The sequence below is a fragment of the Pinus tabuliformis genome, chromosome 8 (genome assembly GCF_031772625.1).
Source record: "Pinus tabuliformis cultivar Carrire ecotype Pingquan chromosome 8, CPIR1, whole genome shotgun sequence".
Lineage (NCBI taxonomy): Eukaryota > Viridiplantae > Streptophyta > Pinopsida > Pinales > Pinaceae > Pinus > Pinus tabuliformis.
The window spans coordinates 1,387,852,706-1,387,996,884 of record NC_142294.1 but is presented as its reverse complement, the minus strand read 5'-3'; the positions used below and the strand labels follow the sequence as shown (position 1 = coordinate 1,387,996,884).

General features: G+C 38.8%; 1 protein-coding gene across 6 annotated transcripts; it reads left to right on the top strand.

The window, feature by feature from the left end:
* Window positions 1-30,138: 30,138 nt before the first annotated feature.
* Window positions 30,139-124,083, top strand: LOC149240730 (uncharacterized). 6 transcript variants are annotated; one of them, XM_089373793.1, is made up of 9 exons: window positions 30,139-30,606; window positions 54,222-54,281; window positions 54,478-54,592; window positions 56,837-57,822; window positions 92,725-95,001; window positions 121,635-121,747; window positions 121,927-121,970; window positions 122,154-122,227; window positions 123,557-123,650. In XM_089373793.1, the coding sequence occupies exons 2-8, from the start codon at window positions 54,228-54,230 to the stop codon at window positions 122,180-122,182; spliced, it is 3,618 nt and encodes a 1,205-aa protein (XP_089229919.1). In that variant the 5' UTR covers window positions 30,139-30,606; window positions 54,222-54,227; the 3' UTR covers window positions 122,183-122,227; window positions 123,557-123,650. The 6 variants fall into 6 exon arrangements, with proteins under 6 accessions (XP_089229919.1, XP_089229918.1, XP_089229916.1 ...); XM_089373792.1 differs by having other exon boundaries at window positions 122,154-122,231; XM_089373790.1 differs by lacking the exons at window positions 121,927-121,970; window positions 122,154-122,227 and adding an exon at window positions 123,942-124,083 and having other exon boundaries at window positions 123,557-123,817.
* Window positions 124,084-144,179: the final 20,096 nt, after the last annotated feature.

The window sequence follows — 144,179 nt, the reverse complement described above, 5'->3', positions numbered from 1 at the left end:
ATGGAACAAGCTCACCGAAATTAACTGATTTGTATGCTGTGAAAACAATTTTTTTTCCTCTGAAATCGATTTTACAGCCGAATGCAGTAATTCACAAAAACGCAGAACAATAAAAACGTCAAACTTCAACTGCATGATCCGGCCAAACGAAGACGAATTAGGAAAAATAAAACATGTGTTTTTTTGGGGACAGGGTCAATTAGATAACCCAAAAATCGTTTTAAGAAATTCGCTGTGGTTTGGGAGAATTTCTCGGTTCTCTGAAGCCCATTTTTGCATGCTGCATGAAGAAAAACGGAATTTGAATTAATGAACAGGCTGATTGATTTAATTCGGCTGCTTGGAGAGGGGAATTCTAATTTGATTATGTGCTAGCATTTAACCTTACTCCACCACGTCTCCCGCCTTTAATGCCTCCCGTCTTTAATAAACTCATACTTCACTGATACACCTGTTTAAAGATTAACTCCATGACGTGACTCAGTTAGATACGACTCTTGAGTATGGTGCTGAGGCAGGAGGATTTCCACTTCATCTTTATCAAACTGCACTTACATCTAGGTTGGATTATATGCTTTGGTTTCACTTCACTGAGAGTGATCCAACCATTAATGCTCTTGGGTAGCGAGTATTTGACATCATAATAAATGGCGAATAGATATCTTTAAAGAAGAAGGGAGCTTCATTGCACTTCGGTGGCAGTATACTATAAGAAATTTAAGTAAATCAACAATTAGCATACAACTATTGTTATAACTCAACTGGATCTTGGCAGCCAAAGTTGAAGGGATATTTCATGGGAAGGAATAAAAGGGATTTTATTTTATTTTTCATTGGGGCCTTCAAGTTTGTAGAAAAATCCCATAATAGAAGGATTCAAAATTTTCTTCCCAAATGATGAATTGATTGACTTCCAGCTTAGAAGATTGAATATTACAATGTGTATAATATAAAAGGCTTGAGGTTATTGATGATTAAGAAGATGAATTCCCTTCTATTTGAAAAAAAATAATAAAAATAAATAAATAAATTTGAGTCAATGAAATGAGTAGGTTATTTGCTCACTTTTCTGAAGGTATCGATTAATTTTGGACTGATGATGAAACATGAATGGCTAACTTTATGTTCAAGATTTTTAGCTATAGAAACTGTTCTCCAATTCCGCAGTTGTCTAATTCCGCAGCTAAACATCAATTTGTAGCTGAAAAACCTCATTGTTCAAATCAGCCTAACTTTCTCATACGAAATCAAATTTCGATGATTCAAGTGTCGTTGGAAAGATCTTGACAAGATCCACACAATGAGAAATCCATCATCAGAGTTTGAAACAGTAAATAATGAAATAAATTGCTGAAAAGAAACAACAGTTAACTTGAGGCACTAATTCTGAAGCAGGTTCCAAGAGGAAGGACAAATGACTACAAGTGAATAATGTCTCTCTTAAGAGACCAATTTGTTTCATAAGAGGATGATCAGCAACAAAGAGGAAATATGCTAATGCAAAATCAGATCCAAACATTTGCAAAAATTTCAGATACTATTGTCTCCATCACATCCATACTCATAATAAACCATTCACATCATTTCCCTTCATATTTTCCATTTACATTCACATACACTTTCCATTGTTTTTTTACTTCTAACCCACAAATAAAAGCAAGAGGCTCATTTACATGCTTATTTCCCATTGCCATTACTATTTTCCATTGCCATCTTCCATTTCCATTTTCCCTTTCCTATCGTTTTCATTTTGCAAATAAACCCTGCTTCAATGCAAATTATTGAATCCATAGTCCTTTGAGTCTAAGTTCCTTGCAAAAACACCTTGAGGCTTGCATGTCTTAATGGCAAGTCCTCATGCCAACAAACAATGGGAATACATTAATGTCCCTTGTCCATCGGATCTTCTAGGTGACTCGACATTGGCAAAATTATTCGTGCCTAGCAAGATGTGTTTGGGCATCTTGACTCTCATTGTCATCAATGGTGAGAGTTCTCGTGTTGACTAGTGGCATCCATTAATGGCCACTAAGTCAACAATTTCCTGCTATGTTCGACATCAGAACATCTCTTCACATAGTAGGAATTGTGCCAATGAGTTTTGAAGACATGAAGACTATTATTTTCAGCATTTTGGAGCAGATATAAAACAAATCAGCACTATTCAACAGTAGATTCAACAAGTTTTAGTAGAAGCAATAAAAAGTCATCTTGACTCTTTTATCCATGACTCTTTTTGTCCAACCACTTGAAGAAGAATATGATTAGAATTTTGTAGCCACCACACATACAGATCATCCATTTCCAAAGGGTAAGTTAAGGTACGTCATTTTCTAACTTTTGATCATAGAATTCCATAAAAAGCTAGAATGATAATTGTTCGAAAAACATTTCTCTTCCTCATTTCATAAAATTGCCAATACCATCAGTTGGGGGAGGGGAATACATTCATATTCATATCTTTCCATGTTCATATCATATTCAGAAGTCCACATACTTCCAAAATATATTAACTATTACATTGTTATTATGAGCATACAATGGCTTTTCAAAAGTGCTTAAAGGATAATTGGATACAAACACAATCATGGTTGTCACACAAGCACTAACCATCATGCAATCCAATAAGGATATACTTTGCAACAATAATCAAAATATCATTATGCAAAGTTCAAAGATCAAAATAGAATGCGACAACCAAATATGGTTGTAACACAAGAACCAACCATGTTGCAATTCAAGTAAAACACTTTGCAGAAGTATGAAGTTATCAAATGATATCATGCAAAGTTAAGCCAAAGCTCAAAGATCAAAAGAATTGATGTAGTATATATTGCATGAGGACATGTAATAGCTTCAGTTGGGGGGTATGTTGGGTCTTGAAATTGTCATTCATTTCCATTACACTTTCACTATTATGTCCATTATATCACCTCCCTTTCACCTTCATTTCACTACCATGTCACTACATTCATTTCACTTTCATTATCATTGGGTCACATTTATGTTTTTCCAGACTTTGTTCATTCCTAGCCTTTTTAAGTGAATTTGTGGTTAAAAATTAGAAAATAATGTGCATATGCTTATACCTAACAAGTGGGTTGAGATTGTTGACATGTGTAGGTCAAAAGGAGGCTTCTAGAAGACCTTTATGTGGCACCCTAAGGCCAAATTCGAATTTGAAGTGGAGAGGATCATGGGATCATGAGGATATGTGTCACATTTCCTATTTGTATTGAAACTCTAAGAAGACATGTGTCTTATCATTTCCTATTTTGATTAGAACTTTACTGGTATAGGGAGAGAATCATGGACTCTCATTAATGAGATGACTTCTCATCTTTTTGTATAAATAGGAGATCTCTCTCCTTCATTTGGTAGTTTTTTTGGTAGCTTTGCAAAGCTTTTGAGAGCTTTGTTGTACTTTGTAATTTTGAAGAATTTGAATAAAGCTTTGATGTTCTCAACATGGAAGGACATGTGAAGTAGATGCCATAGAGCATATTAGAATGTAAGGTAGAGTAAATTTTGTTTTGTAGTTTTGTTTTGATTTAATTCAAGTATGTCATTTGATTGTTTTCAGGTTTAATAGTTTAGATTTTCCATTCATGCAAGTTTAATTCATGCAAGTGTGTTCAACTGGTTGATGTAGATTTATCTAGCTGTGTAATCTATGCTTAGCAAAATAGTCCAAGAAATTATTTTCCAATTGGTGCTTGGAGCATTAGAGCACACAGTAGATTATTTTTCCTTTACATGTTTTTTTGTATTTGTTTATTAGATTAGTCACCCATTACATAAATGGATATTTCCAGAGCCTTTCGTTAATGGTTTATCCTCAAACTAATTGGCGAAATGTTGAGTTTATGAATGAGATTTCTTGTTGTTCAATGCCTTTTCCTTCTTAGTGTAGTCACTCATGATATAAACAAATATTTCCAGAGCCTTTCGTTGATGGTTTATCCTCAAACTAATTGGCGAAATGTTGTGTTTATGATTGAGATTTCTTGTTGTTCATTAGTTTAAAGTTAGATAACTTAATGCCATTTTCTTATCAATTTAGTAACTCATGGTGTAAGTGAATATTTCCGAAAGCCCTTGGTTCACTAAGTGGTGAAGTATTTCATTTATGAATGAGTTTTTCTCTGCATTTTTATGTTTACTTTTTCTTAGAAAAATGAAGTATTGGATCCCTCCAAATGTTATCACAAGGAGGTAGTTCTCCCGAAATCGTGTAGCAAAGTGATAAAACACTTCATTTAGATGTTATCATTTTTGCTTTTATTTCATAGACATTTTGCCGGCTTAGATTAATCTAACTGTTCAAAGTTTTGATTTGTTTCCTTTTCTCCTTTTTTTTTAGAAATTAGATTCTAACATTAAAAGTCATTTGATTTAATTGTCCATTAACATTTAGATATTTCACCTAGAAGCATAGCTTTTCTTTCTTAGATTAATTTCCTTAAGCATAAGAAACAAAACCCCTAAAAACAACATAAACTATAAAACAACGAAGTAAGAGAAAGGTTAACTAAGCACATATGGTGCACCACACTTCATTAGTTTATGATACCTGGATTGATAATTTATGTAGAGCAATTTAGGATTCTAAATTGACTAGACAACACCCAACAATAATACTATTATCTAACCATCCAAACATCTAAAAACCAACCCTTTTCCCTTGATTACATTTCTTACATATCAATATAGTTAGAAATAAGTTGCAATCCTATCCACCTCAAATACATATTTCTATCTCAATGATAGACAAGCACATTGACTCTAAGAATAATTACAATCTCAAACTATAGGCTAAAGGGGGTGTGTGACACAAAAATCAAGGAGTGTATGCTAAAAAAGAGGCATGCATCAAAAAATTATAGGATGGCGCAATAATACTTCACTAATCTCTACATCATTACCTCCACATCATATAAGATGATGGTCTTTGCCTATTAATTGAAGAAAGGATAAGATCCCAAGACAAGGAAAACCCTAGCCATGTTGGTAGCTAACATGATCGTGTATAATGGTGACATGTGTACAACCCAATGAATATGAAAAATGCCACATTTCCCCCATACAAGCAAAAGTAACTCCAAGAAGAAGAGTTGTGATGCCAAAATTCATTATAGGAGGAAATTACATTAGAGGGTTTTGTTGGCAACATTTAAAGCATTTGAGAAGAGTATGACGGGGTAGATATAATAGCTTTATGCGAGTCTCTTGACCTTCCAAGGAGAAAGAAATCAGTAGGAAGAGGTAAAAAAGAAGCAGGCCGAAGATAAAAAAGAAAAGAAAAGGGGGAGTGTTTTTGGTTGTGAGTTTGCATTGAAAGTATAAATATTGGGGCATTATTTGTGTATCATAAGATATATGAAGACTGGGAACATGGAGCATGAGGATGAAGAGGAGTGTATTGGACTATCTGTGGCAAATAAAGATCATCTCATGTCCAAATTACAATCTGCAAACCATACCCAATGTGTAAGGATGCACAAAACTATTTATCTAAGAATATATAGCTTGTATCTGTAATCATCCTCGAGCGTAAATAAAATCCAAACAAAGTTCGATTCTTGTTGGTTTCCTAAAATAGGTGTCAAGGTAAAATATTTGTGTTGTTATTGCATTTATGACTTTATTTTTGAGAAATATTTTATGCATTTAATTACAATATGTAACTATTACATGATAACGATTAATGCATAATGAAATAGAAAATAGAGAGAAAGAGAGAGAGAGAGAGAGAGAGAAGGAAGCTTAGTTCCATAAGATTATTTAAAGTCCATTTTGGTGAATCAACTTGGCCACAAGGTTGGAAACACTTGGTGAACACTCATAGTGGATAGTAGAAGAGTGGTGAGTCATTGTTGCAAGCTCTTGGGAGAAGTTCATTGCAAAAAAATGTGGGAACTTCTAATGAGGAACAACCCAGGGAAGACCCCAAAGAAAAGTTTACTTAACTTGAGCAAAGCATTATTGTACTCACCAATATGGTGGCATGGTTATTGGTCATGAGGGATGAAGAGAGATACGAGGCAAGGACTCGGTGTAGAAAAATGAAATATGAGAACAACCTAATGATTCGTGTAATATTTTCTCTCTTCCTTCATGGTCACCAAAAGATCTAAAATTATGTTTGTTATTGATGTTGACCATGCTAATGAAGTAGAATGTGATGTAACACCTCTTGATATATGTAAAGTGATGCTTAGTGATCTCTACTCATAGGATAGGGATGCAACCTTACATAGGAATGAAAACAAATATGGTTGAAGGTAGTGACCCTTCCTAATTAAAGCATGCAAAGGCATAATCAAAATATTCTTTGTAGTTGCAAAAGAAAGGCATGCTAATTGAGACATGCTAGAAGCAAGAAACCTTCACAACTTATGTTGGATTTGGATAAACAAATGGAGGCCATGTACATCCATCGTTTCTATCAATAAGATTTTGGGGGTCCAAACCCTTCCATTGAAAAGGTGTGATAGAAAGTGGATCATTAACAAATAATTTACTCTTCTTCTTTTTTTACTTGGAATGAAAGCATGGGAAACTCTAGAGTACTTCCCCACTTTTCGTGGATGGTAAATCGGGTAAATGGCCAGCCCTGATTATGGGACCTCGCCCTAAGGGAATTTAAGAGAGTCGAACCCGTGATCAACAACAACTAGCAACAATATCAAAGAACTTCACATTTGGCTCTAGACCACTTGAGCTAACCCTTGGGGCTATATTTATACTTTACTTATAAATGCATGTAAGCATAATGATGTAAAATCCTCTACATATGATTTAAAACACATAAAACATGATGTATAACATAATTTGTGTTATGCAATAAACAACTTAATAATCATAAGTAAACTATTATGGATGAAGTTTATCACTAATAACATAAGGCATATCATGACAGTACAAACATAAGGTAACTACAACTATGTATCGCATAAACATGAAACTTAGATAACTACTTTCTTACATAAGCCACATTATTTCAAATGTATAAATGAGTCCAATCAACCCTGATTAAGGAAGTTGACTCAATTAAATCAATAACAATGGGATCTAAAATAGGAATACAAAGGGCTAAGAATGTGGGGCACTACATACACCCACCCTTTAAGAAACTTTGTCTTAAAGTTTTATTCAATACAAAAAAGGGAAACGCTCACATGTAGTCCTTGTGTCTACCCATGTAAACCATCTTGAATCCCCAAAGGAAACATATCCATAAGTCAACATCTCTAAATAATAGCATATTGGGATGTTACACAAGCATAATGATAATGAACCTAGGGTTAGGGTGGCTATAGATATTTGAAGTGGAATTCAATCGAAGCTGGGATGACATGGAAGGATAGGTGAAGATTAATTCCAACTAAGTTCATTTATTGTTCCTCCACCAAACTTGGGATTGTTGGATCTGGTGAACATGTCCATTTCCCTCTATGGATGTGGTGGACCCTAAATGACTATTGTTGGGCAGAAGGGTGTAATAACCCCCTCTCTCTTTGTATTCTATTTGGTAGTAGAGTTTCATGTGGGTTAGAAGTGTTTATACGGTTCATGAAGTTTAGGCATCTTGTTCTGAATTGTTTGAACGGTTTGGATTGTCCTTGTGAGTCTTGTCTTCTCCCAGAGGGCAAGATTGTTAAACTTGTGTGAGACAAGTGTGTATACCTTTATGGGTTGATCAATTATGCCATATTTTTGTAGGTTGTGTGTGCATGGTCATCCTGATATTATTCTTCATTTGATATGGTTGATTAGAGTGATGAGTGGTTGCATGCATATATGGTTAATGTGTTGTATATTTATTCGATGCATGGAAAAAGAGTTCGATTAAATGAATTATCGTTGTCATGTATATACATATAATATTTGATCACAATGTGTGTTTGGACATACATGTATACATGTATCAATTCTTTTTGTAGGTTATATATCCATGGGGAAACATCCTAGGCACTCCATGTCATTCTAAGGATGGTATCAAGGGTAAACCCTATATTCTCCAAGAAAAAGTTTGATCCAAACTTAAACAAGAACACAACAACTTATAGATATAATCATAAACACAGAGGTGCAATAGAAAAGCACTTACTTTCATTAATAGAAAAATACTGAACTATGCTTACAAACAGAATGGAAATAAGATAGCTCAAACGATAATAACTTATCTCTTATAAGAGATGTGGTGGCTACATGCCTCTGAACTGTGTTACAATGAGGCTCAAGGGCCTATTTATTATTGGAAAACATGAGAAAACCCTAAACAACCAAAACCCTAACCCCAGGAGATGTAACACCAAGAGTTTGTGGGCCTCGTTGGGGTTAGTTGGGCAACCAACTTCCCGAGGTCGTAACTTGGTCATATTATCTCCATTTGGTGCGTACGATACCTTGTTAGAAAGTTCTCTCTAAGTACTATAGGTTTCTTTGCAGGCCCCCACCTATGGCTATGGATTTATCATGGACCCCAAAGTGGGGTCAAAACTGCTCTGGAAGTTCAAGACCCGAAAAACTGCTAAAATTAGTAAATGTTGAAATGAACAAGGAAACAAATGAAACTGACCGGGAGGTCTAGGTGGAATAGGTGGGTGGTCACCAATATCCACCTAGATCATTCCTCCCCCCTTAGGAAGAAATGGTCCCCATTGTGTGCAGAGACTTTTGTTGAACCTAGTCCCTGGTGAACCACTTGCACTGGTGAAGGAGTTGGCCTTCTTTGACAACTCGATATAGTTGTATCCTTTGTTGGCAAGTGTTACTTGATCTGTGTGTCGATGATCTGATAAATTGTGGCTTGTTCCATTCAATCTATGTTGAGATATGTTGGTGTGAGTTGTTCTGCAATGTCATATGTGTCCAGCAATGGTGGAAAGTATGGCCTAAGGTGATCTACATTCAACACTGGGTGAAGACCAAGGAACCCTGGGATGTTGAGCTCGAAGGCATTGTCACCGACGACTTTGGTGATGGTGTATGGCCCATATCGGAGCGGGTGAAGCTTGCGGTGGGGTCCAGCAAGGCGCTCCTTCTACAAATGTAGCCAAACTTTATCGTCCACCTGGAACTTGTGCGACACTTGATGTTGATCATGGCGCTTCTTGTACTTAGCATTGGCTATGTCCAATATGTCATGGACCTATTGGCGGATGTGTTGAATGTGATCAATGAAGCTATTAGCCCTTTCATCTTCAGACTAAACGTGAGCCAAATTTACCTGAGTGGTGGCAAATGGTATGGCCACATCAATGGGGCATAATGGATGAAATCCCAGCCCTACCCGAAAGGGGTTGTGGCCTATTGAGCTGTGGAGAGCTTTGTTGTAGTTGTGTTGGACACAGGGGAGACTTTCATCCCACGTGAGTGGATGCTTCTAGTTGTACATGCGCAGAATGTGTACGATCATCCTGTTAACAACCTCTGTTTTGCCATCAGTTTTGGGATGGAAAGCTATGGACTTATTAAGTTTTGTATCCAACATCGATTAGAGACTTGACCAAAATGCACTCAGGAATCTGATGTCCGATCTAAGACAATGGACTGTGCGATCCCAAAGTGTACCCATAATCGCTCAAAGAAGAGCTTAGCAGTGGCCTCTGATGTGATACCATGATGGCCATTTTAGAGAATCTGTCGATGACCACAAAAATGCAATCGTTGTCATGCTTAGTAGAAGGAAGGCCCGACATGTAATCCATGGAGACAGATTCCGAAGGCCAACTAGGAGTAGGTAGACGAGTATACAAGCCTTGCTTCTTGATTGTTGGTTTAGCAATGGCGCAAACGGTGTAGGATCTAATGTACTTCCCAACATCCTGACGAAGTTTCGACCAATAAAAATACTTCTGTAATACCACCACTATTTTCTCTACTCTGAAATGTCCAGCGGCTCGACTGTAGTGTGCCTCCCAAATCATCTTGGCACACTCAATTGAAGGAACACAGATGTATCCCAAGTGGCATAACAGTGCATCCTGAAGGTGAAAATTTGGAACTTGCCTCCCTTCCAGGTATATGCTGTCAAATTATGGATCGCTCTTGTAAAGATGTGGCCACCCCGATGTCTCATTCCCACAGGAGTCGAGCATAGTGATTAGCACCATGATCGGTGGTCGACTGAGGCAATCAACAACATTATTGGTGCTACCCTTCTTATACTTAATGTTCAAATGGAACTGTTGCAAATAGGTGGACCATTTCTGATGGCAATCATTCTGCAACTTCCCTTCTGTCTGTATGAACTATAGAGGTCGGTGGTCTGTGTGGATGACCATTTCCTTCCCCATAATGTAATGTTTCCATTGACAGCAAGCCTGCATAACGAAATACATTTCTTTTTCATAAGTGGGGTACTTTCGAACTGTGTCTGAAAGTGTCTCATTGTGGTAAGCCACTAGATGCCCATGCTGAGTAAGAACCACACCAATAGCATAGTTGGAGGCATCTGTCTCAATCTCAAATGGTTGTTGTAGGTATGGTAATGTGACTGGTGCAGAACAAAGGTGATTCTTCAACTCGAAGAATTGTTGGGTTTCCGACCAAAAAAACTTTGCTTTCGCTCTAGCCTTGGGGACTTGACTTAAAGGCCAAGTGATATGAGAGAACCCCAACACGAACCTACGGTAGAAATTTGCAAGACCCAAAAAGTTATGGAGCTCTGTTAGAGTGGTTGGGGCTAGCCAATCGTGAATGACTTGTATCTTGGATGGGTCCACATGTACACCCTACTCATAAATGATGTACCCCAGATATTGAACCCGGGCCAGGCCAAAGGTTCATTTCTCCAAGTTAGCACACAACTTGTGTTGGCGCAGGGTTTGAAGGACCTTTCAAATATGGTGGAGGTGTTCTTCCTAACTCTGGCTGAAGATCAAGATGTCATCTAACTACACCACCATGAATGCATTGGTGAAGGGTTGCAAGATTTTCGTCCATCAATATCATGAAGGTTGCAGGGGCGTTCGTCAATCCGAACAACATGACCAACCATTCAAAAAGGATTTCCTTGGATTTGAAGGTAGTATTCCACACATCAGAGGGTTTGATAGGCACCTAGTGATAGCCTGATTTTAAGCCAATCTTACTGAAATATTTGCCCCCTTAAGCTAGTCTAGAAGGTCGTCGATCTGTGGGATTGGGTACCTATTCTGGAAATGATCATGTTCAATGCATGATAGTCAATACAGAGCCTCCACGTCCCATACTTCTTTTGTATCAATACAATCGAGCTCCCAGAAGGTGATGAGCTTGGCCCGATGTGGCCTTTTTGCAACAGTTCCTGAATCTTCCTCTTGATCTCATTGTTCTCCAGAACAGAGAGTCGATAGATCTGTCCATTGGGCAGCTGCATGCCCGGGGTTAGATCGATGGATTGCTTGACCTGACAGTGCAGAGGTACCCCTGTGGGTGAGGTGAAAATATCCCTGTACTCCTCCACGACCTTGTCCATCTATTGTTGTTGTGCAGAGGAGCCCTGCCTGGAAGCCGTGGCCACAACCTTCTTCTTTCCCTGGGGGCGAATCATAAGGAAAAAAAATTTCTTGGTATGGGAAATGATCTTACTGCATTTCTTTGTAGTGATTAAAGAGATGGCAGTAGGTGGGGCTACCTCCGATATCCTGTACAACTTATTAGCCAAAAAAATAATCACAGAGCGTGGTCTAGACTCATATACAACATGTCGCTTCCACAAGTATGGTTTTCTTAACAATAAATCACAAAACTCAAGAGGAGCAACGTCACACAGTACCTCATCCAAGAAGGGCTTGATGTTGCAGGAAAGGTGGCACTGCTGGCTGACACGAAGATCTCATCCTTAGTGGAGCCATCTGATAGTGTACGGTTGTGGATGTGCTATAGTCTTTAGACCTAACCACTTCATGACCTCTATTGAAATGAGGTTCTTTTGGATCCCGCTGTCGACAATGAACTACAACGGAGAACCCTTCACCCACATCTATGAGTGGAAGAGGCGTTCCCCCTCCTCTGGATCTTCAGGCTCAATCTTCTGGATCTTGATGATGGCCACGGTGGCATTAGGCTCCACATCAGTGATTTGTTTCCCTTTGTCAGTTCCCTTATTGAGTTGTAATTTAGAGTTAGAACCTGCGTCTAATTCGAAAGCCTTCAGCTTGGCCACCAGTGGCTGCTTGGCCCAACACTCACTTGTATTGTGAGTGGAGCTCTTATGGAACTCACACCGTTTTCCCGTGTCCTTCTTCGTCTTCGGGGTGTTTTTCTTTGCTTGCAACTTCTGCAGGCTATCCTAGGTAGCGCTGCATTGGATTGGTCCTTTGTTCTGTGGTTTTGGGGTGCCTTTTCCTTGCTTTGGATTCGCAGAGGCAAAGTCCCGCTTCTTCTATTTAAACTTTTGCTCAATCTTGACAATGTACCGATACGCCGTGTCGAGCGAGGAAATGTCTAGGAACTCCATCTCGTCCTGGTTGTACTTGTGTAGACAGTCGCAGTACTTGAGCACCAAATGTCGGTCAGTATCCTTGATACCCAACTTCATGTGAAGGGTATGCAAAGTATTTGTGAACTCTGGCACATCTTGGTTCCTTTCCTGCCATAGTGTGGGCCACTTTATGTATTTGTCTTCATAGCCCCCGACAAGGTAATATTGCTTCTTGATGGCATCTCGAAAAGAATTCCAAGTGGGTGCGGCTGAAAACAATGAGGGTTCATGATGCAACAGAAACAATGGTTTAATAAAAACCCACAATGGATCTTTACAACCCCTTTAAATATTAAAGTTGTGCTTTAATCCTTCTCGGGACCCACAACCTTTGGAAAAGGCTTAACAATGCTTTTCCACCTTTAAACACATATATGGGGTTTTGTTACCGTAGATCTAGATCTGGCCAATCCAACGGCTCAGATCGAATCGCGATCGCAAGTGTAAGGCTCCAACTATCGCGCTATTCCATAGTCCCAATGCGATATCACTATCGCTATTGGTGGTTTGCAATGCCCCTTTTTAATATATATATATATATATATATATATATATTTCGCTCTGATGGCCCGATGTGATGCCAATCGATGATCACAAGTCGCAATGGTTGGGTGTTGCTTCCCTTAAGTGATGCGATATCACGCCGGACCCGATAGCTCTTAACACTCCAATTTATAAATCTTCAAATCCATCTTCTTAAATCCGCTAAGTGTTTTAGTGCGATTTCCTTTGGAAATGACTCTTGGCAATTCGATAAGGAAAATGCAAAGTGCCAATGCGATTGGGTTCTACGGACCCGATGGCAATAAAACTCCACCCTATAACTGCCCGAGGTCCAGATTCACCGTTTAACTACGTTTTAGCTGATACTTAGTTTTTTTGGATATTTCTGCCTGCGGAACCAAATGATGCCAGATTTTCCTTAATCACGGGAATTCCTATTGTTAAGAATAAAAACACAGGGCCACAACCACTTCAATTGAATACATGGAAAAGAAAACACTCAAGCCTCCACAGGCTCGTCATACGATTATGCACACAAAATAGGGATTTTATCCACAATAATAACATAGGGTCTCGGCCTTGGCTAGATTACACAGGAAAATGACCTCTGTTTACACAAAATACAGTCCACACACACTCTCTGAGCTCTCGCTCCACTCAACAGTCCTCTCTCTTCCTCACTCATTACATTTTCCTATATTTTATCACTCAAATAATTCCTCTAACAATATCTAACAACAATCTTCTATTCTCAAGAGATCTAACAGCAAATCCTCTATTTCTTAGCTCTCCTTCACACCTATGCTAACAACTCTATCTCTAAATCTAAAATAAGATAGTCTCTAACTTATTACAATAATGAATTATAACAAATTGCTTGAGAGATCCAACCCTCTCAGTAAAAACCGGTTTTGACCCAACAGTCAATGAATTTCACCCTTGTTTAGCCACAACATGTGAATAAGTTTTCACATTGCTAGCTAATCCCGATGCTCCTGCATCAGACTCCCGGGGAAGAAAAGACTTGTTCTTCAAGCTGTCAGGACTTACTCCATATTTTTGTAGTTTAGCTGTTGTCAACCAACTGGAATCTTCCATTGGTTGCTCCTTCCACTTGACTAGATACTGGAAATATGTTTGCCCTCTGGTTTTCTTGGATATTCTTTGATCCAAGATAGCTTCAACTTCTTTCTTGACTGCTTTTGGTACCTGTTCCTCCCAGTTCACAGTTTGAACTTCATCACCTGTCTCTTCTTTCTGCAACTCTGTTTCTGCCTCTCTGAATGGATATAAGTCTGCAACATTAAAAATGGGGGATATGCCAATCCCTTCTGGTAACTCAATCTCATATGCATTGGCTGAAAATTTCCTTTTAATTTTACAAGGTCCTATCTTCTTCATTTTCAGCTTGTTATAAGTTTTAGTAGGAAATCTCTCTTTCCTCAAATATGCCATGACTAAATCTCCTACTTGGAACTCCTTTTCTCTTCTTTTCAGATCTGCTCTCTACTTGTATTTGTTGCTATTCTCCTGCAATTTGCCTTTGACTTCTTCCTGTAATCTCTGCATCTGTTCGGCAAAATCTTCAGCACTTGCACTCCTGGCTTCCTATTTTCCCAAATCTCTAAGCTCATACACTCCTCTCAGATGCATTCCAAAGACAATCTGAAATGGACTCATTCCAGTGCTTCGGTTTGGTGTATCATTATAAGTGATCTCAGCTTGAGCTAATGCCAAATCCCACTGTTTGGGATTCTAATATACTAAACTCCTTAGTATATTCCCCAAGCTCCTGTTCACTACTTCAGTTTGTCCATCTGTCTGAGGATGGTATGCTGAACTAAAACTGAGGTTAGTTCCCAGTTTCTTCCAAAGTGTCCTCCAGAAATGCCCCACAAATTTGGTATCTCAATCTGATACAATACTTACAGGTAAACCATGCAATCTTACAATCTCTGAAAATAATAAATTAGCTATGTGTGTTGCATCACTAGTTTTCCTACAAGCAATAAAATGTGCCATTTTAGAAAACCTATCTACTACAACATAAATAGAATCATTTCCTCTCTAAGTTTTTGGTAAACCCATAACAAATTCCATGCTAACTGCATCCCACGGTCAATCTGGTATGGGCAATGGCTGATATAGTCCTGTATTCTGACTCCTTCCTTTGGCATACTAACATACCCTGCATTTCTCAACAAACTTTTTAATATCAGTTTGCATTTTCGGCCAATAATAAAAAGCATTCACCTGAGTGAAGGTTTTATCTTGTCCAAAATGACCAGATAACCCTCCACTGTGCTTTTCCTTGATGATGTTCTCCCTCATGGAACATTTGGGAATACATAACTTGTTGCTTTTAAATAATAGGCCTCCTTGAATGAGGTAGTCCATCCACTGACTTCTGTTATGGCTCACTGGATTTTGAACTGTTGTGTAGATGTCTCTAAAATCCTCATCATCCTTGTACATTTCTATCATTTCCTCAAAACCTACAACACCCACTTTAAACTCTTGCAAAATAAAACTTACCCTGCTCAATGCATCTGCTACTTTATTAGACTTACCACTCTTATGCTTTATTACAAAAGTGAAACTTTGCAGAAATTCTACCCATTTGGCATGCTTCTGATTTAGCTTTGGCTGGTTATTAATAAATTGTAAAGTGTGATTGTCTGAATATAAGATGAATTCTTTAGGCAGCAAGTAATGCCTCCACTTTTTCAATGCCTGCACAATAGCATAAAACTCCTTGTCATAAGAAGAATATTTCTTCTTTGCATCATTCAGTTTCTCGCTGAAATATGCTATTGGCCTTTGCTCTTGACTCAGTACCGCACCAACTGCTACTCCACTTGCATCTGTTTCTACTTGAAAGACTTTCTCAAAATTAGGCAATGCTAGGATTGGCTCTTCTGTTATCTTCTTCTTCAGCAAATTAAAGTTTTTGTCCACTGCTTCTGTCCATCGAAATGGCTGATTGACCTCCTTGATTGTCTCAAGGATTGGTGCACAAACTTGACTAAACCCTCTTATAAACTTTCTGTAAAAACTAGCAAGTCCATGGAAGCTTCTTACCTCAAATATGCTTCTGGGAGTAGGCCAGTTCCAGATTGCTTGTACCTTCTCCGGATCCATCTTCAAGCCCTCTTTGGAAACTACAAATCCCAAGTACACTAGCTCCTCCTTCATGAAACTACACTTCTTCAAATTGATTAGTAGTTTCTCCTTCTGTAGAGTTCTCAAGACCAACTTAAGATGTTCTAAATGCTCCTCTTTACTTTTGCTAAAAACTAGAATATCATTAAGGTAAACAATGACAAATTTACCTGCATACTCCTTCAAGACTTCGTTCATTAGTCTCATGAACGTGCTAGGTGTATTAGTGAGCCCAAAAGGCATTACTAACCACTCATACAGTCCACTATTTGTTTTGAAGGCAGTTTTCCATTCATCGCCTTCCCGAATCCTTATCTGATGATACCTGCTCTTCAAATATATCTTAGTAAAGTATCTGGATCCACTTAAACAGTCCATTAAATCATCCATTCTGGGCAAAGGAAATCTGTACCTGATCGTTATCTTGTTGATAGCTCTGGAATCTGTGCACATGCGCCATTCTCCTCCCTTCTTCGGACTAAGTACTGTTGGCACAGCACACGGGCTCAGACTCTCTCTGATCAGCCCCTTGTCCATCAGTTCTTGTACTTGCCTTGCAACTTCAGCGTTTTCCTGAGGAGTTAGTCTATATGCAGCTTTATTGGGTAGACTTGCCCCTGGTATTAAGTCAATATGGTGGCTAACACTTCTAACTGGTGGTAATACATTCGGTAATTCATCCACAATGATATCCATAAAATTATCTAACACAGCTTTAATTTCTTCAGGAAAATCATTTAAATTCGTGGACGTTAAGATTACCTTGGGCCTCCCTACAATAGCGAAGTGCAACTCCTCGCTTTTGTCGACCTCCTGTAGCAATTCTTTACCACTTATCAACATGATATTGTTTTTAGGCAATCCTTTATCAACATCATTCTTCAATGGCAATAACGTGTGCTTGTTTCCATCCTTCTCTATGGTATATGTGTTCCTTCTCCCATCATGAATCGCTTTCCGGTCAAATTTCCATGGTCTTCCCAATAGTATATGACATACATCCATGGGCATTATGTCACATAGGATTACATCTTTGTATGTACCTATTTGCATCTCAACACTGCACTGTTCTGTCACAATGACTTGATGGCCCTTCTGCAACCAAGACACTCTGTAGGGTGCAGGATGTACTGTCTTCACTAACCCAAGCTTATCCACCATCTCTGTGGACACAAGGTTATCAGTGCTTCCACTGTCTATGATTACCTTACAGCACTTACCTTTTGATTTACAGGTGGTTCTGAACAAGTTCTTCCTTTGTGCAGGTTCTCCAGTTTCCTTCTCTGCTCTAAGCAAAGTTCTTCTAAATAGCAATGATTCACCTTCTTCAAGGGGTTCTTCTTTCTCCTCAAGTCGAGGTGGTTTTGGCTTTGCCTCAGCCACATTTGCACCCCTCTGGCTTGCTGATTTGTTATGAGGACAGTCCCACGACATGTGTCCCCATTCTCCACAGGTATAACACCTAACATCTCTTCCTTGCCCTCTTCCTCTGGGCACGAATCTTCCTCTACTAGATTCACCCCTCTGTGGTGATCTGCCACTTGAGCTTCCTACTTCATGCTGATGTTGTGTTCCTCTGGATCTGGTAGCTCCTCTTCCTCTCACTGAGCTCTTTCCTCTGTTCCTTTGACTCTGTTTCCTCAATATTTTCTCCTCTACCTTCAGACTTGCTTGATAGGCATCCTCAATAGTTTTCAGACTTAACAAGCTAATCTCATCTTGTATCTCATACCTTAACCCATTTATATATCTAGCTATCTTTTCCACATCATCTTCTACATGCCCTACTCTAATACTTAATCTATAGAATTCTTCTGTATACTCCTTAATAAACATTCCTTTCTGTTTCAAATTTTGCACTTGTTTAAAAAGATTCAAATGATAGTCTTTAGGCAAAAACTTGGCTTTCAGTTTACTTACCATTTTATCCCATTGCTTGATCTTAGATTTTCCTTTCCTCATTCTTGATGTTTGTACCTTGTCCCACTAGATGGCTGCATGACCCTTCAATCTGGTGATTGCAAACTTCACCATCTTATTCTCCTCAACCTCTTCATAGTCAAAGTACTGATCTATGGATCTGATCCAATCTATAAGCTCCTCCGCATTCAGACTCCCTTCATACATAGGAATCTCCATCTTGGGTTTGCTTCCTACTTTTGCCAGCATCTTGATGACCTTGGCAGTTTCATTGTCTTCTTCTACTTCTCCCACATCTGCAGCAGATTCTTCTGAAGAGCTCTCAGCTCCATCATCAGGTGCTCTTCTTTGGGCTGTCTCCATTGTCTCCATTCGTGCACGCAAACTCTGCACTTCTTCCAACAAAATTGCATTTGGTTATGGTCTTCCTCAACCAATTCCTCTCCTCGGTGGCATCTTCATTGCAAACACCTCTTGCTTCTGCTCTGATACCAAAAATTGATGCAGCGGAAACAATGGTTTAATAAAAACCCACAATGGATCTTTACAACCCCTTTAAATATTAAAGTTGCGCTTTAATCCTTCTTGGGACCCACAACCTTTGGAAAAGGCTTAACAATGCTTTTCCGCCTTTAAACACATATATGATGTTTTGTTACCGCAGATCTGAATCTAACCAATCCAATGGCTCAGATCGAATCGCTAAATCGCGATCGCAGGTGTAAGGCTCCAACTATCGCGCTATTCCACAGTCTCGATGCGATATCGCTATCGCTATCGGTGGTTTGCAATGCCCCTTTTTAATATATATATATATATATATATATTTCGCTCAAATGGCCCGATGCGATGCCAATCGGTGATTGCAAGTCACAATGGTTGGGTGCGGCTTCCCTTTAGTGATGCGATATCACGCCAAACCCGATAGCTTTCAACACTCCAATTTATAAATCTTCAAATCCATTTTCTTAAATCCCCTAAGTGTTTTAGTGCGATTTCCTTTGGAAATGACTCTCGGCAATTCGATAAGGAAAATGCAAAGGGCCGATGTGATTGGGTTCTACGGACCCAATGGCAATAAAACTCCACCCTATAACCGCTTGAGGTCCGGATTCATTGTTTAACTACGTTTTAGCCGATACTTAGTGTATTTTGGATATTTCTGCTTGCGGAACCAAACTACGCCATATTTGCCTTAATCACGGGAACTCCTACTGTTAAGAATAAAAACACAGGGCCACAACCACTTCGATCGAATACATGGAAAATCAAACACTCAAGCCTCCATGGGCTCGTCATACGAATATGCACACAAAATACGGATTTTATTCACAATAATAACACAGGGTCTCGGCCTTGGCCAGATTACACATGAAAATGACCTCTGTTTACACAAAATACAATCCACACACACTCTCTGAGCTCTCGCTCCACTCAATAGTCCTCTCTCTTCCTCACTCATTACATTTTCCTATCTTTTATCACTCAAATAATTCCTCTAACAATATCTAACAACAATCTTCTATTCTTAAGAGATCTAACAACAAATCCTCTATTTCTTAGCTCTCCTTCACACCTATGCTAACAACTCTATCTCTAAATCTAAAATAAGATAGTCTCTAACTTATTACAATAATGAATTATAACAAATTGCTTGAGAGATCCAACTCTCTCAGTAAAAACCGGTTTTGACCCAATAGTCAATGAATTTCACCCTGTTTAGCCACAACATGTGAACAAGTTTTCACATTGCTAGCTAATCCTGATGCTCCTGCATCAGTTCACTCTCGTCCTTTTGTTCATAGTAGGTTTCCCACCAATCCTTGATGTGTGGGGTGACTTTAAGAAGTGAAAAAGTAATATTTTCCCGATTGGAAAAGTCATGAACTGAAAAAATATCCTTCCAATAAATTGAACCATTTATCTATGGTTTCTGCATCTATCAGGCCTTCGAATATGGGAATATTGAAGTTAACTTGTACCTTAAAAGGAGTGGTGCCTCCAGAGTGGCTGCTGGATGAAGATGCATCGCCTGTGGGTAGCTATCGAAGGATCTGGGCAAAGTTATCCATCATCGCGTCCCTCTGTCGCTCGAGGGATTCCTCGAGCAACATTTTGAAAGGATCTCCTACCCCCTCATCTTTCTTTTCTTCCACCATGGGAGGTCGTCGGGTTTTGCAAGGTTGATCCTGCAATGGTTCAACCAGATCAAGCCCTAACTCCTTATACCCTGACCTCGTTGGGGACATGCAAAGAAAAACATAGAAGGAGCATACCACTATAATACCATTGATCCGAACTTAAACATGAACAAAACAACTTACATATATAATCATAAACACGGAGGCACAACACAAAAACACTTCCTTTCATTAATAGAAAAATACTAAACTATGCTTACAAGCAGAATGGAAATAAGATAGCTTGGGCGATGGTAGCTTATCTCTAAGAAGAGATGTGGTGGTTACATGCCTCTGAACTGTGTTACAATGAGGCTCAAGGGCCTATTTATTATTGGAAAACATGAGAAAGCCATAAACAACCAAAACCCTAACCCCAGGAGATGTAACACCAAGAGTTTGTGGGCCCCGTTGGGGTTAGTTGGGCAACAAACTTCCCGGGGTCGTAACTTAGTCATATTATCTCTGTTTGGCACATACGATACCTTGTTGGAAAGGTCTCCCTGAGTAATACAGGTTTCACCGCAGGCCCCTACCTACAAATATGAGCCTGTCGCAGAACCCAAAAAAAAGGTCGTTTAGGGGGTCAAAACTACTCCGGAAGTTTAGGACCCAAAAACTGCTAAAAATAGTAAATGTTGAATGAACAAGGAAACAGATGAAACTGACCGTGGTGTCTAGGTGGAATAGGCGAGTGGCCACCAATATCCACCTGGATCAAAGTCTAAGGCAATAACTAGTGAATATATCATATACAACTCATCAATAATCAACTCACTAAAAACAACATGCCACATGAAGGGACATGAACTTGAGCGTAGAGGGTAGTATTTTTCCTTGCAACACCTTAAGCTACACTTAACTGACATATATGCATATATCCACATGCACAAACACATATATTTCTCTCTATATATATGTATGTGTGTTTGCACACACACTCTTCCTGTTTAGAAAAATTGGATTATTTTAACCCATTGCTCACCTTCTTATGCTTTACTTTTAAAGTGCATGCATTGAAAGTTCTAGTATCATTGATTTTCATAGCAATGAACATGAACTTAATGAATCAGTTGACTATATAACGATGTAATAGTACATCTCATATTTAAGTTAAATCTTACAAACGAATGTCGTTGGCAATGAATATAGTCAGGGATAATGTGAATAAATGAATGGAAGAAGACAATTATAAAGATAAGTAGGTGTAACCCATGCCTTATTAACAACTCAACAATGTTGGTACCAACTATGAATGGCTTAGAAATGTTTCAAAGTATAAACAAAAATGAATTATAAGGGAGGTTGGATTGGAAAGAAAAATAAAATGAATTTGTGATGGGGAACATCAAAGAAATAAGATGATTATAAGTTCAAAAAGCATTACAAGTTTGATTGTGTATTGTTTGTTGGAGTTTGGGTTCAATGGGCATAAGTTACGATGGGTTCGACAATATTGATGAATAGAGTTGTGGTGGGTTCAACAAAGTTATTGTGCACTCAATATAGTTAGTGTTTGTCAAAGTTATGGTTCAACAATGCTTTGTTTCCTCTAAAACGACTTGCACCAATTTTTTTAGTGCGAAGATTTTATATAGGGATGCATGAGTTTTGTTTTAGAGTATTATCAATCCTACAATAAATAAGTGGTGAAGTACTTGGTGTTATGTCAAAGTAAAAGTTTATATTGCATATGTGGTAGCCTTGATTCATTTGGAGTTATCTGAGATGTGTTTTTGTAAGAGTTGAGGTGACTAAGATCCAGGATTTACAAAATGTTGAGAAAGCTAGCTTGCTTGAAGGATGCATATGCTTATGGTTTATGGAAAAGGAAAATAAGTTTTCCTTTTGACTAGTAGTGGAGAGACAAAGGTTTCCTTGCCTTATCACTAGGTTCTCGGAGGTGTGGCAAAGCCTAGAGACATAACATTAATTGGACATTTTAGTAGAGTGAAGCCATCATTGTCTAGTATGATTGAATTGGAAAGGAATGATTAGCATTAACATGAGGTACAATCAAAATTTCACCCTTATGCAATGGTTCTTTTGTTTTCTCTTGGAGGATCCAAAGGGTAAAGAGTTGGTCACCTCGAGGGGTTCATGGTTGTGTGGGGAAACTAACCAATTATGATTATTCTATTGGAATGAACAATTTAACTTTTATAGGATGAGGGGATATTCAATTATTGTCGCTTTGCTTCACAGGGCTACCCTTTAACCAATAGAAACAAAAGATATTTAAAACCATGGGATATTCTCTTGGTACATTCAACATGTGACCTTAGAAACTCTTTAGATGGGAGAGGTTTATCACTTCTTGATTCTAATGGACACTAATGCGGGGTTGTAAGACAAAAAATGACCCTAGAGAGTGGAAAATATATGAGGGTTCAAGGTATCAATTATGAAACATTATCATTTTAGTGTAAATATTACCAAAACATAGGGCATATTATGTGTGATTTCCCTATAAGAGATCTCTTTAATAAGCATCAAGAGGAAGTGGTCATTTCACCAAAGGCTTCAAAGTTGGCTTAGAAATATAGGGCAATGATTGACCTTCTTAGATCTCTCACCCTGACCTATGGGTTTCCAAGAGCTCATCCTTTGATATGGGGTGAAGGAAACATCTTTGATGATTTTGGGAGAGATATAAGAAAGCTTGATGTTTTTACCTTCTCATGGTAAGTATAATTGGGTGGATATTTTGATTTTGGGAAAATACTCTCTGTTGAAATATTTTCTTGGAGAGCTATAAGTGATTTTTAGATATTCTTTCCTCCCAAAGATTGTTATTTGAAGGCAGAGTGGAGCATATGGAGTTGAAGATGTAAGAAGGGAGGATATTCATATTCTTTGATGCCACTCGAGAAGTATGTTCTTTAATTTCATAATGAGGATCTTGCCATTGTGGACAACATCCTTGGTACTTTAGCATATCTAAATTTTTGGTTTGAGAAAATCCCCATATTGGAGGGGGATATAAACAAGGATGTTTGAAACGATGATAAGGAGACTTGGAAGAAAGCAATTAACATATAAGAGTTAGTAGTGGAGGGTGATCTTTAGTTAGGTTTATTCCTACCCCATGCAAGTTTATCATTGTCAAAATTCATGAAATCACGCCCAAATCTCTTGCCCCTCAAGTTAGCATAGTTATAATCTAAAGTAAGGGAAGGAGGAAAGATTCATTCCACGTGATCTTTCCATGTTGCATCATAGTGTTTGAACTCTGTGGTTGTAAAGAAAAAGATTTAAGTGGAGTTTTTTCTGGTCTGAAATACTCTGATAGACTCCTTTGATATTATGGGTTTTCTTTTTTAATCCTTGATCTAATTGGACCATTGGAATTCAAGGTTTTATTAACATGGCATTAATAGGAATGCATCCTTACTTGCAACTTGATGAATGAGAAAAACACCTAATTGTGAGTATTAGTGTCCATGTGAATGTTTTCTAATAGTTTTTTGGGAATTTGAACCCCAACTTTTGTATCTTTCCATCACACTAATAAAATTTAACATTTTTCATATATATATATATATATATATATAGAGAGAGAGAGAGAGAGAGAGAGAGAGAGATAGTTTACTTGTAATTTATATTATAGCATATTGTTTTAATTTGTAGAAAGCATGCACAAGCTTAATACTTATCTTACACCCAGAGAAGGATGAAGTGCATCTCCATTTTACATTTATCACAAGTTGCCCTTTATAAGCGTAAAATATTATATTTGGTTATAAAACAAGTGCTACATAGTAGCTAATCTGGCCGCTTAGTTTAATTTAGGTTTTATTGATTGGTAAATTGAGGTATTTTGTTAATTGTAATTATGCATTTTTTGCAGATATGAACAACTTTGTTACTAATTTCATTTGTTGAAATGTTTTCTTCAGATCATGTGAATAACCCAAAATTCAAAAGCATTTGACATGAGTAAAAATTCACCACCTTAGTAACTAAGAGAAATATATTTTAGGTGGTCAAGTTTTGTCAACTTAACATGATGTTGTAGTTGCATGTTAAAATCTTAGACATTAAGAGAAGATAGATGAATAACATTTAATATTATAAATTTATTTTTATTTAAAAAAATGAACAATTAAATAAATATTCAAATAAATAAATGATGAAGCATATAATTAAATTCAAGTTATTAATAATATGATTGAAATGGTCCCAAAGTTTTTATTAATTTGATTTTTTAAATTTAACTAGAATTTTAGATTTATGAAAATTTATATTTTTGTTTTGTATAGTTAATTTATGATAATAATAAAAAAATAGTTATTATAATATTGTATAATTGATTTATGAAAATAATAATAAAAATGTTAATAAAAAATAAACATTAATAAAAGATAAATATTAATACTATATATATATATATATAGATATAAAGTTGAACTTATAAATTAAAAAAAAAAAATCACATAAGGTCGCGATAGGATAATAACCAGTGTGGATCCATCTTAACACCGGATCTATCAAGCGACGAGAGAGATCAAATCTCTCCAGGTGCAAACCTGTTTTTTGAGTGCAAAACTTGAGGTAAGGTTTGCACCTTGAGAGATTTGATCAATCTCAGTGCTTGATAGATCAGGTGTTAAGATGGATCTAGGCTGGTTTCAGTTGTGTGCGATCATACAAAATTTGTTGAACATCTAATTATTTTGATCATTTTAAATATGCTAAATATGTCTAAGATTAATTTGGTCAATTTAATTTAAAATTTGCTTAGTTACCTCAGTTTGTTGAGATGAGGGAGACTGTTAGTAACTTGAATGATGAAAAATGATGAAATACAAATTTTGAGTGCAAAGTGTCAATGTAACAATTTTGATAGATAGAAAATGTGAATACTAAGAATATAGTCAATTACAAACAATCTTCATTGCAATCAATATGAAACTATTTTCTTCTAGTGTTCTTATTTTTCACACCTATTAGTTTTTCCATTTTCTCAATCATATGAAAAGAGTAGTTGGAATCCTAGACCATTCAAATATTTAATTCGAGCTATTGTAGTAAACAACATACCTCATCTCTATTGCTCTCCAATATTAATAGTAGTTTTCTCGAAATTCAATCATTGTGACTTATGGAGTGTTAAACCCCAAATAATTTTCAATGGTAGTTATTTTCTATTACCGTGTTTGAATGCAAAGTAATTAACAATGTTGAATGATGGAAAATGAGAATAAGAAGAATGTACCCAATTATAAATAGTTTATAGTCTCAAGAAGCAAACATTTTATTTAGGATGAGAATTCAAGTATTGTATTTATGGTTGAATAATTTTTATGTGCTTACACTGGGAGAGAGTGTGTATGTTTTAGGGGTGAGAAGGAGAGACAAGGGGAGATAGAGATATAGATGCGGGGGGGAGAGGGGAGAGGGAAGAAGAGAGAGGCAAAGACGAGGAGGGAGGAAGAGATATAGATATGGAGAGATAAATGTTAGAGAGAGAGAGAAAGGGAAGAAAGAGAGAGGGAGGGGAAAGGGAGGGAGGGATAGATAGATAGATAGATATGGAGAGAGAGTGTGTATGGGGGCTGAGATAGAGAGATAAAGAAGGAGAGACAATGAGAGATAGAGATATAGATGGAGGAGGTAGAGATGTGCTTACACTGAAATCAATGCACACTATTAATCTAATTACTTTGAAATTAATGCACATCATACATCTTGTTGCATCAAATCAGAAATCAACATCTACACTAAAATCAATGCATCCAGTACAAACAATCAAATAGGATTAGAAATCAACATCTATACTGAAATCAATGCATCTAGTGCAAGCGATCAAATAGGATTATAAATCAATATCTACACCGAAACCAATGCATCTAATGCAAGCAATCAAATACAAGTAGAAATCAACATCTACACTGAAATCAATGCACCTAGTGTGAGGTATTAAATATGATTAGAAATTGACATCTAAACTGAAATCAATGCATCTAGTGCAAACGATCAAATAGGCTTAGAAATCAATATCTACACTAAAACCAATGCATCATGTGCAAGCAATCAAATAGGAGTAGAAATAAACATCGACACTGAAATCAATTCATTTAGTGTAAGGTATTAAATAGAATTATAAATCGACATCTACAATGAAATCAATGCATATAGTGCATGTGATCAAATAGGATTAGAAATCAACAACCACATTAAAAATCTAAAATATTCATGACTTTCTAGATCTAACTTTTATGTCTGTATTTGTCTCTGTGAGACTCTTTCTTCTTCCCTCTCTCTCCACCTTCCATTCTGTGTTTATCTCCCTCCCCCTCTCCTTCTCTCTCTTCCCCTCCCTCTCTCCCCCATCTCACTCTATCTGCCTCTCCCTAACTTTCTCTATCTTTCTCTTCTTTCCTCTCTCCCCCTGCTATCTATATTTATACCTCCCTCCATCTCTCCTTATTTGTCTCTCTATCTCAACCCTATAAACATATGTCACGCTCTCTCCCCACCCCCCCCATATCTATCTATCTATATATATATATCTCCCTCTTCCTTTCCCTCTCTATCTCTTCCCTTCTCTCTCCCTCTCCCTCTACCCCTTCCATCTATATCTCTATCTCCCATCTATCCCTCTTCCTCCCTCCCTCTCTTTGCCTCTCTCTTCTACCCCCTGCCCCGCCCCATCTATATCTCTATCTCCCCTTGCCTCTCCTTCTCACCCCCAAAACATACACATTCTCTCTCCATATCTATTTATCTCTCTCTTTCTCCCTCTCACTCTCCCTCTCTCTCTTTGCCTTCTCTCTCTCCCCCTCTCTCTCTCCCTCTCCCTTGTCACTCCCTCTCCACCTTTCTCTCTCTATCTTTCTTCCCCTTCTAACTCCATCTCTCTCTCCCCCCATCTCTCTCCTCTCTCTCAAGTCCTGTCTCTTTTTCCTTCCACTCTCTCCCCTTCTCTCCCACCTCCCTTAGTCTCTCCCCCCATCATACACACACTCTCTCTCCACGCTCCAACTCTGTCACTATCTCCCTCCCTCTCTCCTTCTCTCTCTCCTCCTCTCTCCCCCCTCCATATCTATGTCTTCCTGTCTCTCTCTTCCCCTTCTTTCCTTATCTTTATCCTCTCCTTTTCTCTCTCTTCCCTCCCTCATTCCATCTTCATCTCTCCCTTGTCACTCCCCCTTTCCCCCTCCAAATCCATCTCTCTCCCTCCCTCTCCCCCCTCCTCTCTCTCTTCCTTTCTCTCTCCCACTGTGTCTCTCACCTCTATCATGCACTATCTTTCCTCTATCATTGTTAATCACTTTGCTTTCTCATCGCTTGGATCCACGGTTATAACATTTTTGCTCTTACATTTAATCAAAAAATGTCATAAAATTAAATTAAATTAAAATATTTTTATTTTGAAATAAGTTATTGTTTTTTGGCATGTGGTATTGATGAGCCATGGTATTGTAACAATTAAAATTCTAGATCCATAATGTAATAATCCAAAGTCTAGATGGCCCATGGTATTGATAAACCATGACAGTAGCCCATGGTATTATAATTTTCTTCCCTCCTCTCCCCCTCTATCTTTCGCTTGTGGGTATTGGCCCATGGTATTGTAACAATTAAAAGTCTAGATCCATAACGTAATAATCCAAAGTCTAGATGGTCCATGGTATTGATAAACCATGGTAGTAGCCCATGGTATTATAATTTTCTTCCCTCCTCTCCCTCTCTATCTTTCGCTTGTGGGTATTGGCCCATGGTATTGTAAAAAAACCTACTTAGAAGTTAATAATATCCATGGTAAATATTCATAATTAAAACTCTTGTCATATTGTGAATATTAAATTTTTATGCGCTTATTAATTAAATTTATAGATGTAACACATCTATATTAATTGCTACAAATATATTGATTATATAAAATATAATATTACAATATTATATGTTACCCAATATTTATAACCACCCCCACCTAATTAGTAGTGGCCACGGGTGGGGAGAAATACTAATTAAAATGTAATATTATTAAATTTTACCTAATATACACCCTATCCTAAATATTAAATTCTACTCAATATTTCCCCTCACTCCTACTGATTTTATTGAGCACCTACAATTGAAAACAACAACGAAATACAAATTTACATACAAATTTACCTGAGTATTATTATTATTACAAAAAACGCCACGAAATTTACTTGGTTATTATTACAGGATATGTCCAATTGAATCTTTCGCTTCTGAATTGGAAGGAGTCTACTTGGTTGCTTGGGTAAAAATTAGAATAGAACTACATAAGAGCACTATTTGGGGCAGACAAGCCTTTGGCATTTGACATTTTCAATGATTTGGCAACATGGAGTCATGATGAATTCATTAATAAATATAAACCTAATTGATTTATTCGATTCAATTTAAATTTTATAACTATGTAAATATTAATGATAAATAATAATACACAATACCTTGTGCATTATTATGAGTATAATAAACAATACCTTGTTTATTATACTCAGATTCGTATCACTAAAATGAAACTTTTGCTTGTGTTCATTTATACAAACTACTATATTTGTGTGTGTCTAATGCTCTTATTGGGAAGGGCAATACAGTATGCAAGTATTAGGCAATCATAATTAATGTAGAATGAAAAGGAAAACTACTATATTTGTGTGTGTTTAATGCTCTTATTGGGAAGGGCAATACAGTATGCAAGTATTAGGCAATCATAATTAATGTAGAATGAAAAGGAAAATCGAGATAAAATATGCAATTCCATAAAATTAATTTAAGTTTGTACTAATAGATGGACTTGGCCATAAGCTAAGTGATCATGGGTCATATTGTTATTAGAGCCCAAGTTCCAAAACGTTTGGTGAACAACCCATATGGTAAACACTCATTATGGATACCAGAGGAGTGGAATGCCATTTTACAAGGTCTCAGAGAAGAGCAGTGTTATACTCGTAACACGATTATTGCTTGCAAAGTAAGGATTGAGTAAAAAAGAATTATATAAAACAAACCAAAAAGTGAACCACCTAATTATTTATACAACATTGACTCTTTTTCTTCATCTTCAAATACTCCAGATTTTTTTTAACATAACAATAGTTACACTATTTATTTTAATAGCATAAATGGATTATTTGATTTTGTTACCAGAAAAAATAAACATGGATAAGTTGGCCTTAAACCCTTTTGCATTTCCAAATAAATGAATAAAAATATTAATATGCATAAACACAAATTGCTTCATTACCTAATTATAATTATTTATTTATCTATTAATAAAACATTCACAGGAGTGCACCTTTACTTGCATTTTGATGAGTAGGTGAAAGTACATAACCAATCGAGATAGAATAGTTCCTCATCACATGTTGGCCTTTGTGAGTATTTAAAACATATTATATTTTTTTTGCAGTATGAATGTTTTCTAATAGTTTTTAAGAACTTTAATATCTTGCAATCTGAGAAGTTGAAAGTACATAACCAATCTATATAAAATAGTTACTTATCACATGTTGGTTTTTGTGAGCATTTAAAATATATTATAGTTTTTCTAACTAGGCTCGGTCTACGCTGAGGCTAACCCCAATGTTGGATGGAAGAATGATCTGTTCACCAATGAAATGTTATCACCAGTATTGTGCAAAGATTAATCGAGCTTGGATGCAGATACTTTAATTCCCCAAAAAATGTGTCCCATTCTCAACTTATCCCTATGAGATTTGAACCAATAACCTAATAAGAACCAAACCCCACAGAGTAATGTTCAACGCCTAATAAGTATAAAACGTATTATATATTTGTTATAAAGAAAGCAGAAGTGGATGTAGACTTAGAAATGTTTTATTTTTCACATGTCTTTATGTAAAATTTTAAATTTGTTATAACACGAGCAAAAGTGAAGATAGAGGGGGTGTTTTTGTTTATAACACGAGCACGTCTTTCCTGCACATGTATGCTTTAGCCAATGTTTCTGACTGACAATTTGATTTGTGCCCTACAGGGAATGGATGGACCCCGTTACTTATTTCATTCAATCTAAGTCCTGTAGTGTTTTTCATCCCGGTCTTTCAGCATTTCCTTCACCCTGGCTCCAGTGTCCCACTATAACTCACAGCATATATGTTTCACAGGAGTACATTGTAATACGTTTAGACATTGTAACTGGGTTTTATTGGCATGCATTCAATCAACTCATGTCCCTCTATGAGAGGCCCTGCACAACTAAAAAGGTCGACCACATTATCTCACAAAGTATAGCAGTGTTCACAAAGTATAGCAGTGTTCAAACTGACAGAGGAGCCTTGTTTGACAATCTCACGAACGGAGCCGGAGCTGTGTTCAGTATAAATATAGCAAATACGGCGGAGCGCTAGAGCCCTTTAGGTAAATGTAATGCGAATCTCTGTTGCATACAGTTCTTTCAATGAATCTCATATTTTTTAGGTTCTGTTGAATGCACTCTCTATAGCCCATGAATAGCAATGAAAATGGTAGTTTGTCTGAAGTTTTGCATACCAGTGATTGTAATATTAATTTCTTCACCCTCCAATTTTCCCAGCCGCCGCACTGTTCACGACCTGATCCGAAGCACTTTGTCTTTCGGGGTTCTTGGTAGTGAACAGACTCTAGAAAGCCACTCTCCACTCTGGGCTGCGAACAATGCTCAGAATTAGGGCTTTTCCTTTTGGCGATTAGTATAACGGAAAAACTGAACGCCCCATTATGATCAGCCACTTTCAATAGTATATGCAGGGAGATTGTAGGCCGAGGACAAGGAGGAAAAGCTCGAAGCTCTAAAACCTGGAGGTTTTTAGTGAGAAATTTGAGAGGTTTAGAAAAAGACTCATTCGCCTCGGAATTGCGTTGTAGTGCCCGCTAAATCTTGATTATCTGGTGCAAATCGCTGGGAACAGCACGCCTTTCATTCCCAAGGTAAAATTCTTCCGAATTGTCAGCATTAGATCTCGAATTTCGAGCTGGGAATTGCGTTCCAGAGTTTGAATTTGGGGTTTTGTGGAGGGTTTTAGCGTTAATTTTCCAGAGTTTGAATTTGGGGTTTTGTGGAGGGTTTTAGCATTAATTTTCCAGAGTTTGAATTTGGGGTTTTGTGGAGGGTTTTAGCGTTAATTTACGCATTTTACCCATCCTTTGCCACAAATTCTCAGCGTTTGTCGGAAATTGGGGATGAAAAATCTCTTCTTCGGAGAAATTAAGGGTTTAAGGCCGAGAATTCAGAGAATTCGCTATTTAAATGTACCCCGTGACTCCATTGGATGTCTGTCCATTTGGCCGTTGTGAAATTATTGTGAATTTATTTTTGCTATGGTTCCAATTCTGCTTCCCTTAGTTTAGAATTCAAAGATTTTTGCCATCGGTTGTCTTGTCCATCTGAAAGCCCGAGAATCTAATATGCAAGGTCCTCATACTCTACAAGATCATTGATCTATTCTACAAGTTCTACAAAAGAATGCACATAAGCTCGCAGTGAACCAGATTGTTGAATGCATATGATGGGCAGCCTATAGGAAAACCCGATATTGTATAAGCTACGATAGCGTTACTCCAAATTAATCTAAAGCTAATCAAATATAACCCCGAAAACCTTCAAAGATGTTTAACTGACCGAATTCGTGGGGTTTATAAGCTGTAACCATCTACTCAAAATTATTTTTTATAGACTGCCCTCGCAGAGTGTGCAGAGTTGTTAAATTTGGACAACTAGGTCCAAACTCCATGTTCTGATGCTCAGATTAAGAGGCTAATATTTTTGTTGGATTCCTCTTTCTGAGAGGTGTAAAATCCATATAAAAATAGTCTTAATCCGATGAGCAGAACTTATATTTTGAATTTATTATTCTTAATAAATTATATGTGCAAAGGTCAGCCAGTTTTGTAATGTAGGCTCACATGCCCAACAGATGTGTCACACACCCTCATTGATGGATATATATATACAGGAAAAGTTGGAGAGAATTTGATCACAAAAACAACTCACATCTTCCTCTCTCATCCTAAAAAGTACGAGCTACCTGGAGGACGAATTTCAGCCACACGTGGGAAGGACGAAGAGGATTTTTCTGCTGCTAGGGTTTCGCAGAAGTTTGACCAGCGTTGACTTTGGTCAACGCTTGGTCCAAACAAGCTGAAAACTTGTGGGAGGTTCGATTTTTGAAGGCCATACTACTTGGCACAAAATTCGAGGTCAAAGGGTTGACCGTTTTGCTGCTTCGTTGACTTTTAGCTTGCTGCCACTGCGTTGACTTTTTAGGACAGCGTTGACTTTTGTAGAACTGACTTGGGTTGACTCATCTACTGGTTGGAGGGTTGTTGTGACACATGCTGGGCTGGCTGACCAAAGGAGACTTTGCTGGTTGAAGCATCCTGTTGACCGCCGAAACAAACACATACATTTTTCTTGTTTCTGATTTGTCTTCTGTAAGATCTGCTTATATGTTCTATCTGCATTTTGCTTATCTACTTGTATGATTGCTGTGAGAAAAGTGAAATTGCTCTTAGCATAGAACATCTACAAAACTTTACATGGTATCAGAGCTGAGGTGAAGACAAACTCTATCTATAGCAATCATCATCGAAGGAAATGGATTCCTCTAAGCTTGAATTCAGGGAGAATGACAAGCTGACTGGAAGTGATGACTTCCATGCCTGGAAGATGTTATTAGATCTCAAATTAGAAGATCATGATCTCCTAGATCATGTGACAGGGAAGATTCAAGAACCTCCATCAAATGCCTCTGCTGCTGTTAAACACAAGTATAAGAAGGGAGAAATCAGAGCAAAACTGCTGATCAGGGAATCCATAAATAAGAGTCTGGTTGCCTACATATCTGAACTAGGCACATCCAAGGAGATGTATGACAAACTAATACTTATGTTCCGAGTAAACAATGTGAACCAAGTGCTATTCCTCAAGAACAAGTTGAAGAATATGAAGAAGGGCCGAGACGAGTCTATTCAAACTTTCTTTATGAAGTTGACCGAAACCAGGAACAATTTGCTAGCTATTGGGGAGACAATAGCTGATCATGAGATGGTTCTCACCGCACTTGGAGGACTTCCATATGAATGGCAAGTATTCACAACTACCATTCTCAACAATAATACCATCCCTAACTTTGATGAGCTTCTGTCTAGATGTATGCAAGAAGAAACAAGGATGAAGGAATTTGATAATGAAAGAAATGCTGCCTATGTTGCTCATTCCCGAAAGAAGAACTCTGGTGGTTCCAAGGACAAAGGAAGGACTAAGACTCAAAAGAAGGGTAAATGTTTCACCTGCCATAGGACTGGACACTATGCTAGAGAATGCCCCTTCCAGAAGAATTCTCCCGATAGTGACGACAACAACAACAACCGAAGGAATGGGAATCAAAGAAATGACAAATCCAAAGGAAAGAGGAAGGCTCACTTTGAAGGAAACCATCCACCTTCTAAAAGGACCAGAAATACCAGGTATGAGGAGTCTAATGTTGTTGATAAAAGAAATGAGTATATTCTAATATCTGCTCTCTCAGCTGCATCTCCGCCCGACACTATGGATGTCTGGCTAATCGATAGTGGTGCCTCAAGACACATCACTGGATTCAAGGAAGCACTTTCTGACATGGTTGAAAGGGATACTAATCTAGAAATTACCCTTGGGGATAATGCCACTTATCCTGTGAAAGGGACCGGGACTGTGACCCTCCACTTGTCTCAAGGACAAGTCCTCCATCTACAAGATGTACTCTATGTACCCAAATTGAAGAAGAACCTTGTGTCTGTATCTGCCATGGAAGACAAAGGATTCAGTGTAACTTTCTCTGATGGAAAGGTACTCATGTGGAAGAAGAGCTTCAAGGAAGCTATCTCAATTGGTTTTAGAGTTGGTACACTCTACCAGGTTGGAGGGAGTCCGTTGGGAGCTATGACTTGTGATCTAAGTCACATGACACGAGGACACGAGACACGGAGGACATGTAAATACGAGTATTCAATACGAAACGCAGCGACCTGGAAACAGGACACGGGGGACACGTTTTATATATATTTAATAAAAATATATATATATATATATACCGAAATATAGTTTTTTATCCATATTAATTTTTGAAGTGAAATATTATTTGTTGTTTTTTGATGCAAATTAATATTTCATATCAACCCCAAGGATGAAAGTTCATAGGAATCAGATCTGGGAAACATCTAGTAAGAGATGAAATTTTGGTTTTGCATTAATTGCCATAGACTGAAATTTCAATGGGATAGAGGTGAATTAACTTTCCCAAGGCCATTTTGTTTCTTCCTGAGAACATTGTTGATGTAATGGGTAATAAGAAAAACCCAGGATAGAGCTAAATCAGCCCAATGCTTGGGTGTCATTTCTGTTACAAGTTAGAATGAAGGTTTTTTTGTTTGTTTGTAAATCAGGTTATAGCTATGCTGCACTTTTAAAATAAAAGCTCCCAACTATTGTTGTTGCATTTATTGTGTTGATTTGCATCATGGGTGTTCAATGAGATTCGTTGGATCTAGTTTAAATGGCCAATAAATCTACTTCCTGGAGTTTGCAGTTATGGGAAAAAGCTTATAAACAACGCTCCCTTAGTGGCAAATCCATTTTCCCTAAGTTGTTTATCATGCAGAATTAAATAATGGTGCTTGTGGTTTAAAATATCACTTCTATGGCTAAAATCTATTGAATCCCCATGTTGTTTTGGCCTGTTGGTCACTCCCAAGCCTTTTTTAGTTTTTTGAAGCTACCACGATGCATCTTCTTGAACCTGCCTTTGCATTCCAAGACGATATCCGATTCGTTGAGTGTGTAGCCCCCAAGACCTGAGAGCTGGCCTGAATGTCTAAAGCAGTGTCGGAGGATTTCCTAAATCCTGACATTTGTCCTTGTTAGAGTAGGTACATCTCAGGGGACAATAGTTGGCATGTGACTTGTTAGTACCCTGAGGCATTCACTGGTGGTGGTTGAGGTATTACGTTTTCTGTGGAAGTTGGGCCTTATTTACCTATGATTCGGGCAGCTAGGCTTTAAATTACATTTTTTTGCGGGGTACGTATTCAACCTGTCGAAAAACGTTAGGGCCACGTTTTCTACCAACGAAATACGTGTTTTCCAAATGCAGGACACGACGAAAACCGGCGAATACGTTTTCCATTTTCTAGGACACGATAAAAACCGTATTCGACACGTATTAGGGCCGTTTTCGTGTCCAGTACGTAAAATACGGGACACGGGACCCTGGAGGACGTGTCCTGTGACTTAGCTTGTGATACTATCCGTCAAACCGAACTATGGCACCGAAGATTTGGACACCTTCATTACAAGGCTCTTCCCGAAGCAAGGAAGGTGGTGACAGGGATGCCTGATTTTGGAAATAATCATAAAGGTGTATGTAAGGGCTGTGCTGAAGGAAAACATACAAGGGGACCTTTCCCCTCAAGTGTCACAAAGACATCTGAGATATTGCAACTGGTCCATTCTGATCTTTCCGGTATGTTGCCTGTAACATCCCTGGGGGGATGTTCTTACTATATGACATTTACTGATGACTTCTCTCGCAAAACCTGGATATACTTCTTGAAGAAGAAGGATGAGGCTTTCATGTGGTTCCGTACCTTCAAAGCCTTGGTGGAAAATATGACCGGAAAGAAGATCAAGATTTTGAGGACTGACAATGGCACTGAATATGAGTCAAATGAGTTCAAAGACTTTTGCAGAGAAGCTGGCATTAAGAGGGAGACTACCACTGCATATACTCCTGAGCAGAATGGTGTTGCTGAACGCAAGAATAGGACTATTGTGGAAGCTGCCCATGCCATGCTATGTGACCAGGGTCTTCCAAAGTTTCTGTGGGGAGAAGCTGCAAATACTGCTGTGTACATTCAAAACCGATGCCCTCATTCCGCTTTGGACTCCAAAACTCCCGAAGAGGTTTTCTCTGGTAAGAAACCTGATGTCTCACATTTTAGAATTTTTGGATGTCCTGTCTATTTTCATGTGCCGAAAGAAAAGAGAAGTAAGCTGGACGCTATTGGGAAGAAAGGAATGTTTGTGGGCTACAGTGAGACTTCTAAGGCATATAGAGTCTATGTACCTGGTCAAAGGGAAGTAGAGATAAGCCATGATGTCACTTTTGACGAAGATGCTTCCCTGAAGAAAGTAGTAGATCTTCCTAGATCTGAAGAAAACCATGAAGAAAGACCTGGAAATCTGGAAGAACCCCAGGATGAGACTATGCTTGATGTTGAAGAGCCAATGGACCCTATTGATCCTTCCCCTTCTCTAGGAAAGAGGCCATCATGGCTCAGGGACACCCTCGAAGATGCTGAGGGTCATGCTGCCCCAAGGGGAACATTCCGAGAAAGCAAGAAGCCGTGTAGATACCAAGGGTATCTAGCTGCCATGAGTACTATTATACAATCTGAACCTGGATCTTTTGAAGAAGCCATCAAGCATCAAGTCTGGAAGGATGCTATGCATGAAGAATATGAGGCTATTATGAAGAATGATGTCTGGGATGTGGTCCCGAGACCGAAGGACAAATCTGTTGTCACCGCTAAATGGCTCTACAAGATTAAACATGGATCTGATGGGAGTGCTGAAAAGTTTAAGGCAAGATTTGTTGCCCGTGGCTTCTCTCAAAAGGAAGGAATTGACTATGACGATATATTTGCACCTGTGGCTCGATATACCACCATCCGATCCATCATAGCCCTTGCTGCTACGCAAGGATGGAGTCTTCATCAGATGGATGTCAAGACTGCTTTTCTGCATGGTGCAATAAAGGAAGAGGTGTATGTAGAACAACCTCTGGGATTTGAAGTTCAAGATCGAGACACTTATGTTTGCAGGTTGAAGAAAGCCCTCTATGGGTTAAAGCAAGCACCCAGAGCTTGGTATGAGAGGATGGATAGTTACTTGATGAAGCTGGGCTTCACTCGAAGCAATGCTGATCCAAACCTTTACTTTAAGGTTGAGGAAGGAAAGCCTCTCATTCTAGTGCTGTATGTGGACGACCTCTTCCTGACAGGTGATGACCCTCTCATTCATCAATGTAAGAGGGAGCTTGTTGCTGAGTTCGAGATGAAAGACCTAGGACTGATGCACTATTTCCTAGGCCTGGAGGTCTGGCAGAGACTTGGAGAGATTTTCCTTTCTCAAGGAAAGTATATTGTGAAGCTTCTGGAAAGATTTGGGATGGTGGACTGTAAGTCCGTGTCGACACCAATGGAACTCAACTTTAAGAAGTTGAGTGGCAGCGCTGCAGGGCCTATCTTGGCCAATCCTACTGAGTATCGTCAACTCATAGGAGCTTTGATGTTCTTAGTGAACACCCGTCCGGACATATGTTTTGCAGTGAATACTTTGAGTCAACAAATGGTTGAGCCTCATCATTTTCACTGGGTTGGTGCCAAGAATCTTTTGAGATATCTTCGGGGCACGATAAACCATGGGCTGAGATACACTGCCGGGAGTGTGATACTCCGGGGATATACTGATGCCGATTGGGCTGGCAGTGTGGTGGATTGTAAGAGCACATCTGGATGCTGTTTCAATCTTGGTTCTGCTTCGATCTCATGGATGAGCAGGAAGCAGAAGTCGGTGGCTTTGAGCACCGCGGAGGCCGAATACATTGCTGCTAGTATGGCCTGTTGTGAAGCAGTTTGGTTGAGGAAGCTCTTTAGTGAGCTGTTCCAACATGTGCTAGATACCACTGTAATACTCTGTGATAATCAGAGTGGGATTCGTATGACTGAGAATCCTGTGTTCCACGACCGATCCAAGCATATTGATATCAGGTACCACTTTATCCGGGATATGGTACAGCGAGGCGCCGTAAGGCTCGATCATATAGGAACTGATGAGCAGGTCGCGGATATTCTCACTAATCCCTTGGGGAAGGTCAAGTTCCTAACCTTCCGTGAGAGTCTTGGTGTCGTGGAAAGACCCTATGATGTGGGTCCTGTTGGACAATGAGCTCTGGGAGCTCTGGGGGGCTTTGGGGATAGCTTCTCGGAGCTATAAGCACTCATAATGCTTCTGCCCCACCCTTGTGATTATTGAGCTGGTTCGCCACTCATTTAATCTGTGCCCCGTATGCATCCTACCCATTGAGTTCAGGGCTCATGGGAAGTACCTCTCATTTGGCCAATGAGGTGTGGAAAAGCTAGAGACTATTAGCAAAGACTGATGGACGCATCAGAGATTGCCGTACTCTCTATCTAGGATGGCATGGTCCAACCACTTGATCTGGGATCAAGATTTGTGAGGTCTGGGACCTCTGGACTGATTATGTCAGTCGGGGAATGATGTCTTTGTGACTGACCCACTTCTGTTCTGAAATAAAGAAGCCAGCAAAGCAAGTTTCGGCGGGATGACTCACGATGTTAATTGCACTAATAGATGGAGTTCTCCCTAGTTGAGAGGGAGTGTTAAATTTGGACAACTAGGTCCAAACTCCATGTTCTGATGCTCAGATTAAGAGGCTAATATTTTTGTTGGATTCCTCTTTCTGAGAGGTGTAAAATCCATATAAAAATAGTCTTAATCCGATGAGCAGAACTTATATTTTGAATTTATTATTCTTAATAAATTATATGTGCAAAGGTCAGCCAGTTTTGTAATGTAGGCTCACATGCCCAACAGATGTGTCACACACCCTCATTGATGGATATATATATACAGGAAAAGTTGGAGAGAATTTGATCACAAAAACAACTCACATCTTCCTCTCTCATCCTAAAAAGTACGAGCTACCTGGAGGACGAATTTCAGCCACACGTGGGAAGGACGAAGAGGATTTTTCTGCTGCTAGGGTTTCGCAGAAGTTTGACCAGCGTTGACTTTGGTCAACGCTTGGTCCAAACAAGCTGAAAACTTGTGGGAGGTTCGATTTTTGAAGGCCATACTACCTGGCACAAAAATCGAGGTCAAAGGGTTGACCGTTTTGCTGCTGCGTTGACTTTTAGCTTGCTGCCCCTGCGTTGACTTTTCAGGACAACGTTGACTTTTGTAGAACTGACTTGGGTTGACTCATCTACTGGTTGGAGGGTTGTTGTGACACATGCTGGGCTGGCTGACCAAAGGAGACTTTGCTGGTTGAAGCATCCTGTTGACCGCCGAAACAAACACATACATTTTTCTTGTTTCTGATTTGTCTTCTGTAAGATCTGCTTATATGTTCTATCTGCATTTTGCTTATCTACTTGTATGATTGCTGTGAGAAAAGTGAAATTGCTCTTAGCATAGAACATCTACAAAACTTTACAAGAGTGATTATAGAGATTTAATTCTGCAAGCTTATCCTTTATTTCAGGAAAAGAAGTTTCTTTTTAATGTTGTAAATTGAAATCATATTCATAAACAAAAATGTTCTGAAACATAAAGATAAATTACTTAAATTCAAGGATGAGAGTTTTAATCAACAATGAGATTTTGAAGGTATGCGATATCATTCTAATGCATGGTAGAGAATCTAATTATTAGTTCTCCACCAAATAACCAAGGCATTTGCAAGGGATGAATCCAACCGAAATAGATATTAAGAGGGCATTACTTCAAAGTGAAGGTTTCTATTTTCGAGTTTCCCAGAAAATTTAAATAAAATTCAATTTGTGATTTCTGGAATTGTGATGGTTTATTATTTTTATTATTACAATAATATCATCAAAGTATACCCTAATGTATCTTTGTCATTTCCATTACGATGACCAGTTAACCGTCACAATCAGAGAGAAGAAAAACAAAATTCCAAAAAATTATTAATTTGTTTGTATAAAAAGGAACATCTTCTGAATTATTAATTTATTGGTATAAAAAGGAACATCCGTGAATAAAATGTTAAATCTTTTTGCATATGAGATCTATTTTTTTCTTGAAAATTCACTTCGTGCGATGGAATAATGGATACAAAACACAATTCCTCCTCCTTTCTGGGATAAATTTCATATGTATTTGCCTTTTTTATTATTTGTTAACACCTAATCCTCTGCGATTGGGTGAATTTGGAATGTGAACAGTCATCAGAAGATGAACTGAGCAGTCACATTCTTTGTATATAACAATAGCAACCTAATGAAATAAATCAAATCAGTTTTCTGCCAAATTGGAGTTACTCCTGGCCTGACATGGTATCGGAGCCAGTTCTCAAAATAGTTGTAACTCCCTTCATTTTTGCTATTGTGGGCTGTACGCTGGTCTGAGCACTGTCCTCTGTCGTTCTGACCTGAGCTCTGTCCTCAAACGCCTCTGTCGTTCTGTCCACTGAGCGCTGTCCTCAACGCCTCTGTCCTCACTTCTCCGGTTTTTCATTGTGATACCGGTCTGCCTTACCGTTTATTTTTTTTGAAAACCATAGGCCACCGTGGAAGCGGAGCATCGAATCCGGCGGATACTTCTTGCAGAGTTATTCAATTTTCGGCCTTCTTGCAGAGAGGTATTCATTTTTCAAATTTTTTTCATTGAAAGGAATATGAAGGACGCTCTCCAGCTGCAGTCAAACTCCAGTTCTCCAAGCGATTCAAACTGAAGATTTGAAGCTTACCACTATCTGAAGAAGCTTGCTAGCCGAGACATTGTACCCCTGCTCGAAGTGACTTCAATCCAATCAAAGGTTAAGAGTATTGTTTCATGTGTGTGAGGACGTTTCTTTGCATAACAGAGGAAAGATTGACTGTGTATCTCCCATACCACCGGTTCTCAAACAGTTGCAATACCATCGTTAACCCCGCAATACCGCCTCTCCAAACCACGCTGTCCTGTGATACAACGTTGTCATATTTTATGAACATTGTTATATGGTAATGGTATCGACTGTGTTATGGTATTGGTATCTTAAGCTCGTCTATTTGAACGCTGTCCCATATGTTTTAACGCTGTCTATTGAACGCTCATTCTGATTTATGATACCTTAAGCTCGTCTATTTGAACGCTGTCCCATATGTTTTAACGTTGTCTATTTGAACGTTGTCCCATATGTTTTAAACGCTGTCCGATATGTTTTTAAACGCTGTCCCATTGTTAAACAATATGTATACATTACTGTGTGCATCTCTTAAGAGTGACTTCTATGAGCAGTCCTAGACGCATGTTTAGTACACACTTGTGGCTAATGGTTTTAAAGCCTTAAAGTAGTGGAAAGATTCGGTCTCCATATTTTTAACGCTGCCATATGTTTTAACGCTGGAAGGAAGTCTTGTTGCGTGGACTCTAATTCTCTTTGTCAAGCACTTTGGAAGAGCACCAGGTGTTCCGCACAGCCACACTAAACCATATGTTCGATCATAGGGTAGGAAATTTGAGATGGCTCGTGGTAAGAGAAACAGTCGTGGCTTCAAGGTATTGAGAATCAAAGGGATTTATGGTGATCTTTTTAGTCTTTTCAGTGAACTTTGAAATTGTAATACCGTTGCTGCTCCAACTTTGTAGAGCTCGCGGTTGATGTCGTTGCTGCTCCAACTTTGTAGAGCTCGCGGTGAATGATTGATTATTTTTAAACAACCAAAATTATTTCCCACGGAAATTTTTTTGAGTACAATTTCACTGTATATCAACAGAAGTTTTTTTTATCAGCAGAAGTATTTTTTTTACAGAATGCATTCAATCATCTCTATGGTAGGAATAGTTCTCACTGGCAAGGAGAACTATCCTGAATGGTCCCGGATGATAAAACACACCCTCATCTTCAATGAGTTGTGGAAAGGAGTGTGTGTCGGAGAAGGAGACAATGACCCAGTGCAGCCTACATCAGAGAAAGAGCTCGTCATTTGGGAAAACAAGAATAGCAAAGCCTATGCATTAATCGCAGCATCTGTAAATGAAGAGGTGAGTCGCCATATTTCGTCATATTCAACTGCCTTTGAAGCTTTACAAAAGCTGAAAGAACTCTATGACTCACATTCTGCACTTGAAGTTGTTCAGCTCATGATTAAACTCTTCACTCTTGAACTGAAAAATAATGATCCTCTTGCTCTTGCATCTGAAGTAAAATCTATAATGCATGATATCAAATCCACTAAGGTTGAGCTGGATATCCCTCTTATTGCTTTTCTCAAGGCACTCTATCTTACTTACTCCAATTATCTTGAATCTTTACGAGCAAATGGAAATCTTAAAGATATAACCTTTGACTTTCTTGTGAAAAGTTTGTTGAAAGAGAGAAAGCCTTTGGAAAGAAGACAGCCCCTGAATCTTCTGAAGAGACGATGTGCCTTGCTCATAAAGAAAAGCATCCTGCTCAAGATTCTACAAGAGGAAGAGGTGGACGAAGAGGAAGAGGAAGATACTTCAGAGGCAGGGGGGGCAGACATTCTCAAGGAGAAAAGGCAGACTTACATTGCATTCGCTGCAAAAGAAATGGATCACATGATGCCTCTACATGCAAGCTACCATGGGACAAAATTGAGCAGAAAAGAAACCAACAGAAAGGTAAAACTGATGATACAGACAAAGGTAAAGCACCTGAATCCGCTCACTATATTGAGGCACAATGTAACATTGGAGTAAATGAAGATTTGTTTAATGCTTCACTTGCTTCTTCGAAAAATGATTGGTTGCTTTATTCAGGAGCAACCTGTCATATGACTCATAGAAAATATTTTTTTGAAGATTTCACTGATAATGTTGATGGAGCAGTATACTTTGCAGATTAGTCAAAAATCAAGCCATCAGGGCTTGGCACAATCAGGCTTAAACTGCCTGGTCTTCCAGACTTTCTTCTGGATCATGTTCTATATCTCCCACAGCTCAAGAGAAACTTGCTATCCTTGGTCCACATCTGCCAGCAAGGTCACTCCATTCATATGTTTGATGGCAAGCTTGAGGTAAGAAAAGCTTCTGACCACTCACTTGTCATGAGGGGAATAGAAGAAGAAAGACTTCTCAAACTGCAAGGAACCTCTGCTCATGCACAACATTTCTCATATATTTCTCATCATGAAGAAGGTACACTTCCATCAAGTTTATTATGGCATGCTAGATTTGGACATTTAAACTATGACAGTCTCCGCTTATTGAAGAAAAATGGTGTTGCTGGTTTGCCTACAATTCCTAGGAAACATAAGCAATGTGATGCTTGCATTCTAGGAAAGCATAACAAACAGTGTTTTCATGATTCACATTCAAGAGCACATAGGAAGCTTGAAATCATTCATTCAGATTTATGTGGTCCAATGCCTGTTCCTTCTGCAAATGGAAATAAATATATCATGACATTTATTGATGATTACACCAGAATGTGTTGGGTTTATTTATTGAAGAACAAATCTGATGCCTTTCAAACATTCAAGAATTTTCATAAATGGATTGAAAATGATGCACAATCTCATATTGGGTCTATTCGCACTGATAATGGAAAAGAATATACATCAAATGAATTTGAAAACTATCTTCGCCAACATGGGATCAAACATCAAACAACTGTGCCTTATAATCCCCAATAGAATGGTGTAGCTGAAAGAATGAATAGGACAATCTTGAATATGGTACGATCCATGCTTTTCTTCAAAAATGTAAAGATAATGTTTTGGGCTGATGCTGTTCTATGTGCTGCATATATAAAGAATAGATGTCCATCTAATGCTATAAGAAACAAGACTCCTTATGAATTGTGGTATGGACATGTTCCTTCGGTAAAACATCTCAGGGTCTTTGGTTCCACCTGTTATGCTTTGATACCAAAGGTTCATAGAAACAAACTTGGTGCTAGAAGTCGTAAGTGTATCTTCTTGGGGTATTCAAACACCTCCAAAGCATACCGCCTCTATGATGAAGTAAATAAAAAGTTTGTTGTATCTAGAGATGCAATTTTTCTTGAATCATCCAAATCTGACAATGTTGTTGAGCGACAACTTGATCGCTTGGATAGATTCACAAAAACGAAATCATTTCAAGAATTTGATAATCAGATTCCACATCTTGAAGGGGGGATTCCTATACTAGATCAACATGTGGAATCTTCTTCTGAAGAACACTCTCCCCCGACTGAAACTCCAACAATGGATGATGCTTTAAGTGATGTAATTGATAGAATTGGGAGACTCAATCTTGATTCAGTCCCAACTCAATCAACAGAGCAGCTTGGACCATCTCAGAAAGGTCCCCCAAAGTGGCTGACAAAGACACTTGAAAGTGTTCATCCTGATGAAATTGGAAAAACAGGAACCAGAAATTCAAACCGACAAAATGAAGGTGATGTAGATGACTCTAATTCACCTGTTGATATGGATGTTTCTTATGATTGTGAATTGAACTTGTCTACAGATTTTGAACCAACTTCCTTCAAAGAAGCTGCTTCTCATGATAAATGGAAAGAAGCGTGCAAAAGGAGTATGATGCCCTCATAAAGAACGACACTTGGAAGCTGGTTGATCCTCCATTTGGAACCAAACCAATTGGCTGCAAGTGGGTCTACAAGAACAAGTACAAAGCTGATGGCTCACTTGATAAGCACAAAGTTAGGCTTGTGGCAAAAGGTTTTGCACAGAAGGAAGGGGTCGATTATGAGGAAACTTTTGCCCCCACAGCAAAATGGGCCACCATCCGGACACTCTTTGCACTAGCAGCTCAGAACGGTTGGAAAGTCCATCAAATGGATGTAAAAACTGCCTTCTTGAATGGAGATCTAAAAGAGAATGTTTTTATGTCCCAGCCTGAAGGATTTGCTGTGAAAGGACATGAACAAAAAGTATGCAAACTTGTGAAGTCCTTGTATGGCCTCAAACAAGCACCGCGAGCCTGGTATGAAAAACTAATAGAGCATCTTCTGAAACTCAACTTCAATCATTTTGATCTTGATGATGCAACTTTATTTGTCAAGAAAGTTGGCAAAACAGTTGTATATTTTGTGGTATATGTAGATGATCTTTTAATGACAGGGAACAATGAAAGCTACATTGCATCCATAAAGAAGGAATTGGGGAAAAGTTTTGAAATGACTGATTTGGGCTATGTTCATTACTATCTTGGCATTGAAGTAACCCAACATCCAAAATCCATATTTCTTTCTCAAAAGAAATACATTGGAGATTTGTTAAACAGATTTGGCATGACAGAGTGCAATCCTCTTTCTACTCCAATGGAACAAAACTTAAAGCTCACATCTATTGAAGGAAAGGAATTTGAGGATTCAACAAAGTATAGACAGCTTGTAGGAAGTCTCATCTACCTCACTACTACCAGACCAGACATTTCATTTGCTGTTGGAATCCTCTCCAGGTTTATGCAAAAGCCTTGTGAGGGACATTGGTTTGCTGCAAAAAGAGTTCTAAGGTACTTGAAGGGAACTCAAGACCTTGGAATCAAGTATACACAGGTGGACGACTTCATCTTGATTGGATACTCTGATTCAGACTTCGATGGAGACAAAGAAACTGGGGTATCTACTTCAGGATATGCTATGAGTCTTGGATCAGGAGCTATCTCTTGGAGATCACGCAAACAATCAGTTCCAGCAGATTCCACAACAGAAGCAGAATACGTGGCAGTAGCTGAAGCAACGAAAGAAATTGTGTGGCTCAGGAAAATTCTTGAAGATTTGCAGGTAAAACAAGTACAATCAACTCCACTCATGATTGACAACACCTCTGCAATAAAGTTGGCCAAGAACCCAAAGTTCCATGATCGCACAAAGCACATCAATACTAAATATCATCTGATCCCACATCATGTTGAGGCCAAAACAATCCATCTCCGTCATTGTTCCACAAATGAGCAAATTGTAGACATCTTCACCAAAGCGCTTGGAAGAGAAAAGCTTGAAAGATTCAGAACGATGCTTGGACTCACCAACATTCCTTCAGATTAAGGGGGGGAATGTTGACACCTAATCCTCTGCGATTGGGTGAATTTGGAACGTGAACAGTCATCAGAAGATGAACTGAGCAGTCACATTCTTTGTATATAACAATAGCTACCTAATGAAATAAATCAAATCAGTTTTCTGCCAAACTGGAGTTACTCCTGGCCTGACATTATTATCTAAATTTCTAGATATATATGCATTTTTTGTTTTGTTTCTGTTTCACTGTTTTTATGGTTTAGCAAACGTTGTGAGTAAGCATAATGAACATGCATTTAGCAATGGATTTTATTTCGCGAGATTTTCTCAAATCTTCTATTCCTTTGGTGTATTTTTTCATCAAGATTTCTTAATTTTTAATGTTTATTTCTTTACATAAAACCATTTTTCATTACATGAGACAAGAAACGTGTGAGATTTATTTCTTCATTATTGAAATACATTTCAGTTTCTTTGTCTTTACATATAAACCACTCTTCATTATTTTCACTTTGAATGAGTGGACAAAGTGGATCCATTTAACAAATTTGTGTGGACAACTTTCTTTCTTCTTGGTAGAGTATTTGGATTTTGCTCTATGTATGTGCATAATTCTTCCCAAAGGCATTTTGTTTGTGTAATTGGCTTGCTTCTCCCTCCCTAAGTATTGAATGCGGTTGGGTAGAGAAGCATTGTCAAATGGTAGGGGATAGTCATGTTATTGCCTTGGTCATTAGCAAGCTTCGTAGATGCTTGGCCACCTATAGAGGTTTCTTGATTTTGGGTAATTAACTTACTCTAAAATGAAATAAGACATTCAATGTGTTCCATGTAATATAGATATAAACAAAACATCTAAAGAAAAGTAATTGCACAATGATCCAGTCCAAGAAAACAAGGTTTTCCACAAACCAATTAAGCCTTTCAACCTTTTCAGCTTATTTGTGCAAAGTTTCAACCAATTAACATTTCATTGAGTATGTGTTTACAAATCATTGATTTTGGGATTGTTAAATTATGGTATATTCTATGCTTAGAGCAGTTTACTACTTTTCTTCTTATTAGCCACAGATTAGCAATCACATATATATTAAGTAAAGTGCAGATAGAACATTAAATGATCAACAGAAAACAAGCCAAGACAAGAGATGCAAGATGTGGTGGCTAGCCAGGGACAAACCCCAATGCGGGGAAACCCTTTGATCAAATCTTCTTTTATCTTCAATAGTTCAGCAGAGAGAAATAGTACAAAATCAGAATTTTGTAATTTTATATCAGCAGCAACAAACCCTAGATCAACAAAGTCAAACTTGGTCAAATGAGCTGAAATTGACCTCCAATATGCTTGGTCAATTTCTAGTCAACTAGCCCTTGAACAACCTTAAGAAGCAGTGCTTGAACAACCCCAAAAACATAGTCAAACTGTTGTTGACTGAAGTCAACTTGTTGCCAAAACTAGGGCAGTCAATGTTGGTCAAACCTGTGGATGGATTGCCTCGATTTTTGTGCCAAAATCTGCGGCCTGCCTAGGAGAGGCAGCCACACCAAAACCGCACCCTTGATGAGTCAACGCTTGGTCAACATAGGTCAAAGATGCCTTCAGCTGCCTCAGTCAAACTCGGTCAACGCAGTAAAAAATTTCTGTCCTCTTTCAGCCTGCGTCTTCTTGCTTCCCACATGTGAGAGATCCTCTTCCTTGTGTATACCCAATCATACAAGGAGAGAGAGAAGAATGAGAGATGATGAGATGATTTGAAATGAATCAGTCTCACTTGTATTTATATGATTTGTGACACACATTTAGTCGCTGGCCGACCTTGACAATTTGTCAAGTAATTACAAATAAATTCATATCTCCATAAATACTTGTTGGAATCGGATGATCTTTAGATCAATCCTACACCTTTCGACAAGAGGAATCTAGGAAGAATATCAGCTGTCATAAATGAGGTGACCCACATGGAGTTTGGCCCCAGTTGCCAATTATAACACTCCCTCTCAACTAGGGAGAACTCCACCTACAATTCATTTGACCGTTGCTACTATCCCAACCATCAAATGCACTGCTCTGCACTGCTTTGCTCTGCTCGAACTATGAAGAAGAAGAAATGATCGAGGATGTATCATACCATCCTCCACTGACCCGAAGTCAGTCTCAGAGTGTGTCATACCACTCTCACTGATCCCAGATCAGTATCATTGATCCCAGATCAATGGAGGTCATCCTAGCATAGGGAGTATGGTAGATACAACGATGCATCCATCGATAGTACTACTAATGGTCCCTAACCCTATTTCCCTACTCATTGGTCAGATGAGAGGTACTTCCCATGAGTCCCAGACTGCATGGGTAGGATGCCTCGACAGGAGAACTAATCATCTTGTCCACAGGAGAACGAATCATCCTGTCCAACAGTCGCCACGGAGAACTAATCATCCTGTTTATAGTTGCCACGGGATAACTAATCATCCTGGCCCACAGGAGAACTAATCATCCTGTCCTAGATTCGCCACGGAGAACTAATCATCCTGGCCATAGGAGAACTAATCATCATGTCCTACAATTGCCACGAAGAACTAATCATCCTGGCCCACAGGATAACTAATCATCCTGTCCTACAGTCGCGACGGGGTGTCACAGGGGAAGGTTGAACCTTTCACCTTGTACATAGTGCACCACCAGGGGATGGTGAGTCGCCCTGTGGTCGCATGTTGCTCCAAGAAGTACCCCACACCCCCCTTGGAGCTCTTAGAGCTCAATACATCATACTCGACCCTCATAAGAGGGTCTTTGAACGACATCAAGTCGTTCTCGGAAAGTAAAGAATTTGACCTTTCCCAGGGGCTTCGTCAAAATGTCGTCAACCTGTTCATTTGTATTGATATGTTGGAGCCTTATTGCTCCCTGTTGCACCATATCCCGAATATAGTGGTACCTGATATCAATGATATCAATATGCTTGGAGCGATCATGAAATACGGGATTCTCCGATAAACGAATCCCGCTTTGGTTGTCACACAAGATCACGGTGGTATCCAATGTAAATCCAAACAGCGCACTGAAGAGCTTTCGCAACCAGACCGCCTCACAAGAGGCCCTACTAGCAGCAATATACTTTGCCGCGGCGGTGCTCAAAACCACCGACTTTTGCTTTCTGCTCATCCAAGATATCGAGGCAAATCCCAAAGAGAAACAGCCCCTGGAAGTGCTCTTTCGGTCCACCACACTGCCTGCCCAATTTGCATCGATATATCCCTGTAGTCTCACATCTCTGGCAGTGTATCTCAACCCATGAGTGATTGTGCCACAAAGATATCTCAACAGATTCTTGGCACCAATCCAATGTGAGTGGTGAGGCCCAACCATATGTTGACTCAACGTGTTGACTACAAAACATATATCTTGACGAGAGTTTAGCAAGAACATCAATGCTCCGATGAGTTGACGATACTCGGTAGCATTTTCGTAAAATGGGTCCGGCAACACTACCGCTTAACTTCTTAAAGTCAAGCTCCATCAGGGTAGTCACGGGCTTGCAGTCCACCATACCGAATCTCTCCAATATCTTCACTACATATTTTCCTTGAGATAGGAAAATCTCCCCTGGCTTCTGCTAGACTTCTAGTCCTAGGAAATAACGCATTAATCCTAGATCCTTCATCTCAAATCTAGAAGCCAACTCCCTCTTACATTTGTGAATGAGAGGGTCTGCACTTGTCAGAAAGAGGTCGTCAATGTACAACACCAGTATGAGAGGATTGTCATCTTCAACCTTAAAGTAAAGGTTAGGGTCGGCTTCACTCCTAGTGAATCCCAACTTCATCAAGTAGCTATTGATCCTCTCATACCACGCTCGGGGTGCTTGCTTCAGCCCATAGAGGGCCTTCGTCAACATGCACACATGAGATTCTCGATCATGAATCTCAAATCCTTCGAGTTGCTCCACATAGACCTCTTCTTTGATCGAACCATGCAAGAACGCGGTCTTGACATCCATCTGATGCAGGTTCCATCCTTGCGAAGCAGAAAGGGCTATGATCAAGCAGATGGTGGTATATCGGGCAACAGGTGCAAATATCTCGTCATAGTCTATAACTTACTTATGAGAGAAGCCACAAGCGACAAAACGAGCCTTATACTTTTTCGTACTTCCATTAACTACATGCTTTATCTTGTAAAGCCATTTCGAAGTGACAACTGCTTTGTCTTGGGGTCTGGGGACCACATCCCAAACATCGTTTTTCATGATGGACTCATATTCCTTAGTCATAGCATCCTTCCATACTTGATGCTTGACAGCTTCTGCGAATGACGAAGGCTCATTTTGGATGATCGTGCTCATGATGATCAAGTATCCCTGATACCTGGTCGGCTTCTTACTTTCCCGGAAGGTTCCCCTGGGTGCTATGTGCCCTTTAGCATCATCAAGTGTCCCCCTAAGCCATGAAGGCCTCTTCCTAGAAGAGGAAGGGATCAATAGGATCCATAGGTTCTTCCACATCGGGCATCGTCTCATCTTCCTTTTCCTTTGGTTCCCTGGTGTCAGCTTCTTTAGATCCCCTTTGAGTAGGAAGATTGTCAACTTTGCTAAGTGCCATATCTTCGTCAAAGGTGATATCATTACTAATCTCGATTTCCCTTTGACCAACCACATATATTCTATAGCCCTTAGTGTTTTCGCTATAGCCCACAAAGATTCTTTTCTTTCCAGATGCACCCAATTTATTCCTCATCTCCTTCGGCACATGAAAATATACCGAACTTCCAAAATTTTGTAAATGAGATATGTTAGGTTTCTTACCAGTGAACATCTCTTTGGGAGTCTTAGAACTCAATGCTTGATGAGGGCATCGGTTTTGCACATATACGACGATATTCACAGCTTCGGCCCATAGAAACTTTGGAAGTCTTTGATCGTGAAGCATAGCATGGACGACTTCCACAATCGTATAATTCTTCCTTTCCGCCACACCATTTTGCTCAGGAGTATATGGTGTAGTCTCCCTCTTAATGCCAACCTCTTTGCAAAAGTCATGGAATTCATTGGATTCATACTCAGTCCAATTATCAGTCCTTAAGATCTTGATCTTCTTTTTGGTTTGATTCTCGATCAAGGCTTTGAAGTGATGAAACCAACTGAACATTTCATCCTTCTTTTTCAAGAAGTATATCCAAGTTTTGCGAGAATAATCATCTGTAAAAGTGAGGTAATATAAATATCCTTCCAAAGAGTTCACAGGCATCATCCCAGATATGTCTGAGTGAACCAACTGCAATATATTGGAGGTCTTGCTTTGGCTTGAGGGGAATGGTCCCATTTTGAGCTTTAATTCGGCACATCCAGGACATACACCTTCTTGCTGTACTCGGAACTCGGGCATCCCTGTCACCATTTGTCTTGCAATGGGTAGAGCTTTATAATGAAGGTGAGTAAACCTCCAATGCCATAGTTTGGACTGAAGTGATGTGTCATAATACATGACACCTAGCGGACTTTGTTCGACCTGATATAATGAATCGACTCGAAACCCAAGAGTGAAAGCTTCCTTAAAATTCTTTTTCCATACACGTACCTTGCCATCGATGAAGGTTACCTTGTAGCCTTTGTCCTCCGTTGCCGAAACAAACACCAGGTTCTTTTTGAGATCAGGTACATATAGGACTTCTTGCAAATGAATTGTATTACCCTAATTCAATTGAAGAGTGACATTCTCTACGCCTTTCACGGGATATTTTGCATTGTCCCCAAGAACAATTTCCAGGTTGGTCTCCTTTTCTATCAGATTGGAGAGAGCTTCTTTGTAACCAGTGAAGTGCCTTGAGGCACCACTATCAATAAGCCAATTTCCCAGTGAGTTCGGGGGAGCAGTAGTAGAGAGGGTTGCTGGTAGGCAATATTCATCTTGCTTGTTGTTAACAACATTAGATTCATACCTGGAGTTTCTTGCCTTTTTGAAGTGTTGTCCTCTTCCTTGATTTCTGACATTTCTTTTACCTCTGTCATTGGACCTGCCATTCCTTTAATTGCCTTGAGAATGATTTTGGTCACCGTCATGGTGTGAATCCCTTTTATCAGGGCACTCCCTCACATAGTGGCCCATTTTGTTGCAATTGTAACACCGACCTTTTCTTCCACCCTTAGGTCCAGCCTTTCCTTTGGATTTAGCCCCAGAATTGTTTTTTCTTTGAGCATGAGAAGAAAAGGCAGAGGGATGGCCTTTAAGTGTGGGCATTTCTTGCTCTTCCATCCTTGTCTCTTCTTGAATTCATCTAGCCATCAATTCCTCAAATCCTGGGATGACATTATCATTGAGAAGAGTAGTCCAGTCTATCATAGATTTCCTTGGAGGTTGTCAGCTCGGAAACATAGGCCATTAGGCACTTGTCGATAGAGTCCCGGATGATCTTCCTTGCTTTGACTTCTCCCTTGGACCACTTTCTTTTGGCAGTAGCGGATGCATTTGATGGAGGCGCAACAATATTGCCTCTCACATGGTCCAACACTTCTTGATCTTCTAAAGTCAGATCGAGAGACATCTTCCATCCGTGATAGTCAGACTTCTCACGGAGCTTGTCTTCGGCGGGGAAGAGTGTTGAGGATCCCATGAAGTTTTTAGGATAGCCTTGCCAACCTTCTCTTCGGTGATTGCTCTTGCTCTTGCTTGGGCTTTGTCTTCACCTCAGCTCTGATACCATGTTAAATTATGGTATGTTCTATGCTTAGAGCAGTTTACTACTTTTCTTATTATTAGCCACAGATTGGCAATCACATATATATTATGTAAAATGCAGATATAATATTAAACGATCAACAAAAAACAAGCCAAGACAAGAGACACAAGATGTGGCGGCTAGCCAGGGACAAACCCCAATGCGAACCCTTTTATCAAATCTTCTTTTATCTTCAATAGTTCAGCAGAGAGAAATAGTACAAAATCAGAATTCTGTAATTTTATATCAGCAGCAGCAAACCCTAGATCAGCAAAGTCAAACTTGGTCAAAGGAGTTGAAATTGACCTCCAATCATCAATGTGTTTGGTCAATTTTTGGTCAACTAGCCCGAATAGCCTGAAGAAACAGCGCTTGAACAGCCCCAAAAACACAGTCAAACTGTTGTTGGCTGAAGTCAACTTTCTGCCCAAAACTAGGGGAGTCAACACTGGTCAAACTTGTGGACGGATTGCCTCGATTTTTGTGCCAAAATCTGCAGCTTGCCTAGGAAAGGCAGCCACACCAAAACTGCACCCTTGATGAGTCAACACTTGGTCAATACATGTCAATGATGCCTTCAGCTGACTCAGTCAAACTCGGTCAACACAGCCTACAATTTCTGTGTCCTCTTTCAGCCTGCGTCTTCTTGCTTCCCACGTGTGAGAGATCCTCTTCCTTGTGTATACCCAATCATACAAGGAGAGAGAGAAGAATGAGAGATTAGATGATTTAAAATGAATCAATCTCACTTGTATTTATATGATTTGTTCCACACATTTAGTTGCTGGCCGACCTTGACAATTTGTCAAGTAATTACAAATAAATTCATATCTCCATAAATACTTGTCGGAATCGGATGATCTTTAGATCAATCCTACACCTCTCGACAAGAGGAATCTAGGAAGAATATCAGCTGTCATAAATGAGGTGACCCACATAGAGTTTGGTCCTAGTTGCCAATTTTAACAGGGATCAAATCTCACAAAGTAATTATATACCCGCTTTTCAAATTCCTTCAAGCTTTTGAAAGTAAAACCAATGAATTATCAATATAATTTTACCATAATAAAAATCAATTAGAAGGTCTTTAGCCAGCTCAGATTGCTCATCCGTTAGGCTTGAACCGGCATCTCTTCTAGAGAAATTCAACAATTCCAATTTAATAATCCTATCGGCCTCTCTTTGTACCTTTTGGGACAATTGCTAGTTCTAGCAGTAGAAAATTATCTTTCCAATGTATTACACGGCAGTTAAGCATCTTAGATGGCTCTATCATTGGTTTCGAAGGGAGGGTTTATACTACAGGGTTTATGACTGCAAGTTTTCGAACTCGGAACCGAGCCGGAAGGCTACTTAAATGTTGGGCATTTTCCTGCTGGCCGCATTGAGTCAGCTGCAATCCAGCCGAGGCTAAATTTCTCAACTCTGTGCAAGAGATGTCATATTATTGTTAGAATTTAAATGAAATCATTGACTATGTGATCTCCATGTCCGTGCAGGGCGGAATGGGTATTGAGGAAGAGAATGAAGACAAACAGGAAAATGTTTGCTGCGAGAAGGTAAGTGTACTAATCTTTACTATTCATATTACATGTCTATGTTGGTTGAAACCTTTTTAAATCTTATTTTGTTTGTTATTATTATGTTTTTCCTGCAAAAAATGGAAATGTTTAAGAATGGCATGTTCAATTTGTCGAAATGTGTTTGAGTTAGTTGGAAATAACTGTGAAACATATTTGCTGTTAAAAACGGCAGTGGAAACAGAAGCTTATTAAGTCTGAAAATGGAAGAAAGATGCTCCGACAAGGTATACGTATCCTGGAAGATGGGATTCAGAAGACTCGAGATGAAAGTGAAGCTCTTAAAAGAGGTATGTTGTCTCCAGAGAGTCCACTGCTTAACCTTGTTTTTGGAAATAATGCGTGTTAAGTTAGAACTAGGAGATATGTTTTTCTGATACATCCGTCGTTATGATTTGAAAGTTGAAATCCACAACTTTCAGTTTGTTTAACTAGCAGTTAAATCAATACATTTTTCATGAGTGCATTGCCACAACCAAAACGTGTGCTATTACTGGGCAATGCGCATGTTCAAAGATGCAATATTTCTTTACTTATTTTTACTTCTGTTTTTGTGTGGGAAGTTGCTTAGAAAAACGTGTCCCAAAGCCAGGGTTGCACCGCATAACATGGTCTTTCTTCTGCTCAGATGCTGACTGTCTGGGGTTTCTATTCTGCCAGAATCCTCTGGGACTTGCACCTGGCCTTATCCCTTTTCTTAGTCATGCCATTTGTGTGGGGCAGACCACAAGAAGAGTGGAACACTGGCAGATAGCTTAATAGTTAATCCTTGTGAATACTCCATCGACGTTGCCAATGAACCAAGGCCCTGTTGGCAAAGCTGCAATCTGTAACACGATATAATGCTCTTCATCAGAAATTTATCTGTTTACGGCCAATAGATGGATGTTCATCGGATCATCATAATACCCTTCATGACAAAAGAGTGCTGTGCCAACAAGAATAGGACATGCCAAACTCTAATCTGATGCATATTCAATAAATTCTGAAAAGAATCTTCGCCTCAAGTCAAGTCAAAACTGTGCCTAGTGAGAGCATACTATCTTGACTCATAGCAAGTAAATGCAGTACCTGGGCCATAAGCATGTCTCCCGTATATGACAACCACAGGCCTGAAACAGATTCATTTCCATCCTAATATAAGCAAGGATATAAAACTTCCCACTTCACTGACCATTTCCCTCGTCCCCTTCCTAGTTTTTGCCTGCAAGTATGCCTGACTTGTATGACCAATACCGAAGTTGCAAGGGAATGTCTTGGTGGAGACTAGGAGCTTGATGATGTTACCTTAGATCTCGTAAGAGATGCATCTAACGATTCTAACCAAGTACCTTGGTAAAGAGGCAGATTCTTACAAGCATTCATTCTCTAAACATCCACAATGACCTCAGAAAAAATATGAATAGAAACTTGCCTGAACATATCCCTATACAGTGTACAGCAAGGAAAGTGGTTTTTTAAGCTGCTTGTGCAGACCTAAAAAATTCTGCCAGTGCGGACCACCAAACGCCACGGTGAGAATGTGGGTGCCTAACAAACACGGAGTTATGCCTGAGCATTGATCTTTGCCACTTCTAACCAAAATGTTTAAGGAATATCTTCTTATTAATTGGCCATACACACTTTGTTATGGTATAGTGCAAACAGAAAAAAGGAAAAGCATCTCAGTCGTAACAAGGTGAGACCTCCAAGCTCCCCCTCTCTCCAACACTTTAATAACCACCACATCATCATACCTCCCTGATTGAGGGAAGTCTGGCTGCTGACTTTCACTTTTTTCTATGCACCTCCATTTTTCATCAGTTTTCCCATCGATGTGTTGGTGAGTAGCTAGTAATGTGGCCTTACAGGGCTCTCTGTTACTTGTGGGAGGTTTTTGAAGCGCTGTGGCAGATACTGAGAGTTTTTGAGTCCATGCTTTAGCCAACATTGAAAACAGATATGCTAATTCATCTTGTTCTTCACTGGAATGCATATCCACACAATCTTCAAGATCATCTTGCCTGGTTGGCTTGCTGCATTATCTCAGTTTTATGATTTATCTAACTAATACATTTTATCATTTATGCTGATTAAGTGGTGGCTTTGTCTGCTAGTTTCAGTTTTCTATCACACTTTTATTTATTTTTGCAGACTCACTATCGCCGAAGTAGTTTAGAGGCAGAGTTCTAAATTTCTAATAAACAAAGAGTCAAAGAAGCCCGACAACCAGGCATATCTGATCTTGATCCTAGGCTGCAATTGCATTTACTCATGCATTTTCACTCTAGATTTGCAAAATATCTAGGAAACCCAGTTCTCTTTCAAGCATGAAATGGGGTCTTTGCTGGTTGGCTGTTTACTGTGCAAGTGGCTAGTTTTCTTTGGATTTGTAGAGTTAAACAGAAACTTTTTCTTGCATTTCATTATTCTGATTTGACATTATTATTTTGAAAACTACTAATGTGCTTGGATATTTGTGATACTTAATATATCCCAAGGTGCTCACTATGTTGAAAATCAAATTTATTAATTTTTCTTTTAATGACTGACAGAACTTGAAAATGAACAAAAGCGGGCAGAAGTTGAGAGCAACAGGGCACAAGAGGAGAGGAGACTCAGGCTGGAACTGGAAAATGAACACGATTCTTTGAAGATTGAACTGACTTCTGTACTGAAACGTTTAAGTGATATAGAGAGTACGAAGAAAATCGAGGTGGAACATGTAGAAGGTGAGAAAGTTAATGCCAATGAAGAAAAGAGATTGAAAGAACTTCTGGAAAAAGAACGACAAGCCACAGAATTTGAGAGGAAAAAGACGGAGGAAATGAAAAAGCTGGTGAATACAGAGAAGAAAAAGGCAGTGGAAGAAAAGAAACGTGCAGATGCAGCAAAGAAAAACGCTGAAGAAGAAAAGAAACATGCAGAGGCTGCACAGAAAAAGGCTGAAGACGAAAAGAAATATGCAGATGCAGCAAAGAAAAAGGCAGAGGAAGAGAAAAAATGCACCGAGATGGAAAGAAGAAAGTTTGAAGAAGAGAAGAAACGAGCAGATGCAGAGAGGAAACGGGCAGAGGATGAGAAAATGAATAGGGAAATGCTAGAAAAAAAGCTCCAACAGGCAGAGCTGGAAAGACAAAGAGCAATGGAAGGGAGAAAACATGATGAAGCCAAGGACAGTGGACCTGCTTTACAGGAAAACATGGATAGGGAGAAGTCCAAGGTGGAAAAGAAATTGATGGAGCAATTGAAAAAAGAACGCCAACAGTTGAAGGCTGAAAGGAGAAGGGCCGATGAAGAGAAATCCCGAAGGGAGACATTAGAGAAGGAACATTCTGTGTTGATGGAGCACTTGGGAAAGAAACACCAACAACTAGAGGCCGAATTAAAAAGAACTGAAGAAGCAAAAACACAGAGGGAAACATTAGAGAGAGAACAGTCTGTTTTAAAAGAGGAATTGGCTTGTGTTACTCAATGCTTGAAGGCTCGGGAGGGCCAGCTAAATGATACCAAAAGAGAGGTTGAACGTTTGCAAATGGAGGTTTGGGCAATATGTACATTTTCTTGTTTTTCATTTCATTTTATAATTTAGTTGTCAGTTTTGTAGCCTGATTTAGTTTTCTATCTAGGATAATTTATCTTTAAGTTCTTTTTCTCGTTGATGATGCTTACCTTGTTATTTACAAACAAATGTTAACGTTGCATCAGCTCCAAAATATAAAAAAAATTGTATTTTTTAACAAACTTAATGGTAGAAAATGGAGGAATGTAGTTTCAGCAAGCACCTAGGCAACTATCTTTCTTTTTTCCTATGGAAAACCCTTGGCACTTTTCTTTATTTTGTAGATGGTACCTAGTGTAAACCTTTTGTCATTGATTATGGTGCTTGACGCAGTAGGGATATTTTGTGTGGCATGCAATAGAGGCAGCCTTCCCGAGGGATTGACTCAAAGAACTCAACCACTCAAGCTAGCCTACTAGATTATGAAAGCACTTGTGCAACTGTCTTTCTTTTTTTCAAGGAAATAATCACAATTTCTATTTATAAAGAGAATGAAAATTACATTTCTTAGGTGTTTTAAACTTTTTCATGCTTAACAAAAAAAATAGATGCTACTGGAGCATATAAAATAAACAGGGAAGTATAGCTTTCCTACAACTAACAATGTATCATAGTAATAGGCATTCAAGCATGAGCTAAGTTTGAGACTAAATAGAACTAAGATTGAAAGAAGTCCTCAATCCGACCCTTTTCTCCCTTCTTATTGACCTCAATCCAACCCCCTAAAGAAGAATTCATAGGGCTATTTATAACTTAGAGTACATATCAACACCATTCATACTGGGTATCATTTCCTTATTAGAATTAGAGATTTTAGATTCATGTAGTATCTTGTTCCCTCTTGATGGAGCTTCCTTAAGGACTTCCATCCTGTAATGTCCCCTACGAATTAATTGCCAGGGGAGGACGAAGTAGCCCATCCAACCCTATAGTCTTTGATAAAGGAGAAAACCCAATTATCCAATGTTTGGGGCAACATTGGGTAAATTTTGGGGTAGTTGGGGAAAAACCCAATGCCTCACATTAGAGAAAACCCCATGAAGAAATCTATAAATAATGGAGAGTTGGAATCATTTTGGGGTATCAATTTGGATTGAATATCTTTGTTTTCTTGAGTTGAGGCTCTGAGGGTTTTAAGACCCCTTTTTCTTGATTAGTTTTGGTGGAGGTGATCCCACCCTAGTGAATCTCCTTGTCTAGTTTCAATGGAGATGATCCTACCCTACATAGACACCTATTTTCCTTGTTTTGGCACAACATATTTCTTGGAGCAGTTTTAGTGTGGTTTTGGCACATTGGGACATTCTCTATTCAATTGGAAGATTCGGTCTGAGGCTTGTTAAGGACAGTAAGATCTACAACTTGCTTGGAGGACAAATCTACGATTAGTGGAGGCCTAAGTCACATGACACGATGGCATGAAATGTTAGAAAGTCAGAAAGGCAAAAATATTTTCTTATACTTGATAATTACTTGTGATGTTCTTGACTTCTTATTAATTTCATTATCTTTTCTTTCTTTTAGTTCATCAAGCAATTACCAAAGCAAAAGCACATAAAACAATGGACACTAGATATAGGCTCACAACGATGGCAAAACCCCTCTCTAGGGGAAAACCCAATTAGTAATTCTTCCTTCAATATTTTTTTGGAGATATTCCAAGACTCTAGACCTTGACACAAACTTTCCTCCACACCAAGTCAACCTTCCTCTTCTCTTGCAGATGATCCTACTTGACCTAGTAGCAGCAGTAGCAATAGCAACACTTTCTTCAACCCAACAACTTTGACCTTGCTTTGGAGACTTTGATCTTCACTGAAAGACTTCGATCTTCACATAGGAACTTCGATCTTGGCCCAATACAACTTCCTGAGGCAGCAACACCCAACACCAACAACTTCAACCTATACTTTGATCTGGCAGCAGCAACACACGACAACTGGCTACGACATCAACAAGAGAACTTCGATCTTCCAAACCAGGGCACGAGAGAGAGAGAGATAGAAGCACCAAAATTTTGATTTTCCTCTTTTCCTTCTCTTAGACCAAACTTGCACTTCCTTTTCCTCCTTCTATTTCGCACTTTTTCCAACTTCAAGAGATATCAAACTTGCTTGTGAGAGTGTCCTTCAAATGGAATTCGAACTGCTTCATTTATAGTCCTTTGGTTTGTTAGAAAATTATATATTACGGAGCAATGGAACACATAAAATATTGCAGAAATATAAACACAGAAAACGCACAAAACAAGAGAGACACAGATATACGTGGTTCACTCAGTTTGGGCTACGTCCACCCCGAACAGCCAGTCCTTCCTTTCTATTATCCTGCAAAATGAAGAGACACAACCTACAACAAATCCGCTGTAATATCCTCTGTTTTCTCTCACAGTCTCACCTCTCTGTTTCTCGCTCACAGAATACACATCTATTTCACAGCCTCAAATACAATACCCTCATACAAAGAGAGGGGTTGCCTTCTAGGGCAAAAAACCCTAAACTAAACATAAGTTCTACCGTCAGATCATCTGCCTAATGAACGGCGCAGATTGACTAGAAATTACTATACTTTTACAAGGCAATTTTACATTTGTTTTTAGCTTCGGGGGCGCTGCCCTCGAGCCCCCGCCGGGGGACTGCTGGCCCCTGGACCCCCCAGCCGGGGGGATCGGCCCCCCCGGATCCCCGCGGGGGGGACAAGCCCCCCCCGCACCCCCCTGCGTGGAGGGGTGTACAAGACTTCCTGGGGTATACATCCGGCTAAAACAAAGACCTTTGAACAATCATGCTCCACACACAACAATCTCCCACTTGGAGAATGATTGTAAAAACTCCATCGCTGCTTCATTTGCTGGACAATGATTCCTCCTTGGACCTGGCTGTTCCTCATCTTCATCGTCATCCTTGAAGACCAATTGAAACTGAGCATATTCCCAGTTTCTCCCTAGTTACAACTTTTGTTAGCATATCTGCAGGATTCTGGCTAGTGTGTATCTTTTCCAGTTTCAACTGTCCATCTTCCAACACTGATCGTATGAAATGGTACTTGAGCTGTATGTGTTTAGTCCTGGAATGAAATGCTGAGTTCTTTGCAAGATGAATGGCACTTTGGCTATCACTGTATAACGTGCCCTTATCATGCTCCTTACCCAATTCACCCATAAACCTTTGTAACCAAATCATTTCTTTACTAGCCTCTATAGCAGCAACATACTCTGCTTCTGTTGTTGAAAGTGCAACAACACTTTGGATTTTTGAAACCCAACTGACAGCTATTCCTCCAACAGTAAATACATATCCTGTAGTGCTCCTCTTGTTATCTCTGTCACCTACCATATCTGCATCAATGTATCCCTGTAGAGAAATGTTTGCACCACCAAAGCATAATGCTTGATTTGTGGTACTTTTCAAATATCTGAGAATCCATTTCACTACCATCCAATGTTCTTTTCCTGGATTGTTCATGTACCTGCTTACAACTCCCACTGCATGTGCAATATCAGGCCTTGTGCAGACCATTGCATACATTAAGCTTCCAACTGCTGATGCATATGGAACTTTAGACATATAATCCATGTCTTCTTGGGTCTTTGGGCACATTTCCTTGCTAAGTTTGAAATGGCTAGCAAAAGGTGTACTAACTGGTTTTGCATTGTGCATGTTAAATCTTTTCAACACCTTTTGTATGTACTCATTCTGAGACAATGTTAATTTACGATTTTTCCTGTCTCTAGTTATTATCATACCAAGGATTTGTTTTGCAGCGCCCAAATCCTTCATTGCAAATGAATTTGCCAATTTTCTTTTAAGCACATTTATTTCCTGCATGTTAGATCCTGCAACAAGCATGTCATCTACATACAATAACAATATAATATAGCTGCCATCATTTTGCTTTTTCAAATAAACACAATGATCAGAGTGACATCTAGATTTGTTTTGCAGCGCCCAAATCCTTCATTGCAAATGAATTTGCCAATTTTCTTTTAAGCACATTTATTTCCTGCATGTTAGATCCTGCAACAAGCATGTCATCTACATACAATAACAATATAATATAGCTGCCATCATTTTGCTTTTTCAAATAAACACAATGATCAGAGTGACATCTAGTATAACCTTGTTCAGACATAAACTTGTCAAATTTTAGATACCACTGCCTTGGAGCCTGTTTTAAGCCATACAAGCTCTTCTTCAACCTGCACACTAGTTTCTCCTTCCCTTTCACCTCATATCCTTGTGGCTGCTGCATATATATCTCTTCCTCCAAATCCCCATGGAGAAAGGCTGTCTTTACATCTCACTGCTCAAGATGCAAATCTTCAGCTGCTACAAGACTTAAAATAGTTCTGATTGAAATCATTTTAACAATAGGAAAAAATATTTCATCAAAATCAATACCTTTCTTCTGTGCAAACCCCTTCACCACAAGTCTAGCTTTGTACCTCTGTTTTCCTCCATCTTTTTCCTTTAGCCTGTAAACCCATTTATTCTTCAATGTAGTTTTTCCTGTAGGCAACCTGACTAAATCCTAAGTCTGGTTATGCATTAAGGAGTCCATCTCTTCTTCCATGGCTACCTCCCACTTCTTCCTACTTTCAACCTGCATTGCTTCTTCATAACATTCGAGTTCACCAGAATCAGTCAACAATAAATAATATAATGAAGGAGAGTATCGTTCAGGGGGTCTACTTATCCTGATAGATCTTCTAGCACCACTTTCAGGTGTTTGGGGTGCCTGTTGCTGTTGTGGTGGTTGCTGTTGTTGATTATTATTATTTTCAGGCACCTTTACCTTTTCACTGATTTCATCAAGAACTGCGTATTCCTTGTTTTCTTTTTCCTGTTTCTTTTCCTACAACTGATTCTTATACAAGACCTTTTCATTGAATATTACATCTCTGCTCCTAATGATTTTGTGATTTTCGTAATCATATAAGCGATAACCAAAATCATTAACACCATATCCAATAAAGGTACATTTCTTTGACTTTGCCTCAAGCTTTGTTCCATTTTCTTTATCAATATGGACAAAGGCCTCACAACCAAAAGGCTTTAAAAAAGAGTAGTTTACCTTTTTACCTGTCCATGCTTCCTCTGGAACACCACCATCCAAGGAACTTGAAGGCCCTCTGTTTATTAGATAAACAGCAGTATCTACAACATCTGCCCAAAACTGTAAAGGCAATCCTGCATGCAATCTCATGCACCTTGCACGCTCCATGATTGTTCTGTTCATCCATTCTGATACACCATTTTCTTGTGGTGTTCTTGGAACTGTCTTCTTTCTGCGAATTCCATGTTCTGAACAGTACCTATCAAACTCTTTGCTGCAATATTCATCTCCATTGTCTGATCTAAGACACTTCAATTTCTTTCCCGTCTCAATCTCAACCAAAGCTTTCCATTTCTTGAAAGTATCAAATACATCAGATTTATTCTTAATACAATAAATCCAAGTTTTTCTAGTTGCATCATCAATAAAAGTAACATAATAACGAGAGCCACCGAGAGATGATACCTGAGCAGGTCCCCATACATCTGTATGCACAAGCTCTAATTTTTCATTCTTCTTTTCTTTCCCAACTCTGAGAAATCTGACTTTCTTCTGTTTTCCATAAATGCAATTCTCACAGAAGTCCAAATCAACATTCTTCAAACTCGGCAACAAATTCCTTGAGTGAAGAATCTTCATCCCCTTTTCACTCATGTGTCCGAGCCTATGATGCCATAATGCTGCATCTGCTCCTTTGGAAGTTAAAGCATTAACAGAGTTAGAAATACCATTGCATAAATACAATGTACCAACCTTTTTGCCTTTTGCTATTACCAGGGCTCCTTTGGTGACCTTCCAAGCTTTATCTGTGAAAGTTGTCACACAACCTTCACCGCCTAACTGCCCTATTGAAATCAGATTTTTATTTAGATCTGGAACATGCCTTACCTCCTTTAATAGCCATTGGTTTCCATTCTGCTGTTTTACAATAACCTTACCCATTCCAACGATTTTACAGGGTTTATCATCACCCAGATGAACTTGTCCAAAATCTCCTTGAACATAGTCATGAAAGTATTTCTTATCAGGTGTGGCATGGAATGAAGCCCCTGAATCTACCACCCAGGAATCAGTAATATTTTCGAAAGAAAGAATCAAAGCATCTTGTAACACCTCACCTGTCACATTTGCTTCATGATTGTTTTCTTGCTGTGCATCTCTTTCTTTTCCATTCCGAGATCTACAGTCTTTCTTTAGGTGTCCTTTCTTTCCACATTTCCAACACACTATCCCCGATTTGGATTTGGATCTGCCTTTCCTTGATTTATTGCGATATCCTGAGCTCTTTCCTCTTTCCATTTTTCTTCCTCTAGACTCTGCACTCAAAGCATTTCCCGATGTCTCACCGGAGCTTTTGCGTCGCATTTCCTCGCTAAGGATAGCACCGACAACATCATCAAACTTTAAAGTACTAGATCCAGAAACGGAGTTACTAATGGCCATTACCAAACCATTCCAACTTTCTAGTAATGAGCACAAGAATAACAGAGCTCTAACTTCATCATCAAAGTTTACCCCTACAGAACTTAACTGACTTGTAACTGTATTAAAATCATTTAAATGGTTTGCAACAGATCCACCTTCCGACATATTCATATTAAATAATCGTTTCATAAGAAATACCTTGTTTGAGGCCGAGGGTTTTTCATATAGTTTCGAAAACGTCTGCATCAAACCCTCTGTCGTGGTTTCCTTCGAAATGTTGAAGGCGACTGACGCAACAAGGCACAACCGTATTGTTCCGAGTGCCTTTCTATCGAGAAGGTTCCATTCTTCGTCTTTCATACCCGTCGGCATCTTTGTTTTTCCACCCAATGGTAGGTATAGATCTTTCTGATACAGATAATCTTCCATCTGCATCTTCCACAGCGAGAAGTTTTGGCCGTTAAATTTCTCGACCCTAAACTTACCATCTTCCGCCATTGCTCCCACTCGAACCAGGAACCCTTCTTTCCTGCGAGTTTATCAGCCAAATAGACCTTCGGCTCTGATACCCGTTGTTAGAAAATTATATATTACGGAGCAATGGAACACATAAAATATTGCAGAAATATAAACACAGAAAACGCACAAAACAAGAGAGACACAGATATACGTGGTTCACCCAGTTTGGGCTACGTCCACCCCGAACAGCCAGTCCTTCCTTTCTATTACCCTGCAAAATGAAGAAACACAACCTACAGCAAATCCGCTGTAATATCCTCTGTTTTCTCTCACAGTCTCACCTCTCTGTTTCTCGCTCACAGAATACACATCTATTTCACAGCCTCAAATACAATACCCTCATACAAAGAGAGGGGTTGCCTTCTAGGGCAAAAAACCCTAAATTAAACATAAGTTCTACCGTCAGATCATTCGCCTAATGAACGACCCAGATTGACTAGAAATTACTATACTTTTACAAGGCAATTTTACATTTGTTTTTAGCTTCGGGGGCGCTGCCCCCGAGCCCCCGCCGAGGGACCGCTGGCCCCCGGACCCCCCAGTCGAGGGGGATCGGTCCCCCCGGATCCCCACAGGGGGGACAAGTCCCCTCCGCACCCCCCCCGTGTGGAGGGGTGTACAAGACTTCCTGGGGTATACATCCGGCTGAAACAAAGACCTTTGAACAATCATGCTCCACACACAACATGGTTAGGTCGAATAGCCCTCTTTGAGGCCGAGTTGGTGTGGAGACAACATATTTCATATTTGACTCAATACTTAACCTTTTTACATGGTTCAAAAGCCCAAAAAGGGTCTTTTTAAAACTACAATAACTCAGAATAAATCCTAGAAGTCCTCAATGGGGACTTTGACCTAAAACATGATGACCTAACACATGAAACCCATGCTTTAATAATAATAATAATAATAATTCTTGTCTTTATTCTTTTGACAAGTACATTACAAGATGACTCAAATATACTAAATGAAGACCGAACCTAGTTACATTTTCCAACACTCCCTCTTTATTAGGGAGGTATTCATCATATACAAGTACAAGGAAGATCTCAACTATATGAACCATTAAGAATTTTTAGGCACCGCAATGCCATGGACTAGATTCCTGACCAGGGCAATCTATCCAAGTGGGAATAAGATGGACTCAAGCTTTCAACCTCTCTAGGTACCATCAAGCTTACTTGCTAACCATCAACCCAGGGATCCAGGTGTGTATCCAAAAATAGAGCTTTATAACCAACACCACCTTTTCCAACTTCGGGACCTAGACATCAACACAAAGTGTCGGCCAGATGTCCTCCTAGGCAATGCTTCACTCACAAAGCCTCAACACTCCTTCATCCAACAAATCAAGGATAACCAATCTCTCCCAATCAAACTGATTGGTAACCAACATGCTATCAAAACCTTCGAGAGATTCACATGTACAAGCACAATCCTAATCAATAATATACTTTCACATGTACTTAATCAAATACAAACCTTCGGGGTCTTTCAGACAACAGATGTTGCTTCTCAACACATTAGGACTATCAACCGAATCTTTAATAGAAGATTCTTCAGTCATACATTTTCCTGTCCTACTTCATATACATCAACATATGTTCCAAAAAGTATTCTCCAATTAAAACTAAGCTATGCCCTCCCTCTCAATCAGGGAGCTTCCCTTTATCCAGGCTCCCTCTTAATCTAGGGAGATCAATTTTACTTCTACATCAGAGAATCTTTTGTGGCTTCCAACCATCTCATCAGAGTTATCATTACCATCACTATTCACATCATGCTTATCACATCAACGAATATCTTCACCATCTTGACGATTTTGTACCTGCACAACTTAGATAGCAAGTACCACCAAATCTATAGAAGCATGAAGTTAGCCATATCAAAATCTTATAATAACGGGAGTATTTCAATCAGAGACCCAAACAAGAGACACATACTCTTCAACATCTTGCTAGGGACTTTGTCATAAACCCTTGACTACTTCATAACAACTTTCATTACATCTAGCCCTAGGGTTTCCATGTGATAAGTTTAGGTATGTTCTATGCTTAGAGCAATTTATTTCAATTTTCACAGTTAGCTCAATATCTTTTCCAGATTAGCAATCACATCAACATTAAAGTAAACTGCAGATGCAACATAAACATAAATCGTAGAAGACAAGCCAAGACAAGAGGACATGAGATGTGGTGCTAGCCAGGGACAAACCCCAATGTGGGGAAACCCTTGATCAATTCTCCTTATATGTTCTTCAATAGTTCAACACAGAGAGAGAGAGATAGTACATTCACAACATAAGTCAACACTTTGACTTCTCTACATAAGAGCATAGATCATCTCTAAAAAGATGATACATGAGATCAGTTGAAGACATGCTGCTTCAACTGATTCTCCAAGGTGACTCCTTCACCTATCATCGTGTTGCATCTTGTCATCATGTTGCACCTCATCGTGCTGCACTATGCTGCACCCATCATCACAATGCTGGACCTCATGACTGGTGCACCTAATGCTACACTATTGTCCCATGTGCCATGGTTGAATCATGTTGTCATAGAGCATATCTCATGTGCTTGCCACAACTATCCATGTTGTCCATGCTTGCCATACTGCACCATGCTTGCCATACTGCACCATGCTTGCCATGCTGTCCAAGCTTGCCATGTTGCACCATGCTGTCGATGCTTGTTGTCCCATTGTGCCACTGTTGCACAATGACATGGTAGTACCATCATTGTTCTGTCTCATCACGCTGCTGTCCCATTGAACATTGGGGCACAATATCATTGTTGCTAGTACTGCTGTCCCATCACGGCTTGTTATCTCAATCTACTTACAAAATCCCAACATTGTTGTTGTCCCTACAATAACGTAACATTCTTACGCTGCTCCAAATATGTATGTACCATTGCCTAGCTATCCTAGTTGTACTGTTGCACTGCTGTACCTAACAATCATGCCTAAAACACTGTTGTTTTGGGCATATGGCAGCCTTGCTGTTTTGCTGTCCATGCATCATGGTTCTGTTATCACCCCAAGAAACTCTCCTAGGTTGTATCTCAGAGATGCTCAGGAACATTACAAACTCAACAAAATGTTGGAAATAGATGAATGGAAGGAATGATGCATATTCAAGCCAGATAACCACTTCTACTATGCTTAACTCCAAACATGGGTGAACACCCCCAGACTACAAGGCTTTAGACCACCAATTACTCACAGTTTGAGGATTAAGTGAACATGGAGAATACTAACCACACCAGCAGATGCACAAGACCATGTGATGGCCGATTGCAACCAGTAAAGAGGTCTGCAAATCTATTTCCTAATGCACAGACATGATGATAGCTCTCTGGCACTAAGTAAACAGAAACTTGCATAACACATTCAATGATACATACTAGACTTCAACACAAAGGAGGGATGACAGCGCCTCTAATGCTAAATATCAAGAGCACATGAACAAATGCATAACAGGCACAACCTAGAACAGAGTAGAAATGGAAAGTGAGTAATTAACAACAAAAGAAGCTTGTATTAGCTGAAAATGAAGACCAGATGCTGCAAGTATCATAATAGTTACAGTCTCCATAAGTTGAACCTTACATCAAAACAACAACTATCAACCCTTGTTACATCTTGTTTCTGGGTATATATAGAGGTTGATTACAAAGCTATTCTGCTGCTTAATGCGTGGAGGGGTCATAATTGGCCACCAACCACTTTAACTCTCTGATGGAGTCTCTGCTACACTCTGCTAGCTTCAATAAATTAATTTGACATTCTCTGATGCTCTGTTGTACTCCTCGAGCAGGTGGAGTGTAATATGGAAGACATTCCATAACTGATAAATGCCTTTAACTGCTCGAGGCTGGTCCTTTTCTTCTCGGCCACTCTGCTCTTGAATGCAGTTGTTGAAGAGTAACTGCGCTGGGTACAGGTCGCTGGCCACCTTCGTCCTTCGGGAGCACAGAATGGTTATGGACGTGGATAGTCGGAAAGGATGGAGAAGGGAAATCGGCCGTTGGATCGCAGAGATGGACGACGGGGATCTCTTGGCACAGAGTACAGGGTGGAACGGAGGAAAAATGATCGTGAGCCATTAGATCTGGTAGATGGACGGCGAAGATCGACTTACAGGAGGTATCGGGAAAAAACATGAACGGACAAACGTGGGCCGTCGGATCGCGGTCGGGCAGATTCGACGGCTATCGGGCAGAAGATTAGCACGGGAGATAACACGCGGGGACGGGCGAGACGGGCGGTAAGCAATATTCCCCGCACCGCTTTCGGAGGATGGCGGTAAACGTACAATGGGCGCGCGATCACAGTCATTGCGCGACAGTGGCGGATGTGACGGGGCCAAAACCACTTTCCCCGCCAGTTAACGAGTGGGCAGTTCGCGAGATCGGGAGGTGCAAATGTCGTCCGATCACAACGGAGTAGATCGGACGGTGTGGAAGCAGCTGTGCAGGTTACTCGCGGCGGGGACTGTTGGATCGGGCCATGTGCGATCAATGGCTGCGATTGCGGCGGAGGGCTATATGGGTGCGGTTTCGTGGGTTAAGCGCCCGGGGCTTAAGGAAATACAGGTTCATGGTGAACTATAGGTTCATGCCGATTTTTGAAGGAAAACAGGGCTAGCGGGAGGGGTATGGGAGTGTGAACGAAGTGAAGGGGCAGGGGAAGAATGACAAATGTGAGCCTTTTTAGAACAGCAGCAACACGACCAGGCTTGCTTATGACTTCCAAATATTGAAAAATGTAGCAGAGCTAACACTGGCTCCTTCTGGGGATGAGATCCTCCCTGTGAGGTCTCAAGAACTTGCAATCAACGCCTTTCCTATGAAAAAACAAATTTATAAAATTTCCTAGTGTTCCATTGGGCATGGAGTCTGAGTGAACCTATACTAAGACTGATAAAATCAAATTTTTACAATTTTAAGGCCAAAAGACCTTAAATCACATAAATTTTCAGAAAACGCCCATTAACTGGGCCATCAAAAACTGCTTCTCCCCCCATACTTTTCAGTATGAAGGTGTTGTTCCCTTGAGTCTGAGAAATGATGAAAGGCCTTGTCCAGAAAGCATCAAACTTCCCATGATTGCCTTTCTTTTCCTTCAATGTATCCCACTTCAGAACCAAGTCTACAACCTGAAAATTATCTGATTTTGTCTTTTTGTCAAAGGCTTCCTTGATCTTCTTTTGATGTGCTACAACCTTCTCAACCAACTGTTCTCTAATCTGATGTACCTCTGCTAAATCAGTGATCCTTCGTGCCATGTCTTCTCCCTCATTATGTTCTTGCAAGAATTTTGCTACAGGGAGAGTTAACTGAATTGGAAACACAACCTCAGTGACATATACCGGCCTGAATGGAGAATTGCTTGTGGATTTCTTAACGGTCACTCTGTCAGCCCACAGTGCATACTTGAGCTTAGAATCCTAGTTCCTTTTGTTATCTTCCAACAACTTTTTGATTATCCTTATCAGGCTTTTGTTGGAGGATTCTGCTAGACCATTGCCTTGAGGATAATATGAGGTGGAATGAACCAGTTTAATGCCCATTGAATCACACATTTCCACCAATTCCTTTGCCCTGAAGGCTGCTGCATTGTCTGTGACTAATTTATGTGGACAACCAAATCTGGTAAAGATATTTTCAATTAAAAACTTCATGACCACATTATGATCAACCTTCCTGGTAGGGATTGCTTCAATCCACTTAGTAAAATAATCAGTGGCTACTAATATCCATCTGTGCTGGCCACTGGAATGTGGATTGATTTCTCCAATGAAATCCAAGCCCCACTGCTGAAAAGGTCCTTTTGCATGTATTGGTTTTAAGGGCAGGGACTTCAATTGCTGTTTCCCTTCAAATCTTTGGCACTTGTCACAAGATTTAACAAATGAAAATACATCAGAAAACAAGGTGGGCCAATAGTACCCAGCTCTGAGGATCTTATGGGCAGTGGTTTTCGAATAATGGTGTCCTCCACACATGTTGGAATGAAATTGCTGCATAACTTTCATTGACTGTTTGTCCAAACACCTCAAAAGCACTCCAGATGGATCCTTCCAGTAGAGCAGATTTTCAGGGATAGAATATTTTGCTGCCCTAAGTTTGACAGTTCTGACTTGACTTTGAGTAAGGCCTGGAGGAATTTCTAGCTTCAGCAAGAATTTAACTATTGCAGAGTACCAATCACAAGAAGCTAGATTTTCAGCCAGTGTCTGATTCTTTTCTGGTTCAGCTGCTTCCTCTTTTTCTGTTTGACCATTTTCTGAAATTGAGCCCATGAGGTTTATGTCCATTGTTCTGCAATTTTCTTCAGTTAACAACTTGGCAAGACCTTGACCTTTGACAAGTTTGGTGGGCTTTAGTTCTATATTAAATTCAATTAACTTTGCAATCCATTTAGCCCTTCTTCCATCAGCATCAGGCTGTGTTAAGACACCCTTGCAACAGTTTTATTGCAAGTAGATGAAGAAGGCTCAGAGCATCCGGTGGTATTTTTCAGCAAAAACTTAAGGGATGCTGAACTGAGGTATGACATTATTGAGAAACAAGCATATGCTCTTATCAAATCTTTGAAAGCATTCAGAGTTTACATTTTGCATTCCAAGATAATTGCATATGTCATCTCTAGAAAGATAATACATGAGATGAGTTGAAGACATGCTGCTTCAACTGATTCTCCAAGGTGACTCCTTCACCTATCATCGTGCTGCATCTCGTCATCATGCTGCACCTCATCGTGCTGCACCATGCTGCACCCATCATCACAATGCTGGACCTCATGACTGCTGCACCTAATGCTGCACTGTTGTCCCATGTGCCATGGTTGAACCATGTTGTCATACAGCATGTCTCATGTGCTTGCCACAACTATCCATGTTGTCCATGCTTGCCATACTGCACCATGCTTGCCATGCTGTCCAAGCTTGCCATGTTGCACCATGCTGTCCATGCTTGCTGTCCCATTGTGCCACTGCTGCACAATGACATGGCAGTCCCATCATTGTTCTGTCTCATCATGCTGCTGTCCCATTGAACATTGTGGCACAATATCATTGTTGCTAGTACTGCTGTCCCATCATGGCTTGTTATCTCAATATACTTACAACAACCCAACATTGTTGTTGTCCCTACAACAACATAACATACTTACGCTGCTCCAAATATGTATGTACCATTGCCTAGCTGTCCTAGTTGTACTGCTGCACTGTTGTACCTAACAGTCATGCCCAAAACACTGTTGTTTTGGGCATATGGCAGCCTTGCTGTCTTGCTGTCCATGCATCATGGTTCCACCATGCTCCATTGCCTAGCTGTCCACAACATTGCTGTTCCAATGCTGCCTTCACTGCTGCTTATGTGGTGACTGGTTAGGGCATTTGGCAGCCCTTACACACCCAGCCAAACAACCCCTAAAATCTGCCCAAATTTGCCCTTAATTAATGCAGTTGTCCTCCAAGGGAAGGCTGTCCCCTTCGCTATAATTTTGGGCAGCCTTCTAGCCCTTAATAATGGCTCTGCCCTCCTCTCATTACAGTGGCATCCTACAACCCTTAGAACAGGCTTGCGACAACCTTTCTAGAGGACTGTTCCACCCTCTACGAGCCCTCAAACAACTCCCTTTCTCCTCGGCCTTCTAGCAAGATACTCGGCCTCCTTTCATCCCTTCAGTCTTCTTGAAATGGCTTCAGAACAACCCTATTTCACCCACGCTGAATTGCCTCTTCTTGCTACAGCCCTAAGCTTCAAACTTTGGCCTTTCTCCCTACAAGAGCACCCAAACAACGTCTCTTTCCCATGCTGTCTAGGGCAGCCTCTTTCTTGGCTGCGTAGAGGCCAACGTATAGGCTAGGGCTTCTTCTTGATAGCTTAGATACTAGGGCTGTCCTCCTTGTAGCGTTAGAGCTTCTCACTTCACTACGTCTTCTAGATTAGGGCAACGTTCTTCTTCTTGACTACGACTAGGGCAGCCTCAATCCTCCAACGTCTAGGGCTTCCACTCCTAGATTTCTCTTCCACTAAAACCCAAGACAAGTGGAGAGAAATCAAGACAGAAGTGTATAGAAATGACTCTCACGGCATCTCCTTTTATACTAAAACATTGAGCACATGTGGGGTATATTTGGTTGTTGGCCAACCTTGACGAATTTTTTTATAACACAAATAAATTCATAACTCCATGAATACTTATCAGAATTGTATGATCTTTAGATCAATCCTACACCTCTCAATGAGAGAGATCCAAGAAAAATATCAGCTGCCATAAATAAGATGAACCACATGGAGTTTGGCCTTAGTTGCCAATTTTAACACAATGTTTCTTCCAAAAGTATGACATACCCTACCTAAAATATAGCAAACCCTAGAAACAATTCAAACAAATATAGATATACAAGGCATTTAACAATTGTCATAATTCATATGTTAGACTTCTTGCCAGGGTTTCATACAAATCCTAGATTTCATACAAGAGAATTAATCAATCAAAACCAATCGCAACTTAATCATCAACATGACCAACTTCCACTAGGGTTAGTTGCAGACCCTAGATTTTTCAATCAAACATCAATACCAACTAAACCTCAGATTTCAACAATTTTACACAAATCTCAAATTATCACATTGTCATCATACATCAAAGATTTTCACTTCTACTAAGGTTTAACTTCAGAACCCTAGAATTTCACAAATACTATCATCCTAGAGAAACAAACTTTGACTAGGGCTTAGTTTCAAACCCTAGGATTCATGATCACCGATTAACAGGTCAACTCATACATCTAAGACATCATCATCATGCATAGCCATTTCATATTATGTTTTAGTCAAACCCAACTTCACAAATATCAATAAGAGTTAGACATACAACAAACTTGATTAGACTACACATTCCAAGGAAATCATTTCTAAGACATTATAAAGGTATTGCTTACACATTCCACCAAACCCTAACGAGTTAGGGTTTCAATATAAGAACATAGCAAGCCTAAAATTACCAATACTTCAAAGGTTCGGGATTTTAGACTTCATCATTCAACCCTAACGAGTTAGGTTTTCCTGATCATACCAAAATCCCAAACATGTCATCATCAATAAAAACTTCAAATAGCATACCCTTAGGTTAGGGTTTCAGACATTCACATTAACATACCCTTAGGTTACAGTTTTCTAGAGAACCTATCTAGGGTTCTATAAAATTAATTAAGAATATGAGTGGGGTAGATTTATCAAGTGATGAATCACCCAAAATAAGAATCATTATGATTCAATATAGCTAGACATAACAATGTTAGTAATAGATTGTCAAATGAATAAACATTTAAAGAAATCAATGTTTTGTAGTTTAAGGCATACCTTTGTTTCTTGACAAACCTTATCTTGGGTGGCTCTCTTCCATACTCCTTGAGGATATAGCAAATGTTTTCCTAATCAAGACAATAGAGGGAGAATGGTGATTAGTATTAATATAATCAAAACTTAAATAAGTACATGAAACCAAAAACTGAAAGGAATGAGATACTTATCTTTGGGAGATGTTGGGGGCTCCCTCCAAAGCTTGAGGGATACCTATGAACTTATAAAAACAAAAGAAAAATGTCTTTTCCAAAAACATGTTAAATACCTATAAATTCTATAACATCAGAAATATAACATAATATATCTAAGACTACAAGCAAAGAACTTAGTAGTGTAAGTCCCTTTTGTCAGATACTTCGGGTTTGGATTTCTTTGGATCTTCTTCTTCAACAATGTTAGCATGATCTCTATCTCTCTTCTTATTCTTTGGATTGTCGGGACAATCACTCCTGTAGTGACCCTTCTTATGACATTGATATCATTCTACTTTGGACATGTCTACTTTCTTCCTTGGTCCTTTTGATTTCTTTCCTTTGTGTTGAGTAGTGTAGGCATTTGAAACTCCTTTAGGATTGGCAACTAGTGAGATCCTTAATTCTTCTTGACTGCAGGCAGTCCATAGTTCTTCAAAAGTGGGAGCTTCCTTCCAACTGTCAAGTCCTGCAACAAATGTGCCCCAAGTAGGTGGCAATCCTAATAGAGTAGTGATCACGAGTTCTTCTTCCAAGACTTGTAGTTAGAGGCTCCTTCAAGTTTGTTCTCTCCCTTGATTGTGTTAGACATTGTCTTTGAAGATAGTAGACTTCTTCCCTTGAATAATCCTTTTGAATGATTCCTTGATCAAGTGCTTGACACTGCCTTTTCCCTCTTTCTTCATCAAAGCTCTGATGCCGTGTTAGAAAATCAGAAAGGCAGAAAGATTTTCTTATACAATATAATTACCTGTGATGTTTTTGACTTCTTATTAATTTCATTATCTCTTCTTTCTTTTAGTTCATGAAGCAATTACCAAAGCAAAAGCACATAAAACAATGGACACTAGATATAGGCTCACAACCAGGGCAAAACCCCTCTCTAGGGGAAAACCTAGTCAGTAATTCTTCCTTCATTATTTTTTTGGAGATATTCCAAGACTCTAGACCTTCACAAAAACTTTCCTCCACACCAAGTCAACCTTCCTTTTCTCTTGCAGATGATCCTACTTGACCTGGCAGCAACAACAATAGTAGCAACACTTTCTTCAACCCAACAACTTCGACCTTGCTTTGGAGACTTCAATCTTCACTGAAAGACTTCGATCTTCACATAGGAACTTTGATCTTGGCCCAATACAACTTCCTGAGGCAACAACACCCAGCACCAGCAACTTCGACCTATACTTTGATTTGGCAGCAACAACACACAACAACTGGCTACGACATCAACAAGAGAACTTAGATGTTCCAAATCGGGGCACAAGAGAGAGAGATAGAAGCACCAAAATTTTGATTTTCCTCTTTTCCTCTCCTATATCAAACTTGCACTTCCATTTCCTACTCCTATTTCGCACTTTTTCCAGCTTCAAGAGATATCGAACTTGCTTGTGAGAGTGTCCTTCAAATGGAATTCGAACTGCTTCATTTATAGCCCTTTGGTTAGGTCGAATAACCCTCTTTGAGGCCAACTTGATCATCTTAAGGCCAACTTGGTGTGGAGACAACATAATTCATGCTTGACTCAATACCTAACCTTTTTACATGATTCAAAAGCCCAAAAAGGTTCTCTTTAAAAGTACAATGACTCTATTAACTCAGAATAAATCCAATAAGTCCTCAATGGGGACTTTGACCTAAAACACGATGACCCAAGCATGAAACCCATGCTTTAATAAGTCGTATATATATATATATATATATATATATTATATATATGTTTTGACAAGTACTAATAAGATGACTCAAATATACTAAATGAAGACTGAACCTAGTTACATTTTCCAACACAGGACACGGAGGACACATACATACAAGTATTTGACACGAGACACGACGACCTCGGAAACAGCACACGGGGGATACACTATATATATATGTTAAAAAAAATATTGAAATATAGTGACATTTCCTTTATTTTTCATTTTCATCCTTTTACTTAAATTTTTAACATTACCATGAAATGACTCAGGATGTTTGAGAGTGGTTTCGACCTCATTGGATTTCATATGGAGAAACTAGAATTTTAGAGTTCACTCAAAATTCAACAGACTTAATGGTTTTCAGGATTTCATGGTTTGGGGGTTTGCAATGTTTCCATTTGATTCTATCATGCATGAGGGTATGAGATTGGTGTTTGATCAAGAGCATGAAGCCCTTTAAGAACCTTGATGTTGGTGGCATTGATTTTTGAACTTTGTTGATGTTGGTGGTATTGATTGTTGAACTCCTCTACCATGGCCTTAACAAAAATCTACCCTTCACTCAAAAGAAAATAATTTAGGGATGCTAAGCTTTTTCTACCACATTATAAGGCCGAGGAGATGAACCCTTCACTCAATCCAAAATCACTAGTTAGGCATATTAAACTTTTTCAATATCTATCATATTATAAGGTTGAGCAATCCAAGTCTGAATACTTTGAGCGAGGTGATGTTTATGTATCTCTTGCTAATGATCCCATTTTTAGTAGCGCGAAATCAATGATGAGTTTCATGAGTGATCATGTTGATCAATGACTTGTAGTTTTGATGTCTATTTCTGTTGCTACTACTACCACTACTTCTAAGGTTGCAGAGGAGTTTTAGGAGTCTTCAAACACTCAGCCAGATTATTTATGTAGCTCATGTTGATGATCCCTTGTCTAGTAGTGGTGATGAGTTTGATCATGATGAGTAGTGATCATGTTGATCACTGATATGTAGACTTGTAGTAGGCCAGTGACCCCATAGCTTATAACATTGTTTTTGGAATCTAGAGGCCATTTAGAGCCTCATTGATTATGTATTTTGTTTCTGATATGTATTCACCCGATGCCAATTTGATATATTCACCTTTACTTGGTATATAAATGAGCAGACTTTGCATATTTGATCTCTATTGTTTTGGAATCATGGTTTTAAATCGTAAAAATAGTTTTTTTCATTAAAAACTAATTATTTCATGTATTGTTCTAATGACCGATGCATTGAGATCTGACCAACCCCGGTTTGAGCGGTTCTGGATTGATACCCAGTTTGATAGGTGGACCGGTTCCGCTTTTTAAAACTATGGTTCATTGTTCATGATATTAGCAATTGTTCAAGCACATAAGAAACTAGAAATTTAGAAATATCATGATTGATAAAATAAAACTAGAAATTTAGAAGTAGAACTTCGATATTAAAACCATAAATTGCAGATTTTTATTAAGTCATCAAAATGAACATCTATTACATAGATATCGAGGGAATGCCACTCGAAAATACAAAATAGGTTAGATACAAAATAGGTAGGAATATCATAGCTCGACAGTAGTACTGGTCATGACTCACTAGCCACGACCCTATCAATAGTCCAGGTCCTCCTCCGTGTCATAATCACCATCACTACTACTGCCATTTGATTCTGCTCCATCCCCCTCCTCTATGCCCCATCAAAGATCTGCTGCTGTATTTGTTGGTGTGGAGGAGGAACACGATTATGTAGCATCCATATCTATGTGAAAGTTCGCCCACAAAATCCTCCTTTTGCTTACTAATTGATAATAGTTGCACACTCAACATTATTCCTCTAACGAACATACACAAAATTGACAGGAAAAATGAAAAAAATCAAGACGTGACGCTTTTTACTTTGGGATTTTAGTGGGACATGCGTCCTAAAATTGGGACACATTAGGGCATGTGTCTGACACAACCCAAACACATATCCTGATTGCTAACATTGAAAAATGTGTCATACACGTTTTATGGGTTGTGTCATGTTTGACACATGAGATACGAGACACGGGACCCCTAAGGGGCATGTCTTGTGACTTAGGCGAAGGCATAATTGTAGCTTGTTTAGGCACCATACCAACCAGTAAAGGATCCACATTCAATATGAAGCCTATATCTAGAAAGCAACATCTTGTATTTGACCCTCCTAGGGTTGTGGATTACCACAATATGATGACCAGACCCTATGCAAAGGTAAATTAAGTAATTATGGGATAGATTCTGTGATATCAGTGACCTTGCCAAGAGTGACACTGTGACATTGTTCAATGCCAACAGTCTGAGCCAACATCTAGTTTCCTTAGGCTGCGACTAGCCATAAGCGGAGGAATCAAACCCTACTGCAACTCGAGAATATGTTCGTGAAGGTCTCCTGAAGCCAACAACCATAGTCCCAAAGCTGCGGGTTATCTCCAAGACCATTCGAATCCTGTGCAATGAGTTTAGGGTGATATAGTAGATGATAAATTGATACAACATAATTAGTATAACATTGTTTTAGTACTGATTTACAAATTGCTAAATACTGCATATCAACACTGTATTGGGAAATTATTGATTAGATACACTCGTTGAACTGGGCAAACAAAAACCTAAGTTGTTGTGCCTAAATTATTGGTTGGATACACTCATTGTATTGGGCAGTTAGCCCTAAGGTGTTGTGCTTTGATTGAAGTATTATATTTCCGTCGAGATCCTATATTCATGTCTACTTAAGAGATATTTACTATTGTAAGGGAGTATATTGTTGTTTCATAATCCTTCTGCTGTATTTGGAAACAAGAAAAAACCTAGTCAAGTAGAGCCCTAAGGGTAAAATTTCCTTAGGATATTATAGTGGTATTAGCACTGCGCATCTTGCCAACTTGTGAGGATATGAGCCTTGTATGCTTCCAACAAATACAAGCAATGTTACAATAAGAAGACCGAGCATCACCCTCCGCGTAGCTATGGGGGATAGGGAAGAACGAGGAGGACCAAATCTCAATATCTCTTACATGTGCTAATTCATGGGCAAACAAAATAACTAATTTGTTAGTGCAAGGGAAACAATAGATGGCCTAGGGACAACAACAAATGATGTAGCTCATGCAACCCATAAGTAATATTGGTAATAATGACTAATGGTTTTAATGTTGGTATAACAGGACCAAGACTGAAGGGAGCAAAAACCATAATCTTGTTCCCGTCAATACTTTTGCATAGTCTAATGCCAGGGCAACCAATGGAAGTAACCATAGACCCTTACTTCCTCGAGTTTTGGACAGTCAACCAACTGCAATCCAAGCAGTAACAAAGCAGGGTGGACTCTTTAATGAGTACTTTCAGGAGTATGTAGCATTAGAAGAAAATACTCAAGCAACCATATCGTTCTAATAATACAACAACATCAAATGCAAAAATAGACCCATGGAACAATGAAATCAGGATTTGATGTGCAAGGTAGGAAAGCTTACCCATCTCCTCCTTTGATGGATCATCTAAATGCTTAGCAAGAGATTGGGTACAAAAGTTGGACACCTATTTCCGACTTAATCCCATGCGGGAAGCGGGCACTATCTGATTTGCCACATTGCACTTGCAAGGGGAGGCATAAGAATGGTGGTACCATGAACTGGTCATCTTGGGGCACTCCAACATAACCTCTTATGTGGACTTGACCCAAAGGTTGCTAGAACATTTTTATCGGAAGGATCCTGATATACACCTTAGAGAAATGGCACAACTCAAACAAAGCGGATCACTAGAGGCTTACATCGCAAAGTTCGAACGGATAACAATCATGGTGACAAACATATTTGAACAAAGGTTAATTATTATTTTCACGGAAGGGTTAGCCGAACCCCTACATGGCTGGGTCAAGCCCTTCAGGACCACTACCTTGCGGGAGACCATCACGAAGACTCAAGATATGGGAGGTGCAACACCAAAAGTGAAAACTCCACCCATACCACAAATCTCTTTGATGGAGGAGGACATGAAGACATCTTAGAAGGATGAGACCAAGAAGGATCGTTTGGATGAAGAAACTTGAAATAATCTTAGAAGGAAGAAGCTATATTTCACTTGCAAAGAGGCATGGGAACCTGGTCACTGATATTTGGGAAAGGAAAAAATTCACTACATTGAGGTAGTGTCCGATAGTGACAATGAAAATGATACAACACGGGCATCAAGCAAGGAGCCTAGCATTTCTGAAGAAGCACCATCCTTGGAAGAGGCTAAGGGAGATAAGCAACCACATTTGAGAATTGAAGGTGGTAACATTGCCACTCTCTCAGGAGGCCCTAAATCTCACACCTTCAAAATCAAGGGTATTATATGAGGACAACGAATCATAGCATTTATTGATTTTGGAGCAACTTACAACTTCATTGATGCAGTCATGGTGGTAAAGAGAGGCTTCCCTACCCAAGAATTTGAAGGTTTCAAAGTGAGGGCAGTTGATAGATATCATATGACATGCACACAGGTAGTTCCGTGTTTGAGCATCACATTAGACAAGTATACAGTTACTAATGATTTTTATGTGATAGAATTGGCAAATACTAATGTGGTGCTGGGACTACAATGGTTATACTCATTAGGGAGATTTGCCCTAAATCTCACACCTTCAAAATCAAGGGTGTTATATGAGGACAACGAATCATAGCATTTATTGATTTTGGAGCAACTTACAACTTCATTGATGCAGTCATGGTGGTAAAGAGAGGCTTCCCTACCCAAGAATTTGAAGGTTTCAAAGTGAGGGCAGTTGATAGATATCATATGACATGCACACAGGTAGTTCCGCGTTTGAGCATCACATTAGACAAGTATACACTTACTAATGATTTTTATGTGATAGAATTAGCAAATACTAATGTGGTGCTGGGACTACAATGGTTGTACTCATTAGGGAGATTTGCAATGAACTACTAAGTGATGGAAATGGAATTCTGAGACCCAAATGGAAGCAAGGTAGTACTAAGAGGCATGACCAATGGTGGCCCCCGAGTTGTAACAACCAAGCAAATGAGGTCATACCTAGGTAGGGCAGAGTAATGTGCATGGGGCAACTTGTAGGAATGCAAGTTCCAGATCGCCAAATAGCAGCTTACAAATTTATGAGCTGGAATGCAAAGAGGATGTTGAACATGACATATGCACATTTTTGAGAGATTGGTGAGCCCATCTCTTAGTAGAGTACTCCAAAATAAGTTTGCCCGCGAATTGTTGGACGGACTCATCCATGATGATAGGTACAAGGTAGAGAAGATAAAATCATCTTCCATGAATATCAGATATATTTTGTCCCTGAATCTACACTTAGGGAAAAGCGCATTAGAACTACACATGAAAAACTAGTCGAAGTCATAATCGGGCGTCACCCTCAAATCAGGGATTGCACAAATATGGCACAGACACTTGGCAAAAATAGGTCAAAGACTGGTGACAAAGATCCCAAAGAAAATCTGATCGTAGCTGCAAATTCTCTTGAATTTGATGGCAGTATTATAAAGGGAGGGAACACAAAACATACTGGTTGTAAGAAGCATCATAAAAAGCATGGAAAAAGGTATGTGGCAACATAAATAAATAGGGAAAATGTTGTTTTATGTAAGAGCCATTGTTTACAGAATTTAGTAGCGAAGGCTGTTGATTTTCTAGGAGGGCCTCATGCCCTTGAACTATGTGCCAAATTTTGTTATGGGATTGATGTCTACAATTTTGCTGCAATTTGCGGTGCTTCAAATTATCTTGGGATAACATATGCTATGGAGGAGAAAGATTTGGTCCATAAGAATGAGAAGCTTTTCATCTCAGGAAACAAAAATGAAAACAATTCGCCTACAAGTGATGTGAAGACATCAATAAAATTATCTCCAACAAAGATATTGTTAGAACTATGGAAGATTGCTGCTACACTAGGAGAAGTAAAATTTACTTAAGTAGTGGCACTTAACTGTATTTTTTTTACGTATGATCTAGTAAGTGGGAGCTGTAGGAAATACTGGGGGGGTGAATCAATATTTCTTTTTTCGACTATTGTTTTGCCAGTTAAAGCATATATATACAGAACACAAGATGAACAACAAGAATAAATGCTTTTATTAATATAAACTGTGCAGTAAAATAGATACAATATATAAGTGGTTGCAATCAGTTGCCAGACACCAACTTGGACTTTGTGAGGCTCCAACCTTCAGAGCTCCAACTCTATTTCGCCAAGGCACCAATCTTGGACTTAGGAGCACCAACTCCCAAGGACTTCTATCCTTCTTACTTCTGAGGCATCAACCCCAAGGACTCCTATTCCTCTTACTTCTGAGGCATCAACCCCAAGGACTCCTATCATTCTTACTTCTGAGGCAACAGCCCCAAGGATTCCAATCCTACTTACTTCTGAGGCAACAACCCCAAGGACTCAAATCCTACTTACTTTTGGGGCAGCAACCCCAAGGACTCCAATCCTACTTACTTCTGGGGCACCAACCCCAAAGGTTCTGACCCAATCTTGTCAAGGCACATTTGATAGTAATGTTCTGCTCTCAGAACTCTTCTCTACTGAGTTCTATCTGTTCATAGCTTCACTGTAGTCTCCATGATACAACATTAATGACAACTAATCCTCTTATGAAGGAGTCTCCAATAACCTTCATGACCTCAAATAATGTCTCCATACAGCTTTAGTGAGTCCACTGTCAGCTGCACTAAGCTCTGCATAAGAACCAACTTTCTGTTCCAAGCCTTTGTTCTATCAGTCACAGTAAATGCTTCAGGCGTCACTGCTTCTCGATGTTCTATGCTATTTCAATCTCTTACTTCCCATAAATATATTCACATATGCTTCACTGCTAGTGCTTGCTATTGCTCCCTTCAAACAGTGTCAGATAAAACTCTATTTATTTGCAACACAGAATTGTTCTTCAGAATGCATTTTGTACCTGATTAATTCATCGCTGGTCCTTCGTCCTCCTTCTGTCTTGCTAGACCTTCGGCTTCCTTCTGTTCAACTGGACCTACGACTTCCTTCTGCTCAGTTGGACCTACGGCTTCCTCCTTTCTTCCGGTTCGCCAACTCCACTACATCAAAACAATTCTCTGTTATAACACTCGATATACTTGACCTTTTGATTTCTCCTTGCTCGCTTGAGCTTCCGCTTCCTCAATGCTCGTTTGACTTTTTGGCTTCCCTCCTCGGTTGCTATAGTTTCCTCTGTGCTTGCTTGCTTCTTCGGCTTCCCAATCCTTTGGTTGCTTTAGCTTCCTCTGCCTATTCGAATTGACCAATGCTTCACAGGACACGTTCAAGAGGAAGAGGGGCCAAATTACAATAGAAATGATGCTTATTAAAAAGTATCAGAGAGGTTCTTTTTTTTTCAAGTTCATGAGTCGTGAACTATTATTTCTTCGTAATATAGATGCTCGAGATCAATCCACTAAATGAAGTGTATCAACTCATATATATATATATATATATATATATATGACTTTTGCAAATCACCAAAGGACACGTTCCTTGGGAGGAGGGGCCGACTTATGAGTTTTTCTCATTTAAAATATATAACTCGGAGAGTCTTTCATTATAGACTTATTGCTCACGAAACCCATATAAACGCAGTATACCCATATGGCGGTCCCACATGCCACGTCATCCTTTTATCGCAATCGTCACTTTCGGAGGTTCTTCTATAAGTTGAGCCTAAAACATTGCCGATGGCCGAAGGCCGATACCAGATGCAATATTATATTAAATTGTTTATAATAGGTCCGTCGGGCCACATCTCTATCACAATCGGCGGGTTAACACATAACATGGCCAATTCCCCTTCTGCCGATGGGACGGATGCGACATGATATTAAATCGTAATTAATATACCCGTTGGGTCCGCAGCTTATCGCAATCGGCGCTTTCATGTGGCAAGGCTTTATAGCTTGTGATATAGCGACGGACGCGATATTACAATAGGCGCGATATAATAGGACCATCGGGTCCGCAATTGTATATCGCAATCCGCTGTTTCAATGTGGCATTCCGTTAAGACTTATGATATTGCGGATGCGATATTTCAATAGGTGGTTTATAATGAAGCCGCAGGTCCGCATGTATTATCGCAATCGGAGGTTTCGGGGATGACAACCCTTCATAACTTGCGATGCGGTATTCCTTAGCAATCCTCCACCATTGATCTCTTCAGATCTAATGGTCCCGACTTAACCCGGTTAACATTGAACGCGGATACACAGAGTCATGACTCTCCGCTCTTTGCTTCTCGCTCCTATGGCTTACGATATGTTAACTCCTCTTATATTTCTTCGATATTTCATGCGATATTACTGTTAACTCCTCCGTTAACACTGTTTATGCTCCTCTGCTGTTTTCCTCCTTACTCCTTTGATATCGCTATTTATGCTCCTCCATTGCGTGTTCCTCTTTGTTTCTCGTGGCTTCTAATGACCTCTTTGGTAGCTCTGCTCTGATAGCTCCTATGACTTCCGATATTCTCTCCAATGGCTTGACTGTCTTGGCTTTCCTCTGGTTTCTCCTCATGGCTTCTTGCTCCTCCGATGCGCTGCTCCGATAGCTCTGATTCTTTGATGGCTCTTGATGGACTCTTCCTTCGGTATCTCATGATATGGCTCCTCTGTTAACTGCTCTTCCGTTGGCTTCTTCTTGGCTGCTCTTGTTCTGAGCTTTCAATGAGCTCTTTTGATGGTTTCCAATGTCTTTCCAATGGCTTCCCTGATGGCTTTGCTCCTGTTTCTTCATGGATTTTCTCTGCTTCCCCTTGGCTTCATATCATCATCTAGTATCTAGAATATTGCCATATTGACATCAATGACAACCTAGGTCAACAATCTCCCCCTTTGTTATTGATGGCAATGTTTTTCTTCTCTCCCCCTTTGACATCAATGGCAAAGGAGTGCTCTGAGACTCCCCTTATCAAACTGCTTCTATTCTTTATGAATGGTAGATCTTCATGGGTCTGTTACACCCCCTGTCATAATGCTCTCATTTTTACTCAAGATAGAAGGATTGATGCTTTATCATCAATTAGCACATTATTCCCTCTTCATGTCTCAGAACTACTTTATCATGGCTTCAACAATGCTTAATGATTCTCTACTTCAATGCTTTCAATCAGATTGCAAGTAGCCATACACCAAGTGTCCAAGTCCAGGCTTCCATGCTTCAATCCATATTGCCGTCTCCATAGGTAGAATTGAGAGACCTTCATAGTCCGAATCGCCACTGAGATTATCTTTCTTGCTGTCTTTCTTCAGATCTGAGTTCCTTTGTGTCTTTGTGCTTCTCCTTAAGTCATTGCCATCCAGTATTCAACATCATTTCATTTGGATGAAATGGTGAGAGGTTGTGCCACACTGTTGCTATCTTTTCTAAGTGATCTGTATCGGCGTAAGTTATATTTGACTGCACAACATTCTCCTTTCTATGAGCCATCTTTCCTTGTGTTCTTGTACATATCTTCGCATGTTATGTCTGCTGCAGATTTAGATATCCAATCTGTGAATGTTTTTTAAAATACAATTGCTGATTTGCATCTACATGCAATGCTTCAGTTTTGTTATACACTGCCAGCTGCTCTTACTTCAAACTCTATTCCAGATGTATCTATTTGTTTGAAGATTGCCTCTATTAGTGTCCAGATTTTACCTGTTCTCGCATTAAATCCCTGAGTTAAGACAACCATAGATGTTTGCCCTATTTCTTGAGTATTAGATGCCCTTCTCTGTTGTTCCAAATACTACTAAGAGATTAAGTGGAAAGCATAGTTAACAACAGTCCAAAGAGTGGTTACAGGATCATGTTCTTCAATGGAGTACCCCTAAGAAATGATCTTTATCATAGAATGGTTGTTAATATAGCTCAATCAAGGATTTCATAGGGACCCTTTCACTAATAGCTTCTGCAATAATGATCAAGATTCACAGGCTCCCCCTAACTGTATGCATCATTCCTTTTGGCAAAATCTTCCCATCAAATGCTTAGATTGTCAAAATTCAGGTCAATGACATATGCTGTTGGCTGGAGAGTTCAAGAGACTTTCGGATTGTATTTGCTTCCTTCTCCATATTTGTGTAACTTTCTTTTTTTGCATGGTTCTAGCTTGTGTAAGAGCCTAAGTTAAGTTACAATCACGTGCCATGTGACCAATGCAATGACACTTTAAGCATTCTACATTGTTCATGAATAAGAATTCATGATTTCTTCCTACAAAATTGTTTCTTGGAGATTGTTGGGGACCATAATATCTATCTCTATGAGATGGTTGGGGAACATAACATCTATCTTTATGATATGCTTTACAGTCTTTTGCCATGTGACCAAAGTTTGTACAAGAATAACAATAACCAAAAAATGAACTTTGGTACCTGGGAGATGGAGATTTCCTTGATGTACTTCTGAAGCCTTTCTGCCTTGAGATCCTTTGATGATAACCATTGCCTCTCGCATCTTTGACATCATCTACATTTCTTCTTGGAGCAGGATTTCTTCTTGGAACAAGATTTCTTCTATTGTAGCCTTGATTTTTCTCCTTGCCTTTGCTGGAACTGGGAGCATCACCATTTCTTTCTGGCTTCTTCACATCCCTTTTGTTTGAAGCATTATAATTCTTGTTTGAGGATACATCTGCATACCTGAGACCTGATTTATGAAATGGACATCTGTGATAGCTGAACATGTCATCCAAGGCTTGAGAGCTCTTCAAGATTTTGTTCATCCCTTCAACCTTTGTTCTAAGGAAGAAAATCTCTTCTTCCAATCTTTCACACTCGTTTTTCTTCTTAGCAAGTTGTTTCCCAGTTTCTTCCTTGATATGAGTAGCTTGATCTGCTTCTATTTTAAGGGAGATGATATTTGACTTCATTTTGAAGATTTCTTCATTCTTTACTTGACTGCTCTCCATTTCTTCCTTGATCCTTGTGGATTTACATGTTTCAGCCTTGAGAGGCTTAATGTTAGATTTTAATTTGAAGATTTCTTCATCCTTTGCTTTCAGTTGACAGATCATGGTGTTTCTTTCCTTTCCTGCTTCATCAACTTGTCCTTCTATGGCTTCCAATGCTTCCATGGTCTCTTCAGCTCCTTGTGCTTGTTTCCTTGCTTCTTGTAGTTGAGACTTGAGAGAGGAGACCTCTACCTTGTACTGACCAATCTCTTCTTCAAGTTTGTTCAAGCTCTTGTGCCTTTGTTCAAGTTGACTTGACAAGGTATCTTCCTGATTCTTTGCTTTATTCAACTCATTTGTCAGGGATATGACTTCTTCATGAAGCTTTCTTTTGCTTTGATGAAATTCCTTCTTAAGCTTGGCAAGCTCTTCATCCCTTTCTTGTACTTGAAGCTTGATGAGGTCAACTTTCTTCCTTGTTTGATCTTGGTCACCAACTAGTGCTATCTTCTTAAGTTCCTCATTTTCCTTTTTCAAATTGTTAATCTCTTCCATGGCAGTCATAAGTTGAGCGAGGAGTTCTTCTACAAAATCTTTTTCATTCTCTTCATCTTTTAGGTCTGCTTTGGTCTTGATGTCATCATTCTCATGTTTAGCTTCTATGATGGGTTCTGGATTTCCTTCTTGATTTCTATCATCTTCTTGACTGATGGTCATGGTCAATGCCCCTTTGGAGTGAAGGTCATGAAGTTTGTCCCATATACCCTTTGCTGATGAATATTTTCCTAGATTGTTCTTTACAGAATCAAGTAGCCCATTCAAGATTGCCTTCATTGCTTTTGCATTGTACTCCTTGGATTCTCTATCCATCCTGCTATCATCAATCACTGATTTCCAGATATCAATGCCTTGAGTCTGTAAGAAATTCCTCATTCTTGCTACCCATATATTAAAGTTCCCATTGAGCCTTGGAGCCTCCTCAAATTGATTGCCTTCTATTTTAGTAGTAGAGGGAGACATATCCTTAGGAGGATTGGAAATTTTCTTCCTTCACTTCGCCATTTGTGTTCTAAAGATCAACCTTCAAGCTGTTAAGCTTTGAGTGAAGGTACTAGCTCTGATACCAATTGTTGGAAATATTGAGGGGGGGGTGAATCAATATTTCTTTTTCCGACTATTGTTTTACCAGTTAAAACATATATATATATATAGAACACAAGATTGACAACAAGAATAAATGCTTTTATTAATATAAACTGTGCAGTAAAATAGATACAATATATAAAGTGGTTGAAATCAGTTGCCAAGCACCAACTTGGACTTTGTGAGGCTCCAACCTCCAGAGCTCCAACTCTATTTCGTCAAGGCACCAATCTTGGACTTAGGAGCACCAACTCCCAAGGGCTTCTATCCTTCTTACTTTTGAGGCATCAACCCCAAGGACTCCTATCCCTCTTACTTCTGAGGCATCAACGCCAAGGACTCCTATCCTTCTTACTTCTGAGGCAATAGCCCCAAGGACTCCAATCCTACTTACTTCTGGGGCACCGGCCCCAAAGGTTTTGACCCAATCTTATCAAGGCACATTTGATAGTAATGTTCTGCTCTCAGAACTCTTCTCTATTGAGTTCTGTCTGTTCATAGTTTCATTGTAGTCTCCATGATACAACATTAATGACAACTAATCCTCTTATGAAGGAGTGTTTACAACTCTTTATACTGCCCACACAGAGTCTCCAATAGCCTTCATGACCTCAGATAATGTCTCCAAACAACTTTAGTGAGTCCACTGTTAGCTTCACTAAACTCTGCATAAGAACCAACTTTCTGTTCCAAGCCTCTGTTCTATTAGTCACAGTAAATGCTTCAGACGTGACTGCTTCTCAATGTTCTCTGCTATTTCAATCTCTTACTTCCCAGAAATATATTCACATATGCTTCACTGCCAGTGCTTGCTACCGCTCCCTTCAAACGGTGTCAGATAAAACTTTATTTATTTGCAACACAGAATTGTTTTTCAGAATGCATTTTGTACCTGATTAATTCATTGTTGGTCCTTCGTCCTCCTCCTGGACATTCGACTTCCTTCTGTTTAGCTGGACCTACGACTTCCTTCTGCTCAGCTAGACCTACGGCTTCCTCCTTTCTTCCGGTTCGCCAACCCCACTACATCAAAACAATTCTCTGTTATAACACCTGATATGCCTGACCTTTGGCTTTCTCCTTGCTCGCTTGAGCTTCCGCTTCCTCAACGCTCGTTCGACCTTTTGGCTTCCCTCCTCGGTCGCTGTAGTTTCCTCTACGCTCGCTTGCTTCTTTGGCTTCCCGATCCTTTGGTCGCTTTAGCTTCCTCTGCCTATTCGAATTAACCAATGCTTCACAGGACACATTCAAGAGGAAGAGGGGCCGAATTACAATAGAAATGATGCTTATTAAAAAATATTAGAGAGGTTTTTTTTTTTTTGGTTGCAAGTTCACGAGTCGTGAACTGTTATTTCTTCGTAATATAGATGCCCAAGATCAATCCACTAAATGAAGCGTCTCAGCTCATATATATACATATATGAATTTTGCAAATCACCAAAGGACACGTTCCTTGGGAGGAGGGGCTGACTTAATTAGTTTTTCTCATTTAAAATATATAACTCGGAGAGTCTTTCATTTTCTTTCATTATAGACTTATTGCTCATGGAACCCATATAAATGCGGTATACCCATATGGCGGTCCCACATGCCACGTCATCCTTTTATCGCAATTGCCACTTTCGGAGGTTCTTTTATAAGTCGAGCCTAAAACATTGCCGATGGCCGAAGGTCGATACTGGATGCGATATTATGTTAAACTGTTTATAATAGGTCCGTCGGGTCCACAACTCTATTGTAATCGGCGGGTTAACACGTAACATGGCCAATTCCCCTTTTGCTGATGGGACGGATGCGACATGATATTAAATCGTAATTAATATACCTGTCAGGTCTGCAGCCTTATCGCACTCGACGCTTTCATGTGACAAGGCTTTATGGCTTGCGATATAGCGACGGACGTGATATAATAGGACTATCAGGTCCGCAATTGTATATCGCAATCCGCTGTTTCAATGTGGTATTCTGTTAAGACTTATGATATTGCCTATGCGATATTTCAATAGGCGATTTATAATGAAGCCGCGGGTCCGCATGTATAATCGCAATCGGAGGTTTCAGGGATGACAACCCTTCATAACTTGCGATGTGGTATTCCTTAGCAATCCTCCACTGTTGATCTCTTCAAATCTAACGGTCCCGACTTAACCCGGTTAACATTGAACGCGGATACAGTGTACACAGAGTCATGACTCTCCGCTCTTTGCTTCTCGCTCCTATGGCTTACGATATGTTAACTCTTATATTTCTTCGATATTTCATGCAATATTACTGTTAACTCCTCCATTAACACTGTTTATGCTCCTCCGCTGTTTTTCTCCCTACTCCTTTGATATCGCTGTTTATGCTCCTCCGCTGCGTGTTCCTCTTTGTTTCTCGTGGCTTCTAATGACCTCTTTGGTAGCTCTGCTCTGATAGCTCCTATGACTTCCGATATTCTCTCCAATGGCTTGACTGTCTTGGCTTTCCTTTGGTTTCTCCTCATGGCTTCTTGCTCCTCCGATGCGCTGCTCCGATAGCTCTGATTCTTTGATGGCTCCCGATGGACTCTTCCTCCGATATCTCATGATATGGCTCCTCTGTTAACTGCTCTTCCGCTGGCTTCTCCTTGGCTGCTCCTGTTCTGAGCTTTCAATGAGCTCTTCCGATGGTTTCCAATGTCTTTCCAATGGCTTCCTTGATGGCTTTGCTCCTGTTTCTTCATGGATCTGCTCTGCTTCCCCTTGGCTTCATATCATCATCTAGTATCTAGAATATTGCCATATTGACATCAATGACAACCCAGGTCAACAGGAGCAACAACTATTGCTTGATGTTCCCCACTAGCATTATGGTTATTGTTCTGCTAGAAGAAAAAGGGGGTGTTGGTTTTTTGAAATGGCAGCTGTGAGGATTGAAGGAAGTTTTTCATTTTTGGAGGTTGAAGAGAAAATTATGTTGAATTTTGTAGCTATGGTTGTTCTGTATATTGTACAATTTGTACTTGTAAAGATAAAATATAAATTTATTTGTGATGAAAGAAAAAATATATTTAGGATGCTCTTCATGGCCTTTTCAAAAGTGGGAAATTGAATTTTTAAATTTGTAATTTAGACACCACAAGATGTCAAGTCGGCCTACATGTGATCAAGTTGGCTCTGCCCCAATAGACATCCAATTAAACCCCTTCCAGTGCATATAAATAAGTGATTTGTCCTCCCTCCAAAGGCATCTTTTGATTCACACACAAGACATATAGATCTCCAATTTCAAGCGAAGGAGGACAAGACTAGAAGGCCAAACAAAAGAGGAGAAGCCAGCCAAATAAGTGAAGAAGAAGTCCGAGATTTCTACGACATAGAAGAGGAGAAGCCAACCGAATTGCAGGTCCGAATTTCTTCTCTGACAGTCCGAAATTCCTGTGGTATAATCTCTGTGAGAAGGCTGAGTTCCCTTTGGCATAATCTCTGTGAGAAGGGCCGAGTTCCTTGTGGTAAATCTTTGTGAAAGGGCCAAGTTCCCTGTGGTGATTTCTCTGTGAAAAATGGTGAAATATCTATGGTTACTCTCTGTGCAAAGAGGTCGAAATTTCAGTGACTACTATCTGTGGAAAAGGGCCAAAACTTTGCTGTTAAAACAGAATTTTAGATCTATGTTGTAGATCCCTTTACCAAGGTGGCTAAGGAAGATTATAAGGGTTTTTGGTGGACAGTCTTGCTGACCTTGACTGAGCTGGTCAAAGAGGATTTTTGTGGACAAGTGAAGGAGGCTGGACTTGGCATCTCGTGGATGTGTTGTGGAAAGCATCTTGCTATGCTGGTTAGTGTGACCTTGATCTTGTCTTTGATGTATCTCCTATTGAACTGAATATTTCTCTAAGAAGAAGGTTGCTAGGCTTTTCCCCAAGTGGGTTTTCCCTGGGTAAACATTGTGTCTCTCTTGTGCATTGTGATCTGAAATTTTTGCGAAGACTTTGGCATTGGAGGCCAAGGTAGAGTCATCCCTAATAAGAATTAGATCATCCACAAACTGTATTTGGGTTAGTGATTGAAGCTTGAGTATTAGAAGTGGTCAGTCCATGTGACCAGTTGCCTAAGCTCCTTTTGCTGATTCTGTTCCTCTTTTTGTTTTGACACTGCTCTTTTTCTGTTCTCTGATTCTGTTGTGCTTCTATTTCCTAAATGCTATTTTCTGTTGCTAGTTGTGTCTTCGAACTTGAGCATTTGATGGTTTTTTCTTTGTATTTTTTTGTATATTTGCCTAATATGAATGTGAATTGTATTTGAGATGTTTCACATAGGAAGAACTTTTATTCTGTAATATAGCCCTATATTAACTTATACAACCATAACATGCTTCTATAAATGAAATATATTTGCACAACTTGGTAATGCTATATTTTTGATTAGTTTCTTCTATGATATTATTCAAGGATTTTCTGCTTTGTTGCCTATTTCTGTGAACAATTATAATGTTCCACTTGGTTTGTACATATGTTTTAACGTCTAAGCTACCTTATCTCCTTTGGCAGGCTGATGTCACTTGTATGGACAAAAGGAATCTTCCTCAAGGTAAAACACCTGGCAAAACTGCTGCTACAAAGCCCAGTAGGAGGGCACGAGTGGGGATCAAGAACAATATCCAGGGAAATTTTTGTTTCAACAGTAGTAGTCTGGGAAAGGAATCTCCTAGTGGGCCATCTGAATCTGAAGGACCAAATCCAGGTATTAGTTGTCTATTGGAGCCTTCACTTGGAGGTTCTGTTGAAAAGCAAGTGCAAACTTCTGCGTTGCATTCTACTATCACATCTTTTTCTGATGGGCGGTTGGTGGAATCACAGGGTGGGGTTGCAGTTATTAGTTCTGATTCATCAAAAATGAGGAAGCATAAGAAGAACCGAGGACTGGATGTCTCAAGAGGGTCATCAGCAACTGCTGAACAGGTCAGTATTCAAGTGCTGGAATTTCCTGAAGGCCCTAGGATACAAGAGGGTGCAATAAATTGCAATGAAAAGAGACCTTTTCTCTGTAAACAAGGGAGTGATCTTAACAAAGCTCAAAAAAGCGCAAGTGAAATTCTTACCCATAAACGAACTAGTGAAGCTTTGAAGAAGCAGAATAGACCAGAAAATATCGTGGATTCAATTGCACGTTTGTTTAACAAAAAGAAGAAAACAGATTTAATGATAGAAGAAAAAATAATAGCTTTGAGAGAGGCTTTGAGAGTTGAGCAGGGGGCACCACGTGATGGCTTGTCTTCAAAAGTAAAGGAAAGTAAGCTTATTCACAAAAGGAAGCGTGAAACCGCAAAAAAATTATCACCAGAACCAAATTTTGTAGAGGTGATGGAACTCAATGATCAGAAGGTGCATGAGTCCAAGCTTGAGCAAAGCACAAAAGAAGATTGGTCAGGTAATTGTTCTCGAGTTCATGTGTCAAACCAAGAAAATGAATCACAAGAAGATGAGAGCCATGTTAAGCTGCAGACAGGTAATAGAGAAATGCCAGAATTTGTTAGAAGCAGACTATCATGTGATCGGGCTGGGACAAGAAGAGATAAGGGGGCTGGTAACTTGGTTGAGGTAGTCTTTAATGAACAAGCTGATACAGAATCTCTATTTGACTTTGATATCAAGAAGATGTTACAGCTTGATAATGAGTCTGATGAAGAACTTTACGTGCAAGCTACAGAGTCCTTACTGTCACCTACTATGCCAGAAATGTCCTATATGGACCTTGAAGATCTGGCAGGTGAAAATTTTGATCCTTTCTTGGAAGAGACATTATATGATGACATTGATTGGCTTACTGGTAAAAATTGTGATACTGATGTACCTGAAACAATGAAAGGTGTTTGTAGCCAACTGCTTGATGGCAAAAAACCATTTGAATTGGACAGGGATGCTGATGAAGAATGTTACTTTCAAGACAAACAAATCTTATCATCACATACTTTGCCAAAGCCATATGAAGTTCTGAAACAACTGGAGGGCCACTGCTCTAATCTGTCCTGTGAACACGCTCCATCTCAGGTTATTGTTCCTTTTACCAGTGGAGGCTGTGACATTGGGGGATTTAAACATGACATGAGCCAAAAGTTTCATGGAACTGCAGCTATTTTGGATAATAATTTGTTGCTTCATTCAGTTGGGGAGGATGATAATTGTGGCAATATAGATGAGGTAAAATGCGGCAAATCATCTGGAGTAGAAATGGACGAGTATGCTATAGAATCAAATTTGTCTCAGTATCCTCCAATAGATCCTGAGAATAACAGAAGCAATAGCAATAAAAGGAGAAATAATTTGGGTAGTCAAAGCGATATTGAGCAGGTGAATGGACTTGAAGAGAAAACTGAAGATCAAAGACACAGATGCCATTCAGTGAGTTGTGAGGAACAGGTTATAGAAGTAGCGAAGATCCGTGAAGCTGAAGAGAAGAAAAAATTTGCTGACTTCTGGATTCTATCTTCTTGCTTTCAAGATGAAAATAATTCGAATAGTATGGATGCACTATTTGGCCCCTTTGCGGAGGACCTGCTTAGTATGGATGCACTTGTTACTTCATTGTTGGAAACTTTACACTCAACTATTTCAAATTACCATGGTGAGCAAACACGAACTATAGCTTTTGAATGTCAAAATTCAGATATTTCTGAAAAAGCTGACAGGAAAGTAGAAAGTCAGAATATGCATCAGGATGCATCTGCAGAAGTGAATAAATTAGATGTGCCAGTACATGAGAATCGATGCCAGTTATCTAGTCTTAATGATACTGTTCGCGCTCTTGAGCTTGTTGCACAATATCTGGTATGCTTTTCTTCCTTCTTTTTTCATACCTACATTTTCTCTAACTGTACTTTTTCTACTCTAGCATTTGCTTTATGCTCCTTATGGATATGACTTATATAGAATTTTTTTTAGAAAAAAGGCTAGGAACATGCACTACCATTTGGGTTCGTCTTCTGAAACTGGTATTATATTTACTGTAGAAGTGGTTTTAAAATATTGTTCACCAAATTATCTTCTAAGTTTCAGTCTTCTGGGCTAAATAATTTTTAAAATTTCTGGTCTGACAGTAAAAGTTTAGTTTGTGAAGAACAGCTTTACTATAGACTGATAGAATTAAGAAACTTGAAATTGACTGAGTGGTGTTGAATCAGAACCAACACTCTATGGATCATAAGATTTGGCCCACATCATTATTGCAACAACAGAAATAAATTAATTCCTTAGGTATACTCCAAAATGGATAATATTTAGTTTGTGAAGAACAGCTTTACTATCCAGAATTAAGAAACTTGAAATTGATTGAGTGGTGTTGAATCAGAACCAACACTCTATGGATCATAAGATTTGGCCCACATCATTACTGCAACCACAGAAATAACTTAATTCCTTCGGTATACTCCAAAATGGATAATTTTGAAATGAAAAACATTTATTAAAATCAGTAGAAGAAATTAACCTGCTTGATGATGCAAGATCATTGAAGGAAATCTGTTAAGGGCGTGCTTTTGAAACCATACAACTGAAGAGAAGTAGAGGGTGGATTCAGTTGATCCTTCAAGTGATCATTTTTGTTGACGTGACTTGGGAAAATTCTCTGGCAGTCTTTAATTTCTTTTTTCTCTTGTTAAATTTCCATGAAACTCTGCAACTACTTAGATGAATAACTGCAAACTGAAACCTAGTTTACTTTCACCAAGATACAGAGTTTTTTAACAACTCATAAGCCGCGGTATAAACACCAGAGATAAAAAACACAACACACAAATTGACACACTTGTTTTCTCAGGAAACCCAATAGGGAAAACCTGCTTCCTTGATGTGGTATTTTATTGATTGTTCTTGAGCAATTGGATCTATTACAAAGCAATTTGTTTTTGAGAAAACGTTCTGCTTCTTCTCATAAATCTCAGCTGATACAATTGATCTCGGCTTGCTTTGATCACTGCTTGATCTCAGACCTCTAGCTCGCAACTGTTCCTCTGCTGCCTCCTTGACTTGCCCTTGTAATTCCTTATCCCAGCTCCTATTCTCTTGCACACTTGGCAGCCCTATTTCCTTGCACAAATCCTCTATTTGCTAACGAAGTCTGGCCCTTATTTCTTAGAGCAAGTCCTCCTATTTCCTTGTGCACTTTCTGCCTTATATTTTTTCAGGAAACCAGCTCCTCAAGACTGTGCACAATTAATCTCCTAAATTCTAGCGCACTTGTGATCTCCTTTGTCTTAGGACATAAGATCCACGCTCTCCACAATCAAAGATACTCTCACAAACTTGTGAACTGTTTTGTCTCACAAACCTTGTGCACAAAGTTATGATTTCCTGTGCCTTCGTCCTCCTATTTATAGACCCAATTCGAACATGCACGGAGGCCTATTTCTATTTTAGAAGTTGAGTTCTGATTAAGAGCTAACTGAGAGTTCTTCTCATCCTTTCTCCAATCAACACTGAAGTTCTTAACTCGTTCTTGCTTCATTCAACACTGAAGACTAACTCGCCGTAACTGACTTGTAACTGCTACCTTGTTCTGTAGTCAAATTGATGAAGACTCCACTTAACTGAAGCTCCAACTCTATTCATGCTAACTTGATGATTATTCTAGTAAACTGGAAATAACTCATCCTAATTGAAGTCTAACTCATGAGCTCGCACCCATATTGGGAGAAGGACAATTCAAGGTCTTCAGTGGCTAAGGTACAAGCCAAAAGACCTTTTCGCGCTACATTTTCAACACTCCCTCTTAGCAAGGAAGGTACTACTAGAAGAATCTGGTCTACCTAGATCTATCTTCAACACCACCACATTATCCGCTGCTACAGCTGCAGCTGCTCCCTCTCAACTAGAAGACTTCTCTGCTTCCTGATGTAGAATCTGATTTGAAAACCTGTCACTTCCAACCACGCTCCTAGGCTTCAAGTCTATCACCTTAGTCATAAGTGCCATATACACAATGTAAATTTGTGGTTGCTTACTCTGCTTTAATGTGGTACTAGAAGGTCCAACTCTCTCCTGATCACCCTTAAACAACTCATTTGCCCACATGGCTCGAACTCTCCTTGTACTGGGAGTCACTGATTGAGTGGCTACCTCCACTTGACTTGGTCTCTTCTCCTCATCATCTTGCTGGTCGGCTCACTTGCAACTAGCCGAGACATAAACTGTGATACTGGCTGAGGCTCCTTCTTGGGATCTCTAACTTGCTCTTGCTCTAAGGACTCCCTTAGAACATTGCTCTCCTCAAACCTCATGTCTCTACCATGCGCATTTCCTCCCTTCCCGTTCAAGGTTGTCCCTATATCAACCTGTAGAAGATACAAATTCTTCTTCCTCACACCTATTTGCTTCTTTCATCTAGAAGCTAAGTGCTTGAGGTAAGCCTTACTTCTATTGAAGATGATATCCTAACTCTTGTCTTTAAGGGTGGCTATAGAAACAAGGTTCTGCTTCAGGCATGGAACATAGAGGACATCTCTGAGGTAGAGAGAGCTACCTGACTCCCTCTCAAAAATGATAGTACCAACTCCCCTAGTTGCGTAGTTGCTATCATCTCCTAGCTCAATTTGAAACTGCATGTCCTCCTTTAGGTGGCTGAAATACTCCTTGTTCCCTGTCATGTGGAAGGATGCTCTTGAATAAATATACCATATACTGTTGTCTCCTGAGCTTTCCATCCAGGCTATCAATGAGAAATCTTTCTCGAACTAAGCAAAAAGGCATCTACCTAAAGTGATGCAGCCATATGATCTTTACTGGACTCCTTTTTCCGATTAGGACTCTTAGTGGCATAGTGTTCGAACTCATGGAAATGGAAGCACTTGATCTTGCTTAGATTTTTCTTCTTCTTCTCACCCTTCTAACTAGAGTCAACCTCTCCTTGACCCTTCTTTCCCTTGGCTTTGCTACCTTTGCATGCCAGGGCAAAGTTCTCCTCGTCCTCTATTGGAGTTGATCTCCCAGATCTTGTCCCTCTTTGAATCTCTTCTTGAACAAAGTCACTCCATAGCCTTCTACAATTGGGAATATTCTCTCTGCAAGACTCACAATGTCAGTCACGCCCACTCCAAATAGCTCATCCCGAACTTAAGTGACCTTTGAAAGATATGTGATAATGGGCTCTCCTTTGCCCATTCGGATAATTCCTAGTTTCTTATTGAGAGAAAGCTTCCTAGCATCACTAGAACCTTGATACAGATCTAAGATGGCTTTAAACATCTCATATGCTGTCTTCATCTCATGGAGAGGAGGGATAATATGGTCTCTGATCCCCTCAAGAATGATCCTCCTTGGCTTGGTGTCATTGTTGTTATGTTGGTTCAATTGTTGGGCATCTTGAGGTGGCACTATTGCTTGCTTCAGAAATTCTAGCACCCCACTATGGCATTATCTTCCAACAGTATTGATATCCCCTCCCATGAGCAAAAGTTTGAGGTTCCCTCTAAACTGTGATCTAACCTTAGTCCTTGGAACACCTTACTGCTATCCAAAGAACTGCTTTGCTCTTCAAACTCTAGTGCAAGACTCCTGCTTGATCTGCGCTCTTCACTAACTGGTAAATCTAGCGATGGTCTTTATGTTGATCTCTGCTATGATACCTTGTTGAATTTCCAAAGGACACTGCTCACAAACAGATCACATATCAATACACGAGTATTCTTGACGTGGTTAAAATCCTCAAAGAGGGAAACAGTGCACGACCTGAGCCAACGCGGCCACTTCATGCAATTTATTAATGAAAAGAAAGAAAATTTACATAAGCTTCTCTCATGAACGGTCACCGAACAAATGGCACTCCATTCTCTTTAAATAGAGATCATGGACCAATCAGGGGTTAAGCCACGGATCAAGTGTTGGTAATACCAAGGAGAGAATGAACTGTCAGATCACTTCATGTCTAGAACATATTGTGACCATCGGATTGTAAGTTACAAAAAGTACATACTAAAGAAACACACTTTATCTAACTATACACTAGACCAGTTATACTTAATTATTTCCTATGTGTCAGAATATCCTAACATCCCCCCTTATGAACAACTTGGGATAGGATTGAAGGATGTATAAAGATGACACAATAGGAGAAGGAAGGAGGCACTAAAGCCTATCCCCCCTTAGTGACAACTTCCTGAACTCCAACCATAAATCGAAGTTTAGTAAACTTCACCTCTGTGGGAGCGTTTGTAAAGATGTTTGCAACTTGATCATCGATTCAACAATATTGCACTTAAGAAAATGGTCATGAATGAGCTTTTTGATTAAGTGCATGTGTAGTTCAATGTGTTTGCTGCGCTGATGTTGGAATGGATCTTTGCATAGTTGAATGGCACTTTGATTATCACACCAAAGTGTAAACTCAGTGAAAACTCACACCAAAGTGTAAACTCAGTGAAAACTCAATGGCAAGTATTCGATGCTAGCACAGTGAAAGGAAGAAGGATGACTTAATGGAGGTAGTCTCAAGTCTAGATTTTAAGGGTCTTGGTCATCGCATCTTTTGGATCTACTAAAGGAAGAATTTGTGACTGGGTTTTCCCCTTGAGGGGGGTTTTGCCCTGGCAACGTGCCTATATCTTGTGTTCACTTCTATTTGTTGCTTGGCCTTAGTCTTGATGATAAGAAAAGGTAATTCGAAAGATCAAATAATAATAATGAAAAACATCACAAGATAATGTCATAAGAAGAGAAATCATTTAACTGCCGCTCCTTGGATTTGTCAACATGGTATCAAAGCTATGGTCATGATCAAAGGCAGTTTGAAAACCACTTATACATCTTTGAAGTATTCTCAGTGATGTCACAATAATGAATTTTGGTATACATTGGTATGATAAGTATGGATCAGTTTCAGAAAGAAGAATTCATTGACAGCACAGGTGTTGGTTCAGTATAAAAATTATAGTGAGACAGTTCAGAAATTGGGTGATCAAGTTCAATGCCATACAAGTTCAGTGCATCCTCAGAGAACCAATTTAGTAGAAAGTTCAGAATGGAGTTTCAGTAAAATCAAGTGACAAACTACTAAGGAGTGAAATTCAGATCAACTTCAGTGATGAATTTGTGTGAAAAGATCAGTGTAAATCACAGTCACATTCATAAAGGAGAATTCGGGCTCTGTGATATATGGTCAAAGTACTAATATGTATAAAAATGAAGCATTGCTATTAGTAAGATCAGAACAATATCTTCTATCTTACACTCGTTGAAGAAATGGAATTTGGTATAACTGCCTGTGGAGATCTATCAAGCTCAAGCACAAGGTAACAGCTCAAGAAAAATAAAGTATTTAACAAGATGCATTTGCAACAAGTCAAATAAGGTATGTAATCACAAGGTACATTTATGAGCTTTTAGATTTCTATTAATGATCCTTGTTTATATCTAGTCTAGGATTAAGAGTGTACTCTCTAGATAACATATTAGAACCTTAATCCTCTCCCTCTAGGATTTACAAGTAATCTAGGATTCCAAGCAAAAGTCCTTGATTGAAAGAAAGAATAACTTTTCATAGAATTCCATCCTCCATGACTATGTAGGAAATCTAACTTAAAAAATTAAATCACGTTCTTGGGCAATGAATATGTTAATTCTCTTAACTTGATAACTGTTTGTGTTACCTTTTACTTATTAGCTTTGTTTGTTATCATTCAAATGTGCAATACATCAAATAGCTACCAAAACAATAAGAACAGTGACACAATATATAGGTTGCAAGCCAGGGCTAAAACCCCTCCTCTTGAGGGGAAAACCCATAAATCTCTTCTTATCTTTCAGATCTTTCAATTGACGAATACCATGACCTAGACTCAGACAAATACCCTCCAAGATCAAGTTTACCATGACCTCCTGTTGCAATATCTTTGACCTCCTAGTAGATTCGAAATTCTGCTCCCCTGTAACTGCTGCTGCTTCTCTAGGAGACTTCGATCTCCCTCTAATAGCCTTCCTCTTGACTTCGCTTGCCTTGACTTGAGTCCTAGGGCTAGTAAGATGCCCTAAGAGACCTTTGCTTGCCTTCCCTTCTCTTTTGCTTCCAAAATTGAACCCTAGAAGATCCAACACAGAAACCCTAACTTTGATCTCCCAGAAGAATAGATAAGGCCCATAAACACTTCGACTTCTTCGACTTCCTCTTCTTTGCACTTCCTTCTTCGACTTCTCCTTCTACTTCTTCGCATAAGAGATGAGAGAGTGAGTGATCCAAATGGAGGACGAGTTCCTCTTATATATAGGCTTCTTCAAGGGTGGACGTGGCTCTTCATGTAGGCCGACTTGATCTTGGAGGTATTTTGACACTTTAAAGACAAAATAATTTTTTCTTTACAATTTACAATGTGCCCATAGGGTCTTCAATATATGAAAATGACTCTTATACCTAGGACAAACCCTAGAAGCACTCAATGGGTGCTTGACCTATAAAATAAAAGAAGTTGAACATGAAACCCATGCTCCAATATAATAATATTTTTTTTTTCATTTTATATTTACAATAATACATTTCATACTTATGAAGATCGAACCTAGTTACACATTTTTCAACACTCCCTCTTAACTAGGGAGGTATTCATAAGAGGTACATGGTCATTCTCAATCTGAGGAGATCTCATAAGAAGAGTCGGATTGGTCTAGCATCATATTAACCAACATTGTCACATAGTAAGGCCTCGGCTAACAACTCTATCTCTCCACAAGATCAGAGCACAATGCTGGCGAGACCAATGATGTGTAGACACCATCATCACTGTCTCCCAAGGTAAATACTCCAACCAGGGGTTCAAAGAGTATCATTTCCCATTGGACTATTCTTATCTTTGGTAGCTAATCCTCAAAGAATATCAGTCCACGACTACTCTTGTCTTGAATGCCCTATCACATTTTCAAAGACTATCGAATGCCAGATGGTTATCCAATCCTCCATTCTTTCTTCACAAGTGAAGACAAGAATGTAGTGTCTATCTCTTCCTCAATTAGGGAGGACAAATCCCCCAAACCAAGTTTGTCCCTTAAGTATACAAGCTTCTTGTTCGGAAGTGATTTTGTCAATATGTCAGTGACTTGTTCATCAGTGGAGATATACCGTCGCTGCAACACACCATTTTGTACTAGCTCTCTAATATAGTGATACTTGTTGTTGACGTGCTTTGTCTTTCCATGAAACACTAGATCCTTAGACAAACGAATGCAACTAGTGTTATCACAAAGTATCACTGTAGGGTTCATCGGTCCTTCAAACAGGTTGGATAGTAACTTCCCCATACTTCTTCTTTGCTTACTTCACATGTTGCAACATATTAAGCCTCAACACTACTCAAAGAAATGGTGTCTTGCTTTGTGCTCATCCATGAGACTGTTGAGGATCCTAAACTAAAACATCCTCTCGTAGTGCTTCTTCCATCTTGTTCACTACCACCCTAGTGGGAATCTGTATATCCAATCAATTTGACATCATTCCTTCTATCATATTTCAAACAATAGTTGATGGTTCCTTGTAGATATCTTAGAATATGCGTTGCTGCTATCCGATGATCATGCTTCGGTTCCACTTGGAATTGACTGAGTACATTTACTGCAAAACATATCTCTGGTTGAGTATTCACCAAGTACATCAATGAGCCAACGAGTTGTCTATACATGGAAGGATCCACAGGGCTTGATTCAGAACTCCTTAGTCTCTTCAAGTTTGAGATCATCAGAGTGGTCATAGGTTTGCAGTCCATCATGTCAAACTCCTTTAGAATCTCGATCACATACTTTCCTTGACCCAAATATATTTCATTCGGTCCTTACCTGACTTCTAGTCCCAAATAGTAATGCATCAGCGCAAGATCCTTCATGTCAAATTCTGCTGCCAGTTGCTTCTTACATTCTTCAATTCGACCTTCTACACCTTTCAAGAGAAGATCATCTACATACAGAGGAATAAATACATGTTCATTATTTACAACCTTAATATAAATGTTCGAGTCAGCAAAATTTTTTGTGAAGCTTATTCTCTGTAGGTATGCATCCATTCTATCATACCATGCCCTTAGTGCTTGCTTGAGGCAATATAATGCTTTCTTCAATCTGCGAACATATGCCTTCCTATTTTTGACTTCGAATCCGAAGGGTTTTTCTATATAGACTTCTTCATATATATTGCCATTCAGAAACACAGTCTTGGTATCCATTTGGTGGATGTTCCATCCCATCGATGTTGTCAGAGAGACTAATGATCGAATCGTCGTATATCTTGCAGTTGGAGCAAATGTTTCTTAATAGTCAATGCCTTCTGAGAGAACCCTCTAGCCACAAATCTTGCTTTATACTTATCTAAACTTCCATCAGCTGCACGCTTGATCTTATATATCCACTTGGAAGTAACCACAAATTTGTCTTCGGGTCTAGGTACGATTTCCTAGACTCCATTCTTCATTATAGATTGATACTCTTCATTCATGGCATCCTTCCATTCTCGATGTTCTACAACCTCTTCAAAGGTGGATGGTTCTGCTTCTATTAATTTTGTCATGTATGCAACATATCCAAAATATTTCTTGGGTCTCTTACTTCCTTTAAATGATTTTTGTGCTGCCCCATGACCTTCTGCATCAAGTAGTGTGGATTTCAACCAATTAGATCTTTTCCTTGTTTCTGGAATGACCACGGGTTTAATAGGTTCACTTGGCCCTTCTTCTTCATGGTGTGATCCTTCTCCTTCCTTGTCAACTTCCTTCTCAAATATCGTAAGTTCTTTGTTATCAGAATCTATGGAAGTTCTTTTGACTTCTTGAATGCTATACTCTTATCAAATATGACATCACGACTGACTTCAATGTGATGTCTATCTTTCATATAAATTGTTAATTTTAGGTATGTTCTATGCCTAGAGCAATTTTTTTCAATTTTCATAGTTAGCTCAATATCTTTTTCAGATTAGCAATCACATCAACATTGAAGTAAACTGCAGATAGAACATAAACATAAATCGCAGAAGATAGGCCAAGACAAGAGGACACAAGATGTGGTGCTAGCTAGGGACAAACCCCAATGTGGGGAAACCCTTGATCAATTATTCTTATATTTTCTTCAATAGTTCAACAGAGAGAGAGAGAGATAGTACATTTACAACAGAAGTCAACACTTCGACTTTCTAGATTCATCTCTACATGAGATCAGTTGAAGACATGCTGCTTCAACTAATTCTCCAAGGTGACTCTTTCACCTATCATTGTGCTACATCTCGTCCACATGCTGCACCTCACCATGCTGCACCATGCTACATTCATCATCATAGCGCTGGACCTAATGACCATGCTATGCACTTCATGCTGCTACTGTCACTGTGTTGCTCCAATCACTGAGCTGCTTTCATCACGGATCTGCACTCCTCACGCTGCACCATGCTGAGCTTGCACTATGCTGCATCCAAATGCACGCTGCACACATCAAGCTTCATTGTTGCTCCATGCATCACCATGCTTGCAGCTGTCCATGCTTTACCATGCTGCATTTCTGTCCCATTTAGACATGTTGTACCTTAGCATGTTTGGTGTACTAATGTGCTCAATTGGCTCCAACAGGCTGCAAGGAAAACTGATCCAAACTGGTCAACTCCTTTGACCCAACATCCCTCCACCAAACACTGCTGTCATTTGTTTGCACTGCTGTTTGTTGCACTCCTGGTTAGGGCACTTACTGCAGCCCTAGTTTCATCCCACAGTCAACAAACTAACCCTTTAAGGGCTGTGGCATACCCTCAAAGGTCTCCTCCTCACCCACGCTGCTTGCTTAGGGTACTGTCCACCCTTGACAACCCTCACGTAGCCTCTAGCTGTGTGCTATGGCCTGTGGCCTAGCACAACAGATTGCTGTAGCAATAGACCTCCGAAAATGTGCCCAAACAACTTCCAAACAACAACGTATTTGACCCTTAGGAACTCGGCCTAACAGTCATCCTTCTCGGCCCTCTACACAACAAACTCGGACCTTGTTTACATCACTGTTCCAGCCCTAAAACAATCCGCACTTGCCTCAGCCACTCGGCCTCCTGTAGCAGACTTCGGATCCCTTTCTTCCACATTGTCCAGACTCCAGAACTCCTCCTGTTCTCTTCTAGGCTGCTGCGGCTAGGGTATATCCATACCACCCTTAGGACAACATATAGGCTTCTCCATAGGGCATCGTAGGGTAGAGTAGACCTTAGGTGACGTAGGAAAAACCTACAATACCCACAATATGCATATAAAATGCATAATCTCATTTATCCCAGGAATTTCAATGACCTTCCTGGTCCAACCTTCATAGATTAAGGTTTAAGGCCCCTTAATTGAATCTCATGCGAAACGATTCAACAACTAACCCTAGTCTGATCCTTAGTTAATCCTGTTTCGCGGAACCTTATAACTCAACCCTTCAACCTTTATAACAACTCTGGTTAATTCTATACTTGCACATATTAACCAAACCCCACTCTACGTGCCAACTCATCCTTTATCGCAATCGTGGAGTTTCAAAGGACTCAATAGAATATGCATTCAAAACTCCCGATTTGCGATATGCGATTGCCCTTTTCCACTGTTGATTTCGTCCACCAGATCAACGGCTGTCGCAATATAGCATCACACCAACATGTGACTTAATCGCATTCCTCTCCTTGCATGCGATATGCGATAACACAACTGGACTCCAAATAAAATAAAACTGCGCCTATAACCTTCTCGGGTCCGCTCTCCACAAATATTATCACTTCAATCTCCATCGTCGATCTTACCTTTAATCCGAAGGTTGATGTCTTCTTCGATCAACAGAGTTGCTCGTTGATCCTGCGTCGTAGATCAAGACCCATTTGATTCAATGGTCCACAATGATATCGCACATACCACTTGCACGACGTTTAACCGCCTTACGGAGCCGATAAGGATTATACAACCTTAATCTATAAATGTTCAGGTCCGCCCTTGAAGTTAAAGTTCGATCTCTTTACGGCCCAATATCTGTTGGATGACGGAGGTCATCAAATCATACGGTCTGCGACCCTTCAACTAGCATGCGGGTTAATTACAGGTCTAATACCGTAGTTGACTGTGACATAAGCATTGACTTCTGTGATCGATGGGAACAATTGCGGGTCTTCAACCACGATCAAGGCACCCCGTACTCTCTACCCCCGTTGTGGTTACTAATCACCGTCGATCTGACGGTCCAGATCGATTCCTGCCTTTCACCTTCCGCAAGTACTTAGATTTAATCTCTGCCATTCATTTCTTTTACTTATGTGGCACGACTTAATCTTGGTCGCCCATCGCCTTCAGCCTCGTTTGTTGATCTTTAGATCCAACGATTCCTGTGCATCATTACCTCAGTTCTTCGTCCTTATCTTTACTTTGATTTATGCCGTTCCTTCAATGTTCCTCTGTGGTTTTGGCTTTCTTTAGGGTTCTAGTCTTTCGCTGTTCTGCCACACAACTTCCTCCTTAACTCCGCTCGCGCCTTTATGCTTCCTTCACCTTCACTGTAACATTAAAGGCTTCCTCCTGTACTGTCGGTGTGTACAAAGCCATAACACCTCTTTGTTACTCTTCTCTGTATTTCGCCTCTGATTCTACACATGCAACTTCTGTTACAGAGAACGAACTTCTAGTTCACACACAGATTACAATTAAATTACTCCATACACACACATAAACTCAAAATTGAGTTGTTTGTATTAATGAACAGGTATTTACACAATTTCTTCTCTCAGGCCTGATTTCCAATATCAGTGGCCTCTGTTTCACAATCTGCCCGTAGGCTTACAATCAAACCTCTAACTACTAACTTGACTTGACTAACTAGCTAACCCCTGACTATGCCTTTTAGGCTTACATTTATACAAAAGGATTCTACAACAAATTCTTGGTTTAGATCCATAATCTTCTCAACAAAATCCTAAAATCTCTTCCTTATCTCTAAGGATCCTCTCTAATTCACAAAATCATGAACTAACTCCAAATCTAAGTTTTACAATTAATTCTCAAATCTCTCAATCTCTCAACTATCCTGATTCTTTCATGTTCTCCTACCTTCGAGAATATTTATTAATATGCCTCACTATACTCAATTAAATCCCTATTCTAGCTTCTCTCATTAAAATCACTGAAAACTTTAATAATTACATTAATTCAAAACATAGGAAACCAACTTCCTTGAAAACACAAGACACCCTATGTCTACTAAGATACAATGATATTATTGAGCTGAATGCTTTTGCATCACTAGTGCTTGATATGACAACGGTTAGGTCTTCTTAGGATCTCGGATAGGCCTCCTCTATACAACGTATAGGAACCTTTCTTCAACTGCAAATATATGATTGCATTAGACCTTCTTTTGCTGCGGCTAGGGCATGACTAGATCCCCTTCAACTGCGGCTAGATGTTCCTCTCTTCAACTGCGTCTAGGGCACCTTGATTTGCTGCGTATAGAACCCTTTCTTTACTGCGTCTAGGGCTTCTCCCTCTTGATCTCTCTAACCACAAAACCCAGACGAGTGGAGAGAGATCTTAGGAGAAGTGTGTGTGAAATGACTCTCAAGTCATCTCCTTTTATACTAAAATGTTGAGCACTTGTGGGGTTTATTTGGTTGTTAGCTGACCTTGACGAATTGTCTTATAATACAAATAAATTCATATCTCCATGAATACTTATTGGAATCGAATGATCTTTAGATCAATCCCACACCTCTTGATGAGAGGGATCTAAGAAAAATATCAACTGCCATAAATAAGATGACTCACATGGAGTTTGGCCCTAGTTGCCAATTTAACACTCCCTCTCAACTAGGGAGAACTCCACCCACTGATCCATTTGTCCGACTGTACTATCTCTGCCATCAGTGCCTTGCATTGCTCAGCTCTGCTTTGTTGAACCATGAAGAAGAAGAATTGATCGAGAATGTCTCGTACCATTCTCTATTGACCAGAAGTCAGTTTCATATGAGGAGAGTGTGTCATACCACTCTTACTGACTTGAAGTCAGTTTCATTTATCTTAGATCAATATCACAAGAGAGTGTCTCAAACCACTCATACTGATCCCAGATCAGTTTCATTGATCCCAGATCAATGGAGGTCATCCTAGCATAGGGAGTACGGTAGATACAACGATGCGTCCATCGATAGTACTACTATGGTCCCCAACCCCATTTCCCTGCTCATTGATCAGATGAGAGGTACTTCCCATGAGTCCCATACTGCATGGGTAGATGACTCAACAGGAAAACTAATCATCCTGTCCACAGGAGAACGAATCATCCTGTCCCACAGTTGCCACGGGAGAACTAATCATCCCTGCCCATAAGAGAACTAATCATCCTGTTCCATAGTCGCCACGGGGTGTCATAGGGAAGGCTGATCCATTCACCCTGTACACAACGCACCATTAGGGGAGGGTGAGTGGCCCTATGGTCGCGTGTTGCTCCAGTAAGGATCCCAAGCTCCCCAGAGATCTCAGAGCTCAATGCTTGCAATATGCAGGACCCTTATAAGAAGGTCTCTTAATGACTCCAAGTCGTTCGGGAAGTCACAGATTTGACCTTTCCTCGGCTGGGGCTTTGACAAAATGTTTGTGACCTGTACATCAGTCTCAATGCAATGGAGCCTCCTTGCTCATTGACTTAGCCTATCACAGATAAGGTAGTATCTGATGTCTATCTGCTGGAGCAATCATCGAATACGGGATTCCTCAACAATCGAATCCCCCCCTGGTTGTCACAAAGAATCACAATGGTATTCATCATGTGTACAAACAACTCAATAAAGAGCTTCCACAACTAGGCAGCTTCACACAAGATCATACTCGTAGTTATGTATTCGGTCTCGGCGGTGCTTATAGCAACCGACTTCCACTTCCTGCTCATCCATGATATCGAAGTAGAATCCAAAGAGAACCAGCCCTCAGAAGTGCTCTTGCGATCCTCCGCACTGCCTGCCTAGTCAACATTCGAATAATCATGCAGCGTCTCATTTCTGGCAGTGTATCTCAATCCATGAGAGATTGTGCCCTCTTATAAGATTCTTGGCACCAATCCAGCGAGGCTCAACCATATATGAGCTCATCATGCTAACTGCAAAACATATTTCCGGACGGAAGTTCACGAAGAACATCAAAGGCATTTCCCAAATCTGGTCCGGCATCACTACCACATAACTTCTGAAAGTTAAGATCCATTGAGGTAGTCACAGGCTTGCAACTCACCATTCCCAATCCGGAATCCAACTCCCTCTTACTTCTGCAAATGAGAGGGTCTGCACTTGTCAGAAATAGGTCGTCCTCAGAAGGTGCCAGCATGAGAGGTCTATCATCCACAACCTTCGAGCAATGGTTTGGATCGGATTCACTCCGAGTGAATCTCAGCTTCATCAGACAGCTATCAATCCTCTCATACTATGCGTAGGGTGTTTTGCTTCAAGCCATAGAGGGCTTTCTTCCACCTGCATACATGAGATTCCTGATGAATCTAAAACCCCTCGGGTTGTTCCAAGCTTGTGGACCTGCTACATGAGGGGAATGGTCCCCTTGTGATATTTTCCTTCTGTACATCTCAGACATGTACCTTCATGCTCTTTTTGAATTCAGGCATCCCAGTCATCATCTGACTCACATCGGGTAGGGCCCCACAATAAATAGATCTCCGGTGCTATAGATGAGATATGTCAACTGACATGGTCCCCAATGGACCATCCTGTAACTTCGTACAAATAGCCAACCCTGAACCCATGAGTAAAAAGCATCTTTGAAAATTCTATAATCAAACACATACCTTTCCATCGATGAATGCCACCCTGAAACCTTTGACTTCCATTGCCGAAATGGACACTCGGTTCTTCTTGCGATCAGGTACGTAAAAGAGATTTTGTAAATGAATCGAGTTACCTTCATAGTCGTAATGAATTGAGAAGCAACATCTAGAACGACCTCGAAGGTTTGTATTTGTTTATGAATATGTGAAAGTATATTATTGATTGGGGTTGTGTTTGTATAGGTAAATCTCTTGAAGGTTTTGATAGCATGCTGGTTACTGATCAGTTTGATCAGGAGAGATTTGTTGTCCTTGATCTACCGTATCAAGGGGTGTTGAGGCTTTGTGAGTGAAGCATTGCCTGGGAAGACATTTGGCCGACACTTTGTGTTGATGTCTAGGTCCTAAAGTTGGAAGGGTGGCATTGGTCATTGAGCTCTGACATGCACCTGGATCTCTGGGTTGATGGTTAGCAAGTAAGCCTGATGGTACCTAGAGAGGCTGAAAGCTTGAGTCCATCTTAGTCCCACTCGAATAGATTGACCTGGTTAGGAATCTAGTCGTGGCATTGTGGGCCCTAAATTGTTGAGAGACCAATGGATAGATTGCCCTGGTCAGGAATCTAGTCCATGGCATTGCGGTGCCTAAACTTCTTTGTAGATTGTGTTTTGAGATCTTCCATGTACCTCTTTGATTATATGTAACTATGAATATCAACCTAGTTAAGTGGGAGTATTGAAGAATGTAACTAGGTTTGGTCTTCATAATTGTACTTGAAGTCAAAATGTAATATATTTGTCAAAAGAAAAGCAAAAATAATTTTATTATTAATTTAATTGACTTGTTAAAGCATGGGTTTCATGCTTGGGTCAATTGTCTTAAGTCAAGCCTCCATTGTAGGCTTTAGGATTATTTATTTATTAGAATATCTCTATTTAGTATTTAATGCTCAGTCTTTTAGCTGTTGCTATTTTTATTCTTTTAGCAGTTTCTTAGATGAAACTGTTTGTTTCTATATTCTACATAGAAACCCGATGTTTCTATTATTGTAAATATCCTTGTATTATCATTGAGCTGTTTGCTCTTGGTTAATCAATTCATTCAATATTCTTTTACATGAGTATTTAGCACTGTTTTATGGTATCAGAGCACGGATTTTTTTTCGAAATAATTTTTCATAGATTGAAAAATTCAGTAGTTCATTTCGAAACTGCTCTCAGGGTCTGTAGATTTCTTGATCTTCATTCCTTTCTAAGGTCAAGCCCTCTGTAAGCCAGGTAGCCTTCACTGAGTCTTAGCCTCGGCTTTGCTCACTGTGATAAAAGCTTACAGTCGTCAATCTCGATACAGAAAGGGATTCATCTCCTGCATTATCATTTTATGAGGATTTAACTTTGTGGCGGTGCTCAGAATCGTGAACAGTTTATTTGTTTTGAAGTCGTGTTTATTTTGTGGCCACCCGATCAACGAATTTGGAAGCCGTGCAGGACCGCCGACGCCTTTGAAGAATCAAGATTCGAAACCGAGCTGTGGGGTCTGTTCTGAGGAGGGTTCCGGATCCATTCGAATCGAGGCACGCCAGAAACATATCAAAATTCCGGCACTTTCCAGCGGCACCAAAATTCGACCCGAGTTGCGAGGAGAAAACTGGCGAAAGCACCTGAACGCTGTATCGATCCTCCGATTTGCTTTGCCACACGGGAACGTGGCAACACACTCTTCGCTCACACAGTTCGACGCTCAGTCTTCGCTCACGGGAATATATCAGTAATCGCACGCCTGAATCAAATCAAAGTTACGGTAAGCACGAATCAGCTCCCGTGGTATTACATTGACGTCCCGTGGTATTACATTGACTGTCTCGAGGGCCTGAACCAAAGCCAAAGTGTTTGCGTCCGAAGCGTTGGCTCACGTTTTTCTCCAGATCGAGTCCGTCCGAGACCCGATTGTGCCCGCAATTCGTATATATATTTTAGCTAAAACGTGCAGGACGAGATCCGAGCCACCATTTATTTGCTGAGAAATCAGGGGTTTTCAACAGATCGAGATCCTTCAGATTACGTGACGGCAGTTTCACGTAAAGGTATTTTCCAGCTTCACGGTTTTTGCTTAGAAATTGGATTAAAGTTTATTGTGATCTTATTTGAAGCGGTGGGACCAGAATAAGCATCACAGTTATCTTTTGAAGCGTGATCAAACCAGCATCACAGTCATTTTTAAAGTGGCGTGATCAGATCTGAGTAATTTTTTTTGTGTGCAAGTCTATTTCTTTCACAACAGAATTTATTAACAATTTGGTACAGTCATCTTGAAAGAAGATTTTTAAGCAGGCAGCTACACTTTGTTGTGTGTCAGACTTCTGTATTAACTTTGGGAAAATGGCCACGCTCACCAATCTGATGTTAGAAGGAAATCAATGCTTTAATGGCAGCAACTATAACATTTGGAAACAAAGAATGCTGACCATTTTTGAATACAGGCGTCTTGATCAGCTCATTTTGGGCAAAGAGCCTTGTCCCGGTACAGCTGGTACCGATCAAGATAAATTTGATGATCGAAATCGGGAGGCTGTTATGCTTCTCAAGCTCTCTGTCGCTGATGATCAGTTACCACAGATTCCCTCTGGCAAGACCGCTGCCGAAATCTGGCAACAGTTGAAAGAACTGCACGAGACATCTGACAAAAGCAGAGCATTTTTTCTCAAAAATCAGTTGTTCTCCATCATGATGGATGAACATATGTCTTTACAGGAACATCTCAACAAAATTAAAGACATTCGAGATCAGCTCGAAGCCATTGGTCGGACCATGGAGGAAGAAGATATGGTAGTCATTACTCTGAAGAGTCTACCAAAATCTTATGAACACTTCATAGAAACACTCAACATTACAACCACAAATGTTGATCTGAAGTTTCCAGATTTATCTACCAAACTTCTGCAGCAGGATCGGTGGAAACAGCAGCTTGGTAGTGGTACTTCATCAGTGCCCTCGGAAAATGCATTTGCTGCAAAATACCAGTCCTCTCAGTCTTTTCAGCAGAAAGGTTCTCCTCAGTCTTTTGATCCTGCTAGGAAGAAAAGTGTGCAGTGTAATTACTGTCACAGGTTCGGTCACATGAAGAAAGATTGCCGACAGAGGATTGCTTCTGAACAGAAGAAACAGGGAGGGCCAAATCAGACAGCGAATGTTGCAGAACATTCCGAGCAGACAGATTCTGCCTTTTACGCCTTTATGGCTAAAAGGTCTTCAGAACATGTTCCTTCCTCTGCATGGTACATTGATTCTGGTGCATCACGCCACTTCTCTCACAGGCGTGACTGGTTTATTGACTTCTCACCTTTCAGTGATTCAGTGGTATTTGGTGGAGGTGAAAAGTACAATGTAGCTGGCAGGGGTACAGTTCAAATTCAGTCTGGTGGACGCACGCTCATATTTCTAAATGTATACTATGTTCCTGGTATGGAGATTAATCTGCTATCTAGAGAAAGTTTTCGGCGAAAATCACATGGAATGTCATTTGTCGACGCGTTTCGAACCAACCAGTGTGGTTCATCGTCAGGACAAGTTGAAGAACAGATCTAGCGCAGCATGTTATATAGACCGAGCAGAGCCTCCAACGACTAGTTTGACCAGCCGTTAATATTGACCAAGGGACCAGGATCAAAAGTAAAAATTAGTTGCAACAGACTATTTCTAAGACTAAATTAAGGGAGAATGAAACAAATTAAATAAATAAATCGATATAAAAACTCACGAAATAAAAATAAAAACAAATGAGAACAGATAAAATAGAATAAAACGCATACCAATAGTAAAAAAATATAAAACAAATAAATAAATAAATTAATTAGAAATAATAATGAAGCCCCAGAAATAATAAGAGAATGAAATAAAATAATCAAATAAAACCCAATTGAATGACGAAAGGTAAAGAATAAAAACCTAAATAAATAATAAAAATAGAAGTAACAATAATAGTAATAATAGTAATAATAAATTAATTAATTAAAACTAAAAACTAATAATAAAATAATAAGTGAAAAATAATAACCAAAATAGTACGAAAAATAATAAAAATAAAAAGAATAAAATTAAATTGAATAAAAAATAAAAATAATAGTATAAACAAATGAATAAATAAATAATAAAAATAATAATAAAAATAAATTAAAATAACTAAAATAAAAATAATAATAAAATAAGTAATAAATAAAGGAATAAAACCTAACTGAATGACCAAAGGTAAAGAATAAATACCTAAATGAAAATAAATAATAAGAATAGAAATAAAAATAAATTAATTAGTAATAATAATATTAAAATAATAATAAATTAATTAATTAAAACTACAAATTAATAATAAAATAATAGGAGAATTAAAATAATAATACTAGAATAATTGAATAACCAAATGAGGATAAAACTGAAAGAAAAAATAAAATAATAGTATAAACGAATAAATAAATACATAAATAAAGTAAAAATAATAATAAAAATAAATTAAAACAACTAAATTAATAAAAATTACTAATAATAATAATAAAAACAAATAAAGTAAGAAAATAAAAGGGAAAAATAGGTATATATAGTAGTGTATACAGTTAAATACAATAAAAATAGCGGGTTAAATAGTAATAAGGAAAAGCCATATAAGAAGAAAAAAGCTACACCGAGGTCTATAAAAATAATGAGAGGCGAAATAATGACGATAACATAAAAAAGAGAACAATATAAAAACCAACGAGGACGGAAAACACTAGGAGGAGAGGGCAGGGACCCAACACCTACTGACTTTCCAACCATCATCCCTATTGAGATTACTAGGTCTCTTTTCAATCTCTAGCGCTTCCCTGAATTTACGATGATGGAAATGCGGAATCCTAGCAATAACACTCGCTTCTTCGATACAAACATGATGATTGGTTTTCTCCGCATGTTCAGCCAAAGCGGAAGACTTAATACTATTATTTTTATTTTTTATTCAATCTAATTTTATTCTTTTTATTTTTATTATTTTTCGTACTATTTTGGTTATTATTTTTCACTTATTATTTTATTATTAGTTTTTAGTTTTAATTAATTAATTTATTATTACTATTATTACTATTATTGTTACTTCTATTTTTATTATTTATTTAGGTTTTTATTCTTTACCTTTGGTCATTCAATTGGGTTTTATTTGATTATTTTATTTCATTCTCTTATTATTTCTGGGGCTTCATTATTATTTCTAATTAATTAATTTATTTATTTGTTTTATATTTTTTTACTATTGGTATGCGTTTTATTCTATTTTATCTGTTCTCATTTGTTTTTATTTTTATTTCGTGAGTTTTTATATCAATTTATTTATTTAATTTGTTTCATTCTCCCTTAATTTAGTCTTAGAAATAGTCTGTTGCAACTAATTTTTACTTTTGATCCTGGTCCCTTGGTCAATATTAGCGGCTGGTCAAACTAGTCGTTGGAGGCTCTGCTCGGTCTATATAACATGCTGCGCTAGATCTGTTCTTCAACTTGTCCTGACGATGAACCACACTGGTTGGTTCGAAACGCGTCGACAAATGACATTCCATGTGATTTTCGCCGAAAACTTTCTCTAACTTGATATGGATCACAGAAGCCTAAACTCTATTATAATCTGCTATCTGTTAGCCAGATTATGAGGAATTCTCCTCAGCTTGATGTTGTGTTCAGTGCACACAAGTGCCCCATCATTGACAGGGAGACCAGTCTAACAGTTGCTGTTGGCCTAGAGGACCATGGTCTATACAGGCTACTTGACACCGGTGACTTTCCAGAAGTGGCTCTAGCAGCACGTGTCTCTCCCATCAGCACTCTATGGCATCAGCGATATGGGCATCTCAATATGCAGTATCTCTCTCAGCTCTTCGGGAGGGACTTGTGTCAGGATTACCTGATATTCAGATTCAGCAGTTGGGGGTATGCAGCGCCTGTCAAGCGGGAAAGCAACATCGGTCTTCATTCAAAAATGGAGAATCTTGGCGCGCATCTAAGGTACTTCAGTTACTTCATGCTGATATTTGTGGTCCTATGAATACAACTTCTATCACTGCTTGCAAATATTTTTTACTTATCGTAGATGACTTCAGTAGAAAGATGTGGGTGTATTTTTTAAAAAATAAATCTGATGCTCTTAGTACCTTTCAGAAGTTTAAAACCTTAGTTGAAAAAGAATCTGGTTGTAATATCATGACCCTTAGGACCGACAATGGGGGGGAGTTTTGTTCCTCAGCTTTTGCCAACTTCTGTGATATTCATGGCATCAAACGTCAATTAACCACACCTTACACTCCCCAGCAGAACAGTGTTGTCGAGCGTCGCAATCGCACGGTTGTTGAAATGGCTCGTTCCATGTTACAACACAGGAGTGTTCCAAACAAATTCTGGGCTGAAGCAGTATTTACTGCTGTTTACCTTCTTAACCGATCACCTACTCAGGCTGTTAAAGGGAAGACTCCTGAAGAAGTTTGGTCTGGTCGTAAGCCTAAGATCAGTCATCTCAAAGTATTTGGCTCAGTTGCATATGTTTGGATTCCATCTGCTAAGCGCTCTAAGTTGGATCCCAAAAGTCAGAAACTCATGATGACAGGTTACAGTGATCATCACAAGGCCTATAGACTGATAGATATAGCCACTGGTCGTCTTAGCTTCAGTCGAGATGTAGTATTTGATGAAGACAGAGGATTCTTTCAGTCTTCTTCTTCTGAGCAGCGTTCTGAGGATCAGCCTCACAGTGTTCTTCTTCCAGTCAGTCCACCTGATGGGAGGGATGATGTAGCATCAGTATTTGATAATACTCTATCTGAGCTTCCTCCAGAAGCTAATCCTCCTCTTGCTGTCCCTATTGCTCTTGAGCCTTCTCCACCTCCTCCTGATATTGGTTCCTCTACTCCTGATATAGGTTCTTCTTCTCTTCGGCCAAAATGGTGGGCTAAAACCATAGGTGATCTCCGGGATGATGAGCTCCTTGAAGGTAGAACTTCTAGACATAAGAACAGACAACAGTCTACAGTCAATTTTGCTCTTATGGCTAACCTACACAGTATTTTTGAGCCTCAAACCTATTCAGAGGCTAAGGGTACATCTGAGTGGGAACAGGCTATGGAAGCCGAATTTCAGAGTCTTCAGAAGAATCACACCTGGACACTTTCTGATCTTCCTGTCGAAAAAAATCCCATAGGCTGCAAATGGGTGTATAAAGTGAAATACAAAGCTGATGGAACCATAGACAAGTATAAAGCTCGTCTTGTGGCTCGAGGGTTCTCACAAAAGGAAGGCATCGATTATGAGGAGACTTTTGCTCCTACAGCCAAGATGAGTACCATAAGGCTTGTTCTTGCCCTAGCAGCTCAGTTCAATTGGAAAGTTCATCAGATGGATGTAAAGAGTGCTTTCCTAAATGGTGATCTTCAAGAAGAAGTCTACATGACGCAGCCTCCAGGATTCAAGGTTGCTGGTCAAGAACAGAAAGTGTGTCGGTTAGCTAAAGCAATCTATGGATTGAAACAAGCTCCTCGGGCTTGGTACATGAAAATTGATCAGTACCTGACAGATCAGGGTTTTCAGCGGAGCCCATCTGATGCAAACCTGTATATCAAGCATACTGGTGATGATATCTTGTTTGTGGTTGTCTATGTGGATGATCTTATCATTACTGGCAGCTCTGCACATTTGATCCATGGGATCAAACAAGATCTATGCAGAACTTTTGAGATGACAGACTTGGGACTTCTTCATTATTGTCTGGGGGTTGAAGTGTGGCAGACTGAAAATCAGATCTTTCTCTCTCAGTCCAAGTATGCCAAAAATCTTGTGGAAAGGTTCAGAATGCAGGATTGCAAACCGACCACGACTCCTATGGAACCAGGGCTCAAACTTTCAGCACAGTCATCCTCTCCCCTTGTGGATGAAACTTTATTCAGGCAATTAGTGGGCAGTCTCATCTATCTTACTGCTACCAGACCTGACATCAGTTTTGCAGTAAGCTACATTTCTCGCTTTATGTCAGCTCCTAAAGCTGATCATTGGATAGCAGCAAAGCGGGTGCTACGATATGTGCGTGGTACTTCTGATTATGGCCTCTTATATACTCGCAGCTCCAATCCTATTCTCAGTGGCTACACTGACTCTGACTGGGCCGGTTCGGTTGATGACCGTAAATCTACAACTGGGTATGTGTTTAGTCTAGGATCTGGTGCTGTTACTTGGACTAGTAAGAAGCAACAGGCAGTGGCTCTCTCCTCAACAGAAGCAGAGTATCGGGGAGCAGTTAAGGCATCCTGTGAGGCAGTTTGGCTTCGTCGTATGCTTGCAGATATGCATGTTTTCCAGATAGGGCCTACTTCTTTGTTTTGTGATAATCAGGGAGTGCTCAAACTTGCCAAGAATCCAGTCTTTCATGAACGAACAAAGCATGTGGAAACTCATTGCCACTACATTCGACAGCTGGGTATGTGTTTAGTCTAGGATCTGGTGCTGTTACTTGGACTAGTAAGAAGCAACAGGCAGTGGCTCTCTCCTCAACAGAAGCAGAGTATCGGGGAGCAGTTAAGGCATCCTGTGAGGCAGTTTGGCTTCGTCGTATGCTTGCAGATATGCATGTTTTCCAGATAGGGCCTACTTCTTTGTTTTGTGATAATTAGGGAGTGCTCAAACTTGCCAAGAATCCAGTCTTTCATGAACGAACAAAGCATGTGGAAACTCATTGCCACTACATTCGACAGCTGGTTGAAGACGGCTCAGTTCAGTTGCACTATGTTCCCACAACAGAGCAACCCGCCGACATTTTCACCAAGCCTCTTGGTCCTGATAAATTTGTAAAATTACGCGGGTCTATTGGTGTTGTAAATAGATTGAGCATTAAGGGAGGGTATTAGAATATCTCTATTTAGTATTTAATGCTCAGTCTTTTAGCTGTTGGTATTTTTATTCTTTTAGCAGTTTCTTAGATGAAACTGTTTGTTTCTATATTCTACATAGAAACCTGATGTTTCTATTATTGTAAATATCCTTGTATTATCATTGAGCTGTTTGCTCTTGGTTAATCAATTCATTCAATATTCTTTTACATGAGTATTTAGCACTGTTTTATTATTTTGGTCAAAGTCAATTTGTTTATTGGTCAAAGATTCCTCCATCAAGCCGTCCTTCAAGACGACTTCAAATAGATCATTGTCTAGTCGACTACATTCAAGTGAAATCATGTCGGCCTCACCTAAAATGGAGTCACACCGGTTCAAGCTATCATGTCGGCTTATTTCAAGAAGGAACAACTATATATACAAGCCTATACCCTCGCTCCACAGTTTAGTCAACAAGCTCGCATAAAATCACAGAAGTTCGGATCACGGAGAAGAAGTTTTGGTGTAATCTTAGAGGAAGTTTCGGTGCCATTTATAGTAAGAAGTTCGAATTACAGAGCTTGGATTTCATAGATGTTTTTGTGTCACTACAGGAGTCGGATTATTCCCAGAGATGATTTCAGTTGTATGCCAACCACAGTTCTATGCTATCACAGATTCAATACTCTCATAGTTTAGTACTTCACAGTTTCGATGCTACTACAAGACCACAGTCTCGGTGAAATTAAGGGTTTGGTGCCACATCAACAAGAAAGGTTCGGTGCCACCACAAGAAGAAAGGTTTGGTGTTATCACAATGGGAAGACCTCGGTGCCACCATAGAAATGAAGTCTCTCGTTGCTATTACAATGATAAGGAGATATTGCAGTGATGATGTCTCAGTGAAAACTTAGTGGCAAGAGTATTCTATGCTAACACAGTGAAAGGAAGAAGGATGACTTGATGGAGGTAGCCTCGAGTCTAGATTGTAAGGGTCTTGGTCGTCTCATCTTTTGAATCTACTAGAGGAAGAATTTGTGACTGGGTTTTCCCTTCGAGGGGGGTTTTGCCCTGGCAGCGTGCCTATATCTTGTGTTCTCTTCTATTTGTTGCTTGGCCTTAGTCTTGATGATAAGAAAATATAGTTCGAAAGGTCAAATAATAATAATGAAAAACATCACAAGATAATGTCATAATAAGAGAAATCATTTAACTGCCACTCCTTGGATTTCTCAACAAATTTGACTAGCAAAATTGCTCTTTACTTGGACTATATCTCAGCTCCTTAAGGTCTGCTATACCTTACTGCAAAAACCCTAGCTGCAGTCACATGTGAGATGATTGACCCAAAAACAATGCTAGTAGACTTTGATCTTTTTCTCGTTCTCTTTGCTGTTCAAGAGGCTCTCTTCCTTTCCTATTCACACTTGTCTTCTTGTCTTGGATGCTTGATGAATGATCTCGAGTGAGGCTGAGTCCTCCTATATATAGGCTCCTCTCCCATGCTATTAGGCTGACTTGACATCATTCCTAGGCCGACATGTCTTCTTGATAGGCCGATTTAATTGATGCACATAGACAAGGTCTTGGAGGGTCTTTTTGACTCTATCTTTGACTCATAATTTTTCCTACAATATGTAACATTCCCCAAATGGGTCTTCCATACATGACAATGACTTAATGACTTGTAGACTTAATGACAAGTCCTAGAAGCTCACAATAGGAGCTTGGCCTAAAAGTAATTGTTTTTGAACATGAAACCCATGCCTCAAGAACAACAATAATAAATTTATTTTTCTCATCATGCCAAATACATAAAATCATGATTACATATGTCCTTATGGAGACCGAACCTAGTTACATATTTTAAGAGTGATCTGCTCTTATGAAGCACTGAGTTGCTCTGCTATATACAATCAATTCCCTGGGCTTTGTTGTTCAAAACTATATATGTTATTGGTTATATTAGCCAGACAATACTGGGTGAGGTTTTTCAGTTACTGATGCCATTCCTTCCAAGAGATCATCAAATATATCATTACCATATCAAAACATCTCTTTAAGATATGTGATAGGTCCAAAAAATGTTATGCAAATAATTATGTAAGGTTGCTATAAATAAAACTGGCAAGATCGGATCATATTGGTTCTAATTTGCTTCCTTTCAAATATACCTACTACATTTGTTTGAGTATTTGTGCTCTAAATGCCTTCAATCATAATATTTCAGGAACAATTGCCGCACATGTAGCACAGATAGAACTCAGTCTAGACTCCTGCTTCATCTACATAGCTACTAATATGAACATTGAAAACTATTCTAATCTCTTAATCCTTGTCTCTCTCTTCCTGGGCAGGAATTCTGGTTAAGGTTTTCAGGTTATTTTCTTTGGGTAATGAATGCTCCAGTATTAGTAATCATTTTTTATCTATTGCATTGTCTTCCTTTGTTTCCATTGTTGAACTCAATTTAGTTAGAAAAATATTTATTATTTAGAGAAATAAACTAGTTTGATACTTGTGAGTTGCTTAGTTCAACATGTAAGATTTGGTTTACTATTAAGATGTTGTAGCATGGAACGTTCTTTTGTCAACGAAGCTGCAGTGTATTATAATTGGATTGGCAATAGGACTTGTGAGTTGTAATCTTGAAGGTTGCAATTCAAAACAAATTGTTAATATTTAGTATTTTATATCATTGTATGTAGTAGAAAAGGCTTATGATTTTTACTGGGGTAGAATATCTTTATATTTATCCTGCTATGGCTTATCATGTTTTGGACTGATAATGGACTTATTTGATTTATGGCATAAGGGATGGGATTGGACGTATAATGAACTCATACCTCATCTCTGGAGAATGGCTCAACCTAATGTACCAGAGGTGCTCATAGCAGCTATTTTTATGCTGCTTGGCAATATTGGAAGGTATGTATTCTTCACTTGATGAATCATGATGTAATGTTAACTTGCTGTTTGTATGCCTGTTTATATGGTGTGAGGTTTTGCTTAGACTTTTTATATCTGGTGTTAATTCTTAAGAATGTCAGTGCCAAGATATTAGCCTGTTACTGAAGAATAATAGTTCCTATTTTAACGTTTTGCAGATTATTAAGCAACTCTGCTCTGTTTTCTCAGATGGTGTTCACTGGTATAGTTTATTTGTGTCAATCTCGTCCATATTATTATTTGACATATGACAGTGATTGTTCCTTTCTGATCATATAGATCATAAGTCTGTCCGTCAATAATCCTTTTACTGATAGTGTTTTGGGCTTATATTATGTATCATGGACAACTCCTGTTTTGCTGGAAAACAATTTATTGGCTAAAGTGACAAATGGAACATGTTTCAAACATTAAGGCCTGCAATGGATTTGAGCAAAGCAAAATGATGTAGTAACGGATGTAGGTATTTCTCTCCATCCATGAATCACCACATCAAGGTACAATTAAGCATTTTCTACCCTGATCATTATTATAGAGGAATCAGAGAGACAGTTTTCAATAGGAAAGACTGAAAACTTAAAAGCCAATCCATTTTAGTGAAAGAATAGGTAAATTGATTTTACTGTGAGAGAGTAGAGAATTTTTTACTTTTAATGGTGCAAGTGGCACAACACTCATGAATGTCAAGAGTTATAACAAGATATCCTCACTTGCTTCAAGAGCAGGTAAATATATTTTACTACGGAGTACAAAGAGAATGATGCACATTGATGAAATGCTGAGATTGTGGAAATATCAATACGGGCATGTTTGTCACCCATAAAACATGAGGAATATTGAGAATAAAATGAAATTTCAGAAGCAAAAAAAAAAGTTGGGAAGCATGCATGTTATCTATGAAGTTTACTTTTTGGTGAGAATGATTTGATCTGTGGAGTTCGTTGTGAATTCATGCTTTATTTGTTAGATGATAAGCTATGTATTTCAATTTTTGATTGAAATAATACACATTAGGTAGGCTTAGTTGCATTACGAAATTGTATGTTGTAGCATTTGGGTTCTTTTTTGGAGGTTGATTTCAATTTGCAACCATATATTATCTATGTTGCATGAGTTTCTAGAATGTGGGAATGCATTTTTAGAGTGGTTGGAGTAGACCCCCAAATTTTTCATGGGATGGCCAGTTTGGGACGACAATAATCTATCTATCTATCCATCTTTTTTTCCAAGAAAAACCTCGCGAGCAAACCTAGGGATGCTTTCCCACATTTGTGGATGGCATCATGGCACCCGTAGTAGACACTTAGGCAAGGAAAATTTTAGAGGCTAAAATTTGCCATTTGATTAATTTTTCATTTTTTTTTTTCCAAAAATGATTGGTCGCTTTCCACCTTTTTCTGAAAATGATATTTCCAAATTCTACAAGATAAAATCATTTTACTTTAAAACTCACCAAAATTTCTATAAACTTATGAAATCCTTTGAAATTTAAATATCTTTACAAAACTATTGCCAAACATTTGATAGTTGGCGTTTTCCCTTTCTCCAGTTTCTTATCATTTAAGGCAGTGAATATATGACAAAACATTGATTAAATTTTGTTTCGATCTTTTTGACAAAGGTCTATCTTGCCGATCTTTAAGAAGTTGTTTATAAAGTGTTCATTGAGATAATCAGACTATTCCTATACTGTATGCTTACGTATACCAATGAGATCCAATTCCTTGTGCAATTTTTTGGGGGTTGTAAGAAAGATTTAATGTTTAATTATTCAAATGCCCTTTTCAGGTTTGGTGTTGATTATGATGGACATGAGCATCGTGGTGTTGAAGAGCTAAGATGTAATTTATCGACATTTCTTGATCTGCACTGTATGAACAAAGGCATTCGGCAATTTCCATTCTCATCTCAGCTAGCTGCAGCCCAGTCCTTATACGAGCTTATTTCCGTAAATATAAAAACAGCAAGATCAGATCATACAGAATCTATCCCAGAAAGTGCTGGCAGGGGAAAAGCTCATTTAACTCACTTACAGATTCTAAGGAAATGGTACAGTAAATTGTGTGCAGAAGAACAGTTGACGTGTCCAGAATATTTGAGAGCAAATATCTCCGTTTTCACAAGTTGATTGTTTTATCCAATTTGTCTTAAATTGTGTTATTTTCTTCTACAGTGTCTGCCAAAGTGCATAGCTGGAAGTAAGGCATACTTAGAGCCTTGTAATGTGCTGCACTTCAGTGGGAATTTCTGCATGTGGGGACTGAAAATATAGTTCCTGAGATAAATTTTAGTTGAAAAAAGTGCGATGTACTTTTTGAGGCTGTTAATCCCACCCAATTTTGTAAGGCTGTTAATCCCACACAATTTTGTACTATATTTTTGTCCATTCTTTTTCTGCTGCTGCAGGTTTTAATAAGTCACTTCTGCTGCAGGTTTTAATAAGTCACTTCTATCATGGAAATATTGTAAGGTAAATTCGTAAATATAATACAAATCAATCTATCTATGGAGTTGTGTTATAATCGTCATGACAATGCATGGATAGTTGCAGTGGAGAAAACTAGTAACAATTTTCCATTTATCCTTTCATTTATTTTTTATGCATTGGGAATTTATTGGATAATTGGTATCAAATTATATATATATATATATATATATATATATATATATATATATATATGTTCCTATATATATATATATGTTCCTAAATTTGAGTACATATCGTGTAAGTCAAAGGCAGTGTTAGAAATTACACTTACACGAACCCAACACGTGGTAAATTGTTAATAATTGAACAAATACATGGCTAAGTTCTTAACACAAAAATTTAACGGAAGCAAATTACAATCTGAATCACATACTCACAAACAACAATGGTATCACATACAAACATATTTCTACTCAACAAATCAGTTCATTAATTAAAATTTCGAAACTTACTTGGGCTCCTGTCCTAGGATGATGGCCCAATTGAGAAATTACAGATTACAAAAACCTCTGGATCTGATCCGACGGATATGTTCTCACTCACAAATCTAGATCTCCAATCCCTCTGCTTTCTCTCAGACCCAACTCACTCATTGATATGTTGCCCTCAAACTTCTTGTTGTTGTGTGTCTTCTCCTCACCTTAGCCTCACTTTTATAAGTTTAAATTGAGCCAAAACCCTAATCCTAATGCTAACCCTATTCTCAAAGTCATTGATAGCCGAGATTAGGTCTCGCTCATTTGAGATTAATGGCTAAGATTAAAACTTATTCACTAAAAGAAATAATTCACTTTATCTTTTTTTTTTATTTGGGCTCAATAAGGCAACATATTATTATGTTTTTTCCCAAGTTAAACTTAGGCTAAGTTACATCAATAACTTGCTCAACCTAAAGCAAGTGTTCTAAAGGTGATATGCGGGTGTCTTTTGCACGCCTCGACACAAGGCTTGTGCACCGGAGCAAGCTCTAAATTTCAACACTCTTAGCGAGGGAGGTACTTTTGGAAGAACCTCTTCTATCTGGATATGTTTCTAAGCCCATCTCAGTTTCTGTAGCTGCTCCCTCTGACCTCGAAGTCTGTCTTGCTACCTTAATTGAAACCCGAGATGAGAACTTTTCATAACCAGCGATGCTCCGAGGAGTCCTATCACACTCTTGAGCATCTATCAATGTCTTATCATACCAACTGAGTCTGCTAGCAGTGCTTGAAGAATCACTCTTCTTAGTTAGTTTGGCCCCCTCAGTAACTTACACTGATCTTGTATCTAAGATCCCCTCAAATACTCTTGTTGGTTCCAACAACTTGTAAGATTGCCCCTATCTGATGCCAAGCACTACTGCTGCTTCCAAGGTCGCTCCCTTTGAATATAGAAGAACCTATCTATCTTGAACAAAATACTATATCCATCATCCTCCAACGCTGACACTGAGAGCATCTGTACCATCCGCCCTGGAAATCCTCTTAACTATCGCTGGAATCTATTAACTATCGCTGGAATCTAATACATCCAACCTGCTTTACTACATGTGTGGTGCCAGCTCCAAAACTCACATGATAGTTTGGGTTCATCTATGAAACACTGTGGAGCACTGACGTCATTCTCATAATGTGATTGGATGTTTTACTATCCACTAGACATAACCCACTGTGTTCATACACAACAATACTACTGTTTGAAATACAGGCAACAATGGAAAAATCTTTCTCGAATTTTTTTGTAAAGCCATCAATCTCAGTGGATGCTATTGTTACTGCGCGCATCTCTTTTTTCTTCTTGTATGGACATTGACTCAAATAGTTACCAACTTTATGACATGAAAAGCACTTCACTTTGCTCATGTTCTTTTTGGAAGCAAATCCCCCACTTTATTTTACTTTTTCCCTTTGCAGCGAAAGCAACATTTTTCTCATCATCCCCATCATCATATTGGCCTGCATTTTTGGAATGTCTCATTGTCTTTTCCTATAAAAAATCATCTCACAATCTATCCCAACTGGGCAGATTTTCCTGTGCAACAATACCATTAACAAAGACATCCCATTTCGAAGGAAAACCACTCAAGGCTGATCTAATAAACTCTTCATTATCAATAGTTACCCCTAATGTTGCCAAATCACATATAATTTGAGTGATCTTGGCCAAGTATGTTGCAACTTGTTAGTTTCAAACACCCTGGCATTTCTCAGATTCTCTTTCAACGCAATTTTTCTATTTTGGCTTGTACTGTGGTATGGCTTAGTTAAGGATGCACACATCTCAAAGATATTCTTCTTCTTTGCCACATAAGGTATAATATGGTTTTTAATGGAATCCAAGATTATTTTCTTCGCCTTCAAGTTCCTTTTATTAAACTCAACCAAGTATGATTTGTAGGAATAGTGACAACCTTCTTTATGTCCCACATCTCCCGCTCCTCAAACAACATAACAATCAACTCCTTTCCTAGGATGAAGTGTCCTGCCCCATCCAACCTATTCTCATAACGCATGCCAATAGCCATCACAAACCCAACTGACATATAATAATTTTCACTTCACCTTTTTTATATATTATCTAGTTGACCCACTGCCTCACTCCGACCTGCACCCTGCTGCTTAGAAACCCAACCACCATTTGCATTTCATTTTTTTGTAGTACGACCAACCATAAAACCTTGTCGACCTTCAATCTACAATCAATGTGCTGTTGTATGGGCCTTGTAGTGTTTGTCACACACTACAGTAGCACTCGTTTCTCTTGCTAATTGTCAGATCAACCTCTGCAAAATTCCCAAACTGTGCCTTCACATGATCTCACGATTTGCATGTCATGGTTGTAGTTTGTAGGTTACGCCGGAGTTGTTTCCACTCAACGGTCAAATCATTGTGCTTCTTGTCAGCGAATCGACAATTACCTCCACTGTAGTCTCGAGTTAAGCCTTGGATTTTCTCTGTTGGCTTGGTCATTGTCGAAATCTCGATGTTTTTCTGTCAGCGAGTCATTGGCCGTTGCCGACTGAGTGATGGTTGCCAATGATTGTCTTTCCTAGCGGCTATTGGTGGTTGTCTTGCCTGGAGGTTGCTAGCGGCCACTCCATTTCCAGCTCAATCCACTTCTTGTACTCCCTAGATCAATGTTTCCTTATTGGAAGCTTAATTTTGCCACTACAACCAAACCTGTGCGATGTTTAACAACCCTATGTTATTCTTTGCCTGTCGCGTACAACTAGTGACAATCACTTTTTGGCTCCCCTGTGCATTGCATCCTCTCTCTCCCACATTCTCGCATGCCACAATCCTCTGTCGTTGCGACTTGATCTATTGCTGTGTCGTTGGTCGACCGACCTGTTGGATGCCCTAGTAGTCACTGGTGGGCTCAGACCTATCAACCCTAGTCGATGGTTGGTTGCTCATGCTGTCGACCACTTATGACCAATCTATGTTTTTATTTTATTTATCTTAAAAAAAATCATGCCAATCAAAAGAGATTCAACGCGAATAAAAAAAAACATTTTCCGCTTGTTAAAGAAAAACCTTGGTTCATATAATCCCAGTGAAATTTGGCTCCGACGATTCGATATGACCCTGACACCTACAATTCCGAGATCGATTTAGAGCTGGTGCTATGATACCATGTTAGAAATTACACAAACCCAACACAATATTTAATTCCCAACAATAAATAAATGAAAAAATACATGGCTAAGTTCCTAACACATAAAGGTCAACATAAGATAATTATGATCTGAATCACGATCACAAATAGATTTTTGTCCAAGATATCAGTGCTTCATTAATTAAAATTCTAAAACTTACTTAGGCTCCCATCTTGGGATAATGTCTCAATTGAGAAATTATAGCTTACTGAAAAACTTTGAATCTGATCCAACATATTTTCTCTCTCTCGCAGATTTGGATTTCTAGCTAGTCTGCAATATCTTAGACCAAACATACACTCACTTAGATGTCACTCTCAAATTTGTGTTGTTGTGGGTCTTCACCTCACTTGAGCCTTTACTTTATAACTTTACATTGAGCCAAAACCCTAACCCTAATCTCAAAGTGATTAGCAACCAAGATCAGATCTCGCCTCATTTGAAATCCATCACTAAGATTAACACTTATTCACTAGAGTAAATAATTTACTTTATCTATGTTTTATTTTCGTTGAGTAAGCCAACATATTATTATTAGGCTAAGTTACATGAACAACTTGCTCAACCTAGACCAAGTATTCTAAGGTGATACGCAGGTGACTTATGCACACCTAGACACAAGGCCTATGCATAAGTTCTTGTTAGGGCCCTATACTACTAGTGTAACCCCTTATTGTTATTAGTACAACCCCCTTATTATATTGTTGTACCCATGTAGTCTCTATATTGTTACTATTGTGCCCCATAAAAGCCTACTATTGTTATTATTGTGCCCTTACATTATTATTGTTATGTCGGCTCTGATTATATTATGACCCCTTAGACTCTTATATATATAAATGAGGTCTTGTCATTTGTCTCATCCAAAAATTGTTCATTTGTGTAATATAAAGGAGGTTGCTTCCTCAAAGAGGCTGAATTTTAAGGCGTTGATCTATCTTTTCTATCTTTTTGTGCGCTGGTTTTATAACATTTGGTATCAGAGTTTTGGATTCTAGGGTTTTCGCTACTCCAAACAAGTCATTGTGGAATTTTCGCTATAACTTTTTTTGCGACGTTTCAGAAGTTAAAAAGAAAACCCATTTGAGAAGAAATCTCGCTGAACCTCGGGTCTGAATTTGAGAGCTTGTATCGCTATATTTTCGGAGATATGATCCGAGTAATTTATAGTTTGTGCAAGCTCTATAATTTCATCTAAAACAGGTTATCGTGGAATTTTCGCTATAACGTTTTCGCTACGAAGTTTCAGAAGCTAAAAAAAAAACCCATTTGAGAAAAAATCAGTCTGAACCTCGGGTCCGAATTTCAGATCTTGTCTCGCTATATTTTCGGATATATGATCCAAGGAAGTTAGGGTTTTTGCAGACTCCCGAATTACATCTTAAACAAGTGACCTTGGGAAAATCGTTATAACTTTCTCTCTGACCATCAGATTGAAATTTCGTAAGAAGTTACAGAAAGAGGACAGACTTCAGTTTTTTTTTGTGTCTTTTTAAGATCTGAAGGTTAGAACAGTGACATGTGGCACGTCATACAAGTTTGCTATTCTGAAAAGGTGTCTAATCAGGTCATCTTGGGAGATTGTGCATAACTCTTTCTTGGAGAATCCAATTTCGATCAGACTGGTGGCATTGGAAAGAGGACGCAGAGGACTACTACAGGTCATGATTTCAGAACTGAAAGATCCAAAATTACAGAGGTACAATTGTTTCAAGATCAAGCTCCTAAAATCAAGAAAAAGCGAGATGAGGAAGTTTGATACTACAGATGGAGAAATATTTTGATCTACATGGTGTACCACTGTTACAAAATGTATGTGTTACATCTAACTATTTAGAATTGAATCAATTTTTATGGTATAGAGGGTTTTGTTTTCGTAAACCACTTGTCACGTGGTCATTTTTCACGGAGGAAATGATAGCACATTAGGAGGATACAAAGAGAAACACCTTCTTTAGCCAATTGATAAATCTCAAACAAAAGTGTTCAATGGCAGAGCACATTGAGGGAAAATGATATTCCAGAGAAGCAGTGGATTGATGTCTCCATAGGGACTTTAAAGGATAACATTCAACATGAGGTTCGTCCTTGGGAACCTGATTCATTGGAGAAGGCATTAAGGTTGGCAAGAAAAATGGGAAGCAAAAATATGCAAACAAGAAATTCTACCCCTCACAGTTATACACATGGAAGTGTTGTTTCTCCTAGCCTTCCACAACCTACAAGGGTGACACCACAACAATTGGAAGAAAAAAGAGAAAAAGGGCTTTGTTACAATTGTGATAGAAAATGTACTAATGGTCATAAGTGTGCTGAGAAATTATTTTACATAGATTATGAAGAGGAGGAAGAAAATGATCAAGAAACATCAAAAGAATAGGATATACACCAGGAACCAACCCCAGAGAAAGAAGAAATGAATCCGACCATATCTTGTAAAGCATTGGCAAGAATTACCACTGTTCAAATTCTTAAGATAGAAGGACATATCAAGAAGAAAACGGTTCAAAAAGTGAAAGATCACATCGAGAAAAAAGAAATGAATCCAACCATATCTTTTAATGCATTGGCCAGAATTACCACTCCTCAAACTATCAAGATAGAATGACATATCAAGAAGAAATTTTTTCAAGAAGTGAAAGATCACATCGAGCATCAAGAAATGAATCCGACTATATCTTGTAAAGCATTGGAAGAAATTACCACTCAAACTCTAAAGATAGAAGGACATATCAAGAAGAAAAATGTTCAAGCAGTGAAAGATCACATCGAGCATCAAGAACAAGTTCTCCAAATTTTAAAGGATAATGCCACTTTGGTGCAGAATCGAATGAAACAATAGGTAGATCAACATCGAAGTGAAAAATGTTTTGATGTAGGTGATTGGGTATTTTTATGGCTACATCTCAAGGAAGCTATTTATGAGAAGGAAATGTTGGCAATACTACTTGCACTTAAGAAATGGCGACTTTACCCGATGGGAAGACACTTCAAGGTAAAAATGGATCATGACAGTCTTAAATATATTTTAGAACAAAATATTATTTTTAGAAGAACAAAAACATTGGGTCACAAATATGTTGGGTTATGAATTTGACATCATCTATAGAAAAGGGAAGAAAATTTTTGTTGCAGATGCACTCTCAAGAAAGGATGAGGATGTGGAAGTTTGTGCTATTTCTATTATCCAGCTAGACTGGATAAACGAAGCAAAGGATTAATGGAAGAAGGACGAAGAAGTGTGGCCACTCATTCAAAAGTTGCAGAAGATCCCAATTCAAACAATATTGCCAGAACTTAAGAGGAAATAAAAATCATATTGGAACCTGGAGCAGTGACAGAAACAAGAACTTGACAGCTACGAAATCGATCAATTTCAGAGTATCTCATCAAGTGGAAGAACTTACCCGCTGAAGATTCCACATGAGAGGGCAAGGATTTTATACAGAAGCATCAAGAACTACTCAAGCGTTGAGGACAACACTTTTTGAAGGAGAGGGGCATGTTAGGCCCCTATACTACTAGTGTAACCCCTTATTATCATTAGTACAACGCCTTTATTATATTGTTGTACCCATGTAGTCCCAATATTGTTACTATTGTGCCCCATAAAAGCCCACTATTGTTATTATTGTGCCCTTACATTATTATTGTTATGTCGGCTCTGATTATATTATGACCCCTTAGACTTATATATCTATATATATATATATATATATATATAAAGGAGGTCTTGTCATTTGTATCATCCAAGAAGTGTTCATTTGTGTAATGTAAATGAGGTTTCCCCCTTGAAGAGGCTGAATTCTAAGGCGTTGATCTATCTTTTCTATCTTTTTGTGAGCTGGTTTCTTAACAGTACTTGCCTGAGCTACAAGCTTCAACCTCTCTCTTAGCGAAAGAGGTACTTATGGATGAAACTCCTACAACTGGATTTGTCTTGAAGCCATATTAGTATTTTTAGCTACTCCCTTCGACTTTGAAGCGTGTCCTCCTACCTGACTTGAAACCAAAGCTAAGACCCTGTCACAACTAGCCATGCTCCAAGGATTCCTATCACACCCGGGAGCATCTATTAATGTCATATCATACCAACAAAGTCTCCTAGCAGTACTTGAAGAATCACTCTTCCTAGTCAACTATTCCCTCTCAGTAACTTACATTGATCCCATATCCAAGATCCCATTTGATACACCTGTAGGATGTCTCAACAACTTGTATGTTTGTCCCTGTTTGATTCCAAGAAGTACTGTTGCATCCAAGGCCACTCCCTCAAAATATAGAAGCACTTGTCTATCCTAGAATAAAGCACTATATCCATCATCCTCCAAGGCTGACATTGAGAGCATGTGTACCATCCACCTTAGAAGAAATAACATCTTTGTCACCTCCAGAAATTGTCTTGACTGTATCTGGAATCTAACAAATCTAACCCCCTTTACTGCATGCATGGACTAGCTCCACAACTCACATTGCAGTCTGGGAATGCCTATGAAATAATGTGGAACACTGACTTCATCCTTGTCATGTGACTGTATGCTCTACTGTCCACTAGCCATAACCCACTGTCCTCATACACAATAGTACTACTATTCAAAATATAGGCAACAAGCCTGAAAACTCTTTCTCAAATTTCTCTGTAAAGTTTTCAATCTCAGTTGATTTTGTTGTCGCCATTTGAGTCTCTTTCTTCTTCTTGTTATATGGACACTAGCTTGCATATTGACCAGTCTTATGACATGCAAAACACTTCACTTTGCTTATGTCCTTCACAAAAGTAGATTCTCTACTTTACTTTACTTTTTCCCTTTGTATCAAGAGAAACATTTTTCTCAGCATCCCATCATTATGCTGACCTGCGCTTTTCGAATGTCTTCTTGTCTCTTTTTGTATGAAATTTTCCCACATTCTATTCTAACTGGGAAAATTTTCTCGTGCAACAATCCCAATGACAAAGACATCCCATTTCGGAGGAAAGTCACTCAAGGCAAATCTAACCAACAATTTAAAATCAATAATTTCCCCCACTGTTTCCAAATCATCTCTAATCTCAGTGATCTTGGTAAAGTATGATGCAACTGCATCAGTTTCAGACATCTCAACGTTTCTCAGTTTCTCTTTCAACATCATTTTTCTGTTTTTCTTTGTACTCTGGTATAGTTTGGTTAAGGATGCCCACATCTCAAAGACATTCTTTTTACTTATCACATGAGGTATCATATGGTATTTAATTGAATCGATGATTATTTTCGTGGCCTTCATGTTCCTTTTATTAAACTCAACCGAGTAGGTTTGTACGAATAGTGACAACCTTCTCTTCAATGTCCCACAACTTTTTCTCAAACAACTGAACAACCCTCTCCTTCCATGGGCTGAAGTTTCTTGCACCATCCAACCTATCCCCATAACACAATCTTGTATCCATTGCAAACCCAATTGAAGTACAGTAACTTTTACTTCACTATTTTTTTTTTTTAAATTTGTTATCTCACTGACCCTCTGCCTCACTTGGGTCTGCACCTTACTGCTTGAAAACTCGACTTCTATCTATGCTATGTTTCTCTGTAGTTACGACCAACCATTAAACCTTGTCAGCCTTCGATCTGCAATTGGTGTGATGCTATGCTTTGTCATGCAACAACAACACTTGATTCTCCTGCTAACTGTCATATCGACCTCCACAAGATTCTCGAATTATGCCTTCATATGATCACATGATATACATCTCACGAATGCAATCTCCAGGTTGCGGTTCAGTTGTTTCCTCTCAGTGGCCAAATCACTGTGCTTCTTGTCAGTTGGTTGATGTGTTTCCTACAATGCAACGCCGAGCCAAGCCTTGGTATTTCTTTGTCAGCGTAGTTTGTTGGAAATAATGAGGGGGGGTCGGGGGGGTGATTCAATATTTCTTAGCAATTAGCAATTTATTAATATTTTTCAGAGCATTAGTTAATCTTGAGTTACTATTATTATTTTTCAGTAAGAGAAGTAAACAACAATGAAAAATAGAGACAGTAGGCACAAAATTTTTAGGTGGAAAACCCCCTTGGGGTCAAAAACCACATAACACTTTTCTAATAAGTTCGTTAATCTTCAGCTCCAACTCAAAAGAAAGCTACAACTTCCTGGAACTCTAGAAAAATATTCTTCTCTAGCTCCCACTAGAAGGGCGCCCCAATGCCCCAGTTTTATCAGCGGTTAGCTGAAAGAATACCCCAACACCCAAGTGAGCCACAACTCATCCTAGCACCACCCTACCACTTTGAAGTGTTTACAAGCCCCAACCTGAAGGTGAATTCATTCACTAACCTAGCACCACCCTACCACCCTGAAGTGTTTACAAGCCCCAACCTAAAGGTGACTTTATTCACCAGCCTAGCACCACCCTCCAACCTTATAAAGAGTGGATAAAAAATATGGACTCCCATACCAGGGGCAATGATCCACGTGATTTTCAATAAATGATAGACAATACTTGGACCTACCCTTATCCCTAAGAACTTGACAGTAGAATAGAATCTCCCTAATAATGCCTTTACAACTCTAGGCGATTTGAATCTTTTTAAAAAATGGCCTCTCGTACCAGAGATAATGCCCCTAGTTACAATGATTTGACTTTTGACTTTGACAATGCTTCACAATATATAGACAACCGTTGATGATGGTTTTTATGTATTCAAAGAATGTCTCGTTGCAATGCTTCCTTTAAGAGATTGATTTGACACTTCAGACTCTTGAATGCCTGCTTGGTGTTGTCCTTGAATCTTCTTCTACCTGCATGCAAATTTCCCAAACGAAACCGATTTCCAAAGCAAAACAAAGTACCCTTTGCTTACTTGTTCCTACAAAACAAGTGAGTATAAAAAAATGAATGTACAAAATTGAATGATTCAAAACGTACCTAAATTGTGCTTGAGACTTGCTTATTATCATTTTGTTCTTGGCTTGTTCAATTACTATAAACAATCTAATATTGGAAAAAACTACTGACTAGGAAGGACCTAATGAATGCTTGAAATTCTAACTAGACCTTACCACAAATCGTGAAAACTATACAAGATTTCTAATAACCTTTAATTACACATTTTATGTAGACTCTAATCAATGTGATAGATCTTGACATAATTATGTGACAATGTTTAATGCAGGGTGTGTGTGACAAACTTTAATGCAAGGTGTACGACAAATTTTAATGCAAGGAATGTGCCAAATTTATCATAAATGTATGACACACACACACAACTAGAAAAAATAAACTATTCTCTGTAGTGGAATGCCTTAAGATCCTTAGAAACATATGCTTTTATGTACAGAATAGTCCTAATGCATATCCCCACAAGATCTAATACACATGCAACAAGAATATGACACAAGACTTTATAACACAACCATAATTACAACAAGACCTATACAACAAACTTAGAATACAATGCCCTAGTCTTATTGAAACAAAACTTAAAGTAGACTAAACAATAAACTGGTTTACACCTCACACGTCAAGAATACTCACAATTTTATGTCTTGATTAAACCTTCTACATACCTCACGCTTGAATCAAGTTTGTAGATGATACCTTTAAGAGCTTGGATGGCCTTCCAACTGGTGCTATCTCCTCAGTGGTTGTTGATTGATTCTTTTCAAACTTTATGCACCAAACATCATTCAAATGTCACAAATGTTTCTTTAAAATGTTATTCGCTTCCCTCGAATGAATGTTACATGCTACGGTTAGGTATTCATGTATTGATTGAGAGCTTGAGTAGCCTTTCAAACACCTTGCTGCCCATAAAAATATTTTAAGAACCATACAGGTCTTGGTTCATCAAGATAAGAGCTCAGTCCATGATCATTAGGTAAAGTCAACATAATTTAGGCGTTCACTGGCCTCTAAACAACTTTGCTGCTCCTACTCTAGAACTGTTGCAACATACGGTGCCATAAAAGGAGATTCTACAGGTCTTGGTCAAGGCATACGATAGTTCAAGTCATAAAAATCATTATCCAAACAACGATATAAAAACCTTCCTCGCACCACCACAAATCTCTGTAATTAATCTTTAATGAAGCCTGAATTTCAGAGGATACTTCCTCCTTTTATTATATGTTAAGCACTTCCTTTCATTTTTGATATAGAGAGTATTTTTTTATATTAATGGGTGATCGTTTAGGATAAGAAGAGTAAGGCTTCAAAAGTTGACCGTTGGGTGTCAAGGAGGCGATATTTTCAAATATGTATCTTTTTATTCTAATATAAGTGGATCACTTTAATATTCCTCCTAATATTTGTATTAATATTTATTGACTTACATTATTTATTATTAGTGACATATCCTTAATAATTCTTAATAAAAGCCTAAAATATGATGTTAATAACAAGCAAACCAATGATTGGCTTAACGCATATGATCGAACCTAAATTGTGAAGTCAATGATTGATTTATTTTCTTTGGTTCTTCGAGTTATGTAAATAATACGTGGTGAGATTACGGTGATCAACAATGTCATATATTGAAAACCGTAGGAGGAGGTGTCATGTCACTACCCCTTGGGGTTTTAACCCACAAAATTGGATCTTCAACTTCAACCTCAATTTTCTCTCAAACCTAGAGGAACCATGGGGTGTACCATATATAAACAAAAACATCTCATCAAGGGGAATCTTTTTAGAATTATCCTGACACAAGATTCCATGAATTTCCATGTCAAATTTTCCATCGAAGATCGGGGTAGCTCCCAGTGCTGCTTGGGTCGACATCAATGACAACCACCTATAAAAAATCTCCCCCTTTGGCATTGAAGGCAACACAAGTACTCCCCCCGTGATCATAACTCCACTTGACACCATGCTTCTAACCTTCCTACCGCTTTATCTCCCCCTTTGACATCAATGGAAAATGGTAACTCCCCCTAATAACCTACCTCCTACAAACCTATGACCTGCCTTAACTGCTCCTTTATTCTTGACTAGCTAACATAATAGTCTAATGGGAACTTGGGAGAATTCTAAGTTTTTGGCGAAGATACTCAAATGCCGCGGTAAAGGTTTGGTAAATATGTCAGCAATTTGTTCTTTCGTTGGCAACCTGTTCTCTAACAAAATGGTACTTAATTAGACATCTTTCATTTTTTAATGCATCACAAGATTCTTGGAGTTACTGATCGCGCTACGGTTATCGCAAAATATTGGAATGAGCTCATCAAACTTCACTTGAAGATCGTCCAAGGTTTGTTTCATCCAGAGGACTAAGGTACAACAATCTTTTGCTACTATGTATTATGATTCCGTTGTGGATAATGAGTTTCAATATTGCTTCTTGCTCAACCACAAAACAAGACAACCACCTAGATAGAAGGCTGCTCCACTAGTGCTCTTATGATCATCAACACTTCCTGCCCAATCTCCATCAGTATAAGCTTTGATGGTTAGCTCATTTCATTTAGGATACCATATTCCATATTCTGTTGTTCCCTTAAGATAACAAAAAATCATTTTTACTGCAATGGCATGGGATTCCTTTGATGCTGCTTGGAATCTTGTAACTTTCCCAACTGCCCGCATCACATCTGGCCTAGAAGATGTTACATATAAAATATTACCAATCATAGATCTATACATCCTCTAATCCACATCTTTGGATGAGTCATCTATGCTCAACTTCCAACTTGTCAACATTGGGGCGAGAACTGGCTTGCAATATTCCATTTGAAGTCTCTTCAACATTTCCTTAATATATTTGGTTTGACAGATAAAAATTCCTTTGTCTTCTTGAGATATCTGATATCCCAAAAAGCATGTCAACTCACCAAGTAGTGACATCTCAAAATCACTCTGCATATTTGCATCAAATTTTTTACTTAACCTATCATAATCACTCCCAAAGACTATATCATCCAGAAACACTTCAATAATCGTTAGACTATCATGTTCAATCCTTACAAAGGTTTCTGTCTACACTTCCCTTCTTGAATCCTTGCTGTTGTAAATACCTGTCAAGACGAGCGTACCATGATCTGGATGCCCGTTTGAGACCATACAATGCCTTCTTTAACCTGCAAAGATAATATTTCTTTTCAGTGAGTGAAAAACCCTCTGGTTGTTCTATGTATACTTCTTCTTCTAATTCTCCATTTAGAAATATTGATTTCACGTCTATTTGGTAAACTTTGATGTTTCTCGAACATGCTTAAGCCAAGAACATCCTGATAACTTTCATACTAGAAACGAGAGAAAATGTTTCTCGAAAATCAATTCCTTCAACCTATGCATATCCTTTGCAAACCAACCTTGCCTTGTTCCTGGTAACCTATCCCACCTCATTTAACTTGTTCCTGAAAACCCATTTTGTCCCAATGACATTTTTACCTTTTTGTCTTGGGATCATTTCCCAAGTGTCATTCTTCTCAATTTTTGTCGTGGGAGCATAGCAGCTACCCAACATTCATCTTGATTGGCTTCTTCAAAATTGTTTGGCTCAAATGTAGCTAAGAGAGCAAGATGGGCTTTTTGTGGTACATGAAGCTGTTGATTTATTCTAGTTCATATTCCTTCATTGAGATCCCCAATGATATGATTTGATGGATGATTCTTTTGATACCATTCTTTGGGGGCCTTTGTGGGTGCTTCTTGTTCAACCTATTGTTCATCTCTTAGCTCTTCCTGGTTGGTATTTGTTTCCTTATTCAGTTGTGCAGTCCCTAGGACTTATTATTTGACCTTTTATGGTTCTGACTCATATATCTTTGATTTTCTTGAGGAGATTTCTTCATTAACCTTTGAGCCATAATGTTCATTAAATGTTACATTGATGCTTTCAACTATTTGTTTAAGTCCCTGATTTTAACATTTATAAGCTTTTCTTTTGCGAGAATAACCAACAAAAATACCTTCGTCTACTTGAGAATCAAACTTTCCTGTTTTCTGATCTTCTATTTTAATGTAACATTTGCTTCCAAATACCCTAAAATATTTTACATTTGTTGGCCTTCCTTTCCAAAGTTTGTATGGAGTCGTATCACAATTGTTTCTAAGCAAACTTCTGTTCAAAATAAATACAACTTTATCAACTGCTTGAACCCAAAATTTTCCATCTAATTTTGAATCATTTAGCATTGTTTTGGCCATTTCTTTTACAATTCTATTCTTCCTTTCAACAACTCCATTTTTTTGCGGTGTTTTGGCTGTTGAGAAATGCCTTTTTATTCCATTTTCTTCACAAAAATGCTCAAATTATTTGGAGGTAAATTCACCTCCGTTATCAGATCTCAAACATTTAATATTACAATCGGTTTCATTCTCAACTATTTCCTTGTAGATCTTGAAACATTTGAATGCCTATGACTTTTTCTTCAAGAAATTAACAACCGTCATCCTGGTATAATAATCTATCATTAACATAAAATATAATTCACCATTCAATCCTTTAGTCCTCATTGGTCCACATAGATCAATATGTATTCCAATTGTTGTGATTTGAAGTGTTCTTTTGTCTTGAATTCGACTTTTGTCATCTTTCCGTGTCGACAATGTTCACATACAACATTGGTTGGTTTTGAAGTTAATGGCATCGCTTTCATAACTTCCCTTTTGATAATTCTAGCAAGTTTTTCAAAGTTTATATGTCCCATTCGTCTATGCCATAGCCAATTATTATCTTATTTTTCTAAGAAACATCCTTTAATGACCTCATCCAAGGTGTATATGTCATTTGGAGCTCTATTTGCAATAGCCACAAGTTGACCGGATTTTTCTTTTATTATTTCACATTTCTTTGAGTCAAATAACATTGTGTGTCCTTGATCACACATTTGACCTACATTTAGAAAACTATGATTCTTATTTTCAACAAGAAGTGCATCTTTTTCTATAACATCCTTGTTTCAGGGCTTGGCAATACCTGTTACTATGACATTTGAAGATTTTTCATTTCCAAAGGATAATGTTCCATATTTTCCTTCCTTTAAAGATATAAATTTATTCCTATATCCAGTCATATGTGTAGAACATTCGCTATCGACATACCAACCATTCTTTTTACTTTGAGATTTTAACGCAAGAGCACACATTTCAGTTTTCTTCTTCCAGACTTGTTCAATCTGATTCTGTTGTGATTCCCTTGAGAGGAGCATAAATGTACAACCCTTAGCCAAATGTCCAAAGTTTTTGCATTTATAGCATTCTACTTCATTTCTTAAATGATCAAATCTATTGTAATTTTGGCCAAAGTTTTCTTGCGAATTTTTGGAATAGACATTCCTAAAAGATCTTCCAAAGTTTCTTTCATAAGTACGACAATCTATAACTTTATGCCAAAAATTTCTACATGAATAACAAAAGCCATAAAAGGTGGGTTGATACCTGAGAGGAAACCTTCTTCATGGAATCATTTTCCAAGAGCCTTCTTGTATATCTTGAACCTTTGATTCGGTTGGGAAACATCCTTGCTTGGTAGATCCTTTAATAGTTTCAACATAGGTTTTCTCTGCATTTTCCCTTTTGGTAATAAAGGAGTTGGAACCCATTTCAAGGATTTCTTTGTAGCCTAGACTAGTCTTGTCATTGTATCACCGTTGGTTGTTGATGAGCTCATCCAAAGTTTTGAAACTCTTAGCAAATTTTTGCAAAAAATTTCTCCTTTTTACTTCCTTTTGGAGAGATACTATTTTGGCTTCTAGTTCTTCCCTTGCTTCATTTCTTTGTTTTAGCTCGTTCTTGAGTGAATTTTAAATCCTTTTGGCTTCTTATAACTTTATTTTGAAGTTAATGATTTCTTCTTCATTCCTTTTGTTGAGATTCTTTACCTCCTTCAATTCAGCTTCCAGAGAACATTTTTCCTTTCTACATTGAGTTCATTTATCACTCTGACAACTTCATTTTGAAATTCAATTTCAGTCATTTCTTCTTCTTCATATTCTTCTTTATCAGGTGTTTCCATCTTGTCATTATTAGAAATAACTAATACTCTTTCTTTTTTTTCTTTGTCACTGTCACTTTCTTCTTTAGATTAGGAACTTTTTTCCTTGGAGAGGAAGTTTTTCTTAAACCCTCTCTTCTTACCTTGGTTGTTGAAATTTATTTGAACCTTATTTCCTTATGTAAATGCTTTATTCTTATGAGGAAAATTAGCAACAAAATAACCTATCTCACCATAGTCAAAACATACTAATGAAAGTTTTCCTTTATACTTACCTATTCCTCTTTCCATTTTCCTTGTAATGTACACAAATTCTTCATCTGAAAGTTCTACTTCTTCTTATCCCTTTTTTGCAACAACTAGATTTAGGTTTGGATACCTATTTTCCCTTCCCATTCTTCTTGGATGCTGTGAATGTTGTTTCTATATTAAATGAACCGTCTTCTTAGTCAATCATCATTTCATAAGCTGTAAGTATCCCATGTAGTTCGTCCATACTCAAGTTGCTTAAATCTGATCTCTCTTCTAAGACCGAAAACTTGGGATTAAATCTTGATGGAAGAGTTCTGAGGACTTTCCGAAAAATGACCTTTTTCTCAAATTGTTCTCCTAATCCTTCCAAGGCATTTGTTATTTCATCTACACGTTGAAAGTAAGTTGCAATGTTCTCATCTTCTCTCATCCTTAGTTGTTCAAATTGAGCTATGTAAATTTGAAGTTTTGCTTCCTTGACCTTCGAGTCTCCTGCATATATAATTTGAAGGTTGTCCCATAGCTTCTTAGCTATTTTAGAACCCAATACTATAAAATAGACATATTTAGTGAGTCCACTTATATTAAGATCCTTTGCTTTAGCATCATTTACGATATTTTTCTTACCTTGTTCATCTTTTGTTGCTTTATAGCCTTGCTCGACAATTTCCCAAACTTCATATCCTTGCACAATTAAATGAACCCAAATCCTTCTGGTCCAAAGTGAATAGTTATCTCCATTAAATAGAGGAACTCTATTCTTGGTGTACTCCATGATCTCCTAGTTGTTAAACTGTTACTGAAGGAACTGAGCTCTGATACCAAATGTTGGAAATACTGAGGTGGGGGTGAATCAATTATTCTTAGCAATTCACAATTTATAATATTTTTTCAAAGAATTAGTTAATATTCAATTATTATTATTATTGTTCAGTAAGAGAAGTAAAAAATAATGCAAAATAGAGACAATAGGCACAAGATTTTTAGGTGGAAAACTCCCTCCAGGTAAAAAACCACCGAACACTTTTCTAATAAGTCCTTTAATCTTTAGTCCCAAATGAAAAGAAAGCTACAAATTCCTAGAAGTATAGAAAAATCATTCTTCTCCAGCTCCCATTGGAAGGACGCCCCAACACCAAAGTGAGCCGCAACTCACACTAGATCCACCCTACCACCCTGAAGTGTTTACAAGCCACAACCTAAAGGTGACTTCATTCACCAACCTAGCACCACCCTACAACCCTATAAAGAATGGATAAAAAAAGTGGACTCCAGTACTAGGGACAATGATCCATGTTACAATTATTTTCAATAAATGATAGACAATACTAGGACCTACCCTTATCCCGACAAACTTGACAATAGAATAGACTCTCCCCAATAATGCCTTTACAACTCTAGGAATTTTGACTCTTTTTACAAAATGGGCTCTCGTACCAGAGATAATGCCCCTAGTTACAATGATTTGACTTTTGACTTTGACAATGCTTCAAAATATATATACAACCTCTAATGCTTGCTGTTATGTATTCAAAGAATTTCCCGTTGCAATGCTTCCTTTAAGAGATATTGATTTCACACTTCAGACTCTTGAATGGTTTCTTGGTGTTGTCCTTGAATCTTCTTCTACTTGGATGCAAATTTCCCAAATGAAATCGATTCCCAAAGAAAAACAAAGTACCCTTCACTTACCTTTTCTTGCAAAACAAGTGTGAGTATAAAATCATGAATATAAAAAATTAATTATTCAAAAAGTACCTGAATTGTGCTTGAGACTTGCTTATCATCATTTTGTTCTTGGTTTGTTCAATTACTATCAACAATCTAATATTGGACAAAATTATTGACTAGGAAGGACCTAATGAATGCTTTAAATTCTACCTAGACCTTACCACAAATCATGAAAACTATAGTTCTAATAACCTTTAATTACACATTTTATGTAGACTCTAATCAATGTGATAAATCTTGACATAATTATGTGACAATGTTTAATGCAGGGTGTATGTGACAGATTGTAATGCAAGGTGTATGACAAATTTTAATGCACGGTGTATGCCAAACTTATCATAAATATATGACACACACACACATACAACTAGAAAAAATATACTACTCTCTGTAGTGGAATGCCTTAAGAGCCTTGGAAACATATGCTTATGTACAAAATAGTCCTAATGGATATCCCCAAAAGATTTAATACACATGCAACAAGAATATGGCACAAGAATTTATACCACAATCTTAATTACAACATGACCTATACAACCGACTTAGAATACAATGCCCTAGCCTTATTGAACCAGACCTTAAAGAAGACTAAACAATACACTTGTTTACACCTCATACATCAAGAATACTCATAATTATATGTCTTGATTAAACCGTCTGCATACCTCACACTTGAATCAGGCTTGTGGATGATACCTTTAAAAGCTCGAATGGCCTTCCAACTAGTGCTTGCTCCTCACTGGTTGTTGATTGATTTTTTTAAAATTTTATGCACCAAATATCATTCAAACATCACAAAGGTTTCCTTAAAATGTTATTCGTTTCCCTAGAATGAATGTTATAGGCTACAATTAGGTCTTAATGTATTGATTGAGATCTTGAGTAGCCTTCCAAACACCTCGCTGCCAACAAAATTATTTTAAAAACCATACATGTATTAGTTCATCAAGGTAAGATCTCAGTGCATGATCACTAGGTAAAGTCAACAAAGTTTAGGCCTTTGCTAGACTCTAAACAACTGCTCCTACTCCAAAACTGTTGTAGCATATGGTGCCTTAAAAGGAGATTCTACATGCCTTGGTCAAGGCGTACAATAGTTTAGGTCATCAAAAATCATTATCCAACCAACAATATAAAATCCTTCCTTGCACCGCTGCAAATCTCTCTAATTAATCTTCAATGAAGCCTGAATTTAAGAGGAGACCTCCTCCTTTTATTAGACGTTAAGCACTTCCATTCATTTGTGAGATAGATAGTATTTTTGGTAGTAATGGGTGACTGATTAGGATAAGAAGAGTAAGGCTTCAAAAGTTGACCGTTGGGTGTCAAGGAGGGGATATTTTCAAATATGTATGTTTTTATTCTAAGATAAGTGGATCACTTTAATAGTCC

Excerpts from the sequence above, each read along its gene's own strand:
- LOC149240730 (XM_089373788.1), top strand. The coding sequence starts at position 54,228 with ATGGGTATTGAGGAAGAGAATGAAGACAAACAGGAAAATGTTTGCTGC. Across the intron at positions 54,593-56,836 it reads AAGTGAAGCTCTTAAAAGAG|AACTTGAAAATGAACAAAAG; the intron begins GTATGTTGTCTC and ends AATGACTGACAG. Across the intron at positions 121,748-123,556 it reads CTGCTTGGCAATATTGGAAG|GTTTGGTGTTGATTATGATG; the intron begins GTATGTATTCTT and ends TGCCCTTTTCAG.